General features: G+C 41.1%; 4 protein-coding genes and 1 long non-coding RNA gene across 7 annotated transcripts; 2 read left to right on the top strand and 3 right to left on the bottom strand.

Moving 5' to 3' along the window:
• Positions 1 to 19,943: 19,943 nt before the first annotated feature.
• Positions 19,944 to 25,753, bottom strand: LOC131912405 (uncharacterized). The gene is made up of 3 exons (XR_009379623.1): positions 25,247 to 25,753; positions 20,858 to 21,021; positions 19,944 to 20,156 (listed from the first exon to the last, which is right to left on the bottom strand). It is a non-coding gene; the product is annotated as an uncharacterized LOC131912405 (long non-coding RNA).
• Positions 25,754 to 25,822: 69 nt separating this feature from the next.
• Erich6 (glutamate rich 6) lies at positions 25,823 to 58,271 on the top strand. The gene is made up of 15 exons (XM_059265096.1): positions 25,823 to 25,903; positions 26,129 to 26,546; positions 27,120 to 27,177; positions 33,128 to 33,219; positions 34,923 to 34,985; positions 35,266 to 35,321; positions 35,417 to 35,533; positions 38,281 to 38,373; positions 43,998 to 44,155; positions 44,706 to 44,779; positions 46,042 to 46,178; positions 50,165 to 50,250; positions 52,937 to 53,092; positions 55,751 to 55,979; positions 58,003 to 58,271. Exons 1-15 carry the CDS (start codon positions 25,823 to 25,825, stop codon positions 58,264 to 58,266), a joined length of 2,082 nt encoding a protein of 693 aa, XP_059121079.1. The 3' UTR covers positions 58,267 to 58,271.
• A 20,466-nt stretch (positions 58,272 to 78,737) lies between these two features.
• Selenot (selenoprotein T) lies at positions 78,738 to 96,468 on the bottom strand. The gene is made up of 6 exons (XM_059265385.1): positions 96,250 to 96,468; positions 84,070 to 84,180; positions 83,540 to 83,666; positions 81,670 to 81,757; positions 79,441 to 79,594; positions 78,738 to 79,038 (listed from the first exon to the last, which is right to left on the bottom strand). Exons 1-5 carry the CDS (start codon positions 96,384 to 96,386, stop codon positions 79,470 to 79,472), a joined length of 588 nt encoding a protein of 195 aa, XP_059121368.1. The 5' UTR covers positions 96,387 to 96,468; the 3' UTR covers positions 78,738 to 79,038; positions 79,441 to 79,469.
• A 13,010-nt stretch (positions 96,469 to 109,478) lies between these two features.
• On the bottom strand, positions 109,479 to 139,689 carry Eif2a (eukaryotic translation initiation factor 2A). 3 transcript variants are annotated; one of them, XM_059265382.1, is made up of 14 exons: positions 139,472 to 139,689; positions 132,285 to 132,354; positions 126,049 to 126,123; positions 123,178 to 123,234; positions 120,978 to 121,077; positions 120,375 to 120,457; positions 119,592 to 119,665; positions 119,316 to 119,460; positions 119,059 to 119,175; positions 115,313 to 115,884; positions 112,734 to 112,847; positions 111,831 to 111,947; positions 110,677 to 110,742; positions 109,479 to 109,851 (listed from the first exon to the last, which is right to left on the bottom strand). In XM_059265382.1, the coding sequence occupies exons 2-14, from the start codon at positions 132,322 to 132,324 to the stop codon at positions 109,786 to 109,788; spliced, it is 1,626 nt and encodes a 541-aa protein (XP_059121365.1). In that variant the 5' UTR covers positions 132,325 to 132,354; positions 139,472 to 139,689; the 3' UTR covers positions 109,479 to 109,785. The 3 variants fall into 3 exon arrangements, with proteins under 3 accessions (XP_059121365.1, XP_059121364.1, XP_059121366.1); XM_059265381.1 differs by having other exon boundaries at positions 123,178 to 123,296; positions 139,472 to 139,687; XM_059265383.1 differs by lacking the exon at positions 123,178 to 123,234 and having other exon boundaries at positions 139,472 to 139,687.
• Positions 139,690 to 139,722: 33 nt separating this feature from the next.
• Serp1 (stress associated endoplasmic reticulum protein 1) lies at positions 139,723 to 143,596 on the top strand. Its single transcript, XM_059265384.1, has 3 exons — positions 139,723 to 140,148; positions 140,402 to 140,477; positions 141,690 to 143,596. The coding sequence occupies exons 1-3, from the start codon at positions 140,065 to 140,067 to the stop codon at positions 141,728 to 141,730; spliced, it is 201 nt and encodes a 66-aa protein (XP_059121367.1). The 5' UTR covers positions 139,723 to 140,064; the 3' UTR covers positions 141,731 to 143,596.
• Positions 143,597 to 144,179: the final 583 nt, after the last annotated feature.

The raw sequence follows: 144,179 nt of genomic DNA, 5'->3' as shown, positions 1-144,179 counted from the left end.
CTTGCCAGAACTTAATGGTAAGACCCTATTGCTAAAGACATCACATAACTGAGTTATAAGACATGGAGAAATCAAGCTGGTACTGATCTGGAAACTTTATCTTTACTGGCTAGCTTTCATAGTACTGAAAGGTGCTATATGCACTACCAAAAGAAAGCAGTCACTGTGGTCATTTGAATGAGAATGTCTCCCATAAGCTCATATTTTAATGCCTAGTTACCAGAGACTGGTGACTTATTTGAAAGGATTAAGAGATATGGCCTTTTTGAAGGAGGTATTTCACTGAGGGTGGGCTTTGAGGTTTCAAAAGTCTATGCTAGGCTCTCTCTATCTCTATCTCTATCTCTATCTCTATCTCTCCCTGCTGTCTGCATATTAGATGTAAAGCTCTCAGTTACTACTTCATCCCCATGCCTGTCTGCTTCCAACGTGATGACAGTGATCTCACCCTCTAAACTGTAAGCCAGCCCCCAGTTAAGTGTTTCCATTTATAACAGCTGCCTTGGTCATGGTCTCTTCACAGCAATAGTGTTGCTGTTACTAAAGCAGTCATTATCAGTCTTATCCAGCCACAAACCATGTGAGCTACAGTAACAACCATCCTAGCAAGACATGCCTACTGGTGCAATGGTGGTACCCATGCCATACTTCTGATTGGATTCAAGTTCTACTCCATTAGATAAAGACTATACCTGGCACCATTACCAGAGCCAAGAGCTGTAACTAGACAGGTCACAGGCCCTATGGAAGAATGTACTACTATTATTCTACTAAAGGGGCATAGTATTAAATTGACTTCTAGTGATTTCTCGCTATACCAGTAGATTGGTATATCTCTCAACTCTCATCGGAGACGCTTCTTTTTGAAATAGATGATGATTAACACAGAGACCTGAAATTTGTCAAGGAGAATAAGAGACTATAAAATGCTCAACCCTAATTGGGACATCTGTATCACATCTGTTGTTGGTTGTTTTGGGCTCTTTTAGGGGGACCCACTACCCAGTCCCCAAATAAATCACACATGGAGGCTCATTCTTAATTATGAATGCCGGGCCTTAGCTTGGCTTAGTTTCTAGCCAGCTTTCCTTAACTGAAATCATCCCATCTACCTTTTGCCTCTGGACTTTTCCTATTCTCTTACTTCTGTAAATCTTACTCTGTGGCTTGAAGTGTAGCCAAGTGGCTGACCCCTGGAGTCTTCCTCCTCTCTGGCTACTTCTTCCTCATCTCCAAGATTTCTCCTATTTATTCTCTCTGTCTGCCAGCCCTGCCTATCCTTTCTCCTGCCTTGCTATTGGCCATTCAGTTCTTTATGAGACCATCAGGTGTTTTAGACAGGCACAGTAACACAGCTTCACAGAGTTAAACAAATGCAACAGAAACCAAAGTAACACACCTTAAAATAATATTCTACAACACGCATCCCTCCCCACAAGGCTGAAATCATTGTGGGAGAGGGGACAAAAGACTGTAGGAACCAGAGGTGATGAATGACGACAAGGAAACAGTGTTTTCTGGACACACCCGGGCCCTTGCACACATGAAGTCACAATGATTGTGACAGAATATATGGGATCTACACAAACTCAAGCCAAACAAAACTCCCATCATGGAGAGGGGAGGAGGGCATGAAGTTCCACCCTTAGCTGAGGATTGATAACTGCTGGGGGGAGAGTCGGTTTTCTTTCAGGGTGTAGCTCTTGGGAGGCTGACCAAGCTCCAGTGCATGGCCCCACACCCAAGCGCATCCAGACAACCCAAATTAGACTCGGTGTCTTTTGTTTTTCGTTTTTTAATGAGGACATAAAGTTGGGCATGAAAGGAACAGGGGGTGGATCTGGGAGGAGGTGGAAAAGGATGTGAATACAAGCAGAACACACTGACATTTTTAAAGCACTAACTAAAAATGAGAAAAAGGGAAAAAAAAAGAAGTGAACTGGAAAAGGTCTCAGGGACACATACGTTTTTCTCTTAGAACAGCACTTAGTAACCACTGTGTACCAGGCGTTTTCACACACTTTATAACAACCCTGTAAGGGAGATAAGTAGATGAGGCAGGCAAAGCAGCATTTGGGGACGGGAAACAAGGGGTGCATCTTTCCCTGGGAGGTGAAAGCTAGTCTCAGTATCCCTCCAGGTGAGATGGGACACTGGACCCCCTCCAAGGGAGTTTGTAAGAAAGAATAGAAATGAGTTGGTGGGAGGTTTCACTCCACAGTAAATGGGTGAGTTCCAGTCTCCCTTAAACCCAGGATGAAATGTTCTTGCAGATTGGCCAATTCCTGGTGGGAGAGCTAAGCCTACCCTCCTTTCTGATTCCAGTCCCTGGTGCAGCGACATCAGACTGCATCTCAAAATGGAGAGTTTCCATCACCCTGCACAAGGCATGGTTGTGTGCACCCTTGGGGTACAGTGGCTTCTGCCGACAATGGAGGAAGAGGCGGGGCTCTGCTTGGCCAGCGCACCAAGGACCGAAGCAGAGCACTCAGGCTGGTGTGCTCCTTTCTTCCCGCCTCTCCCCAGCTCAACACACACCAACACACGCCAGTCCATCCCCTGACCTTGTTCCTTTCTTCTCTCTGATATAACTTACCCTTACAAAACACTTTGAAGAGAGCTTTATAATTTCCCAGTGATAAGTGGAGACAGTGACTCTCAGAGAGACTAAGAACCTGGACCAAAGTCACACAACTTGCGAGCACGGAAAATGGTGTTTAAACACAGGACCGGGTCCTCCCTACAGCGCTATCTGCCTGAAAATGTGCCTAAAGCTACAAATTAGGGCTTGATTTCTAATTTTATGTCACAAAATCGGGCTTGATTTCTTACTTTTTAATCTTGGTATGCTATTTAGATTTCAAAAAAAAAAAAAAAAAAATGAGCCGGGCGGTGGTGGCCCACGCCTTTAATCCCAGCACTTGGGAGGCAGAGCCAGGTGGATCTCTGTGAGTTCGAGGCCAGCCTGGGCTACCAAGTGAGTTCCAGGAAAGGCGCAAAGCTACACAGAGAAACCCTGTCTCGGGAAAAAAAAAAAAAAAATGACGAAGAAAATGTTAGTAACATAGCACTAACTTAAAAGTATATCAGATTTCTCTGAAAGCCTCTTTCCTGAGGACCAGCTTTAACAGTACCAGGAGATTCTATGCAGGCTGCGAAAGAAAGGTAGCAGTCAATAGTCTTCCACACTGTCATGCTCATGAACCATAATGACAAGCATGGCAAGATATCACTAAGGTGCAATGTAGGCAATTAGATCTTGGTGGTAGCCAATGTCTACTTAATTGGCATTAAGACACAATCAACAGGATGGAAATGATGCCTAGTGATGGAAATCTAGCCAACTATTGGGGCTAGTGAGATGTGTCATAGAGGAGAACCTACCACTGCCATTTACTAAACCAGTGTAAGTCCTAACTGCATTTGACATGTGCATTCTTTTATCCACAATAAGTATAGCTCTCAGCTGTCATCAAAGAAGCTCCTCTTCGCAGCAGACAGAGACCGTTACAGAAAGCACAGCTGACCGTGGGGGCCCTAGCCCCAGCGCCAGCGCCAGCCCCAGCGCCAGCGCCAGCCCCAGCGCCAGCGCCAGCCCCAGCTGATATATCTACAATACAACCACACAACCCTCACACCCGAGACTCAGAAAACATAGCTGAAGAAGAGGCAGAAAGACTGTAAGAACCAGAGGACTGGGAAGTCTGCTTTGAGATTGTATATGTGTCTCCTAGGAATGTCAGGGAAGCCGCAGCTGTGGTACCTCCACGGTATAGCTGTCTAAATAACACCTTAACAAGGGCACCACTGATGGACATGCTAGCCTGGAAGGGGGAAATCTCACGGGGCCCCACCTCTACACAAAGAACTAAGGGCAGCTGAGAGAGGAAGAATTCCCTTTCCCCAGGGAGGCACCCCATAACTGGTTTTCCGATACCAAGCAGTCAGTCCAGAAATCATACACATATAAGCAGTAATAAAGAGAATCAGCAGGTCCTGCTTATGTTATTCATGCACATAGATATGAAACAATAATAATGAAAAAAGAGGCCATGAATTTGAGAGGGAACAAACTGGGATATGGAGGGGACTGGCAGGAGGAGAGGAACGGGGACAATGATGTCATTATATTTTAATTGTTTAATTGCAAAAATAATTTGGTTGATTTTTTTAAGTATGTCAGATTTAGAACTAATACATTATATATATAAAAAAGACAAAAACATTAAGGAAAATTTTTTCCAGTATTCAGATACCATCACCCAGTTTAGCAAAGAATGCACTGGTCATCAGTGACTTCTATGCATTAGTCAGATTCTGACAAGCATCTTGAAGTTCGAGTTGCTTCACTTTACTGGTATCTACCAACATTTAACACTACACTTGTTTGTCAGTTTCCACCACAGGTTGGTTACAGATAAAACAGACCCACAGAAAAGCAGTTCAGACACTGAGGGAACCAGTTAACAGACACGACTGGAATTTACAGCTCATTTTTGGAATTCACAATAAATAACAGCCTTATATAATTAAATAATAATTTCCTGTTATTTTTAATTGTGTGGTACAGTTCTTTTATGCCAGTATGGTTTACCTGAAAACTATACGTGTGTACAGATGGGAAAATACATACACATGGAGTTTTTGAAGAGCTTGTTGTTAAACTTGTGCCAACACATTCACAATCGAATTTCAAACTCACTTTTACAGATAGTGGGGAGACAGGCCTGCAGGGACAGCCAGCAGTCAAGGGACGGGTTTATTTCATAAGCATGCTGCTCTAGAACCCGGAGTGTGGGGCCCATGAGGTGGCTCGGCAGGGGAAGGTGCTCAGCAGGGGAAGAAGGTGCTCGGTGGGGGGGGAAGAAGGTGCTCGGTGGGGGGGGAAGAAGGTGCTCGGTGGGGGGGAAGAAGGTGCTCGGTGGGGGGGGAAGAAGGTGCTCGGTGGGGGGGGGAAGAAGGTGCTCGGTGGGGGGGGAAGAAGGTGCTCGGTGGGGGGGGGAAGAAGGTGCTCGGTGGGGGGGGAAGAAGGTGCTCGGTGGGGGGGGAAGAAGGTGCTCGGTGGGGGGGGGAAGAAGGTGCTCGGTGGGGGGGGGAAGAAGGTGCTCGGTGGGGGGGGAAGAAGGTGCTCAGTGGGGGGGGAAGAAGGTGCTCGGTGGGGGGGAAGAAGGTGCTCGGTGGGGGGGGAAGAAGGTGCTCGGTGGGGGGGGGAAGAAGGTGCTCGGTGGGGGGGGAAGAAGGTGCTCGGTGGGGGGGGAAGAAGGTGCTCGGTGGGGGGGGAAGAAGGTGCTCAGCAGGGGAAGAAGGTGCTCAGCAGGGGAAGAAGGTCCTGGGCAGGGGAAGAAAATGCTCAGCAGGGAAGGTGCTCTCCTGGCCCCACATGGTGGAAGGTGAAAACCAGTTCCCACAAGTTGTTCTCTGACCTCCACACATGCATCCATGCCATGGCACTCACATGCCCACGCACACACACATCACTTACATGCACACACATGAATAAATAAAAATAAATAAAAAAAGAAAGGAATTGGAGTCTTCCAGACCAGGAATTTCCTTTTATTTATAGTAATGGTAATTTCTATTTGTGGTGGGTGATTCTAGCTCTAACTTCTTCACACTATCATGTGTTCTCTGTCTCTGTCTGTCTGTCTCTCTCTCTGTCTCTCTCTCTCTCTCTCTCTCTCTCTCTCTCACACACACACACACACACACACACACACACACACACACACACACACACAGGAGGGGGAGGGGCTACTCCTCCTGTAAGGACTCAGAACATCAGCAAGCACCAACCACCCTGTGACTCCAGGTTGTCTGAGATCCCAGATGGTTTTCCTGCTGCTCGAAGAGCTGATTCCTGATGCTTCTTGGGATTTCATCAGCTAAGACCCCAGCAGAGCCCTCAGTGACGTGGTCTGGACCAGCATGGCACTCAAGATACAAATGAGATTTTACCAGCTAGTTTGGAAGATGAACTGGCAAAGAGAGAAACATATCAAGATTACCTCAAGGTCGGCGTGACCTCGGGACATCACCTGCTTAGTCTCTCACTGCTCTTCTCTGTGCTGAGCTGTTTGGTTTGCCAGGAACAAAGATCCTGTCAAGCCTCCACTGATGGCTATTTGCTGTTACAAGGACAGCTACAACACTATCAACCAGCAATTGTGCTGAGCTCCAAAGTGCCCCTCCATGCTCTGCCTCAGGCTTTGTTACCCAGCAGGCTGCCCTGTGCTTTTGTGTTCCCCTTGCTTTCCCTTTGGTCTTTTTGCTTGGACTGAACTTTGGAGTGGGGCGTGCGGGCTGGAAATTATAGAGTGGGAACAGAAGGCTTGAGGAGGCTATCACCGCTGCACCCTCCATGGAGACGGCAGCGTACCTTGTCACCCTTGAGACCTGTGAACCCAGCCTTGAGAGACTCCTTTGGCAATGGCCTTCACCTGTTCACACCATGTAGTTTCATATGCACTCTTCAGCCACCATTTTTGACTGTTCTGCTACCTGTTGACAGTGTGCCTAACACACGCCAGGCTCTTCTCGGTAACAATATCGATCAATAGGAACAATATGACAATGTGAACAATATGTTCATCCTCCCATTCAGTCATCCCAACAGCCCTGGGAAGGAGCATCAGCATCAGCCTGGTCTACAAATGAGGAAACCGAGGCCCAGTGTGGCCACTTCCTTGCCTAGTTCCATAGGCCCAGATAGTGCATCTTCCGACACCGATGTATTGGGTGGGGTGTGCGGGGAAGTTGTGACATGGTTTTCCCTCTGGCAGCATGCAACAGGACATGCCAGCAGGTTGCAGGAAGTATGAAAGGGAAGACCCTGATCCCTGCTGAGGTCCCAGAGCCTCACTGTCTCCCTGCCCTTACTGCTGCTTTCTCCATGTGGTCCAGCCACATTCTTCCTGTTTCTAGTGAGGCTGAAAAAGTAGGGTTGAGGTCATGTGGTAAAGGGTCTTGAAGAACAACCTGAAGCTCTGTTTGTAAAATCCCTAGGAGCCCCTGAGGATGTCTACGGGATGCAGTAAGATAAATGACAGCACCGAGGGCGTGGCCTGGGTTGGGATTAGCCTCCTCCCTCAGTAAACCCAATCAGCTCTTCCCCAACACCCTCCAGGTAAGCATACAAGGACAGGCAAAAACAATGTGATCTCCAGCCCTGCTCCACCCACCAGCAGCCACTCTTGGCCCTCCATGCAAAAATTAAGCCACAGCCAGAGGCTGTTTTCCCACTCTGTCTCGAAGCCCGCTTTTTAAGTGGGAAAGAACCGGGACATCACCTTTTCTGAGAATCCCGTCAGGACATACACACGAAGAGCTGGCCTCCGGGGACAGTGAACATTTCTCTGATTGTCACCACTGCGGGCCGTGCCAGGCTTCATTCTCCTCCCTGGAGCTCCTGACACGTTGGCATGAGCATCCTCCACGGTAGCTTTCATGGTAAATTAGGTTTTCCAGAAGAGTCAAAGATCAAAGGCAGCATGAGAGATGACGGTTTATCTTCCTGTGTGAGTCACAGCTGGGATCACCAAACACAGAGTTCACCAAATGTTGTGAGCCGTGATGACAGTGCCAAGACAAAATTACAGCTTCCTGGTGTGATGTTTAATTAAAACTTGTCACCTGACTCAGGGCACTGTCACTATTGGTGACAGCGTGAATTACCCATCACCCAAAAAGTCTTCCTCTGGGAATTTATCCTCACGCACTCTTAAATATGTAGGCTAAGACTTAGCTACAGAGATAATCTCCAGACAGCTCTTTAATAGTGCAAACATTCAGAAACAACTTAATTTCCCCCCCAAAAGAGGGTAGTTAGATAAAGACAGTGTCATCATTAATAGGCTACCACTATGGTCCACATTCCGTAAATGTACACACCATACATAGGTATGCACAAGTGTATATAGTGACCCAACTGAGCATAAGGGGCAGTGTGGGAGAAGGTCTGGGTGTGGCAGGGTGGTGTGGATGGCGTGGATGAGAGTTTGGTCCTGCATTTGTGTATTATGGCCGGGGCAGTGTGGGAAGAATCTGATATTCCCCTTATTAACATTGGTGAATGATATCATTAGCCTGTCAGATGTTCTTTTTGCCACCACCCCCCCATTATGAGCCTGAACTACTTTTTTGATAAAATATTGCAACAGACCCAGACCCATCCACCATAGCATCTACACGTGTACTGACTGAGTAATTGCTCCAAACTCGCACCCACGCCATCCATACCACCCTGCCACACCCAGACCTCCTCCCACACTGCCCCTTATGCTCAGTTGGGTCACTATATGCGCCCACTGGGTGAATTCCCTAGATCTTTTTCACTTGCAAACTCCATACCCAGGCCCAACTAGGAGTCCAACCTCTGTGCACACACCCTGTGACAGTCATTCCAGACCCTTGCCTGCGATCCTCCACTGCCAGATTGTACCCACACTTGCTCTCATGGTGAGTCTGCTTCACACTACCCCTTCTTGCTCAGGCCCAGCCGGGAGTCACACGCATCTGCTCTATCAGTCACTGCCCTTCTATGCTTGGACCAAGTCCAGAGCCACATCTGCAGGCTTTCCCAGTTACCACTGAATTGGAATCAACTCCGTATCTCCAATCAAAAATTAACACTGAACACCCAAAGGACTGACCTACAAACCTTCATTTCTCATCTGAAATGCACCAAGTCTGAGAAACAGCAAAACTTCCACTCAACAGAGGCAGCTAGATTGTCATTTCAGACACATAGCCAATGAAGTAAGCCTCTCTGCACATGTCATATCACACAAAACACAATATGAAAGACCGTGACAGTATGTCCCTCACCACTACCACCCCCAAAAATCCACTAGTCCTATGGAATTGTTCTTCAGTGAGAAATTACCCAGATGAACTCCAGGATACAAAATTTAAAAGAAAAATTACAAACACGATTAAAGAATTCAAGAATTTTAAAGAGGACATGAACTACTTGAATGAACTTAAAGAAAAGAGGAATAAATCGCTGATAAAAGTCTGAGAAAACACAAGCGTGAGGCTGAATGAAATGGTGAAGACTGTATTAGTTACTGTTCTGTTGCTATAATAAAACACCATGACCAAAAGCAACGTGGACAGCAACAAGTTTGCTCTGGGTTTACAGTTCTGGAGGGAAAGAGTCCCTAACAGCAGAGGAGGCATGGCATCAGGCGGCCAGAGCAAGAAGATGAGAGAAAGCCCATCCTCACCCACAAACAGGAAGCAGAGAGAGCGAACTGAAAGTGAGGCAAGGCCAAGGGCTCTCAAACCAACCCCCAGTGGTGCACTTCCTCCAGCAAGGCTCCTCTAAGGTTCCGTAACCTCTCCAGACAGCGCCGCCAGCTGAGGGTCATAGATGAGTAAGTACAAGCAAGAGGCCACAGAAAGAAAAAGAAACTGTAAGTGCTGAAACACAAAATAGAAGTAAGAACACAAACAGAAAAAACAACAACAGCAACGTGACAGCATTCAACACACACTTTTCAGAGACAGTTTTGAATCTCAGTGGTCTCAATTCCCCGACCAAAAAGCACAGGTCTGTTGATTGGATTGAGAAACAAAATCCATCTTTTTGTCGTCTACAAGAAATTCATTTGACCTTGGAGGATAAGAACTAACTCAGAGCGAAAGGACAAGAAATGGCACCTGGGAAAAGTGGGCATCACTATCATCCTACCTGACAAAAAAGGCTTCAAACCAAAAATTACCCAGAAGAGGTAAAATCTTTTCATTCTGATCAAGGAAACAGCCAAGAAGACATTGCAATCCTCAACAGTCAACGGCTGCTTTGAGGGGAAGAATCAGTTTTCTCCAGGGACCTTGATGTTCTCCAGTCCAGGGGTCAGCCTGTAACACATGCGCATACAAGCAACACTAAACGGACTCAGTAGCAGTGGGCGCGGGCGCTCCCCCCCCCCCCCCCGTGTGTGTGTGTGTGTGTGTGTGTGTGTGTGTGTGTGTGTGTGTGTATGTAACAATAATTATAGGAGAAGAGGTCAAGAATTCCAGAGAGTAGGTGGGAACAAGGGAGAAGTTGGAGGTGGAAGTGAGGGAGGTGGGGAAAATGTAAATATGGTACTCACGTGCCAAATGCTCAAAACCAGGAACATTTTAAACTGAGAAAAAGAAAAACGTCACTAGAGCCAGTTCACTAACAGGTCATAACAGGAGAGTCCCACCGTTGAAGAACAACATGGTCATAACTCCCTCTTTTCCCAGCTTCTGCCCTTGGTGCAGTTTAGTCCAGCCTCACTAGGACACACTGCGGCCCCGAGGCACTCGGGGAGTACGGACAGTTACACTTCAACAGAAGCTCAGCAGGTGTTGCAGGGAAACCCTGGGTTTGGGACTCTCCTGGGTGCCCCAGAAACAAGACACTTTGTTAAAGCCCTTTCTGAGGCAGCACTTCCAAATGAAGGCTACCAAAGCACAGCCTCTCACCCCAGGGAGGAAAACTGCTCACAGCAAGCGCGCGCGAAGGGTGTCCGGGAGAACTGGGGCACAGAGCAGCGTTTGAGGGGACGGTCTTCTGCTCTCCTTAAGGCAGACATGTGTGGGACAATGCTGCAGCTACCCTCCAGAGTAACTCCCCACAGTACCTCCCTCCCACAGAATACATTACATTTAAGGGCGAACTTTCACTTTTCCCTGGTACTATTCTAGTCTAGTCCTATGTGCTGAGGTTTTAATCCAACGGCATGCTGCCCCCTCCTGTTCATCTGTATTACTACACCCTGTTGTGTTGAGGAACAGAGTCTAGCGTTCTCTCTACTTCAGAGGGAGAAAAGAAATAAACCGGACATGTGATGAAACTGCCAAAAACATACAAACGTAATCTATTATTCTTTTTTTCCTCTAAGAATAAAAATGGTAAATTTTGGCTCGGATAATAGCTAATAACTAGCACTATACTAAGTTCATGGCCCACACTGCATCATTTAATTCTCCCAGTGTCCTAAGGAGGGAGAACTACTAATTTCTCTGAACGTGTATTTAGTTCAAAGGATGAAGACATAAAATATCACATCAGAATGAAGAAAAGTCAACAGCGTGTGGTAGGCACAAAGGAGACTGCTGGGACACAGGACCCCATGGCGATGGCAGGGTCAGCGCTTTGCTGACATTGCATTGGCTGTTGTTAGTAATGTCTGGCTGCACTGGGGGAAGTGCAAATTAAAAGAACTCTGAGATTGTCTTATGCCAGTCAGAATGGCTGCCATCAAGAAAACAAATGACAACAGGTGTTGGTGAGGATGTGGGGGAAAGAGAACCCTCATCAACCATTGGGAGTATAAATTCTCTATGGAAGTCAGTGTAGAGATTTCTTAAAAAGTTAAAAATAAACTATCATGTGATCCAGCTCTTTCACTCTTGGGTATATACACAAAGGAATCCATATCCTACTACAGAGATATTTGCATAGACATATACATTTGAGTATACATATTCATCGCTGCTCTGTTCACAATAGTCAGGAAGTGGAATCAGTCCAGATGTCTATGAACTGATGAATGGATAATGAAAATGTGGAGCGTGTGCCCAATGGAATTTTGTTCAGCTGTAAAGTAAACATGAAATTTGCAGGCAAATGAAAGGAACTGGTCCCCTCCCTCGTTGTAGATACTAGTTTCAAATTTTAAATTTATGTGTTAATTTGGTATGTCTGCCGAAATCAGGAAATTAGAAAGGGCCCACGGGGGATGCAATAGGCCTTGAAGGTAGGAGTGGGGTAGTAAAACACACGTGATACAAAAGTAGAGGCGGGGATATTGGAGGTTAAAGGATTAAGTTGGGTGCTTTAGTTACTTTTCTATTGCTGTGATAAGATACCATGGCCATAACAGCTTATAAACTAAAGCATCTAATTCGGGGCCCACAGTTTCAGAGTCCATAACTATCACGACAAAGAGCGTGGCAGCAGACAGGGTGGCGTAGAGCTGGAGCAGCAGCTGAGAGCTACATCATGGTCCGCACACACAAGGCAGAGAGCTACGTGGGAATGGTTCAGGCCTTTAACATCTCAAAGTCCTCCCCCAGTGACACAGCTCCTCCATTGGTACACATCTCCTGATCGGTCCCAAACAGCGCCACCAACTGGGGACCAAGTGTTTAAGTATATGAGCCTATGGAGACCATTCTCATTCAAACTGCTGTAAGAGGACACGGCAGTCGGGGATAGAGAAGGGGAGAGGGGTTTTGGCTGGAAGATGTGAGGATCGGATTGAAAAGGGGATAGAAGGAGAACCAAAACTGAGGATATATGCAAAGCTCTATGGAAACCAGATACTTTGTAAACTAATTTTAAAATATAATTGTAAATGAATTTCTAAATGATCTTATTAAATAAAAAAACATGGAGCCAAATATAGGGGGGAAGCCTTAGAGAGATCAAAGAAATAGGGAAAGCCACCAGCCAACCTTACCTCACCAAATTCAAAGAGATCCACCTGCTTCTGCCTCTGCCTCTGCCTCTGCCTCTGCCTCCCAAGTGCTGGGATTAGAGGCGTGTGCCACCACCACTCGGCCAAAAATAATTTTTTTAAAAGAGAGAGAGAGGCTTAAATTTAAGATGGTGAGATGAGGCCCACTTAGATGTGGGTAAGAAAGATATGCTCTCCTGGTATGGCCAGAAGGATGATACAGAGAGATAAAATAGCTTAGTAACAAAGAGTTCTGTCTTAGCAGCTAGAGCCTTGGGGCTCCATTGTAGCTACCTGTGCCTGTGTAAGTTTGTTATTATTATTATTATTATTACATTTATTTATTTATTTATTCATTCATTCATTCATTCATTTATTCTTTGCATGTGTATGTATGCGTATAGGTGAGGGGAAATCAGAGGACAACTTGTAGGAATCAATTCTCTCCTTCCACCATGTGGGTCCCAGAGATCCAATTCAGGTTACTGGCCTTGCAGCAAACACCTCAGCCACTGAACCATCTTGTCATCCCAAGCTCATGTAGTTTTGAGTGGGATGCTTGAGCTCTTTGAAGCTCAGTTCTCTCGTCTATAAAATGAAGAAAAATGAAGTTAGAAGGCTAAATAAGAGAGTGTACTGAGAGGCTGAATTTTGGATAGTCACTTTACTGGTGTAGGATTCCAAAGCCACATTGACTGTGGTCATGGAGTAGTGCCCATTCTTTTCTTTGTCATATACAAATGAGCAATTCTTGACTTGAAGGGGGTTGCCTAGAATACATGTTTGTGTCCCTTCTACAACTGTGTATGTGGATATTCTACTCCCCATATGACAATGGAGTCAGAGGTGGAACTCTGAAAGTAATTAGACTGTGAGGGTAGATTCCTTGTGAGTAGAATTAGTGCCCTTATCAAAGCAACTCCAGAGCTTTCTTGATCTCTTTATACCACATGACAAGCAACAAAATGACTGCAGTCAGCAACTTGGAAGAGGATCCTCACCAGAGCCCAACCACGCTGATACCCTGCTTTAGACTTCCAGACTCCAGAACTGCCCTGCATGAGCCACATGCTACTGGGTCTTCACTTGAGTGGCAGCCACCTCCCTGGGCCTGACCTCTCCAGAATAGAGAGAAAGAAATATCCGTGTTTTATAAGCTACCTGGTGTATTCCTCTTTGTCGTAGCATGCCAGAAGAACTGAGACAGGGATGTTAGTGATCGTGAACTCTTTCCATAACCAAAACTAAAGTAGCAACGCAATGTGAATGTATCAAAACCAAAGTAATATACAAGAAAGTTCCCAGCCTGGTTCATAATAGCCCCCAAATTGGAAACTACCCAAATACTCATTAGCAGAAGAATTGGTAAGTAATGGTATATAGTCACCAATATATATTAAAAATATATGGGGCTTGCCGGGTGGTGGTGGTGCACGCCTTTAATCCCAGCACTTGAGAGGCAGAGGCAGGCAGATCTCTGTGAGTTCAAGACCAGCCTGGGCTACAAAGCGAGTTCCAGGAAAGGCGCAAAGCTACACAGAGAAACCCTGTCTCCAAAAACCAAATACACACACACACACCACACACACACACACACACACACACACACACCCTGTCTTGAAAAACCAAAGGGGAAAAAAAAGAATATGTGGGGCAGGAGAGGTGTCTTAGTAGTTAAGAGCACTTGCTGTTCTTATAGAGGACCTGAGATTGATTCCTAGCCCCCACACCTAGAACTAGTTGGAATTCCAATTCCAGGGTATCTAACATCCACTCTGGCCTTCCTTGCACACAGACATGCATGCAGGCCTAAATTTAAAAAAAATTAAAGGGAAAAAATGAAATGAACTATTTAGTCTTGTGCTAACAAACAAAGATCTGTGTTCATTAATCCTCATTAGGGGATGGAGAGATGGCTCTGTGGTTACATGTTGTTTTATCACTGGCTCCACAGCTGCAGAATCTATTGCTATTTTAGCCAGTAACTATGGCTCCACAGTTACTGCCTACTTCTAGGTAGTGGCCCTGAGGGACCTCTGCATCCTGCTGGATCTGCCTCTTGCTGCTGCCATCAAATGTAGTTTTTAACTAAATCTCTATCATTCTATTTACCAATAAAGACTTGGGAGTCAGAGGCTGGGGTGAAAAACCTGTTAGCTCAGAGAAGTTGTCCTCAACTAATTGATCTTCCCTCTTCACCAGAGTCTCAGAAAGTGAGAGCGTCTCTTCCATAGCTCTAAACCATAAAGAACTACCATACACACTCAAAGTCCCTCCTACTTCCTGTGCGTCTCTCTAGCCATCTTTCCAGATTCCCTCTGACTCACTATGATTACTTTCTGTCAACTAGTTGCTGGCTCCACCTCCTGACCCAAGGTTGATTTTATTTAATGCAAACACAAACTCAAGGTTCATAGTGTGATCATATATCCAGCCACAGTTTAAAAGCACTGGTTGCTCTTCCAAGTGACCTAGGTTTTGATTCTTAGAATCCATATGGTTGCTCATGACTTTCTGTAACTCCAGTTCCAGAAGATTCTGAAGCCATCTATGGGCCTCCATGGACACCAGGCACACACGTGATACACATACATACAGACAAAACCTCATACACATAAAATAAAAATAATTAAATCTTATAAATTAATAAACAAAATTCTCATTAAAAAGGCTATAAAAGCTATAAAATAACATGCTTCATATATCTTTGAATAGTAAAAAGCAGTGAATCTGCTGCATGGGGATGTTTAACTACAGAGCTTTGTGTAGCTTTCCAGAAAATCCCCTTGGAATCAACAGAGGAGTGAGGACTGGGCATTTAGCAAACCAAAAGTGATGGTTGCCCTTTTGATTAGTAACTTTTCTGTCGCTGTGATAAAACACGCAAGGCCAAGGCAACTGACAGAAAGAAGGAAACCCAGATCCAGACAAGTGCCTCTGTGCTTTTTATCTGAGGTGTATATAGATTTTTAAAATAGTAACTGAGGGTCTGAACAAAATCTCTTATAATTTTGAATGGGCTAAGAACAGAAGATGAGGGTCAGCACCAACCAAGAGTGGGAAAGGGGGCTGGAGAGGCCACCATTACTCCAATGGAGGGCCTGCTGGGCTATGTTTTTCAACCAAGGGTTACACAGACATAGGTGAAGCCTTGCTTAAGCTTCGAATCACAGCAATTGCCAAATTAGAGGCTGGGTTGATTCTACATTATTTCTTATTATAAGCATGCCTATGAGCCTTCCTAAGCAAATGTAATTCTCTCTGGAGGAACATTATATCATCCTCAACCTCAGCTTGTCACCAGAAGCAGGAAATGCAGCTGAAGGCTGCTGCAGTGTGGCCTGAGGAGCCTGCGGGTGGGCAAGGCTGCTGCGTGGTACAGCGGTCTGCCCAGGAACAAAGTTCAAGATGAACTGGAGCAAACTTAGCAAGCGTATCGAGTAAACAGCAAGACAAGGCCTACGCAAAGAAAGCCAAGTGTGGGTGTTAGGAGAGGGTGCCCCGAGTGTCTCAGAAGTAGCAGGCTGCATGCTTTGGGGCTTTAATGAAATCTGCAACTAAGTTGAGATAGTAGGGAAAAAGCCTTTTTCTTATCCCCAGTTTCATCCTTGAAAGACTTTTGTGTACTTTGTGCAGGTCCCAAGATGAAGAAGGGGTCCTGGTGGACACAAACCACTCAAAGGAAGTTTAGTGATAAACAGGTCACATGGAGGTTAGATAAAAGGCATGATTCCCAAATCATTAACAGCCTCGACTGAGAAAGTGCTGTGGGTTGTCTTTCTGTACTCTGAATATGTGTTGCTCTTATTGATTAATAAATAAAGCTGCTTTGGCCTATGACAAGGCAGAATAGAGCGAGGCGGGAAATCTAAGCAGAGATACAGGGAGAAGAGGGTGGAGTCGGGGAGAAGCCAGTGAGCCATCCAAGAAGCAAGATATGAAAGTACCTGTAAGCCACTGGCCATTGGTGATACACAGATTAATAGAAATGAGTTAATTTAAGATATAAGAACTAGCTAGCAAGAAGCCTGAGCCATAGACCAAACAGTTTGTAATTAATACTAAGCCTCGGAGTGGTTATTTGGGAATAGGCGGGCCGGAGAGATTCATCCATCTGCAGGGAAGTGTGTCAGAAAGAGTAGTACAGTCCTTTTGCAGACAGTCTGGTCAGTTATGTCAGAATTCCTGGGCGTTGACCAGGGAGAGGTGGAAATCAGACAAGTCGAGCGAGAGGACACTTTCTTCTCAGGTGTCCCTTCTGTTTCCTGCCTATGCTGCCCTGAAATGTTTTCTGTAACTTTTTCTTTTCCAATAACATCCAGCGTATAACATAAATAATCAAGTATGCAAGCAGCATGAACAATAACAACAAAACAAGCGGGAAAAATAGACAATAGAAACAGGGCTGGAAGATTCCGGAAGCTGGAGCTATCAGACACAGTCTTAAGGTTAGTGCTACATAACTGACTTTCCCCCAGATCCAAAGGTTTTTGTCCTGTAAGCTCGCACACGATAGCACTAGACTTAGTTCTCTCTTCAGAGTTGAGGTCTGTGGTGCTGATCGGAGCTGCCTGGCTTGTCCCTGTGGCCGGCTGCTGAGTGCACGAGAGGTGTCCTTTACATGCAGCTGGGTGGCTCAGTGTTCAGTCGAAGGGCCCCGGCTGCAATTGCTTGTCTCTGCTCCAGTGGCCTCTCACCCTGCAAGGATCAGCCAAGGCTCTGTCACAAAAGTCACATGACATTCACAGGTAAGCCTCCCTCTGCCCAGGTGCTCTCCAGCTTCTGTTTGTGGTTTGCTGGTGCCAATTTCACCAAAGCAGAGCCAAGGAGAGGAGATGTGAGGGGATAAGTCACAAAGTGCTATCACCAACAAGTGCGCTGAAGGGAGGAGGGGAATTTGTGACGATATGTTCCATGTACCAGCCTCCCCAAGGGCTTGCACAGAGCTCCTGGAAACCTCTAGGGGTGTCTCCCCCAGAAACTATCTGTTCAGAATGGCAAGTCGCTCCCAAAACAGTACATCCGTGTTTAAAAGGGGAAGCTGCTCCCCCTCCGTGCCACTCCATGGAGGGACGATGACTGGGATTCTAGAACTGTGAGGCAGTGTACTGACGAGGCCAGGCCTAGTCAACCGAGGCAGCTGCCATGAGAAAAGGCTAACTGCTATAACCTGGTGGGCATGGTGAAGCATGCCCGGTGTTCACTTACCAACCAGGAGAACAGGCTCATCCTATGTGGAGGTCTCAGAATGGTGGCCTGTGTGGATAGCTTTGTACCAGCCAGGCAAGTGAGGATGTATGTGTTTCACTGGAAGACAATGGCTGACTGTATTGCCACACAGTTTATGGAGATGTTTAGCTTAATATATATATGGTTAGTATTTAATCATTAAAATATGCCTCAACACGTATAAAATGTGTCAAGTTGTAGACCTGTAAATTGTATACATCTTTATATATGTAAGTTGCATTTTAAGAAATTCTTCTGGGTTGATCGTAAGGATGCCAAGGACACACGGAGTTCTTGTGATTTTGTGAAGGTAACATTACCATGGGACCCAAGGGACTTAAATTCTAATTCCTAGGCTGTGACTAGTTTCATGAGCTGAGAAGAACCGTAGGCTTCGAGTCCCAGTTATTCACCCGCGAAATATGGGGTTGTGCTAAGTTTTACCTAAAAACACAATTTAATCGTGTTGTGAGTTCTCTGATGTGCCAACCGGGCTATCGACAAGGGAAAGAGGACCAGACATATGCACTGCCTATCTTTGTGATGTGACAGCATTGCAACAACACAGGAAGTACATATAAACACACAAGCAGAAACTACACAGGATCTGTGCTCTCCGGCAGGAGTAACAGCAGAAAGCGGTGGTACTGGGGGTGTGACCCAGAAATCATAAAAGATAAGTGGGTGTTAGGTGGGCAAGGCACAGAGCGGGAAGCACACATCAGGAGGATTATCAGGCTATGGGGGATGTAGTGGCTGACTTAAAGAAAACAAGACTTTCACAGGACCTGAAGACAAGAGGAGGTGAGAGATGTAAGGAACACGGCCCTCGGCCTGGCTGACCCATTCACAAATCCACATCAATGATGGGGCAGTGAGAGTGTGAACACCTTCCATACTCCTAAAACACATGTAACGATGATGCTTAAGCCTCACCTTAAGAAATCACACCAGATTGTAACACTGCAGCAAGCTACCCTTGGGTGCCAGGGCCTGTTGCACCATCAGGACTTAGATCAAAGAATGGAATTCAGCTGACATGGCATACACATCTGTAATCCCAGCACTCAGAAGAATGGGGTGCAAGGGTTGTGAGTTCAATACCAGCTTTACTCACATAGTGAGACTCTGTCTTAAGAAAAATCAATGGAAACCTAAATTATTTGCATCAAAAGAGTGAAAATAAAAGCTATAACCAGAAAACAGTATGAATCTGTTCATATTATGCTATCTAGAGTCTGTGCCCTAAAATCATCCCACACATAACATTCCCCTGATGCATAAAGAGTTACTGGTCCTTCATTAAATTGCTCTTTTGCTGGAAACTTGGGATAGTGGATGGTCAACATGGCAGAGTCTACTGGGCAAGAGCTTGTGACCATAAGGCCACCACTTCCTTCTTGTCTATAAATACACTCAGGTGACAAACACATCACCACAGCTATTAAATCTCTTCTCTTCACCCTGTTGCTTATGTTTCTTATTACTGGGAAGTTGTTTAACAAGACATGTATGTAGCTGGAGAGTTTTCTCTCTGGGTTCCACCAAGCCCCAGCAGTCCAACAGCCCACTTATAAAATAAACACACAGACGCTTATATTATTTAAACTTTTTGGCCTAATGGCTCAGGCTTCTAGCTATCTAGTTCTTACATCTTAAATTAATCCATTTCTATAAATCTATACCTTGCCATGTGGCTTGTGGCTTACCTGCATCTTCACATGCTGCTTGTCATGGTGGTGGCTGGCAGTGTCTCCCTCCACCTTCCTATTCTCTCAATTCTCCTCTCTGTTAGTCCTGCCTATACTTCCTGCCTGGCTACTGGCCAATCAGTGTTTTATTTATTGACCAATCAGAGCAACACATTTGACATACAGACCATCCCACAGCACACATACATGTGAAGTCTCCATACTTTTGTTGTCTTCTGACTGTGACAACCAAAACCAAATTGAAAATTCTGTTTACTGTGCTAGGGTCTGACCTAGGTTCTTGCACACAGCTCTAACTCCTAATGTGGCTATACTATTTCTGAGGAAATTGTTGCTATTAAATGATGTCTTAATTATAGGGCTCTGGTCTGATAAGATTACCTCTTACAAGCCGGGCGGTGGTGGTGCACATCTTTAATCCCAGCACTCGGGAGGCAGAGCCAGGCAGATCTCTGTGAGTTCGAGGTCAACCTGGTCTACAGAGCAAGATCCAGGACAGGCACCAAAACTACACAGAGAAACCCTGCCTCAAAAAAAAAAAAAAAAAAAAAAAAACCTTTCACAGTCTCTCAGCCTCTAAAACCAGGAGAAAAAAAAAAGGTTCTTTAAGTCCCTTAGTTTATAGTAGTCTGTGGTAGCAGCCTGGGCAGATAATAGCGTCCACCTGCTTGGTGTTCAACCTGCTGTGACTTCCTGGGCAGTTCTTCTCTTTCCATGGTTAGGGGTCTGCAATGAGTCTTAAAGCGGCTAAGGTCAGGAGTCAGCAGGACAGGGCCCTCTAGAGGAGAAATTCAAAAAATAAAAGAGGGTGATACGGTGAAGCCTTAGGGGGTTCCTATGAGGTGACATTTGAGTTAGGTCTGAGTGAGAAGGAACCAGCTGTTCAAAGTAGTGAGGGATGATGAGCCAGCACAAGAGCCCCTACGATGGACATGAGCTTGGCTCCCCGGCTTCCTGTGGCTGCTTTTAACAGGTTGCCCCACATAAAATATTAAGGGCAACCTCAGTGTCTTACAATAGCACGCACTGATTGTCGCACAGATGGAGCTAATGATGTGTCTCCTGCTTTAACCCCTTCCAGAATGTAAGGCTCACAAGTGAAGGGCCTTATCCATCACATTCCTGTCGTATCCTCAGAGCCTAAAGCATAAGACTGAATATTTGTTGACTAATTCTCTAACCGCATGCAAAGCATAATGAAATTTCATGGTACTTATACTTGACTAGATTAATAAGATAGATGAGTGTATTTATAAGGTCATGTTCAGTGGGGGAAAGGCAAGATATAAACTCCATGTAAACATAAGGAGAAAAATTACAGCGAGAAAATATCTGCAAATGTTAGCATTGGCTTCAGGACAGCCGTGAGTGGGTTTCTTTTTTAGTTCCCACCCCCTCCCATGCATTCCCCATTTTTTTCTGTAATGGACATCTTTTCCCTTTGTTATAGCTGGAGCTCTGGATTGTAAATAATCCTACCAGGCGATATCAGGTGATGGTCAACTCCTTCCTGAGTACCGCTTCCCATTTGGGAGCCTCATCAAGCTCCGAGACCGTTTCTGGTGCAGCCATCTCTCAGGTCTTCTCTCCCGCCCCTCCAGGGGTGCTCAGTGAGCCCTGCTGTCCTCCACTGTCAGTCACTTCTAGGGAAAAGTAATTCCTGCTCATAACTCTGCACCCATCTCCTCCACAGACATTGTTCTCAGCCACAGTACTGACAACATGCTGATGTAGTAACTGCCATGTGGCCCTCTTTCAGTGAAAGGACTTGTGAGTGACAGCAGAAATCTTGTTTTGCTGTTTCCCCAAAGTTGGGAACAGTACCAGCGGTGTAACACTCAAAAAGTATTTTTAAGTGAACAAAATACAACTCAGTGATCTTAGTCCATGAATGAGTACAACATCCTGCAAGAGAAGAGGAGGAGAAAGGCTGATCCTGAAGTCATTCGCCTCAGCTATTTCTTCTCGATTGCAGAGACAGCCAAAGACAACAGAGTTAGGCTTTCAGATCCAAAGCACTGAAGCCATAGAGGTGATGAATCTGGGCGTGACATTAGAACTAGAGACAAGATACAACTCCAGGAACAGAAAGCAAATGGATGTAGAGAGTCAGAAAGTGGAAGAGGACTGATTCCTCTCCCTATCAACCCTCCCAAGCAGTATCCAACATCATAGCAAGAACAAAGACACAGCCCACGTCACTGCTCACCAAGAGGCAGATGTGGCCTTTCAGAATTCACCTTCTGAATGGGGCTGGTGGGAAACAGAGGACCTGACATTTACAGCTATGCCCTTCTTAGTCTAGCACAGCCAGGCACACTCTTCATTGGCTGTGGGCAAGGCTGTGGTCCTTTAACATCCTCTTCCACCGTGAATCAGAGCAATGCTTAACAGCAACATCAACAAACAAGAGAAAATATTCTGAAGAAATGAGCTCTCTTTATGAACGGCTAGAAAATATCTATGAAACGCCTCGCAAAAGCCCAGACATCAGGCACAAGAAACCCCCTTTCCACTAGTCAGAGGAGTCCAAGTGACTTCCCAAACAATATAGGCCATTGGTGTTGCCTCTCAGAGGTTGGGAATAAGTCACTAGAGACACTATCTACTTCAGACACAGCTCTGGGGACCCCAGCTGGATCTGACTTGAAAGCCTCCTCTCTGAGGACTAGCTCTCATAGTACTGAAAGATGCTATACAAGCTTCCAAGCAAGAAAGCCCCCAGTAGTCCTACCCAGCTGTAATGCCCATGAAGCATACCAAGATGAGCACAGCATGATAACCCTAAGGGTATAATAGTTTCATTCATTTCTTCATGGTAACCAATAGTTCTCTAACTGGACTTAAGGCCTGATCATAACTGGTACTGGAAAACTTGCTAACTACTTGGGGCTAGTGAAGTCATGGATCTTAGAGAATAATCTATTACTGACAGTTTATTAAGCCAGCATAATTACTAATCCTTATTAGTATAATTCTAAATACGTATCCTTATACCCACAGGTAAGTGAGTTTTCACCCTTTCTCTTTACAACAGACAGAGGTCATTACAGAAAACTACAACTGGTCAAAAAGAAGATAACAAGCGATTATAGGGTGCCCATCACCCAAAGGATACATCCACAGCACAACTCCTGCACCTAAGGCTCAGGAACATGGCAGAAGATGGGGCAGAAAGATCATAAAAGCCAGGACCAGGAAATCACTGCAAGAATGCATCTCATAAAAACGACAAGGGAGGGCTGGAGAGATGGCTCAGCGGTTAAGAGCACTGACTGCTCTTCCAGAGGTCCTGAGTTCAATTCCCAGCAACCACATGGTGGCTCACAACCACCTGTAATGAGATCTGGTGCCCTCTTCTGGCCTGCAGGGACACATGCGGGCAGAATACTGTATACATAATAAATAAATAAATCTTAAAAAAAAAAAAAAAAAAAAAAAAAAAAAAAAAAAAAACACCACGACAAGGGAGCTACACCCAGGATACCTCAACAACGTGGAAATGTCTACAGTATTCTGCACACCAATATGAAATTTGAATTGTACAGAAATTGAAGTCTTGCCTTTCTCAAAGTAAGGGTATCATGGCAGTACATAGAAGGGAAAACAAACCGCACAAGACAACAGAGGAAACACCTACATAATACTGCATATTTGTGGCAGGAAAAATGTGGGTTCTTAAAATACATATGGGTGCTCCTCAGAAGCTCTCAAGACATGATTTTATAGATTGTAGAAGTTATCCGTATTTTCTGAACAGATTTAAATGACCTAAAACAAAATAAATAAAACACAGGGTCAATTTTCCATAAGAAAAGTAAAAGAGTAGCTAAGTAGAAAGGTACTGACTGATTTTCCTGTTCACACATCAAGGAATGGAGGCTTGATTACCTCAATCATGGAGTTTGTTACACCTCCAGTCTCAGATCCTGGAGTGGGAGAGTGCTAAGTGATCCCTTGTCAGAGTGACAGACAGTGACACCTAGGGAAACAAGACCCTGATCTCTGGAAGGGGAGTCCCTAAAGGAGGCTGAACGTATCCAAAGAGGAATATTCTTTTTTTTTCCCCCTGGAGCTGATGACCGAATGCAAGGCCTTGTGCTTGCTAGGCAAGCGCTCCACCACTGAGCTAAATCCCCAACCCCAGAATATTCTTTACATGTAGCTTGCTGTGTAACTGGGGACATGTGGCAGTCACAGGAGCCATCCAGAGGCAGGTGGTCTTGACTAAGAATCCCCACCCTGACCCTCATTTCTCCCCACAGTTTGACTGTCCTCTGAGATCTCTAAAGTCACGAGCACAGCTGTGTCCTTTACACATGTCACTTCTCTACATAGAGGGCCAGCTGAATGTGAGGAGCTGAAACCACTTATAACACCAGAGTGCTCTCACTGGAGTTGAAGTTCAGTTGTAGGGTGCATACCCCAGGCCCTGGGCTCATCCCTTGCACCCATTCCCAAAGTTTTAAAATTGTCTGCCAAGGACTTTTTCTTCTTCTTTTTTTTTTTTAAAAAAAGATTTATTTATTTATCATATGTACAGTGTTCTACCTGCATGTATCCCTGCAGGCCAGAAGAGGGCACCAGATCTCACTATAGATGGTTGTGAGCCACCATGTGGTTGCTGGGAATTGAACTCAGGACCTCTGAAAGAACAGCCAGTGCTCTTAACCTCTGAGCCATCTCTCCAGCCCTGACTTTTTCTTCTTAAATTCCATTTATCTTACTTACTCCCCCACCTCCCCAGGTCCCTTGGCTGGAGTGCCTTCCCGCCCTGGACCCGCTGTGGTGCTCTTCATGTCCCTGTCCACCCAATTGGACCCTTCTCCAAAGCCACCCAAACATCTGGACTGCCTCACCAGCCTGTGACAAGTGTTCCATTGGCCTTCAAGACCTCCATTTCTTATATATATAAAAAATACTCTGTGCTGTTTCTTTCTGCCCTGTCCCCTGGAGTGTTGGACAATTTGTGCCTCCCACTCCCCTGTCTAAATCCTAATGCCAGCTCTCTTGCTGGACCCTGCCAGGTAGTTAGGTACTTTTTCCGGCTACTTAGGCGGTCTTCTTCTGCCTACTGTCCTGGCCCTGCATCCAACAGAGACCTGGCTCCGATTAGTGCTTAATAGATATAGTCTTCAATTAACAGCCCTAAAACATTGCTCAGTGAACCAACACACCTAACTTCTCATGCACTTGAGAGCCTTAATAGCAAGCCCCTTGCCATGAAACACTCTGTCTAGAACCCCATAACCCACCGCTAGACCTCAATGTTACGACAAGCGAGACAAGCGAGACCATGTGTTCTTCTGTTGGACAGAAATTATCTACAGGAACAAAACACTAGAGAAGGGCGACTCTGGCAGTATGATAAAGTGAGACAAAGCGGGCCACTTCAGTTTGTCTAAATGAAAATAAAAGTTAAGGCCACTGTGCCATCACATAATTCACATCTCGGGGTTGTCCTGACTTCTAACAGAAACACTTCCTTGGATGGTCTTCCAAACCACTTGAAGGAAGTCTGTCTTCTGAGAGGACCCCCCACCCCTCCGCAAAGACGTTATGCTGCAGCTCAACCCAGTTCCTCTACCTTCCTTCATTTGTGTTCCCAGTAGTCTTCGGATGAAATCTGGTCATAGTTACAGGCCACTATTCTATATTCAACAGCCACAAATATCTTAAAGGCATCATTGTTCCCAGCTTCCACCCACAAATAGGCTGGCAGAGGTCAAGTGACCTAGCAGAAATCATGCAGTGACTTGTAGGCCTGACCCTGAGCATCTAATGAACAAGTCAACCAGATACCCACTATACTATCCTGGATACCTTTTTGAGTATGTGAAAATATTTTACAAAAAAAATTTAAGGTACCATGAATTGAAAACAAAGCCCCAGAAGGCAAGAGGTTGTCTGTGGTGGCCAGATATCTCAGGTGTTTTCTACTTTGAAGACAAAAGGATGGAACAAGCAATAGAGAAACCAGGGCTAGAGTGACCCAACATATCTCAGCCGCAAAATATATAAGTGAAAAAACTCTCACTAAACAATACAAGGCAATATTCTCATAAGTCAAGTCGGCAAACTACTGACCAAAGGATGATGTCTAATATTGCAAACAGCTTTACTGGAATTTCCAATAGGCATCTTTCTACTAAAAATCAAACCGCACAGCTCCCTCCATGCCAAGTGGCATGGTGGGTGTCCATCTCCAGATGCCACTTCCTCTTTAAAAGGTGGGAAGGGCGGGCTCCGAGGAAAGGGAGGCTGCTTCTCTGTTGTCTGGGAGGGGCTGCTGCTGAAAGGAGCTGGCCGGGGTCCTGCCTGGGCTCCCCACCCCCGACCAGCGGCGCGCAAAAGGGATCCTGCGGCTTTAAACCCCAAGGGTCGGCGGTTGCCCCGAGAGACAGACGCTCAACAGCAGCGCGCGCTCCCCGACGGCCGGCAGACATGCCTCGGTGTCGCAGCGTGATGGAACCCACGAAGGACAGCCCGAAGGAGCCGGAGGAGGCTTTGATAAGGGAAGAGGATGTGGAGGAAGAAGAGAAGCAAGAGGAGGTGGAGGCGGAGGCGGAGGCGGAGGCGGAGGCGCAGGCGGAGGCGGAGGCGGAGGCGGAGGCGGAGGAGGCAGAGGAGGAGACCAAGGCGGAGGCAGAGGAGGAGACCAAGGCGGAGGCAGAGGAGGAGACCAAGGCGGAGGCAGAGGAGGAGGAGGCAGAGGCGGAGGCAGAGGAGGAGGAGACAGAGGCGGAGGAGGAGACCGAGGCAGAAGAAGAGACCAAGGCGGAGGCGGCGGAGGCGGAGGAGGCGGCAGAGGCGGAGGCTGAGGGGGTGGAGGGGGCGCAGGGGGCGCAGGGGGCGCAGGGGGCGCAGGGAGAGCAGGGAGAGCCTGGAGAGCAGCGGAGGGAGGAGGTGGCGGCGAGCCAGCAGCAGGACAATTTCGACCCGTTCGCGGAGCTCTTGGACGATGGCGACCTCTGGAAGACCATGGACTTCAGTGAAGGCCTTTTCGACGATGACTTGGAGCTATTTCGTCCCCGCCTAACTAGCGTGGTCACCCCCAGCCTGAGCCCCACGACCCCGACCAGCGAGCTGTCCAGCCCCACGTGGAGCGAGGAGGAGCTGCAGCCCGACGAGGGCTCTCCTGCTTCTAGCAAAGCCTCGTCCCATAAAAGTAGCTTTGGGCTTCTCTTCCCTGGGGTAGGGGTGGAGGGGGGCTGGCCTGGGGGCGGCCGGTGCACTCCTCCCTCTGCTGCCCTCTGCACACACACTATTCAGTCTCGGCTCCTGGTGTAGGATATAGGGAATCGCTTAGTAAAAGTTGGAAGTTGGGGTCACTCCGGGGCACTAGTGTCTGCAGGGTACTGGGCGACTTACTGAAACAGTTCTGCAGTTACACACAGCTCTCTCCCATGCATCGAACTTATTTAAAAGATAGGCACCACTGTCTTATTTAAAAAGGGAAGCAGAACATTTAAAACAGACTTACCAAACTCTCGCAGTTCGCATTTTACTGTGGGTATGTCTTTACTGTTGGGGAAAGGGTGGTGTCCTTATGCATTCTAGGATATTTTGTTTACCAGCATCTCTGGCCTTTTCTACCCCTGATTATGTAAATAAATCATAGGCACATCCCTGTGACAACCAGACTCTCTTTAGCCCTCACCAAATGTTCCCTGGGGACAAAATTTCCCTTAGAGAACCCGTGGCATGGAGTGGCTAAATAGTTTAATGTTTCATTCGACAGCTTATCCTAAAATATTTCAAACATTTAAGAAAGACTTGTCTGAAGTGACTGTAGATAGGTAAGAAAATGTTTTCAATTATCATATTTCTTGAAGCAGATAATGTTTACCCTTTTAGATTTGTTATGAATAACACAAGGCACGTACAACTTAACTTACTCAAAAAGTTTTGTTATTTTTGTTTTTTCACAAGCATGTTAGTACATGCTGTAATCCCAACATTCCAGAGTCTGAGGCAAGAGGATCGCAAGTTCGAGCCCACTCTGGCTTACACAGCATAAAACAAACAAACAAAACTTAACAAACAAGAACTCCTACATTAGTAGGCACTTTGTAAGAGATAAAGATGAAGTTCCTATCTTCATCTTATTACCCAGCTGTAAGTATGTGTGCCTGCTTATCAATAGGATACAAAGTAGGTATAGACCATGCAGGCAATAGTAAGTGCTGGGGCTGGAGGATGGCTCAGCAGTTAAGGGAATGTACTGAGGTGGGGTTCCAGCACCCACTTGGGGCATTTCACAACTGCTTGTAACTCCAGCTCCAGGCTCCAGCATCTCTAATTTCAACAGGCACATGCACTCACATGCACATACCCCCCGCCCCCAACACACACACAATCGACACAGAATGCTTATGGTTTTTATCCATTTTATTCAAATTTCTAATGAAATGTGTGGTCTAAAACATTAGAGTATACAAACATATAAAACTGAACATCTCCACACCATCTCTGACCCACCAGACACAGTTAACATGTTAGCAGTCCTGGTTTTCCTTCTATTACGTGCATGTGCACATGTGGGGAAGTACATGTGTTCCCATGTGTCTATGTTAATACATAGGCCAATGATCACCTAAGGTATCATCTTGAGGTGTTGCCCACCTTTTGTTCTTTGAGACAGTGTCTCTCGTTGTTAGATTAACTGGCCAGCAAGCCCCAGGGACCCCACTGGTCTTTGCCTCCCCATTTGTAGGATTACAAATGTTAAGTGCCATGCCCACCTTTTATACATGTGTTCTGGGGGTGGAAATAACAGCCTGTGTTTGCAAGGCAAGCATTTTACCAATTAAGCTACCTCTCCACCCCTTCAATTAGCTTCCTCTCCAGTTTTTTGGTTTTGTTTGTTTGTTTTGTTTTTGGTATTTATATTACTTTTAATTCCCTAGGATTTAGAACAGTAAAGAATTTAAACCTCTACTTTTTTATTTAATCAGCATTAATATTGGCTTATAAAAAATTAATACTATATCCACTGTTGCTTTCTTCTATTTCTTCTCATCTAGTTTTCTAATTAACAAATTACAACAACGAGAAAGAATAGATCACATTACACATTCCTATGAAATCATATTACTTTGCAATTTTATAATATATGTATTGTTTTGTTAGTTACAATTGACCATTAGTACTTTACAGTTTGGTTTTTAGAAAATTGAAAACAAAACAAAAAGAACAAAAACAAAAAAAGTCCTCGATTGGATTCATGGACAAGAACGTGAAATCTGATGTTAGCAAAACTTGTTGCCTAAAAAGTAACATTTCCTCGAAAAAACAAAAACAAAAAAAAAAAAGTAAGATTCCCACTCAAGTGTGTCCAGTTGCCCTCACTTTTTCTGGGCCGTGTCCACGGCCACATTCCCTGGATTCCCAGTTTTCCGTCTTTTACTCCTTTCTCTTTGCTGAGGGAATTCTTTAGGTAATATTTTTCACGTAGTTCTCATCATGAGTGCTCAGATTTCCAAGCTCTTGGCTGCCTGGAAATGCCTCCATGTTGCCATCAAGCTTTATTAGTAATACAACTTAGCATACCAGAGCATGTTCGAAGCATTGTCCTTCAGGGCTCTGAAGACTGCCTCACTGCCTCAAGACCCAGGATTAGTGATCAGTCTGCCTCCCACACCTCATCCTCACCTTTGTCTCCCTCCTTCCTTCGGGATTCTCCATCATTCTTCCCTCCCTTTCACATTTTCAGTATCTTCACGATGTTTGATGTTTGAGTGCTGGTGTACAGCCTGTGTACGGACATTTTTATTCTGTGGCTCATGACTGTAATTCTGAGAACCAGTTACTGTGTTTGGAACACTTTCTGACTGTTCTTTATTGTCTCTGAAGGACTTGGACTCAATGATATAGTAATACGTAATGTTAATGTACTTTTATTCTTTTTTGTTGTTGTTATCTGTCTTTTCTGTTAGTATTTTTAAGTAACTGGCAGTCCTTAGTTATCCATTTGCATTTATAAAGGAATGGCTGGTGGGCAGCTAAAATGGGATCTTCCAGCACGGAGTACCTCACTTTGCTAAAGTGGGAGGGGTTACAGGGACCCTGAGCACGGAGGGGAGCACGGCACAGCCAACTTCTGTGGTCCCACCGTTATTCAAGTGAAGAGAAGGATGCAGTACTGTCTGGTTAAAGTTCTTTATGGTGGAATGATCTGTCCGTCTGTCTTCTTCCCTCCCTCCTGCCTCTCTCCCCTGTCTCTCTTTCCTTCCTTCCTTCCTTCCTTCCTTCCTTCCTTCCTTCCTTCCTTCCTTCCTTCCTTCTTTCTCAAGCTTTTTGCATCAGTAACTGTGTTCTCTGCCCTGTTTCTCATCCAGAAAGAAAACTGCCCAGGCAATATGACCACTTGTCAACAACAATATCAGCAAGCTCTTCTTTACCCTGCTTTAGAAATAAGACTACTGGGGCTAGAGAGAGACGGCCTAGTGGTTAAAAGCACTTGATGCTCCTGCAGGAGACCAAAGTTCAGTTCCCAGTACCCACACAGTCCCTAACAAACATCTGTGACTCCAGCCAGTTCCTGGTCTCCAAATGGCACCACAGGCATACATGCAGGCAAATCACTCATACATGAAAAATTAACATAAAATTTCCCTAAAGAAAGAAGGAAAACCGCTGCCAGTTGCCTCGAAGGAGAGCAAGGAGCCTTCCTGGCTGGCTGTTCCAGGGTCATTCCTTGACTTACTATGATGATATCCACCATTCTCTCCGTTCTGTTTGGTTGCATGAAGATCGGAGTTTCTCAGAAATTCCCTTTTGGAAAAGCTTTCTCTTGTTTTGAACCTCTGTGTCCTCTGCTCTGATCTTCCTTTGACCTACAGTCACATTTCCTTCTCTCAAGGAGGTATATACTTATATACCAATGAGCGCACATTTTTAGAGCGGGATGTTTAAAGTCTGCTTTTTTGGTAAGATCAGCGAAAGGAAAGGAAAGAGGACGCTGTGCTGAGCTGCCATGTGTCCTGGTTTTCAGCCATGTGATTTCAAGTCCATGGGAAGTGCTCTTTTCCAGACAAGATCCTGTGTCTCACATATCTAAGATGTTTTAAAAACTAAACCCACACACAAACTTCAAAGTATTCTTTCCTGAATTTGGTGAGATTATGGATGATGTTTTTCTTTTAATGCCCTAAAAATGCAATCCACATCAGTTCAACTTCTATTTTCAATGCCTTACTGCTATTCTCATGGAAATGGTGCAAACTTCAGAAGGTGGATTGTGGTAGTTTGAGTGAGAATGCCCCCCACTTCCATAGGCTCACATGTTTGAATGCTTCGTCATCAGGGAGTGGAACTGTTTGAGAAAGATTAGAAGGATTAGGAGGTGTGGCCTAGATGTGGCTTTGCTGAAGGAAGTGTGTCAGTGGAGATGGGCTTTGAGATTTCAGAAGTCCTTGTCAGGCCCAATCTCTCTCTCTCTCTCTCTCTCTCTCTCTCTCTCTCTCTCTCTCTCTCTCTCTCTCTCTCTCTCTCTCTCTCTCTCTCTCTCTCTCTCTCTCTCTCTCCCTCTCCCTCTCCCCCTCTCTCCCTCTCTCCCTTTCTCTCCCTGAAGATCAGGATGTAAAGCTCTCAGCCACTGCTCAAGTGCCATGTGTGCCAACTTCCCACCATGATGATCATGGTGTAACCCTCTAAAACTATAAGCCAGCCCCCAATTAGATGATTTCTTTTGTAAGAGTTGCCTTGGTCATGGTGTCTCTTCACAGCAATGGAACAATAAGACACAGATGGAAATGACAAACAAGTTTGGGACCTCCCTGACTTCTGTAGCTGTCCCTTTGTTGCCATGGGCCCCCATTCCCTTGCCCATGAAAAGGAAATACTAAGGCTTGGATTAGCCTTTGTGAGGGTAATCAAAACATCCCAGGCAAAGCAGGATTCATTCCTACCAAGTATGCTCTGCCCAAAGTGAATTCTTTGGCCATCCTCATTTATCTTCTACCTAAAGATTCCATAAACAGTCTTTGGTGGAAGATTCAGGAAGGCAAGGCCACTTCAGTGATGGATGGATTCATTTTCGTTAGCTTCTGCACGGAGACACAGTAAATGTCGAGGGATTTCCCTCTCACGTGGCTTCCCTGGTAGTCCCTGAAGCTCGTCTCTCAGGAAGGTTAGATAAACAGCATTGCCTCAGAGGCTTGCCCAAGTGGCCCCCACAGAGGAGTTCTTTGCCTATTCCAGGACACAGTCCCTTCAGAACTGAAAAACAAAAGCACTTTACTGATGCAATGTGCCAGGGAACTAAGTGTCACAAAGGCAGGAGAAGATGCAGTTGGACTGTCGTGAAAAAGTAACACTGCTAAACTGACTAGCTGAAACAAAGGTTGTTTGATCATTTCAGAAGATACAATCATTTCATTAAAATGCAAAGAAGCAAGAGATATTGAAAAGCAATGTTTACTTGTTACCACTAGAGTTATCAAATTCCTACTTCCCTATCATGTCAGTGATTACTCAAATAACTGATTAAACTACTCAGAGAAGGATAAAGTTGCTTAATTACAATGCATTTGCCTTAACATCAGCACTTTTTAGAAAGTTCGTATAATTACTTAGCATTCAGGAGGCAAAGGCAGGCAAATCTCTAAGCTCAAGGCCAGTCTGGTCTATAGAGCAAGTTCCAGGACAGCCAGGCTACACAGAGAAACCCTGTCTTGAAAAACAAACAAACAAACAAACAAACAAAAAGTTTGTATAATTTGTGTGTGCACACATGTGTGTGTGCAGTATGTGTATGCATGTTTGTGTGCAGGTGCAGTCAATCCTCCATGAGTGTGTGGAGGCCAGATGTATCTTCCTGTATTGCTTTCCACTTAGTTTTTTCTGAGACAGTCTCTCACTGAAGTGGGAGTTCACCATTGTGGCTAGACTGTCTGTCCAGCAAACCCAGCCCAGTATTAATTTTAAACTAAATAAAACAAACACTTTATGGGAACTTAAATTCATGTAAATGTTTAAATGTGCACATCATTAGCACAAGCGATAAGTATTCTGCATACATGCAAACACAGTGCTAGTAAAGCCCTACAAGGAAAAGATGGTGTTAGAAAGCTCTCGGATCTAGAAAGCGTCTGGTTTGAGCTGGGCTTACTCAGGCTGTGTTCACCTACAGCAGACTCTTTCTTACCTTCACAGCTGCTGTGAAGCAAATGCAGGCAGTCTCCTGCAGCTGCCTATGAGTCTGTACTTCTCACTTCCTCAGAGAATGTTTAACATGCACTGTATGCACCGAGGAGTGACAGGTCACATCCTGTGTGATGGACACTCACTGAAAGGCCAAACCACCCCAATGTCTCTGATGGGAATCAGAGACAACCAGTCTACACTATGGTCTACTTTTCCACATCAACAGCTTGTCCTGGGGCCTCCCCTTTACCACTCAACCTCGCGGGCCTGAATTCTCTTTAGAACCCCCACCATGCCTGTCTGTCTATGGCATTAAATAACTCCTAATAAAACTCTTACCCAAAAGGTCAGTCCTCCTCACTATCCCTCATGGACCTCAAATCTGAGGACTTTCAGGAAGGAAGACTTTCCAAAGAATTGATTTGATTCACAGGTCATGTTTAACGTTACTGAAAATACAGGAATGGAAGAAAATATTTCAAAGAAAACATCAGAACTTTCTATGGGCATATGTTATTCAACTAAAAATATACTATATAGAGTAGATTTGTTAACAATCATATAATTATACTCAAACTAACATTGTGATCTAAATTTCAGAACTATGTACCCAAGTTTGTATGAAAGAGTTCAGATATCAGTACAAACAGAAGAAAGTTGGCTTCAACAAATTTCTGCTCAGAAGCAACCACGTGAGTAGTTCAGTTCCTTAGCTTTTGCTGGGGGGTTGGATTGCAAGTTGGAAATTGAAGCCTTGTGGAAGGGCAGTAGAGCTGATGTTGAATCCAGGAGTATAAATAAACATTGAGATGTTGGGAAATTTGTCAATCTCATCAAGCCTTAGTCACTTTATCTCTTAGCAAAATTAGTAGTGACACAGGAATGCTGATCATCAAGATGAGTTTAAATATTTAACATCATTGGTACATCGTATTCGATAAGTGGCAGTGTTTTTATTCATTAAGAAATAATCTGCCGCCGGGCGGTGGTGGCGCACGCCTTTAATCCCAGCACTCGGGAGGCAGAGCCAGACGGATCTCTGTGAGTTCGAGGCCAGCCTGGACTACCAAGTGAGTTCCAGGAAAGGCGCAAAGCTACACAGAGAAACCCTGTCTCGAAAAACAAAAAAAAAAAAACAAAAAAAAAAAAAAAAAGAAATAATCTGCCATTAAGACAAGTATGGTGGTGCTTACCTTTAATCTCAGTACTCACAAAGCAGAGGCAAGCAGATCTTTGTGAGTTCAAGGCCAGCCAAAGATATACAGTGAAACCCTGTCTTGAAAGAAAGAGAAAGAGAGAGTCCCATTCTATTTCTGATATATATATACTTACATTTATTATAGAAATGACATATGCACTCTTTTAAAAACCTTTCAAACCATCAATAAATAATATTTAAGCTGTGGTTTAGAGTGTATAGAGACTATGGAAAGGGTGCCTATCTAGAATGCAAAAGGCCATGGGTTCAATCCCCAGTACTACAAGAAAAAAATTAAATATTTAACTTACTCAGTATAAGTTTTTAGAAGAAATCATGGGGGAGGGAAGGGTTTGTTTCAGGAACTCAAGGGGAAGCCATGGGGGAATGCTGCTTGCTCACTCATGCTTAGCTAGCTTTCTTATCATAGCCCGGGACAGCCTGGCCAAGGAATGGAGCCACCCACAGTGGCTGGCCCATCTACCTCAGTTAACCATCAAGACAACCCTCCACAGACATGCTGTGGTGGTTTGAATGAGAATGGCCCCCATGGGCTCCTACATTGAATCCTTGGTCCCCAGATGGTAGGGAGGTGTGGCCTTGTTGGAGGAGGTGTGTCACTGGAGATGGGCTTTGGGGTTTCAAAAGCTCCTACCATTTCCAGTTAGCTCTCTCTGGCTCCTGCTTTTGAATAAGGATGTAAACTCTCAGCTAATGTGCCAGCACCATGACTGCCTGCCTGCTTCTACGCTCCCTGCCATGATGGTCATGGACTCAGTTTCTGAAACTGTAAGCCCCCAATAAATTCTTTTTTTCCATAAGTTGCCTTGAACATGGCGTCTTTAGCACAGCAATAAAAAAGTAAGACACATGTCCACAAGTGAATCTGACCTATGTAATCCCTCAGTTGATTTCTCTGGTGACTCTAGACTATGTCAGGTTGGTAGTTAAAGCTAACTAGGACGCCAACAAAGTGGCACAGGTGTGTGAAAAGTTGGGTGTCATTATCTTCCTAAAGAGTAGACCCTATGTGTGTCTCTATTTAATCACTGTTTAGGAAAGGGGAAGACATTTGAAAATGAAACAAACACAGGCACTTATTTTTCTATGATATATTTTCTTTCTATTTAACTTGTTTCTCCTTTTCCAAGATTGAGGATAAATACATGTATACTTTTTGTATTGTTTTGTTTTTAGAAAAAGTACCATCCCTTGAAACAAAGGTGGTACAACCAGAAACTCCGGCTGCTAAGTTAAGAGGTAAATGGATGTTTGTTTTCATCCCTTTTTTCTGGAAAAGACAAATTGTCAGTAAGGAACCAACCTGACTTGCACAGTGTTGAGAATGTATACAGGCAAACAGTGCAAATGAAGGACTTGGGCTACGTGTGTGTGTGTGTGTGTGTGTGTGTGTGTGTGTGTGTGTTTGAGTATGGTGAGTTATGAGGTCAGGATGGGGGAGAATCTCTGGACTAGAGGAAAACAGAACACACAGCACAATGGTTACAATTTCCCATCTGAATCTATCCTTTCTCTTCAGGAAAGTGGGTAATTAATCCTGAAGAGCGCAAACTAAGTATTTTATTTGAGACAGAGGTAAGAGCTATTTATCATAATAACCAATGCATTGTTCTTATTGTAAAGTGACTTATTCAATCTTTAATGTTTTTCTCTCTCTTCTTAATATTTAGTTTAATGAAGAATTTGTAAAATTGTTTGAATCTCATCTAAGAACATTACCCAGCATTGGGCCGCCGCCCATTCTATCATATAGAAAAGAACTTCCCTATCCGGATATTAACATCGAGGTGACTTCAATTCATATGTTTTATTATTTCTGTAAAGGGCTATATGGGGACTCACAGTGATTGGTACAATAGATATGAATATACCTTAAAAGAATCAAAGCAAAAGGTCCCTGTTCTTGGAAAAGCACTTGGGGTGGTTTCCTAAGACTTTTTTTGGTTTTTCGAGACAGGGTTTCTCCGTGTAGCTTTGCGCCTTTCCTGGAACTCACTTGGTAGCCCAGGCTGGCCTCAAACTCACAGAGATCCGCCTGGCTCTGCCTCCCGAGTGCTGGGATTAAAGGCGTGCACCACCACCGCCCGGCGGTTTCCTTAGTCTTAATAACTGAGTGCTGTAGAACAAAAGAACCTCTGCCCTGTGGTTCCGGGGGCTAGAAGTCTGGATCCGGATGTCAACAGGGCCACCACTGTAGTGAGTCTCTTTCTTCACTCTTCTCTGCTTTAAGTATTGGAGGGCAATATGTGGCCATCATTGGCTGGTAGTTGCACCCTGCCACTCTCTGCCTCAGTGTTCACTGGCTTCTTGTTGGGTCCCTAAGTCCAAAGGTCCTTCTCTACTGACAATACCAATAATACTAGATTAAGGTCTGTTCCAATAACCTTATTCTAACTTGGTGACCTTCATACAGACCAAACAGAGTGATATACCCAGGTGCCAGAAGTTAGACGTTCAACATATCTTCTAGGAAGACACAATTCAACCAATGATAATGCGCACAAAGCAAATACAGGTGAACCTTTGCCATGTTTAATGACATTAAGGGACCAGTTAATGCCTGTGTTTGAAAAGCTAGATAAAGGTTTCATTAGTAGTTCCAGTGAGCCAGGGCACCACCTTCCACATCAGAGTGCTGGTGGAATGGCTGGTAGAATGACCATTCCCAAACCTAGATAGAATATGATGACCGCGTGAAGAGAACACACATTTCTGAATCCCTGTGACGGCTTCTTCTGGAATATACTAGGTGATGTTTTGTGCATGGTAAGGAGACCCCAGTAGTGCCCCAGTATCACAGCACATATGCAGGACTGATGAGACCCTGTGTGAATGCACTGAATGGCAGCTCAATGCCATCATGCACAGCAGTTGAACTGTGTGGTACTCACAAAGGGCAACGCATTAAACACCATGCAACATGTCACCAACAACTATTTGCTGAGCTGTCTGGAAACCTGAAAGTCACTCTATCGACTCTTCAGACTGGACTTTTTACCTGAACAGAGCACTTTCCTTCCTCTGAGTCGGAAGGGCTTACATCCAGAGAAGTCTCTTGAGCTAGTGGGGTTATGGTCTCCCTCTGACTTGCAGAGATGGGCTTGACCATAAGAAAGGCCTTGTGGCTTCTTCTCCAGGGAGATGTCCTGACCTGGGCAAGGCTGGATCCTCTGGCTCTGGAGGCAGACATTGCAGGTAGCATTAACATTAGTTCTATTCAGGAGTAGTAGCAGCTGGCGTATCTAACCCTCCTCTCCATACCCTCCTCATGTGAAGATTCCAGTGCCACTCGTGGTCTTTCAAAGAATCTCCATTTTGCTTCATTCTCAGGCGAAGGAACAAAAGAATCATGAGCCAAGGGATGTACTACCAAATCTCTTGAATAGAAAGAGTCATCATTTCATAATGGCCCTGGACTTTTTACCTACATCTCTTCCTAGAGGATTTTTCTGAGACTCAGCTACTTACCTGGCCAGGATCCCCTGTGATCATAGGTGTAACAAATTACTAACATGTCCTTAGTTCAGGAACCCCTCAGGGAATTACCGAAGCCACCCTGACTTCAGTTGTGTCTGTTTCCAGTCACCTGCTTCTTGCCTTCCTGGATTGCCCTGTAGAGTTCAGAACTCCAAGCAGGGGTCCCCCTGAAGCACAGACTCTGGTTGATTGTAAAAGTTGGCAATTGTACATGATGAATATGAGCCCTCCCTGCTAGAAATGCTGTTTCAGAAGGCTGTGGAATCTTTAGGAGGTGGAGCCTTGCTGGAGGAAATGGGTCACTAGGAGTGGGTCTTGTGGGTCATATAGACTGTCCCATTCAGGCCCTAGATCTCTGCTTCCTAACTGCTAAGGTGATGTAACCAGCCACTTCACATTCCTGTGGCCACAGCCATAAGCTACTACTACCACCACACCCTCACTGCCATGATAGACTGTCCTCTAAGCCAGGAGCCAGAAGAAACTCCTTTGTTTAAATGGTTTCTATCAGGTATTCTTTCTCAGAGACATAAAAGTAGCGAACACCAGTGCAGTAATGCAAGGCTTCTTCTTACTAGTACTTACAGGAAAAGTCGACATATCCAAACACCCAAGACTGTTTTGTAACTACCTGTAGCTACAAACTATATATTTCTGTCCCTTCCAGAGGACTCTGAGGTCATCATTTCTGCAGCTTTCTTCTTACACTTGCACAGCTCCAAGGCTCTTAGCTCTGCTCTTCTGAATTGTACCAGAAAGCAGCATTCAAAATGCATCTCGGGCTCCTTATTCCCTTCTAGCCCTTGAGTGGAAGTGATGTCACATGCTGGACTATACAGATCTTGCTGGCTTGATCCTGTCAGCTAGAAGATCTCAGACCCTTAAAAGTTCCCCACCCAGTACTTCTGTGGCAAGTGTTCTCAGATAAATTGGCACGTCCCCATTGCCTTTGTTGTCCTACTAGACGTTGTCCACTGTCCACAACCAGTTCCACCTGAGCTGCTGGGCCTTGGGGCACTTCTTCACTTTCTTTCTCTTTCTCTCCCTCTCTCTGAAGGACGAAGAAGAGCTAGCACTCAAGTGTGAATTTTGTGGAAGTGATCTACAATCGTTCCCTTCCGATGCGGACATTTACTCTGGACAAAAACGTGTAAGTTAGTTCTAAATAGGGTTTGACCAAGGAACTTGTGTTATTGTTTAAAATATGTAGTATTTCCTCCTGCTTCTTTCCCTTATATAATTTTTCTTAAGGATTGTGTGTTAGCTATCAAGGAAATGCCAATCACGATCACATTCACTAGGACAGCTATAATTTAAGATTGATAATAATGTGTTGATAAAGCTGCAAAGAAGCTAACATTATGGCTAGCCTAGTGTTATGGGACACACATGTCATTCCAGAACTCAGGAGATGGAAATAAGAAGGTTGAAGCTTTGAGGCCAGGTTGGTATACATAAGGCCCTGGAGGAGGGTGAGATAAAGGGAGGGAGGGGAGAGAGGAACTGCCAACAAACTGTCAGTCCCATGGTCATTCAAGAACTTTCACAAAAGAGATGAGGGATAGGTTTTCTGTCCCCTGATAACAGGTTTCTTCACTCACACAGTAAGTCAGATCAAGCTGAATTGAAAAAGTGTAACAACAGGTTTATTTGAGCAAGGCAACTCCTGGTTGGTGCTCCAGTCCCAGAGAGACTGGAGAGGCTCAAGAAGCCGCACGCCGAGCTAAAGCACAGAGATTATAAAGCCTGCAGGTGAGGGGTGATGATGTGTCCGCCACAAGCTGGGTTTGTGCCCAAGTACAGTCGAAAGCTAGAATGCTTAGGTAGGGACTTGGGCAGCTGGCGGCAACAGGGGAGGAAGTAGCCCAGGAAGTCACCAGGAATGCAGAACTGGCACCTTTTCTTTGTTGGAGATTCTCTGGGAGGGCAGGGTTTGGAGGGAGAGAGGCAGAAATGGGACTTTCTGGATCATGCAGGGGTGAGCTGGAGGTTCCAACCAAACATCCCGACCTCTGTGGGTATATGAGCGCCTGTTCAAATTTGGCTACTTCCTGTTGGCATGGGACGATGTGGGGAGCGGGGAGTTGGGAGTTGGTGGGTTTGTGCTCAGTGGGAGGTATGGGTGAAGAAGCATTCAATTAACTGTCTCCCTAGAGACCTCATAAATCTGTTCCTGGAAGAAGCAAGAAGGCAAGTTGCTAGGAGTAAAAACCAGATTATTACCACTTGTCTTACGAAAGGAGCTAGCCATGGGAAGAGTGAAGATTGCCAGAAAGAATGGAACGGAGATGTGCCCTGGTTGTATTGGCAAAGTTCTTCAGACAGTTTGTAGAATGACCCAATAATAGTTTCCACCAGGCCAGATTCCTTGATACAGTAGCAGTGCTCTTTCCCCAGGAACATGCAGGTGTCTGACAAACAGCTGGAGCAGATTTACACCTTGGTGTCATCGCAAAAGCTATAGTTCTGGGTTAAAAGGCATGAACATTTTTCCTATGTGTAGAGAGCCTGGTTTTAGCCAGATGAGACACACCTTTAAGTCTATACTTAGAAGACAAGCAGAGGAAATTTAAAATCTTGAACTTGATGACTGAGTAGTAAGCAGTCAGTGCTCTATCAGTTCATCAGAACTCCATTTATCAGCGCTGAAACTCTGAACCTCTGAACATCCAGTGTAGTAATAGCATAGAAAGGGGACAGAAGTCCAAAACATCTTTATATACCCTACATAATTTACTTATACCCTTACATCTTGCATTTATACATCTTCTTTTTTTTTTTTTTTTAGCTGAGGATCGAACCCAGGGCCTTGCACTTGCTAGGCAAGCGCTCTACCACTGAGCTAAATCCCCAACCCTGCATTTATACATCTTAAATCATTTTCTGTGTTCCTTTAGTGAAAAGTTACATCTGAAACCTGTTTGTCCTTTGCTATGAAGGCTATGAACAAGGCAAGCCTGTCGGTATTTTTTAACAAAAAGCTTAACTAATGAACTACCAAGGTGGCTGTAGCCTTTCAGGGGAGGGGACTGCTAAGTTGGTGAAGCTATCACTAGTTGTCAAACACCATCAAATCTGAGAAGGATAAATTTTACCTGAGTTAACAGAAGTGCAGACCAAGCAGCTTCAAATCTATTAAAAATGACAGGGACTTACTGGCTACCTAGACAGCTACCCCAGGGTCCTCCGTGGGTGGTCACCGGGAACAGAGATCCCAGGGCAGTATCAGTCTTCGGCTGCCAGACCCAGAAGACCTGACAGACTTTCCATTGGAGTAGAAACCTGGGAAGACCAGTCTACCTTGTCTAGGCAAAGCAGGACAATTAATTCCCCAGTGTCCTGGATGTCCACAGTCTGGACAGGGCCTTGACAGCAGCTGAAGTGAAAGGCAGTTTTTTCTGCCCTGTAGCTGGCTTTGTCACATTTAAAGCAAGCTCCAGGTGGAGGTTTTTCTGCACCCATCCATTTTCACCCACCAAAAAAAAAAAAAACAACAAACAAACCAACCAAACAAACAAACAAACAAACAAAAACAAAACTGCCTTTCATCTCAACTGTAAAACTAACATTTTCTTTTAAAGATGTTTAAGATCTCTCAACTGTGTGATCTGGTAATACCCAACTAAAGTACCTTATTATTTCAAGAATGAAGAGACACAGAGCACTACCATAATTTGTAGAAGAAAAACCAAGTTTCATCAGTGTAAACAATTCAGTGTCTCTAAAATCAGTACCAAGTAGATTACTCTTACGTTGCAAAATCTGGGTGCCAAAAAGATACGTCACTGTTTATGAATGCATAGAGGTACAGCTGTAATACCCCATTAAGCCAACACTGTTTTATATCCTATCTTTCATAAACCTCATTTTCAGGACAGGACAGGAATTCTCATACAAAAATCCATCCTAATCCAAAATATCTTGGAGATGTGTTGTCTCCCTGGTAGGCCCACTCCATGTGGTCACCTTTAATCAAGATGGTGGTGAAGTCACATGACATCCCTCTTCTCCAACCCTAGTCAAAATGGCGACTGCCCACATGGCTTCACTTAAGATGGTGGCAGACCACGTATTGTTTCCCAGAACAGCTGCAATTTGGAGTTACACGTTTTAAGTTAACTTTCTGTAACAGATTTTTTTAACCATAAAAATTGGGGTTCTGTTAGCTATTTTTTAATAAAGTAGAAGAGCAGAAAACAACTTGAATATTTTTTATATCCAAATGACATATGAATCTCTGTTATTACATCAGATTTGGTGACCAGAAAGCCCAGAGGCAAATTCTGAGCCTAGGCAGCTAGTTGCTATAGTAATAGCTGAGTTTTCACCAAGACACAGGTAACTCACGCATCCTAGACCAGTCAGAAACAAACATGCAGTGGCCACACACACTTGCACATTTAACTGAGCCTGATACAATTTTGTGTGGCTCCATATCTGCAAGAAGCCTTACAGGCACAGAGCTATCCATCCATATAAAATAGACAAAACTTTTTTAACAACAAGACAAAACTTCCTGCAGGAAACTGACTTTGTTACAAATTATATAGATTTTAAACCACGTAGGGGACAGGTATCAAAGTAGAACATTGTCGGGGTGGTCAGACTGGCTGCAAGGCAAGAGAAAACCAGAAGAAAGAAGAGAAGGGGGGTGTCCATGTGGGGCAGTGGGCCAAAAGAGCCAGAGCCATGTGGAATACAGCAACCTAGAGCGTAAGCTATGCATCAGATACATATCTGAAGTACACTCAGTAAGCCAGTGAGATGTACCAAAAACATGCATCATGTGCCACCAGCATTGGTCAACTGAAAGTGTGTGATTCTTCTCCATGAGAGCACCTAACTGCACATTGGATAAGCAAAGCTTCAAAGGTTGAGTGAATTGGGCTAGAAGATTTTGCCCCATTCACCACATTCATCTGACCTCTTGCCAACTGACTACTACTTCTTTAAGTATTTTGACAACTTTTTGCAGGGAAAATACTTCCACAACCAACATAATGTGGAACATGCTTCCTAAGAGTTTGTTGAGCATGTGGTTTTTTTTGTTTTGTTTTGTTTTTTGTTTTTGTTTGTTTGTTTTTGGTTGGTGGTTTTTTGTTTTGTTTTGTTTTGGTTTGGTTTTTGGTTTTTCGAGACAGGGGTTCTCTGTGCAGCTTTTCCGCCTTTCCTGGAACTCACTCTGTGGCCCAGGCGGGTCTTGAACTCACAAAGATCCACCTGCCTCTGCCTCTTGAGTGCTGGACTTAAAGGCGTGCACCACCACTGCCCAGTGAGCATGGGTTTTTATGCCACAGGATTAAACCAATTTATTTCTCATTGCAAAAAAAGTGTTTATTGAAATAATTTCTATTTTGATTAATAAAGATGCATTTGAGCCCAGTTACAATAATTTGAAAGTTGTGGTCCAAAACTACAATCCCTTTTGCACCAACCTACAAAGGTACCAGCAATTTTCTTTCTAGATTTATACCCAAGAAAATGGACAACATGTATCTATACAAAACTTCTAAACAATCAATCTTGACTCTTAATACACAAAAGTGGAAACATGTATCAGTACAATTAGTTATTATTCAGCCAGACAAAATAGAAGTCTTAAAACATGCTACAAGATGGATAAGGCCATCTTCACTATGCTAAGTGAAAAGGACAATCACAAACTAGCATGGTTCCAGGGACATGAAGTGTGAAAAATGGGCAAATGTGGAGAGACAGAAAGCAGGTTAAGGGCTGGGGCCTAGCTGGTAATGCTTTCCTAGCATGCCCAAAGCCCTGGGTTTTATCTCTGCTACCAAATAAGTGGGGGAAGTGTTAATCCCAAAGATGGGAGGAAAGAAAGACCACTGACCCAAATCATCACAGCCAAATTAATTAAAGCAAACATTTTTTTTTTTATTCATGCATACACAGGTTGAGTCACCCTAAGGCAGGGTTCAAGAAGTCAAAATTGGATGTGAGGAAGACAAGGTTTTTAATAGCTCATGGGTAGGGGTTCCCGAATCGGGGACTTGGCGGCAAAATAGGTGGGATTATGGGAGCAGAACATAAGCATAACAAGTTAGTCAAAATGACCTCCTGAAACAAAGACAGGATTTCAAGGGGGTCTTAACAACAGGTAGTAATAAGAAGGTAGTCATAACAACCCTTTTGAAACAAAGGTAGGGTTGCAAGATGGCTATTAGCCTTTTGAAACAAAGACATGATTGCCATTCCTGATACAGGCAGTCCAGAACCATTTGTAGTTAAGATTACAGGTGTGGCATAGCCCAAACCTTGAGAAACAGGTTTAATCATAAATAGAAATGAACCTAGTTTGATGGCTTTCAAGCCTAAGATGGAGGCAGGCTGGTTCATCACATGGTGGCACATGCAGTATTCCCAGTGCTTGGAAGATGGAGACAGGGAGATCACAAGCTCAAGGTCATCCTTGGCTACATAGAAAGTAGACAGGAATACCTGAGTTGCTGTCTCGAAAACAAAGGAGGAGGCAGATTAATGATTTGTGGCAGCTCTGAGGAGAGGAATGACTGTTAATGGGTACAGGTTTTATCTGAAATGATTGGTAATGGTTGCTCTGAAAATACTAAAAACCTGCTGAAATAACTCTTTTAAGCAGATGAATTGCATCACGGTGAGTAAACTTTATCTTACCAAAGCTACTAAAAGAAAAGAGTTATGGCCTCTTGTTATCCATACCTCAGTGGTGGTTTGAGGGTTTTACCCCTCTGATCCTATTCACCTATTATTACCCATAGCCTCTTTGTCTTTCAGGCTTGCTGTTGTCTTCAGTTACAAAATCTTCTTGATTATATCAATGAGGAAAGGCTAAACATCAAAAGAACTAAAACGGACTTAATAAGTATTAATCCTCATGCAGCCCATGGCAGTGAGGTTGATAGACTCAAGGCAAAGGAAAAAGCCATTCAGAGGTAATGCAGGGGCCCTGGTGCTAAGCCAGACAGGACATGCTAACAGAAGAGCATTTTATAAAATGAACCTTGGTTTCTCAAAATATATAATTATGAGGGTGTGTTTCTTATAAAGAAATAGAAATGAGCTAAAGCAAGCTCATTGTAATTCCCGGTGGATGTTATGAGATTCAAAAGTTCCAAGAGGCTCAGTAGTAGAATGCTTCCCTTGTGTACATAAGGCCCTGCAATGAATCCCTAGTACCACATATACAGATACTAAATAATAATAGTAATAATAATGATGATGATATTAGAGACAGGAACCTAGTGAGCTCACTGATTTAAAGTGTAAATTGTCAACCATAAAGTATCAGGGCAATCCAAAATCCCTATGCTAGAGAAATTTGCACTATAAGCCCACTCACATGCTCTGATTACAGAAGCTGGATTCATAAGTGATAGCAGATTGAAATAACAAAAGATGGTACTTGAGCCACTGAAATTTGTAGTACACTATTCCCACTTTCAACTACAATTCAGATTTATGTTGGTGGTTTTGATTTTGTAGGAAACAAGAACGTCAGATGGCCAGACATTTTGCAATAGTATCAAATGAACAGAGCACCCCGTCATCTGATGAAGGTAAGGCTGTTGTCACGGAAGTTGTCGTCATGATGCCATACAGCATCAGAAAGCTCAGACGTTCAGCCAAGGCATAAAATTGTTAAAATAATATTGGAAATGTTCATTTGTAAGTATCATAAAGCCTGTATCTGGTGAAATGAAGTCAAGAAATAGGGGGTTTAGGCTCTTTGGCTTTGGAGTTCTTGGTCCTTTGTCTCATCATTATTGGCTGAAATAACTAGTAGCATCGTCAGAGCCCTTAGACAGTGGCTGAGCGTTATCAAATTTGTGTCTCTTATGTTAGGAAGCATACCTTGCACTCTTTTCTCAAACTCAGATGGGGAAAACCTGTCAAAAGACATCTAAAATACTTTCTTCCTGTACTCACCAGGGCTGGTCAGTGTGGGTACAGAACTGAGCAGTTGAAGGAGAATTGAATTTAGCATCAGAAATCATAGCTTTATATGTTTCATGGTCTCCTCACAGGCCATCTGATTTAGAAGAAATATTTTAATTTTCTCAGTCAGCATCAAGTTCCTTCTGTTATTGAAAAGGTACTTCAGGTAGTCAGTTCAGTTTGTATTTTTGTAACTAAATATCTAATATTATAGGGAGTTTCTTGAAATTCACTGTTTCTTACTAAAACTAAAGGCCTGGTGGCATACACCTTTAATCCCAGCACTCCAGCCAGGCAGATTTCTGGGAGTTTGAGACCAGCTTGGCCTCCATGGTGAGTTCCAAGCCAAGGCTATATAGTTCAGACCCTGTCTCAAAAAAAAAAAAAAAAAGGAAAGAAAAGAAGGAGTGAGGATAGAGGGAAGAAGGAAGGAAGAAAGGAAGGAAATAACTCAAAACCTAGAAATTCCACATAATGAAAACTCAGAGGAATTTTCATTTTTTATTTAATAGAGATCTTTTATCATTTTTTAACCAAAAAACCTCCTTCCTAATTTTAATTTAATAAAGGTCCTTACTTTTCTTCTTTTTAAAAAAGTGTGGCCGGGCGGTGGTGGCGCACGCCTTTAGTCCCAGCACTTGGGAGGCAGAGCCAGGCGGATCTCTGTGAGTTTGAGGCCAGCCTGGGCTACCAAGTGAGTTCCAGGAAAGGCGCAAAGCTACACAGAGAAACCCTGTCTCGAAAAACCAAAAAAAAAAATAATAATAATAATAAAGTGTGATAAATCAATGCATTTTCAACAGGGTTTTAATTTTATTATGAAGTTTTTTTTTTTAAGGCAAAGCATGCATGTACTTTCCTGTGATTTTTTTTCTCCCACTAGATTCAAAGCACTTGAAGACAATTTCTTACCAGCTTTCTGTGGATATACCAGAGAAGAAGATCATTGAAGACACAGATGATATTCAGATTAGTAACGTCTCCATCTTTTGCTGTGATTCCAGGAAAACATGTGGAAAGGTAATTCTTTTTCAATTTTTGTTTTTGATTTTTTAAGCCAATTTTGCTTCAAACATATAAAGTTCTCATGGATGTCCCATTGCTATCTCTCAGAAATAATTGGTACAGACCTAGGATTGCAACTGCTTCTACACTTTATGTCTTACAAATGTTCTTAGTTTTAAAGCCTTTGGGCCTTAAAATGTGACCATTGCAAGTTAAAGACCATCTGGAGCCGGGCAGTGGTGGTGCACACCTTTAATCCCAGCACTCAGGAGGCAGAGCCAGGAGGATCTCTGTGAGTTCGAGCCAGCCTAGTCTACAGAGTGAGATCCAGGACAGGCACCAAAACTACACAGAGAAACCCTGTCTCAAAAAACAAAACAAAACAAAAACAAAACAAAACAAAACAAAACAACAAAAAAAGACCATCTGGAACTCTTAGAAAGAGGGAAGAAAAATCACCCAAGTCCTAACCACTTCCTCAAAACTGTGTTAGCATTTGAAGTGCTCTGTTTGTACTGCACCTCCATGCTCCAGGAGTTAAAGAGGAAGAACTTTAGGGGCCATTCTTCCCTTAAATGACCCAAGGCAATCTCCACCAGGTTCTAAGAAGAGTGTATTTTACAAATATTGAGGGGAGTCTTTGTACATTGATTGTAAAATTTATGTAGAAATATAAAGAACCAGAATTACCAAGACACTCTGGAAGAAAACCAAAGGAAGATGCAGACCTCTACGGAATAGAGTGATTAAACAAGGGTGGTACTGGGGAAGGGTCAACAGAGCCACAGAACAGTCACTGATCAGATCCCAGCAAGCATGCATGTAACCTATGACAGCAGTGCCCACTGCAGAGGAGTGAAGAAAGAAAGCCTTTTTAATGTGTAGTTCCAGGGTCAGCTTGGACTGGGTGGCCATATGCTGTATTAATGTAATTAGAAAGACCACCTCATACCACATGTAGAAACCAATTTTAAGGAGATTAAATGCTGAAATACAACATACAAACTATAAAGGTTTTCTTTTCTTGTTTTGTTTTGTTTTTCAAGGCAGAGTTTCCCTGTTTAACAGCTCTGGCTGTGTCCTGGAACTCCATTTGTAGACCAGGTTGGCCTCAAACTCATAGAGATCCACCTGCCTCTGCCTCTGTGATTAAAGGTGTATGCCACCAGTGCCCAGCTTCCTTTCATTTTTTAAATGTATAACATTGGGGATTTCATATGTGTGATCATATTTTATACATGCATACAGTGTGTTTTGATCATATTTATCTCCAGCTCTTCCTCCTAATTCTTCCCAGATCCAATTCTCTTCCCCCTCCAACCCTTCCCCACTTCGTGTCTCTTTTATTTTATAACTCAGTCCAATTTGTGCTGCCACAAGGGTTTTTTTAACATCATAGAATAGAGTTATACCTAAAAGCAGTATTTGCTAAGGATTTGATTATTAAAATTAAAATTATGAAAAACAAGCCAAAAATGAAGAATTGTTTAAATTACATTTGGCATATAAAAGTATTATCCTAAATTTATGTAGAATTTTTATAAATCAAGATGAAAAAGTTAATTTTTCCAGGTGTGGCAGTACACACCTTTAATCCCAGCATCAGGAGGCAGAGGTAGGCAGACCTCTGTGAGTTCAAGATCAGCCAGGTCTACAGATTGAGTTCCAAGTTAGCCAGGGCTATATAGTAAGACCTTTTCTCAGAAACAAAACAAACAAACAAAAAGTGAATCTTATAGAAAAGTGAGCCCTTTCCCAAAACTCAAATAGAAACTTTTCACAAGAGAAAATGCAGATGACTAAAATCCTATGAAAGCCTGCTCAACCCTTCTTAATCACCTGAGAAATGAAAATTCAGTCCATACTAACAATACTGGTGAAAACATAAACTCTTGATAGTGCTAAGCTTTGGGGAGAGGACCAAACAGTAGCTGACCAGCATTTGCTTGTGACATGTGATGTGATACAGAATTGTAAAGTCATCTCAGTGGAACTATACCCTACAGGAACTTAACACCAACATGCACACATAAGAATGTTCGAGCAGTCAAAAGTAGGAGAAACCCAGGTTCTCTCACCCACAATGAGTAGTGACAAATAGAAAACCATGCGCAAGGGAAAGTCATTGCACTGCAGCTACTCAATGAGAAGGATCTTTCACTCAGAAGAAAGAAGACATTACAATTACAACAGATGAGCCTATGTGTCTTAGTTAGGGGTTCTATTGCTGTGAAGAGACACCACAACCACAGCACCTCTTATACAAGAAGGCATTTAACTGGGGATGGCTTACAGGTTCAGAGGTTTAGTCTATTGTCATCATGGTGGGAAGTATCGTGGCATGCAGGCAGACATGGTGCTGCAGAGGTAACTGATAGTTCTACATCGATATCTGAAGGCAGCAGGAAGAGACTGTCACATTGGGTCTAGGTTGAGCATCTGAGACCTCAAAGCCCACCCCCAGTGACACACTTCCTCCAACAAGGCCACATCTCCTAATAGTGCCTCTCCCGATGGGCCTATGAGGGCCATTTTTATTCAAACCACTACACATCATATATGGAGCATTAAAAAATGGGAAAAGCTAAATGATAAACACACAAAAAATACACAGAAATTATCACAAAATCATACTGTCAGATGCATCTTGGCAGAGTGTTGATACTGTGCTTGGCCCACGGAGGTGGACACACTGGGGTGAGCACACTGGGCTGTTCACACTGGGATGGGCCCACTGGGTTGTTCACACTGGGGTGAGCACACTAGGATGGGACCATTGGAGTCTCTTATTCCATTTTTGAACTTGTGTGGTGATGACATGGTGTTTATTTCATAATTACCCACTGCTAAAAATAGTGTCCTGTAGTGCTTCTCTGGAAATATTCCATATTTCATAGCTTCAAAGGTGAAAGAAAAAACAAGGCCATCATTTCTGGATGGGACAATAGGTTTTCAAAGTAAATGACAATGTTTGTCTCAAAACTTAGATCATTTCACCCTAGGAATTCTTGTTCCATTTTAGTATATATCAAGACCAGGAATGCATAGAATTAAACAAAATCCTCAGTTTATAATTAATATTATCAGATACAAATTCATTTTTACATTGGACTTCCATATAAAAGTGGTTGAACTTGAAGCCTAATAGTTCTCTTCCTGTGTCTTCACTGGCTTACTGCTGGGGATGTAGCTTGGTAGAAAGTGCTTGCCTAACATGTGCAGGGCCCTAGGTTCAATCCCTGACACAGAAAAAAAAGTGAATAAAGTAGTGTAGAGAGATCTTTGTTTGGGCCACCAGGTCACAAAAAATGGCATGGAGACTTACTATTAATTACAAAAGCTTGGCCTATGCTTAGGCTTGTCCCACAAGCTCTTATAACTTAAATTAACCCATTTCTATTCATCTACATGCTGCCATGTAACTCATGGCTTTTACCTTTCCTCCTCATGTCTTGCTCTGTCTCTGCATCTGGTTCATGACCCCGCCTTTTTTCTTCCCAGAGCTCTGTCCCCAGAAGTCCTGCCTAGCCTCTTCCTGCCTAGCTATTGGCCATTCAGCTCTTTATTAAACCAATCAGAAGGCTCCTTGGCAAAGACACATCTTCACAGTGTGCAAAAAGATTATTCCACAACAAAGTAGGTCAGATTTATAAAATAATACTTACCCCTTCGTTGTTCAGCTAAGCAGTTCCACAGATATGTATAACCGTTGCAATAAGGATATGAATGTTGTCATTGTGATGTGACTTTTTCTTGTCTCCTTTTGTTTTTTATGGTAATATAAATGATATGAAAATAAAACTTTCAAATAGGTAAGTGATGAGAAGGGGTTTATTAAGTTATACTGCGGGTATTCAGGATGACCTGTAAATTGTTGCTGCTGACCATCCCATGTTGTTGAAGCCAGGCTAAGCACATTAAGTAAAGGAATGGTTTGCACCATAGTGTTCCTTGCATTAAGCTCAGCAGCCAGCAGTTAATGTTGTTTGCTGCACATGTAGGTCATGAGGAACGAGCTCTTGGAGAAGCACTACAAGAATGGAAGAAAGTTTCTCACCTCCTTTCCAGATGGGACAACACAAATATTGTATCCTTTTTTTCCATACCTGATTGTATTGGCTTTACTTCCCAAGAAGAAAAACAGACAGGCAGGGCTTGATGGCATAGGCTTGTAGTCTCAGCTACTTGAGAAGCTGAGGTGGAGGAGGCTGAGGTGGGGGAGGCTAAGGTGGGGGAGACTGAGAGGGGGGGCTGATGGGGGGGAGCTGAGGTAGGGGAGGCTGAGGTGGAGGAGGTTAAGGTGGAGGAGGCTGAGGTAGGGGAGGCTGAGGTGGGGGAGGCTGAGGTGGGGGGAAGCTGAGGTGGGGAGGCTGAGGTGGAGGAGGTTGAGGTGGAGGAGGCTGAGGTAGGGGAGGCTAAGGTGGAGGAGGCTGAGGTAGAAGATAAAGCAGGAAGATAACAAGTCTGTGGCCTGCCTGGGCAACTTAGAGTGAACCTATCCTAAAATAAAAAATAAAAAAAGAGCTGAGGAGGAGGTCTGTGGCAGACCACATGTGCTAGGCCTTAGTGTCAATCCCAAAAGAAAATGAAAGGAGGGAGGGAGGAAAGGAGGGATGGAGGGAGGGAGGGGCAGACAGAAAAGACAGGACAGAAAAGAAAGAGAATAGGGGTGGTACAGAAAAATACATCCTCCCGGAATTCTACCAAGAGCGGATAACATTGGAAATGCACCTTCCATCACGCTGCCTTCCAGTCCATACGCTTACCTACATACAGAGTTCTTTGAAATCAACTCTAGTACATACTTCACTCTGCAGCTGGTTCTTTTATGTAATGTTAGGAGGATGTCACATGCAATAGACATTGAGACACTTTTTGTACCACACAGTGCTGAGTTCTGAGCCCCATTCAGCAGTGCGGACAGCTCTCTGCCGCACCTGCTGCACACTTCCAATTCATTTCCTTGAATTAAATACCTAGGAGAAATTCTAGGTAAGAAATGTGGACATTTCTAGCTCTGATATTTTTTACCCCCAAACTACAGACCGATTTATACACTCATGAACCAAAGGTCATTAGCCACTTCATCATAGGCCACTCAGATAGCCAAGCCATGGAGTTTTGGCATAAAAGCCACCCAGTATCTCTGGAAAAAAAAGAAAAAAAACAAAAAGAAAAGAAACAAAGAGACTTTTTTTTTTTTTTTTTTTTTTTTTGGTTTTTCGAGACAGGGTTTTTCTGTGTAGCTTTGGAGCCTGTCCTGGAACTCACTCTGTAGACCAGGCTGGCCTCTGCCTCTCAAGTGCTGGGATTAAAGGTGTGTGCCACCATTGCCCAGCTAAAGAAACCTTTTCATGAACCGAGTGCTTCCTGTGGAACAAAGTCATTTTCAGTCAGTGTCCCAAATGTTTAGTCAAATCCTAACAAGAAACCAGAAACATTTTGTTCATGGTCGCAAATGACAAAGCTGTAGTCCCCCGTGAGAAAGAATCGAGGTTTTGTTTTTGTTAAATAACTTGCTCAACTTTTATTAGTAATTGTTTCAGATCGTGACTTTAATTCTTAACTCTCTTAGAGACTGTGGCTGACTTTCAGAATGATTCAGAATCAGTCTGGAATTACGTTTGTCTCTGAACAGCCTTTGCATATAGACCTGATTACCATCGAGATATGCTTAGTGTGCTTTTCTTATTGCTAGTGTGAGTAGGACGGTTTTCTTAATTTCATCTTCAAATGGTCAAATATGAAGGAATCGAATTGATTTTATCTTGCAGCCTACAGTTACACTCCACCTGAACTCACTTACTGGCTCTAAAATTTTGTTTTGTGGTGTTCCTAAGGCTTTCTGTATACACAGATCCCAAATACATTTTTTACCTCCCTTTCCAATCTAGACATTTTCCTTTCCTAAACTTTCCATGGTTAGGACGTTCATGTAAAATTGACTAGAAGGGGCCAGCAAGATGGTGGATAAAGGGATTTTCCACCAAGCCTGATGACCTGAGTTCAACTTGCCAGGACCCACATTGTGGAGAGAGAACCTAGTCCTGCATGTTTTTCTCTAACCTCTATATGCACTCTGTGGCGCACACACACACACACACACACACACACACACACACACACACGCACACGCACACGCACACACACACACACACACACACACACACACGTGTGCACGCACACACATATATACACACACACAAATAAATAAATAAAATTGTAATAAGGATATTAGTCATTGGATGTCATGGGCATGGACTTGGTTTAGGTTCTCATCTGAACAGGAAAGCATACCATTAAGTAGAATGTCAGCCTCTGGCATCTCTGTGACTACCCTTTATCAGGCTGAAGATGTTCCAATCTATTTAAAGACTACTGAGTCTTTTTATCATGAAGCAGTACAGGTTTTTCAGATGATTTTTCTCTACCTATTCTCTACACTCTTTCTGATTTTTATTCTACTAATGTGGTTTATTTTACTTGTTAATTTTCAGGTGTTTAACCAACCTTACATCTTTGGGGATAAATTTAATTTTATCATGATGCATAATCCTCTTCTATATTTCCAATTCTATTTCTTACCATTTTGTTGGGCATTTTACCTTTTATAAATATATTTTGATCCATATAAAAGCATATAATTCTTTTGTATTAAAATAGAGACCTTTTCAGAATGCTTCATAATTTCAAAAAGTTCCTCATAAATTAATTATATTCCACGCATAGTCCAGGGTCACTATAAATGCTCACAGGACCTTATCTGACCTCAGCTATCCATCTGGAAATCTAGCCATTATCCAAGTGCCCAACAAGACAGATGGTTTCACTTGTATTGTCCAAGAAGACACATCCAGCAGCCCTGCTATCCTGGCAGTGCTCGACTCCTCTGGGAGAAGCTCCTGCTACCATCCAAACGGGAATGTCTGGTAGGCTTCTTGGTCCTCCATGCCATTTTGGTGTTTGATTATTTTTTCACTGTTGTTGTTGTTTAATTGAATCTTTTCTCTTCAATAATAAGAATGGCTTTAGAAAGATTTATTTAAGTTAGTGGTCTTCAGATAGTAATATAACTCAGAGACACACTCACTGTGTTGCTTACTGCTTGAGATACATTCATAGCTCCTAAGCTTCCTGCAGCCATGTCAGACGACAATACACAAACCTCTGGAGCCACAAAGCCTGTAAAGGCAGTTCCATGCAAGCCTGGCAATCTGAGTTCAACCCCTGGAATCCACAGAAAGGTGAAAGGAGAGAACTGACTGCATGGAGTCACTCTCTGACCTCTACACGCATGCTGTGGCTCACAGGCAACCCCCACCATGTGTACCTCATACGTACACACATAATAATACAGAGAAAGATTTAAATCTCTATAGAAAGATCATGATTTCCCTTTAATGTATCAATATATACACTCTATAAGTTCATATTATTTCATTTAATCTGAAAGAAAAATTTGGGTCCTAACTTCAAATAAAATGTAAGCCTTTCAGAAAGGCTTAAATACACACACACACACACACACACACACACACACACACACACACACACACATTTAAGACACAGCCTTACTCTGTAGCCCTGGCCAGACTGGAATTCCATCTACAGAGCAGGCTGGCCTGAAATTTTTGACCCTCAGCTTACAAGTTTAAGTCGCTACAGTTGGCTTTTCAAATTATCCATAGATATAATATCACTTGGGAAACTCTGCCAATAACTAGCAAAGTTTGGACCTTAGCAGTGCTGACAAAATGGGGACACAGTGAAGTATTTATGTTTCTAGTCCATGGTAGTAACACTAGGTGTAATGGGAAATGTCTACTTATCCTTCAGGATTCAATAGTAAGTCTGTGTCACATTTGGTGGAGTGTTATAATAATTATCACCTATATTAATTCAATCAGCTGTAGCTACCAGATGATTTCAGGGATCCTCAACCCCATGAGCTGAACTCTTGGGTATTTTGACAGGTCTTTGACATTCCCAAAGCCCCTTCTCTCTGCCTCTGTGCAAGTCTGTCTTCTCTGTGAACTGAAGTTCCTTGAAAGCATATGTAGCTGGAGTTTTCCTGTGTCCACCTGGCTCCTGCAGCCACTCAGACCCAAATAAACACACAGACTTACATTATGTATAAACTGTATGCCCATGGCTTCTTGCTATCTAGTTCTTATATCTTAAATTAACCCATTTCTATAAATCTATACCTTGCCATGTGGCTTGTGGCTTACTGGGAATTTTACATCTTACTTCTCATGGCAGCAGCGGCTGACAGCGTCTCCTGACTCAGCCTTCCACCTCCCAGAATTCTCCTCTCTGCTTTTCCTACCTATAATATACTTCTTGCCTGGCTACTGGCCAGTTGGCATTTTATATATCAATCAATCAGAGCAACACTTTCACAGCATACAGAAAGACATCCCCAGCAGGCATATCCTGAATCTTTATCCTTACACAGCTAAATCTATGGTATAAACTCCAAGAATAATTAAAGAACTGGTTCAGAGCAATTTAGTCAAATATTACTGTGTGAAATCACCCCCTTTCCAGATCCAGTAAGGTGTCCTCTTGGTTTTTCATTTCTTTTGCTGTCAGGTTAGTATCCAGTCAGTCAGTGCTGGAGAAACAGGGTATTAGTTACCTTACTCATGGGGAACCTCATGGGCAGTTCACACAGTTAAACCTTCTAAGGCATGGAAAGGATGGTTACCTCCACTGAAAAGGGTAAGGGAGCATGGGAACGAGGTTGCTCAGTAGAATGTCATGGTGATGAGTGCCATAAAACCTCAGAGCAAGCATGACTAATTGTAATGTAGTAAATATGGGGTCTTGGCAATGCCACATTGTTGGAGAAGTCCACTTGATTTAAGTCACATCTTTGCTCTGCTGTAGAACTTTTCTCCACTGCAGTGAACTCAGAAATACCCTTGAGCCCCTGCTTTCCACACCCAGACCCCAAAAGCCTCATATCCAATGGCTGGTGGTGCAGCCCAGTGGGAGAGCTCATGCATAGCATGGCCAAGCCCCTATGTTCAGTCACCAGCACCCTCTAACCCCAAAAAAACTAAGATAAAAAGGAAGGGCATATTTGACTATTAGCTGTGTCAGCTCTCTTCAACAAGGACTAATCCGGGCACCCCCTAAATTGACATCCACGGTCTTGCATTTGGGCCTGATGAATCTAAGCACTGGTCCCTTCTCTGTCAGGAACAGCTTCCCCTTTGTATTCTTTTTTTTCCAAGATGAAACCTCCCGGGCTTCCTCCTCATACTCCCAGCCTTTTTTGGACCCACTTCAGTTAATCAGTATGCTTCAATTTGAACCCAGTACTTCAAATAATGTAAAGTGAGGAGTATTACTTCTAAAGTTATTCTAAGGATTCCACCACTCATATGCTGTGGTTAGGAAGTTACAGGGCTAATTCAGCCTTGAATTACAGAGCTACTATTGGTAGGGCTTTTTTGTGTCTGTTTTTTAAACTAAGGTCTCACTCTGGCAATCATCCCACCACAGCCCCCTGAATGCTGTGATTTAAGTATGAGCCAGAACACACAGCTCTACTATTGATTATTCTAATTTCCTTCCAGGGTATACATCAACATCTTGGGAGGCCAATACTTAGATCAAGCTGGCAACAGAATACGAACTTGGAACTGGTCAAGTTCCATGCCTGCCTCATCCTTGGTTTCATTTAAACCCGTCTTTCTGGCTTTGAACCGTTACATTGGAATTCGCATCCTAGAACAAGACAAGGTCTCCATTAATTTTCTAGCAATGGGCCAACAGGCAAGAATCAGTGTTGGAACCAAAGTAATGGTAAGTGCATTAAAAAATAGTTTAAATCATTTAGATTTTAAGAGTAAAATAACTTTGTTAATGTTATTACTGATCGAACATATTTATGCCTAATCTGTCCACTGAGGATTTTTGGAATTCACAATGAAGGTTCCCTGTGCAATTGAAGCAACCTTACATTTTCTTCTCTCTTAAAGTTTCTTTCAGTTCCGACTGAAGTCCCAGCAGCATGTTCCCGGAGTTCATTGTGTGACTACATTCATCTGCCTTGGCAGTTTTGTTTTAGAGACTGTGTTGTGAGGTTTCCATTTCCTCTCTGCTATGGCAGAAAGCACTAGGCAGGGCCAGAAACCTGAGTCCTAATCATGTTAAGAGGAAATACAAGCCCTGACTCCTAGGAGACACTGCTAGACTGCCCAGGTCTTCACTCAGTCATCATCTACCACCTTCTGAGCTGCCCGTGAACTTGTCCCTGCCCTACACTGGCTGAGCCTGGCTGCCTCTCTGGCCACTGGGGCTGCCTTTCCCATTGACAATTAGCTTCCAAAGGACAGAACAGGTTCTCTCCTCTTCCTTTATCCTGTGCTTTGCCCTGACTTGATCAAGGCACACACTCCATGATGACCATAATTTAGGGGTTAAAAACACAGATATCAACTTACAGTCTGTAGTTTCAAATCTCAGCTCTGCCCCTTGGCTATGTGAGTGAACCTTAGCTTCCGTTCCTCAGCTATGAAGTAATGACTCCTGCCTCGCAGTTGCTGTGAGGAGTCTGTGGAAATGTAAAATCCTATGCATGGTGCCTGGCACTGACTATGTACTGAGCAAACAAAGCTGCCACATAGATGCGGAGAGAGATTCACAACGTTGCTGTGTTTCCATAGGCACAATGATTTGGAACACACCTCTTAAACTCTGAGAAGCTTCATTTAGCCTGGTTCTAAAGGGGGAGGTTTCTCCAAACTTCCCAACTGCCTTCAACTCCCTAACTTCATGTATTTCATAAGAAAATACAATCTCAATATTCAGCACTGGCAGGACCACCAAACAAGATGGAGACCTCAGAAGCAACCTGAAGTGTGCTCAGTATGATTCTAGGCCCTGTTAATCAATCTGGCCATCTGCCTGGTTCAGCTCTTAACAAACTTCTTTCTCGGTCAGAAAAATGTACAGTGTGATCAACTATTCCAGAGTATACAGTAATGTCTAGCCTCCCTTTGGTACATCACACTCATGGCAAGTCCATTCTCCTCTAAGACACAAAAATATCCTCTCTTGGGGACACCTTCCCTCCCCTGCCACTCTGCAGCCCTATGGCTTCTCTCCTCCACTATTGGAAATGGATTTGAATATGGAAAAGACTTCTTGATGCCAAAGGAAGAACACAGTGCTAAGGAGTTTTTACTTTTCCCATTGTTTCCATGGTTACCCTTTCTTTGGAGGGAGATGTGGGAACTCAAGGTACTGTGTTCTTTGTCCCCATGCATCCCCTACAGCAGAAGGCTGTGTTTCTGCTGCTCTCTAGCCTGCTCCTCTGAGGCTGAGCGCCCTCCTAGGTGGCTCTGAAGCTGACAGGTCCCTCTGTAGCTGCTAGGAGACCTCAGCCTTGAATCCTCAGACTGTGAGGAAGTGGCAAGGGCCACTGAATGGAGACCTGGAGGTTGAGACACACTGTAGAGAACAAAAGGAGTGTTAGTCACTCCCCTGCTACCTTCTCTAGGAAGACATCCTTCTCAGTACTTTCCCCCTGGGCCTTCAGAGCACTCCTCCACAACCTGCCTCACTCGGCACTTTCTAGGGGAGAGACTACTTAAGGTAGCTTCACGCTCCCTTCAGTTGACACTGGTTAAATTTCCTGAATAAATTGTAAGCTTTGCAAGTGTCTGAAGTCCGCTATTTGTTCTCTCCAGACTCCACAGCATGACAGGTTCTTTCTTTATTCAGAGTAAAATGGTCCCACTGTCCCAACTCCAGTTGGTCCTCCCACCTGCCCATTTCTGCTCCTGGACACTCAGCTTCCTCCCTCTCTTTCTTTGCCAACAAGCTCCACAACCCAGAGGAGCTCCCAGCCCTGCGGTTCCTGAGTGGAGACGACCTGCTGCTGCTGGCCAGCTTAATAAAGATCCGGCGGCTGTTCCATAAGCTGGAAGGGTGCATGAATTTCCCCTCAAGTCAGGCTTGGGAAAAATTTAAGCAACCTTCCTACCTTTCTTCACTCTCTCTAAAACTACTTACCCTCTGTCATAATTCTGGCATACAGAAAAATATAATAGCAACAATTAAAAAGCTAATAAAAGAAAAAGATTAAAGAAGTGTCACGGGGCTTTCTTTTGTTTTGTTAAGAGTCTTTGAAGGAACATGAGGTTTCAAAGACTGGATCGAATGACCAGGAAATATCAAGAAATGCTTTACTGTATACATGTAGGACACACTGTGAGTCATTGCTGGTGTATTCCCAGCTAGAAATGTAACTCACTTCCTCAAGCCCAGAAAAGAAGCATGGCATAAAGAGACACAGGGCAGTGGGCACCTATTCCACCAGGGATGGTGTGGGGACCAGTGCTTCTCAGCCCCTGAAAGGGACATCTAGAGGAGGAATAACTCTCAGAGTCACCGCCCACGGCACCTGTGAGGGGACAGACAGGAAATCCAGAAGATCTGCCGCCTGATTCTGCAGTCTAGGAAAGCAAACCCTGCCATCTGCCAGAATGTTTGCCTCCCACCAAAGAGAAGTATGCCTCCTCCCTCTCCACCTGGTCAGCATCAGGCTGAGACTCACCTATGAACCAGCTAGCTAAACTGCACAAAAATAATTATTTCCCATTTGCTTTGGTGAGACAATACTGAATCCCTAGAGATAACATAGCAGAGTCCCCTCTTCTCAATCAGGGGGAAGAACAGAAGGCAGATCAGTGAGGGCCCTGTCTAGTCACTGTTCAATTGCTGCAAAGAGACACCATGACCAAGGCAGTTTATAAAAGGAAGCATTTAATTGAGGGCTTACTTATAGTTTCAGACAGTGGGGATGAACAGCCAACAGTGGGGGCTTTTGAAACCTCAAAGCCTATGCCCAGTGATATCTCCTCCAACAAGGCCACACCTCCTAATCCTTCCTGAACAGTCCACCAACTGAGAAACAAACATTCAAATATATGAGCCTATGGGGGCCATTCTCATTCAAATCACCGCAGACTCTAAAGACATATAAGAGACATCTGGACCCCACAGCTGCTGAACATCCTGGATTTCTCAGCAATTCAGGAGTGGGAGGGAATAAGTTTCAGGTAACATTCCTAATTGCCAGTTTTGACACTATGTGGCAAAAAGGAGTTAAGTCTACCCTTCCCCCACCCCACTACCAAATCAGGTTTTTCTAGAAACTCAATGGAATCTGTTATGGCTTGAATGTTTTGTACAGTTGATCCCCAGCAAAGGGTACAGTTCTGGGGGTTTTAGAATCTTTTAAACATGGGGCCTAATGGGAAGAACTGCAGGGGTGAGGCTTGTGGGCTCCAGGTGGCCCTCCCGAGCTCTCAGCTTCCTGGTTGGTGCCAGGTAGTAAGCTCCAGCTACCAACTGCCACCACCATAAACTCTGCCATGACTTCCCCAACATGATGGCCTGCATCTTCTCAAAAGTATAAGAGGAAGCATGGTCTATCCCTGTTGGCCTGTGGGTGACAGTGGCCTGGTTAACCCATTAACTACTGCCCCCACGCCCAAATATGTCATTAGCTTGCTTTCTGGTAATGTTGTTAGGACTGAGATTGTTTTGTCTTCTTTCATTTCTGTCTTGCTAATTCCCACTGCTTGTCTTTGTAGGAAAGTGACTTTTAGAGTCACATTTTTTTGTTGTTGTTGTTGTTGTTTTGTTTTGTTTTGTTTTTGGGTTTTTCGAGACAGGGTTTCTCTGTGTAGCTTTGCGCCTTTCCTGGGACTCACTTGGTAGCCCAGGCTGGCCTCGAACTCACAGAAATCCGCCTGCCTCTGCCTCCCGAGTGCTGGGATTAAAGGCGTGCGCCACCACCGCCCGGCACATATTTTTTTTTATGCTTGTAACTATACAATTTCCACTATTATGCTTTTAAGTTTTTATTTTTGAGATTATAATACAATTAAGACACTTCTACCTTTTCTTTCCTTTCTCCAAACTCTTTCAAATGTCTCTCCCCACTCTCCTTCAAATTTATGGCCTCTTTTTTCAGTAATTGTTATTACATGCATACATATATATTCCTAAATGTAACCTGTTCAGTCCATATAAAATTATTTGTATGTATGTTTTCAAAGCTGATCACTTGGACTGGACAATATTCTGCATAAAATCATTTACAATATGCAAGATTTTCAAAATCAATACAGCCTCTCAAAAAGTAAACATATCTGCCAAATTTATAGGTCACTATGAAACTTTGCCTCTAAAATATCTCCACAGACGCTGGAGACAGGCTCATCAGTTTAGAGTACTGCTGCAAAATAACCATTTTGTACACTGTGAAGATGTGTCACTCTGATTGGTTTAATAAAAAGCTGAACAGGATTTCTGGGCAGAGAGGACACTGAGAAGAAGGCAGAGACACCAGGAGATGCAGAAAACAGGATGGGCAGTACAGAGATGAGGTAATAAAGCCACAAGGCAGAAAGTAAATTAATAGAAATGGGTTAATTTAGTTAGAAACAAGCCCAAGCTACAGCCGACCTTTCATAATTAGCATATAAGCCCTGTGTTATTTTTTGTGAGCTGGCAGCCCAAAGAAAAGCCCAACTACAGAGTGCAGACTGCTCCTGCAGAGAACTTGGTTCAGTTCCCAGCACCCATGTCAGGTGGCTCACAACCACTTATAACTCCAGTTCCAGGAGAGCAACACACTCCGGCCTCAGTGGGCACCTTCACACATCTGGCACACATAAACTCTTTCTCACATACACACATAAATAAAAATAATACATCTTTCTTAAAAATACCTTCTAGAAAATAAACATTCAGCCAGTTTCAAAATATGATTAGAAATACACGATTTAGTAAAATGTAAAGGCAACAAATGATCAAATATTGATTCATCAGTTACATTTTAAAACTTCATTTAATAATTTGTACCTAAGTATGCATTAGCTACAAGCTAGACTCACTTCCTTTCCTACTGAAAAGCCAGCTCTCAACAGGCCAGGAACTGAAGAGGAGGTGTGGAGTTGGCAGCTAATCACACAATTGACTTTTTTCTCTGAGGGAGTGAAACAGTTTTCTGGGGCTGGCAAAAAGGGAAAACACACACACACACACATACACACACACACCCACACACACACACACACACACACACACACACCCACACACACACACGCACGCGCACACACACACACACACACACACACGCACGCACGCACGCACGCACGCACACACATACCTTCAGCATGTCAGGTGTCCTTTATTTTTTCCCTATTACATCTCTCCTGATGTTTTCCTTCTAATTCTATTTTTTCCTTTCCAGCTTATACACCCCAGCAAAATCTTTCAAGCAATATAAAAATTACAATGTGGTTACATTCTACTTTTTAAGTGAATGATTACAATAAATACAACTAAAAAAACAGCATGTTTCTCATTTCCCTTACATGATTAAACATTTTACACATTACAGGTGAAAAACAAATTATTCCCAAGGACCCACATACATTCATGTCCAATCAACTTGTTATAGATTAACAAAGTGTAAGGAAACAAGGTAATTTTCTCAGTCAGCTCTTTTACTGGCAGGCTGCATTTTGTGTTCACAAAGAAAGGATCAATCATTTTATTATCTCAAAAGGTAATTATCTCAAAAGATAATCATTAAAAAAATCTTAAAAGAACCACAAATCTAAACTTTCATATATGAAAAACAACCAGTCATCTCTACTTTAAATCCTCAGGGTGCATACTCACTCATTAACAGTTTTTTATTAAATCAAATTAGGAAGCTGAAGGGTACAAGAAATTAATCATTGCCTCTGGTCACCAACCCATCTTTAGCAAGAAAGGCATGTCAGTAGTAATAACCAGGCTACCTTTGTTCTTGTTCCTTGACCTCATCAAGTCCCTTGCTCAACTAATAAAAGTGTGCCTTTCTAAACTTTAAATTATTCCCCAAGATTTTCTGAATAAACAAATCAAGTGAAGTCTGCACAGAGATACACACAGTCATGGAGTGTGGGAGTCTGAGTCCAGCTCTGATCTGTCAAAGGGTTCTTGGGTAGAGGAGAGAGGAATGAGGAAATATTAGGTAGAAAGATAGAAAGAGACATAGAATAACTTTGGGAGGGCCCTGGGTCAATACTCAGTTGCCCAGAAGTTTATTCAAAAGGCTTTTTATATGCTCCCCCTTGTAAGATCAAAGCACACCATACAGTCAAGCATAGACACTTCCAAACACCTGGTAAACATGCCCCTGGCCAAATCATCCCATTATGCAGTCCTATTGGGTAAAGCAAGCTCAGATTCTCTGACCCTGAGTTAGGTCTTACTAGGAAGCCTCTGTGGGCCTCCACAATGGAGCAAAAATCAATGTATTTCCTTCTCAGTGCTGGGAGTATAGGCTACAAATAAACCAAAATCCATCTCAAAGCCTAGGACCCACCTCAGTCTGTGCTGTTCCATATATACAAACACCTATCTTACCTGGTTTTCTGTTCATTTTGTTATGCCGTTGTTAAAAAATTTCCATCAGAAACATGGCAAGCATGTTGGTCATGTAGCCCAAGTGTGTGTTTATCCCCGGCTGGAGTTCACTCCACTAATGTATTTATCTGTTTAATAAACATTTACTCAGTGCCTATTTTGTGCCACCTACTAATGACACACAACTAGAAGTCTTACTTCTTTGTCCTTAGGGAAAAGGAGATATAAAAAGGAGACTGTGACTAAATAGTGAGGTAAGTGTAATGGAAGAAAAATGTTCAAGGAGAACCAAAAAGACAGTCTCTGTCCCACCCCAGATTGAGGTAGAGGAAAGAGAATGCAAAAAAGGCCAAATAACTGATTTCAGAATAATCATAGAATTTCTTCCCTGACATAACAATTAACCCTTGAGTATGTTGACTGGATTCAGGAGACACAGGTGATTCAAAGGATGACCACAGAGCCAGAAATGCCCAGAAGATAAGTAAATGAATACAAACTCATAACATCAAGTCCTCAAAAGGGAAATGGAGATGACCAGGCAACACCAACTTTGGCAAACTACTTCTGGTCCCCAGGAAGATGTGAGGAAAAAAATAATTCACAGGTGTTCCTGGGGTTGGGGTTGGAAAAGGGTGACTTGGCTCCAACCAGATTCAACCTAAAAAGAAAGGTTCAGCTATGGAGAGAGGGGAGGTCTTGGAGAAGTCAGAGTAAGTACAGTAGGGCAGGCTGGGAATGCTCCATGTCAAGTCTGGACTAGAGCATACCAGTGGAGGTGAATGTGATGGGGCTGCATACAGATAGGACTTATGCTATTAAATCATTAAATATTTCATATATTTTTAATATCTTAAATTCTTCTGCCTTAAAAAAGACTAGCCAGAAAAAAATAAGAAAACAGAAAGCACACTGAAATCAGGTACTGACTGGGGAGAAGCAAGAAGTTCCATGGTCTAACAGAGGCTTTAGCTGAAGTGTTGAGGGTAGATAGGAGAATCAGATCACCAAGACTAGAACTCAGAATTCCTTTTTCTGTATCCTAAGAATACATGAGCTTCCTAAACATATTTTTAACTCTACCCATATGAAATTGTCCAAAGATAGAGAATTGGTTCAGAATGAATTACCTAGAATAATGTGGTAGCCTAGAAATTTGTCTGCTTGGGTTTATTCAATTATAGATGATCTGGAGTGCAGTGTTCATGTCTTTAAAGAAACACTAATGATCACAGCCAGGTACAGAGCTGCACTCCTGTACTCCCAGCACTTGAGAAATGAAAGCAAAAGAATTGCCACAAGTCTGAGGCCAGCCTGGGCTAGAGAGTACCAGTGGATTCAGGAGACACAGGTGATTCAAAGGCCCGGACTATACAGCAGGGCCTTGTCCCAAAAAGAAATCTCTCCCAAATAAATAAATTAATATGTTACATTTCCCTATGCCCATACTACCTGATTTCTTTCCTCAATGCCCAAATCAGACAAGGATATTGTTCAGTTCTATACACTACTTTATGTTGATACTCTTTAACATTCAACAGAGAAAGAAACATAATCCAGTTCCTGAATGATGCCATCACCAAATTGTGGTTATCATGGTTACATTGGTGTTTTTGTTTGTTTTGCCTGTGTGTGTATGTGTGTGTGTGTGTGTGTGTGCATGTTTGCCTATTTTATAACAAAACAAGAACCAAGAGATAGTACAAAATAATCCTCTTCCAGGGCACGTCTCCTTTGCAAGTCTTGGTCCTATTAATAAAAGAACTTAAAAATGAGCTCAGAGCCAGGCAGTGATGGTGCACACCTTTGATCCCAGCATGTGGTGGGCAGAGGCAGTAGATTTCTGTGAGTTCAAGGCCAGCCTGCTCTACAGAGTGAATTGCAGGACAGGTTATAGAGAAACTCTGTCTCAAAATACAAAAACAAAAACAGAAGGAAAGAGAGAGAGACAGAGACACAGAGAGAGAGAGAGAGAGAGAGAGAGAGAGAGAGAGAGACAGAGAGAGAGAGAGACAGAGAGAGAGAGAGAAAAAAAGAGACAGAGAGACAGAGAAAGGAAGAGACAGAACTTAAAAATGAGTTCAGAAGGAAATTTAAGACAATTTACTAGAGTCCAGGAGAGAAAAAAAGAGTAGGCAAGCTGGAAATCTGTGTGTGGGTGGGGTGGAAAGTAGAAGGGGAAAGAAATTCCTACTTTCATAGAGTTTTGTGAATGAACAGATACAGTGGAGAACCAAGAAGGCACATTGGGAAAAGGGGGTGGCAGAAGATGCTCATGGCCTTTGTTCCTGGTAGCTTTTATTGGAAGGGAACCAAAATAGCCCTAGGGTGCCATGTCTTTGAGCATGAAAGAAACCTTCTGGCCTTCTGAGCCCAAGCAATGAGATGTTTTACCTTCATTTTCTCTGTTTAACCTTATAGTTGTCTAAGGACCGTTCTGGGTGGCCTAGATTCAGCATGGACTTAACAGAAGGAGTCTTGACTAACAACATTCACTGGGCCACTTCAGAGCTGGCAATTAGTTACACACAGCCAGCTCTTTATCCCTCCCTCAAAGGCTGGTGCTGTGTTTTGGTTTTAATTATTTTATGTGTCTGGGTGTTTGGCCTCTATGCCTGGTGCTGGAGAAGGCCAGAGGAGGGTATTAGATTCCCTAGAACTGGAGTTACAGATGGTTGTATGGTTGTGAGCAGCCATCTTGACTGATGACCCATCTCCCCAGCCCTTCTGCTTTATTTTTTTTATCAAGCCATAGAAGTATTTAAGTTACAAGAAGCTTGGAGATTTTCCATTACAGTGCTCAAAATCTGCCTTAAGTTAAAGAAAAATTCTCTACCTGCTCTTGCTGCCACCAATCACACTAATTCTGTTAAAGGAAACTGACATATTGATATTCATATGTGTCATGGTGCCTAAGAAGCAGTTGGCTGAGGAGGGTCCCTTTCTTCCTGCCTAGCATCCTCTGTCACTTACAGTCTGAAACTGACAACAAGCCTGCTTATTTCTAATAGTGACTAAGACTGATAGACAGTGGGTGGGGGATATAGCTAGTGACAGAGCAGTTGCCCAGTATTTGTGAGGCTCTGGTCCAATTCCAAGGACTGAAAAAAAAAATCAATTTAATTCAAAAGATGCTTCAGTGATTTCTTAGCACCCAAGTAACAGAGGATTCTGGGACCCGGGGTGCTGAGCTCTGTATGATGATGACAAAGCAGGTAATGGGACCCTCCCAGAGCCAGGGTTGCTGTGGGAAGGCCATGGTTCAGCTCATAGCAGATGAAGGAGCCTTGAACCTGTGCAGCTGTTTGAAGGCTCTCTGGCCTCAGAACACAGGGGTCCGGGAATGGCCCAGTTACAGGAGGCACAGACAGACCAGGACTGTAAAAACTGTAAAATCCTGAATAAAAGTTTTAGAGACTTGCCTGAACTGAAAAAAGTTTCGGTTTTGGGACTCCTCATATTTGGAGATCTTTGTTATACAAAGACTTAAGGGCAGCTGACAAGCCAGACCCTGATTTCGAGTGCTCAGAGGAACTTTTAGAACTGGTACCAGAACTTATTTTTTTGAACTTTTGAACTTATGAAATAGTAATTTCATTACATTGGGAAAGTTTGAATTTACTTATGTATATAGACTCTATCAATGCTGATGATTTATGGAACTGATTATGTAAAAATGGAACTGTTTAAATAGAAAAGTTTGGGTTTTCTCTAACTAGGTTCGAGATTTAGTTTAAAAAATTATAAAGAAAAGGGCGAGTTATGAGTGAATTAAGGTTGAATGTAGGTTTGTAGGAATTATAATTGTGAATAGTAATGTTTATGTTGCAGTTATTATGTTAACCTATTGATATTGATGCACCATGGTTTGGTGAAGTTAAGGAAGTATTTAAGTTTGATGTGAATGCATCAGAAGTTTATCAAATGTTTTGTTAGCAAGAAATTCAAATAATATTATTAAGAGTTTGCTTTAAGATGTAAGATTGAGAGAATTGTAACTTTGTATATCAGTATGTTAGAATTATGTTAACCTGTTAATTTTAATGATGAAGCTAGGGGAGTCTTTAATTTGATACAGTTGCATCAAGAGTTTTTTGGTTTAGAAAGGGTTGGATGCAGCTAAGACTGCTGTAATCACCTTAGACCCATTGCAAAAAGGAAATGCCATCATTATCATCCTCTACTCCTATACTGGGAGGAATGACAGTTATGAAGATTGCTGTGAGCTCTTAATGGGGAGTTCTTTTTTAAATATTAAGAAGAGGGGGACCTGTTGGAGCCCATCGAGGCTTCCGAGTGGCTTTACCCAGCAGGACTGCATAAGAGGATGATTGGGCCTGAGTACCAGGTGTTTGTAAGGGTCTGTACTTGACTGTAACTAGCAAGGGGGAGGTCTTTTGCCCCTCCCCTTGGTATTGTTATAAATAGCCCTTTGGAATAAAGTTCAGGGCTGGTGGATAAGGATCCAAGCCCACCTGAGGCTATCCTGTATTTAATGTTTCTCTCTTCTCTTTATTTCTACCTAAGTCTCTTACCCCTCATTCCTCAAGAGTCCCTGGGGTAAATAAATGTGGGGGCTGGCTCCAGGGATTGGAATTCAGGTCATCAAACCTTTGAAGCAAGCACTTTTTACTACTGAGTCATCTTTCCAGCCCCAACTCTGCTTTAAGTTGGAAACACTGCAATATTTCATTTTTTTTTCTTTTTGAACATATGCTTTGCTCTTTCTTCCTCAATTTATTGGACTGTGATAGGTTTTATGCCTAGAAATCTATTACTTCACTTCCTATGACCTTAAGGTCCTATGTATAAAGAAAGAAAGTAAACAACTATTTTGAGTTAACATTATTAGTGGCACATACCTGATTAAAACAACATGATACAGCCTGCAAGAGGACTCAGCTGGTAAGGCATTTGCTGCCAAGTCTGATGACCTGAGTCCAATCCCCAGTACCCAGAAAGTAGAAGCAAAGAACTACCTCCTGCACATTGTCCTGATTTCCACATGTACATGTACACACAGACACAGACACAGACACACACACACACACACACACACACACACACACACACACAGAGGCATACAGACACACAATATAAAGTACAAATTTTATAAAAGGTAAATTTTGACAAAACAAAGTAAAATGTTAGTGACACTGTATGATTCAATCTCCTTAAGATTAAAAGCAAAGACTTGTCAACCACTTAACATAAGCCACTCAATCATTAGAGTCACTTTTAAAAATGTGTACATAATAAAAATAGGGTTTGTCTTGTCCAATTCTGATATGATAGTTTTTGTTTTATATTTCATTCTGTTATATTTTATTATTACCCCTAAGAAGTCTGTTTATTTTCTTAGAAGGAACAGAATAGGAGTGGGTCCAGAAGGAAGAAGAGGTGAGGAGAAACTGGGAGGAACAAAGAGGAATAGGAGAAACAGTCATCAGGATATATTATATGAGGGGGAAAAAACTACTTAAAAAAAAGGTATTTACTAAGAAAAAATTACCCCTTGTGAACAAAATAGAGTAATATAAAGGGATAAAGGAAAATTAGGATTAAATGGAGTGGGGGATAGGAGGGCAGGGTAGAGAAGGGAATGTGAGGAGGAATAACTAACACAAAAGCTTTCTGAAAAGCCAGATGAAAGCCTTCTACTGAAGAAGCTCAAAATATATACACATATAAAAAGAAGTTAAATTTAATTACCATATAATGGGGGAGACTATGCCCCAACTAGACCATCATATGCTACTAATTAAAACCCCCAGTACCAGGTATGGGTTATAGCCTTTTAAGTCATCGGTCAGAGGAGTCCAAAGCCGCCCCCATGTCCCCCAAACATTATGGGTTACTGCCAAAGCTATTGGTTACCTTCCACAGCCTGACAGTAAGACCCTATTGCTGAAGCCACCACATATTTATGTCATAGAACATGGAGAATACAAGCTGGTACTCAACTGGAACCCTCTGAGCTACAATAGTGATTTGTCTGTAAGATAAACTGGTGCAATGGTGGTATAAATGATACAGTAGTTAACCCATCACTTTAAAAAAATTTAGATTTAAAGGCTGCTTCGTGGGATGGAACCCATACCTGACTGTTAATAACAAAGAACCTGTTGTTCTGCTAAATGAGCATAATAATACAATGACTCTAATGACTGCTGTGGAATAATCCTCTTGTACACTGTAAAGATTTGTCACTCGAATTCATTTACTAAAATGCTGACTGGCCAGTAGCCAGGCAGGAACTATAGGTGGGGTGACCAAACTAAGGATGATGGGAAGGAAAGAGGTGGAGTCAGAGAGTCACCAGTAAACACAGAGAAGCAAGATGAGAATGTTGTACTGAGAAAAGGTACCAAGCCAAGTGGCTAAACATAGATAAGAATTATGGGTTAATTTAAATGTAAGAGTTAGCTAGTAACAAGCCTGAGATGTAAGCCAAGCATTTATAATTAATATAAGCTTCTGTGTGGTAATTTGGGAAGTAGCTGCCAGGTACTCAGGAACAAATAGTTGGGACAGGAAATGCCATTTATATATGGCATTCCAACATGTGGCCAAAATTTCCACATAAAACATGACAAAGCCTAAAAGGATTCTAGGAACACAAGAACAGAGTCAAACATGGCTTCTTGGTAATTGTCTTTCCTCAGGTAGGCCGTTTGCTACCAGCAAACAGAGGCATGGCTTCTTTAAGATGTAGCTTCCTGGTTCGCACTGGTGGCACTGGCAGCTCTTTTGGGAGGTCCTGCTACTAAACACGTAAATGGGGTTTATGAGCAGTGAGCGACATTCTACTTGGTGGCAGCATGGACCTCAAAACTCCCCAGAGCTGGGGCAGTAGACATGGGTCCTGCCGGTCCCTTCACTACAAAGATAAGCTCTCACAGTCCAAGGAGTGGGGCGGAGCCAGCCACCAAAGCTGCTGCTTTGGTCCTAGCCATGCCTGCTTAGCAGTTTAAAGGCTCATGTGGTCAGACAAAGAGAGATATGCAGTAAAGACAGATTGAGATGAAAAAAAAAAAACCACTCTAAATGGTTTATAGCATATTTAAAAATATACATAGGTGTGGTGATATACTGTGTACCCTAAGAAACTTGCCTGAGGATCAGAGGACAGAGCCAGCCACCAGATTAGACACAGAAGTGAGGCAGTGGTGACACACACCTTTAATCAGAGCACTTGAGAGCTCATGCCTTTTCTTGGGAAGCACACATGCCTTTAATCCTAGGAAGTAATATGGCAGGGCAGAGAAAGGTATATAAGGTGTGAGGAAAAAGGAACTCACTCTTTTTAGGCTGAGGATTTCATGGAGGTAAGAATTAGTGGCTGGCTGTTCTTCTCTGATCTTTCAGCTTTCACCTTGATATCTGGCTCTGGGTTTTTATTAAAAGACCATCCTGGGCAGTGGTGGCAGCGCCGCACACCTTTAATCCCAGCACTAGGGAGGCAGAGCCAGGCGGATTTCTGAGAGTTCGAGGCCAGCCTGGTCTACAGAGCAAGATCCAGGACAGGCACCAAAACTACACAGAGAAACCCTGTCTCGAAAAACCAAAACAAACAAACAAAAAAGACCATCTAAGATTCGAACAACACATGGGCTTGGGAGAGAAAAAAAAGAGTAGAGAAAGTCCTTAAAAAAAAGGAATAGAATTAACAAAAAAATATAAGCCATGTAAAGATGGAAAATACAGAGAGTGTGGATTATGTGTATTATTGTGTTGTCTTTAAAATTTTTGGCTGCTAAGAGACCTTGGATTATGGAAACTGCTAGATTAAACCAACCTATATATTTTAAAGTATCTTGATTTCAAAATTTAAGTCAAAAGATATGTTGTTTTGGGAGAGAGGTTATGCTTTTGTTTCTATAGGAAATGAGAGGCTATGGATTCATTCTGAGTTAAGGAAAATCAGGTTTGATCAAGGAAGACTCCCTGAAATCCTAGCTCAAACACATAACAAAAATCATTTCGCTGACTTGTGTATAATGCACATTCTATGCATGTACTAATACAGATTTGTATGTTACCTTTAAAAGTTTATATATTTTTAGAGCAAGGGAACCAGACACCAATGAAAACGATGGCTCAGATGATCCAGCATCCAGAATAGCTTCCAGGCTGCTGACTGAGATGACCCAGTCTCACAGAACACTACTGTAAACAAATTGCTCAACGGTCTTATTAGTAAAAAACCTGGAGCCAGATATTGGGGTTAAAACCTGAGAGATCAGAGGAATAGGAAAAGCCACAGCCAACCTCACCTTACCAGCCCTTAGTCTCCAGAGACCTACTTCCTGTATATCCACCTATATGCCTTTCTGTTCTGCCATCTCATTTCCTCTCTGCCCAGCTACATCACTTCCTGTCTGTACACACCTCCAGACCTCTATGGTTATTGTTGGGATTAAAGATGTGTGTCAGGGTTGAGGATTTAGCTCAGTGGTAGGGCGCTTGCCTAGCAAGTGCAAGGCCCTGGGTTTGGTCCTCAGCTCTGAAAAAAACAAAAACGTGTGTCACCACTTCTGGCTCTGTCACCAGTGTGGCCTTGAACTCACAGAGATCTGGATGGATCTCTGCCTCCCGAATGCTAGGATTAAAGGCATGTGCTACCATTGCCTGACTTCTATGTTTAATATAGTGGCTGGCTTTTTCCTCTGATCCTCAGATAAGCTTTATTAGGGTGCACAATATTTTGGGGGACACAAAATATCACCATATATTACAGCCAAGACTTAACAATTATCCTCATTTTCTCAGGGGCCCCCAAAGATTACCAGTACCCACAATCAACAGGAAGTAGTCTAGAGAACTATGTCCACATTCCCCAAAAATGTGTTATGGATGTTTATTATCATTTAAGGGGGATTGGTTACAAGTTGTTATCAGTAATAGTAAGGAAAAAAGGCTAAACAAAAGAGTTAAATTCAGAGATCTCTTTCTAAACAAAGAAAGGGGATATAGGATAAAAGGGTGAATTATTGAATCTACTTTTAAGCTAAAAAGCAACTACTAGTCTCAAATATTTTACACTGGTATGAATTTTTGTATATTGATATAAATTTAAGGTTATTTTTGTTATAACATACTGTATATGTTTCTACTCATTTAAGGTATTGTACCTATGCAACTCATTTTAAAATGTAATGTAAAGGTCTAGTCCTTGAAAGCTACTATTACAAACTGTTTAGAATAATTAAGAAATACAGGTTGCTGCGTGTGGTCGTGCATGCCTTTAGTCCCAGCACTTGCAGAGCCAGACAGATCTCTGTGAGTTCGAGGCCAGCCTGGTCTACAGAGTGAGATCCAGGACAGGCACCAAAAATACACAGAGAAACCCTGTCTCAAGAAACCAAAAACAAACAAACAAAACAAACAAACAAAAAACCTGATTGGCCAATAGCACCACAAGAATTGGGTGAGACAGCTTGATGCAGACAGAATGATGAAAGAAGGGTGGAGTCAGGAGAGTTGGAGGAGATGCAAGCCAGTCATCAGACATGTAGGACGTGTACAAAATGAGGTAACAAGCCATGAGCCAAGTGGCAAAGCATAAATAGAAATATGGGTTAATTTAAGTGTAAGAGTTAGATAGCAACAAGCCTGAGCTATCAGCCAAGTATTTATAAGTAATATTAAGCCTCTGAGTCAATTATTTGGGAAATGGCTGAGAGGTATTTGGGAACAGGTAGAGATGAGAAACTTCCATTTAAACTTTCATTTACACTATATGTTCTATCTACTCACTTCTAAAGAGCATTCATGAAACTGCACTTGAGGGCCAACGCCCTGGAGTTTTTGCTCCTGGGTCATTTGGCCCCTTATATGATGATCACTGAATAAGTCTAATCTCAAGGGGTGAAAACCTTACCTGAACACCAGAGTATTGCTAACCCCCTAAGTACGGTGTATTTCATGTCCCCACCATTGTGGTTTCTATTGGCTCTGCGCGCGCGCGCGCGCGCGCGCGCGCGCACACACACACACACACACACACACACACGGAGTGGAAGGAGAGGGAGCTTGCATAAGCACACTGGGAAGGAATTTTTCAATCACTTTAGGTACTGGTGCTAGGGCCTGTGAATTTGGGGAACGGAAGAGGGAATAGTATTGAGATTTCACCCAAAAGTATGGGAGGTCTTAACATTAGAATTAGAGCATAACTACACTAGTGTTAGGGTTAGGACTGGTGTTATGATCAGGGTTACAGGTTAGGTTTGAGTTAACTTTTTTCCTAGGGTTAGGACTAGAGTTAGGGTTAGGAGTAGGCCAAAAGTTGTTCGATCTAGAACTCCAGTTAGGGTCAAGTCTAGGATTAAGGATATGGGATAGTGTTCATGCAAGGTTAAAACCTGAGTTATATGGCGAGGGCCAAGATTACTGTTAAGGGTAAGGGATCTGTGTTAGAGATTGGTTTTAGGTTAAGATTAGAGCTAGGGCTAAGTATGGGGGAGGGTTAGGATTAATGTTAAGTCTTAGATAATGCTTAGTGTTAGGACTGGGGTCAGGCTAGTTAGTGTTATCATTAAATCTTAAGGCTGGGGTTACAAAATATTATTTACATAAATATATTCATATCTTTAAGATTTTCATTTTATGTGTATGTTTGCCACATGGCAGTGCACCACACTGAGTTTATGGTGTCTTTGGAGGCCAGAAGAAGGCCTAGAATGCCCTGGGACTGGAGTTACAGATGGTTGTGAACCACCACGTTGGTGCTAGGAAATGAACTTGAGTCTTCTGCAACAGCAGTGAGATGAGTCATCTATCTCCCTAGCCTCATTTAGTATCTTTAAAACAATCTCTTACCTCTAGATTTTACAGGTTACTAAAAGATACAATTCAGCAGCACTTTCCAATAGTGTTTAGGCATTTTGAGGAAGGTAAAACCAGAAGTTTCCTACAAACAGACATGCTCTTAGCAACTTAATAATAATAAACAAAGGACCTGCAATTGTTTTCTATTCTCTTAAGAGTTGCTAGGACACAGAGCACAGTCCAGCAGATGGCCCTAGGGAGTGTCAGTAGCAACTTGCCCTTGAGGCTCTAATCCTTTCTTAACCAAGCACTCAAGTGCTAACTCCATCAAGTGCTAGACAACCCTCAGTTCGATAGAGTAACAGCTGAATGTTTGATTTGAGCAGCTCATAACCAGAAGCCATAGCCATAGAAATGTGATCTCATTTAGGAATGTGGCTAGGTGGAGACAGAATCAGAAATGAGGCTAGGTTAGGTGGCACGTGTTTTTAATCCCAGCACTTGGAAGGCAGAGCCAGGCAAATAGATTTCTATGAATTCAAGGCCTGCTATGGGCTATAAAAATAATTCCTGTCTCAAAATAAATAAAGAAAGAAAACAGAAAAGAAGAAAAAGAAAAAGAAAATAAAGGAGTAGCAGATCAAAAACAAAGGAGTGAATATCCAGTAAGAAATAAACAGGAAAGGTAGGGCATGAGGCGTAGTTGGTGGTAGTGTGTGCTTGGCATACCCAAAGCTAGGTTCAATCCCCAGCATAAAAAATAAGCTAAGTCAACCCCCCATCACCAATAAAAAAGGTAGGAAAGAACATACAGGGAGAACAGCTATGTTCCTTATCTACTCTGTAGGCCCAAGGTGGGGGCTTACGGGGTCTGGGCCAGCGGAGAAAGGAGTTCTGACAATCCCAGCTGAGTCTCCAAGGTCAGTGTTATAAGACTTTTTAAGTTACATGAAACATGAATCCTTTTCTTTCTGATGGGTATAAAATAGTTCAGATTAGGGTTCACTACCAATTCAGGGTTCTAATATGGCTAATTTCTCAAATAAAAGCAAATATGTGCATGTTTCCATACTCAGACCCAAAAGAATTTAAAGATTTTTAACATAAAAATTGAGGTCACTACATCACTAGTCAAATGCAGGCATGCTGCTGCCTACTTTTCTGAGAAAATCTGGCCATTCAACCCAGTTAAATTATACTTAATGACCATTTCCTTTTATTAGGTCCAAAGAAAACTCCAAGTCCTCAAACTTGAAAAGGGCAGTCCAAATATCCAGAAATGAGCTAAACCTGGATGATAGGAAAATTTCTGGCAGTTATATAAAAGTCAGCATTCCTTAGGAACTTGTGAAGCCAGCTCCCCTCTACCAAATGGAACCATTTCCTTTATCTTTGGCAGAAGGGACATATGGCTACCTGTGGTACTTATCAGCATATCAAAGTACATGCTGACCTCTGTGATCCCTCAGCATCACAAGTACGTGTTACACATTTCAGAGTCCATGCTTCCATCCCAGCCTTATAACCCTACTCTTCTCACTCCCATCTCTCTCTCTCTGCTCCTCTCACTATGTTTTCTCTATTCTCTATACCCTGTTATTCTCCCCTCCGGCAGATACCCCTGGCTACATTCAGTCTACTTCTCTCTCTCTCTCTCTCTCTCTCTCTCTCTCTCTCTCTCTCTCTCTCTGCTCTGGACTCTTCTAGATGACTCTGGCTATTCTCTTATATCTACAATAAAAACCTTCCCCTTAACTATACGTCACGTCAGTTTATACACTTTAAAAATGTATCCACACAAAAAAATTTGTATTCTTTTATGCAGAAAGCTCTTAAATATTAGCCCATAGGAAAGGATACACAGCAGTCAAAATATTAATTGGGATAACTTTTCTTTCTAAAGGAACAATATTCTCGTCATTCTGTTTATATAAGTTACCATTTTACCAAAGTACTTAGTAAGTGCTTCTGAAAAAGCAGGCAATTTTCCATTTTTCTTCTGGGCTGAATCATGAACCTGAAGTACAATGTTGCTCAGTGTGTAGCTCAGACTGATTATGAACATTATCTTGAAGCTTATTAGGAAATGCAAATTACTGGGCTCATTTCAGAGCAGGGGAATCAGCATCTCCAGTCATGAGCAGCCAGGCATCTACCGTGGTTATGCTTAAGCAGAAACTGAAAAGGCAATGTGGGACAGCAAACTACAGTTAGCCTAATGTATTTTACTTGGCTCATGCTTAACAGAGGCAGAGCAGAAACCTGTCCTGCTAGCTCTGGGAGAGAACACAAGGCTCCCAGTCTTCACACTACATCTAAAACTGGTTACTTTGTGTTCTTCCCTGAGTGAACATTATTTTCTTCTAAATTGACTTGCTGGTTGAGACAGGAAAGGGGGTGTTTTCTCTTTAGACCTGGGGATGTTACCATGTAAATTTCTCAGGAAACCTGGAAGATGGGGGTAAAAGATGGACAATGTATGTTGTCTCTTCATGCTCCAGCCCAGAATAAATCACAAAGCTGTTGATAGTTCAGCACCGTACCTGCAAATTATAAGGCTAAAGAAAGCAGTTCTAAGGTCTAACAGTGGTAAGACTTAGTGTGAGTCAGAGGTGGCGGACAAAAACTAGCTGGCTTAAGAAGCCATTAGAGGCCAGTTGGTGGTGGTGCATGCCTTTAATCCCAGCACTTGGCAGGCAGAAGCAGATGGATGTCTTAGTTTGAGGCCAGCCAGGTCTACAAAGTGAGTTTCAGGACAACCAGGTTTGCACAAAGAAATCTTGCTTCAAAAAAACAAAACAAATAACAACAACAAAAACAAACAAACCAAAAAAACCAAAACCCAAAAAACAAACAAACAAACAAACAAACAAAAAGAGCCATTAGAAATAAACATTGTATCCAGGATAGAGGTGGCTCAGTAGTTAAGAGCAGTGACTGATGATCTAGAGGACCCAGGTTCAATTCCCAAGCCGTCTGGTGTCTGATCAAGCCAGGATTAAAGTAAATAAATAAACATTATTGGATGACAACTTTTACAATGAATAATTCCCTAAACACATTTACTATGTAAAATACATTGGTACAGAATTAATAACACAAAGCATGGTTCCTTTCACGTTGGCTTATTTATTTTCACAATGCCACAAAGAAGTCCCAAATCTTTACAATTCCTTACTTGCTTCTCATTTTTTTTTAAAAAAGAAAAGCCCTAGAATATCAAATCATGTTTAAAAAAACTCTAACTGAATTATTTTAAGTTATGACAATGATAGAATGTGCCAGTCAATCAAAATTCCAAACTAAAAAACCTTTAAAGTAAGAATGAACCATCACCGGGTCTCACCACATCTCCCAGCTGTTGAGGCTGAAGCAACTGTCACCAGTGCTGGTGCCGTACCCAACACCACTCCATGGAGAAAGCATGTGTCCTGTGCATCTGACACACGGAGGCTTAGAGCCATGTTTTACCAGCTTTCCAATTAATGCAAAAACCTTCCACAATGGCAACTGTGCTGCAAACAGCAGTAAAGCCAGTCTGTTGACAAGTCCAGTCTCCCGAGTTACAGAGCACATACGTTTTCTAACTATACAGCTACACCAATTTATAAGCAACTAATACATTTTGAATTGTTAGTAATATAATAACGTTATAAATAGTTTACTTTCTCCTTTTCCTTATAATTTTTATATTCATGCATCTCATTTATTTGTTGAGTAGACTATTAAATTCTGGATTTAAATATGACTAAGCATAAAATAAAACAGAGATATGGATAAAACAGCTGAGTTTTACTAGATGTTTCAGACCGTTAAAGCTATAACTAGGAGACAGATCGATCTAAGGCAAACATGGAGAAAGCTGGATCTGACTTTAAGTTCTTCACAGTTTGACCTGTCATGTACACACGAACATCCATGGCCCAGATTCTGAATGTCTATGTGCCATAAAGCTAACTGTGTCATAAATGGAACGTCCATTACTTGAAGAAAGGCCCCTCTGATGCTAAACTTTTACAAGATATGGAGTCTGGAGTAGGCAACCATATTAACAAGGTTTTAAGACCTAGTCAAAAATATATATATTTACACATAAATAATAACCTCTAAGGAACTTGAGTTTAAATGACAATGTCTATCACCAGAAGCACCTGGGCTAGCAGTGCTATAATCCTAATCAGAGGGTAACATTGCATCACTTTTCTTCAGTTCAGCACAAGACTATCTTCCTGTCATCTGAAGATCACAGTAGACTCCACTTCAAGCTGTCACACGAAGAGGCACTGCCTGAATGCCTCAAGGTATGTCCAGTAGTCAAGCTGCTCTCAGCATCTAAGAGTTAGGTGGCACCAACATCCTTCCATTAGCTCTATAACTTCACTCACAAATTCAGGATTACATTTGGCTCTTCCACTTAACCCCTGTCTGTTACCATGGCTGCTATGTAGCTGCTATTCAACATTATGTTTCTATTTCTGCTAAATCATTCCTATTATCTTTATCAACCCTAAGTTTCTTTTTAGAACTCTGGAACAATATGAAAACATTAAAAATATTTTTAATTTTGTCTTTCAAATACAATAAAATTCTGATATATGATGTTAAGATAATTCAATTACTAGACAAGTGATCTCTGTTTACATAATACATACTTTGTAAAGAGGTTTCACTGACTTTTTCTTTAGTGAGGTGAGTTTAAACTGTTCTAAAAACAGTAAATTAGCTCATTACTTTGTGTGAATCTAAAGTATGTCCTTTACGAGATTATCTGTAAGTCAAAAACAAAGCATTAGGCAGATGGTTATTAAAAATAATGCTAACAGGTACACTGAGCAATAAACTTTCATTTACCTTATATATGCTCAGTTTTTTTTTAATTAGTTTAGTATAAAGGCCCATTAATCAATTCATTAGATTCGTCAAGGCAAGACATTTGAACTACACAATAGGATTTTAAAAGCAGTTGGTTTTGTTGTTCCTGATAAACACACACACACACACACACACACTTGAGCGCACACGCATGTACACACACACACACACACACACTCAAGCACGCGCGCGCGTGCGCGCGCGCACACACACACACACACACACACACAGTAGAGTACTCTGGATATTGGATTTCCCCCCACAATCCTGTATAATTTACTGTTCACAATCTGCAGTATTTTGAAAACTATATATTAAGCATGACCGAATTAGAGCTATCCGATAAACTTTTATAAATTATTTGGGAACTTCAGGTGTTTCCCCAAGAAAACCGACGTTAAACTATTAAAAAAAAAAAGAAAAAAGAAAAAGAAAATTCATATAAAAACAAACAAGCTTAACACACATCTTGAAATAAACTCAAGTTGTAACTCAATTCTGTATTTTCTCAAATATGACCAAGAAAAGAGTTACAAGTAGTAATGCCACATTAAGAAGAAACTATTAACAGTGGACTCGGGGAAGCTACACAGTATCATTGCACTCCATGTATGTGCAGAATTCAGCATGTGCCAGCAATGGAAAAACTGTCTTGCACTGAGGTTTTCCAAGAGTTACAACGAGCCTGCCAAGAAACATCTGGTCTGTACTAACAGCTTGCTGTCTTCAGTACAGGCCTTCATAATGTCAGTCACGCTGCTCTTGCAAAATCCCTTAGTGTCTGAAACAAACAGAAAAAAAGAATATTGTATTTCAGTAGTCACTCTTATACCAACTCTTGGGAAGCTAACCCACTGATCAGAAAGGAAAAGAGAATGACACTACTAAGCAAGAGCCAACCAACCCTCTTCACATTTACACATTTGCTCATAAATTTTCTATCGTATGTATGTTAAAAATAATGCACATGTTTAGGAACTAATTATTTGAAAGAAGCTATGCATCTACAAACTATAATAAGACACATCAATTCTGGCTACTAGGAGTTCAAAGTTTGAAGGGATATCCATCTGTTCCATCTTAAGTGGGAAACTGAAGTGCTAATATATGTAGCATCTACTAGTGTCTGTGGTAAAAACTAATAGAAACCTATAAATAGCTACTGTATTTTTTAACTACTTACAAAATAGTTTTCAGTGCTGATAGGTAGGGCTATGATCGATGATGTGGGATTGAATCCATATGCACATTGAGTTTCATTTCATTGTCAAGAATTTGAACAAGTTGTTGCATGGATGGAAGATGACCAGATTCCAGCTTAGACCACACCGGCACATCTACAAAAACAAACAGCCAGCACCCCCACCCCGCCCAAAAACACATTAAAGATGATTCCATAATAGACATCGGCCCCACAAATATTTATTGAATTTCATACACAATTAGGGATACAGAAGTGCACTGCTTCTTCCTCTTAGTGGGTTTTCACTGCAGCAAAGGAACCACTGGGCATTCCAAGTCACCACAAAATGATACTATGTCCGAAGATTAAAACCAGAGTGCTACAGTGCTAAGAGTACAAACACCAGCCTCTCCTGCTGACTGGCCAGGGAAGCACAGTAGTCAAACTAGATCTAAAAAAATAAAGACAAGCCACTAAGCTCGTGGAAGTAGAAAACTTTTGAGGTGAAAAGAAATGTAAAGGCTAAAAAGTAGAGTAGGCCTGCACAGGCTATTGTTACAAGGAAGTATTGCATGAGAGACTGAAGAGGCATAGAAATTTAGATTGGGGTAACAAGCTGCAACTAACCAGGAACTGAACATTCTGCCTAGGGAAGCATATCTGTCACAGTCATTCGACTCACAGCATCTTGAAGGCAGCAATGGAAATGCATTTTAAAACTGGGCATAGCAGTATTCAAATGAAACCATCAGACAAGCAACAGGATATGAAATACACAACCACCCCTGGCTGATCCCCAAACTAGATTTTGCAGGACCTTTGCTCACACTGAATACACTGGCATTTATCTTGAAAAAGAACTTGCTTAAGGAGTTTTAGTCACTCAAGGGACACAAGGAAATCTTCATTAAAAACATCACTGTAAGAAGAAAAAGCAAACAAACAAACAAGCAAACAAAAGAACCCAAGCTGGGCGGTGGTGCATGCCTTTAGTCCCAGTGTTGCAAAATATTAAGATGTGTTACATTTGTTTATGCTGTGGAATATTTGTTTAACCATGCAAAGATGTGTTACATTCTTTTGTGTTGGATTTGCTTAACTCAGTGAAGCTATGTTACTGTGTCTGATGGTCTAATAAAGAGCTGAACGGCCAATAGCAAGGCAGGAGAAATGATAGGCAGGGCTGGCAGGCAGAGAATATAAATAGGAAAAATCTGGGAGAAAAGGAAGAAAGAGCAAGAGAACAAGGAGAGGAGGACACTAGGTGCCAGCCAGCAGCCAGCCAGCCACAGAGTAAGAGTGAAAGTAAGACATACAGAAGTAAGGAAAGAAAAAAGCCCAGAAGTAAAAGGTAGATGGGATAATTTAAGCTGGCAAGAAACAAGCCAAGCTAAGGCCAGGCATTTATAATTAAGAATAAGCCTCTGTGTGGTTTATTTGGGATCTAGGTGGAGGGCCCCCAAAAGAGCCAAAGAATAAAAAACAACCAACAATATCCCAGCATTCAGGAGGCAGAGGCAGGCGGATCTCTGTAAGTTCAAGGCCGGCCTAGTCTACAGAGAAAGTTCAGGACTATTACAAAGAGAAACCTTGTCTTAAAAAAACAAAAATAAAAATCGTTAAAGGTCTATTTACAATCTACTGTTCAGAGAACAGGGGAGTCATGTAAGACGGACTAGGATGCCAGCAGGGAAGATTAGTAGAAGTAGATTTGTAAGCAATGTAGGAGACAGATTTGAGAGGTCCTGGTAATCCCTTAACTATGGAGTGGAGGGGATAATGGAAGGCTACCCTAGGTTTCTGAGCAAATTAGGAGGACAAATGATGGAACAATTAAAGGAACAAAAAATCCCAGAGGAGAATCAAAGCAGCACACAGGAACCAGAGGGGGTAGCTAAGAGCTTATTTTGAAGTAGGTTATCTTAAAAATTCCCAAGCAAAGCACTCAAAACAGGTCTGCAGTACCCCTAAAGGTATGCACTCAGGAATCATCATACAGGTTTTATTTTAAAGCTATGGAGAATATTAGCCAGACAGAAAACACATGGGAGCCAAATCATCTAGAAGCTCTAGAAACTCAAGTAGCAATTAAGATTCTTCTCCTGAATTTTCAATCTCTATCATATAAACTGTTTTATATGGACATTAAAGAAGTTTCTCATGAAAAATAAAAGCCTGTTTGTTATTAAGCATATAACTCATCACAAATGCACACTACTCAGAACCTACCATTTAACGTTATCTCAAATGCACCTGTTGACATACACTGGTTCTCAATCATGTTGCTCAAGAAGAAAACCATCATACATGCATAAACCTAGAAATCAAACAGCACAAAACATAAGACACATTCATTTGTTTTGACGGTTTCAACCTTAATTTGATAGTACTTTCTTTTAATATACTTTAAAAGTGTCCATATAAAATATCATCTCACAAATTATCTACACACCAGGAAAAATTCACAGCTCTTTACATGGTAAAGAACCTACATACAGTATTCATATTATATATAGACTTTCTAAAACACTTCAATAACTGAAGTTAAATAAAAAAAAATACCATTTAGAATGGTTAACTTTACCAATTTTATCATGTAAAATGTCTTCACAAGAGAATAGTGATGCAACCACCAGCAACTTCATGTAGATTACATACAACCTACTTAAGTTTAAAAAAAATCATTTTAAAACCATTTGTAGATTTAGACTGCCCTAGCACATGCATTTACCACTTCAAAGGCAAATCTACCTCCTTTTTTTTTTTTTTTGGTGTTTAAGACAGGGTTTGTGTAGCTTTGTGCCTCCCCTGGATCTCGCTCTGCAGACCAGGTTGGCCTCGAACTCACAGAGATCCGCTTGCCTCTGCCTCCCGAGTGCTGGGATTAAAGGTGTGCGCCACCACCGCACGGTATAGAAATAAGATTTTTGTTTTGGAGGGTTTTTTTTGGTTTTCTTTTTTTTTTTCCCCCGGAGCTGAGGACTAAACCCAGGGCCTTATGCTTGCTAGGCAAGCACCCTACCACTGAGCTTGCCTAGCAACCCCCTACCTTCTTAAAAAAGAGAGAAGTGCTTTCATTTAGTAAAATTACTGAACGAAAAGTTGGATATGGTGAAGATATAAATTATAACACATTGTTTCCGAAAGTAAATGTCTATAAGAGAAAGAAAGAGTTTGCCTGCCTATTTTATTGAGCCAGGTGGTGTTTGATGTCACAGTTTTTCATAGGAACACAGAAGGCATTGTCACAAAATCTGTATCTTTACCTCTTGGCTCTTCTATGATCAACCAAGAATGACAACTATATTTATGTGCTTTACATAAGTGAGCACAGTACACAACACCCAAGCACTGAACTGCAAACCCACACCTTGTTAACAATGGGGCAAAGACGTATTTCACCTAAGGATGGTTATGCTAACAAATGCCTGTTCTGGAAGAACCACCAAACGGGAGTCTGTTAATGGTACTAAGGCTAGAACTAAAGGGCAGGCTAGAGCACTCCCCAGAGAACTTTGCTTCATAAGGGAAGCATCTAAAACACTCTCATTCAAGAGAGAAATAAATTAGATCCATTTCTGATGATGGTAAATGACTCAGGAAAAAAAGATGTTAAGTATAAAGATAAAAAGAAGACTAATTGGCAGAAGCTCACAGGCTGCAGCCATGCAGTAATAAGCTTGCCCACCTGGCTGAATAAGAAAAACCCAACATTGAGAAAGATATAACTTCTCCTTTTTCTTCTTTCTCTATCCTAAGCATGTTTTCCTTAACACTTTGGACTTTCCCCCAATGTTTGGGCTTCCTTACTCTTTCTCTAAAGTGTCCCTCTCTACCATGTGGCTGCCCACCAAACATGAGTCTGACCTCCACACCAGCTTAAACGTCACAGCTTTTTCCTTCTCTCCTCCAGGCAGCTGCTGAGGTTTTACAGAGCTTCTTTCTCTTTGAATCTAACAAAATTGTCCCTGTGCTTCTAAGTTAAAAAAAAAAAAAAAAAAAACAACTAAAATGTATGCTCTGCACATACACACACACACACACACACACACACACACATCACCACACCTAAAAGCCCACAGTCACCAAAGCCACATACCTTATTTTCTTGGCCCCACTGCCAGATGCTAGGAGCTTGCATGCCGAAAAAAGCAAAAGGATCCTTGCCAACAATTATTAAGCCTATTAATACTAGTTTGAAGATTGACAGGAAAGATGCTATATGTCTATCAAAAGAAAAGAAACAAGTTAATCAGAAACTACAAATTCTTATCAATTCTGAAATTTAATAACTAAACTTTATGTGAAGACATTTTCTCAATATAAAATCTGTTATTAATTACATTAAATTTAGTTATCATTGATTTTCTAGTAAATCTGGGGAGCCTTGGGTGTGGTTCAGTGGTAAAATGCATGCTCAGAAGGTGTGACTAACTTCCCAACATAAAGTATATGAGGAAACACCTCTTTAAAAGTCATCATCCCATTGTTATTTACAAAGTAGCATTCTCTGTATATTATTATAAGCAAATAAGAAATTACATGAACCCAGCAAAGGTTCATTTTCAAAGCCCATTTACAAAGCTTGTAAACTGAAAGACTGTATTCAAGTCATTGAAATTCACTCACCTATAAATTGGTTGAGGGAGGTAATTCTCTCCTTCAATGCGGATGTCTGGATACCGCTGGCTAATAACCCGCATGTACTCCTCAAACACCCGCCTGTACCCTCAGGATACACTGCCAAAAAAGAAATGTTTCCATTAAGTGTTTTGAATGTATATAGACTTAAAGTCAAAGAAGGTTTAAAAATTATCAGATTAAATTTTTTTCAAAATCCATCCCAATTAATGATTGACCCTAGACAATGGATAACGAGGTTTTTTTTTTTTTCTTTTCCCATCTTACAAATTTTGTATATTTATGTTCCCAGTGAATAAATCAGCTGGTTATAACATTACATTTCATTGCTTTGGATTAGACAACAGCAAACACCAATGCACACATGTCTGCATATCAAACTCTTACATCAATTGACTCTTTGTAGAGACTATAGAAAATGCTGACTGAAATGCAAGCGGCAGAAATCCTCTCCAACTGCTTACTGCTTATACAGAGCCCTGGAAGTGCATTTGAAAAGTTCTGAAAGTGATTCTGGCCCCACAGACATGCAGCATGGCCTGTGAGAGACCAAACAGCGAATCCAAAGACGAGAGTGTGTATTTTTTTCTTCTCAGTCCTATTGAAAGATTTTGACTGTACTTCTCCCAAAGATTCTGGTGTTAAATGTTATTTGATAGAGAATAACTTTAAAAACCCACATTCATTTCTAGAGAATTCCAAGCTATCCTACAGTAGGCATGAATTTCTGGAACATGAGTAATGGTGGCCAGGGGTTGTGTCCCATAAGCAGGACCAAATCCTTTGCCATGTGGTTATGAAAATGGGGAATGGAGAGGAGTAGGAGAAAGGGGTGGGGAGAAGTCAGATTTTTTTTCCCTAATGGTAAAGGTCTGAGATTTTGGTCATTCCCCCTCCCTTTCCTTCCTCTTTTTCCTCCCTAGGTGCTGGGGTCAATCCTTGTGATAGGAAAGCACTCCACTGAGCCATACTCCTTAGCCTACCCAAGTTTTAATCTTTAATTTGGAAGCAGTGAGAGGTTAAGAACTTGTAACAAGTCTGAGTTTTGTTTACAATTAGCAGATAGAGCAGAGCAAAGTGAAATGGTTGGTACCTAGTTAGGCAACTGTGATAGTTTGCATGTAATTGGCCCCCATAAGGTCATAGAAAGTAGCACTATTAGGAGGTGTGGTTTTGTTGAAGTAGGAATGGCCTTGATGGAGGAAGTGTGTCACTGTGGGGACGGGCTTTGAGGTCTCCTATGTTCAAGATCCTGCCCAGGGTCTGAGACCAGTTCCAGCTGCCTTCTGATCAAGATGTAGCCAGCACCATGTCTGCTTGCATGTTGCCATACTCCCTGCCATAACAGACTGAACCTCTGAAACTGTAAGCAAGCCATCCCAAATAAATGTTTTACTTAGAAGAGTTGCCACAGCCATGGTGTCTTTTCAAAACAGAAACCCTAACTAATGAACTAAATTGGCAGAGTTGAAAAAGCACAGGGTCTTCTTTGACAGCATTGGAAAAAGACTAAGTTTCCAGTTCTATTGTGTGTGTGAACTCTCCCCGAATATACTGTCACTGAAGACCAGACCAATCTCTAAATGTTGCTCTTTGGAGCGCCCAGAGTCTAGAGAACACTGAAGCAACATTTCATGAGTGTTAATATAGGTTTGGTTTATTTAAAGAACCATGAAATTGAGAATCAGTTTTAACATGTTTTGTAGATAGAAGTATTTAGTCTACATAAATAATTAAATTGTTAGAGAAACCTTTCAAGTCTATTTATTCTCCAATGAAACCTTTCCTAATCCTAAATTGTACAGTTTTCCCTAAAACGCTCTACTATAGCCAAAAAATGCTCCATTTCTCATCATACTCTTGCTTAACTCTGTTCCTCAAATCATCAACTACCACACACACAAAAACCTTTTCTCATACAAATCCATGCTAGTCCACCCATCCCTAGCCCCAAACCAACTATTAAGTCTTCTGCTTATTCCATTTGGTTCAAACTAAGCTTCCCAACAGGTTGGTTAGAATTTTAAGACTGACAGTCTAATTGGAAACGTCTAAGAACTGCCAGCAAGAAGGCCATGCCTCACTTGTGCTCCTCCTCACCACGTTCCCTTCCATCCCACATACAGTTCCTAGGAGTCTCCAGCACACTAGCCAGCTGACTCTAAAGTCATACATTTGCTTTGTACTGTTAGTCTCACTTTATACTGAGTATTATAATAGTTCCCCAAAGCTCATTGTTTTGCAAATACATAACTTTTCTGAATTGGATATTTCCAAAGAGTAATGTACAGAACCTGAACTGGATCAAAAAACAAACTGATCTGGTCAAGATGACTCAGCAGGCAAAGGTGCTTACCGCCAAGCCTGACCTACACAGCACAGGTACCTGTGTGAGAGCGAACATGCGAACATACACAACAATTACAATTTTAAAAGGTTAATGATTACAATTTAGAATGTTTTAAGCTAAAACCACATTGGGGTAAATGCAGAATGTAACAAAAACGGCTTTTTAACCACAGGCAAGACAAGAAGATGGGCAAAATACAGTCACCACTCTCAATTCTCCTTTCTCTTTTGACTTGCCATGAAAACTGAAGCAGGCTCTAGAACAAGGCAAGCCTGTGAGGTTTTGCCTCCCCTGCTTTAGACCTGAGTAGGCTCAGAAAAGGAGGGTTGACTTGTTCATAGTCATAAGGCTAACAGAACACAGAGCCAGATGGGAAACCAAATTTTGTGAGCCCATCAATACACAGACCTGATTCCACAGTCAATTTCCTCAAAGGATGATAAAGCCAAGAATTTTCAGATTAGAAAGACTGACAAACACAAAAAATTTCATGGGCTAGTGAGATGGCTCAGCATGTAAAACTGCTTGCCACACAAGCCTGATGACCTGTGTTCAATCCCTGCACCCATGCTAAAGATAACCAACTCTCTAAGGTTGACCTTAGAGACCTCCACACATGTGCATGCATACCTCCCATAAAAAATAAAATAAAAATCAAAAAAATTAAAAATTATGTTTTAATTTTTCAACAGTACTATGGGAAGTACTAAGGGAGGGCTGCTAACTATGGACCGATGGATGAAGTTAGGAAATATGTTTTCCAATTAGCAACAGTGCAGGTCCATTAACTTTCTTTGTCATAGCATTCGCTCTGGTCTAATGAGGAGAACACCTGCACTATCCAACTACACCTGTATTCTCAAAATAACCATGTAAAAGTGACAGTGGGTATGTAGAAAAATGCTTATCACCATACTAGAAAAAAACAACAGTACTTTAAATGATTAAATTTCAGTCTCCTGAAGGAGTTTACAGTCTAGTTTGAGAGAGACAAATATACAGCAAAAACTGGGGAACAATTATAAGGAAACGCACAAGCAAGCCCACAAAGCAGTGCATAAATCAAACGTGTTAAAGTGAGAATATAGCTGTAATTTCACTATTATATATAACTTTCTACCACTCTTTTCCCAGGTCATAATCTATCTGGATTTAACCTTTTTTAGAAAATAATCTCTATTCTCTCTTCTTTATGAGCAAACTTGGCAATAATAAACATGGGCTCATGTACTAGATTAACTGGACATTAGGGCTGAATGGAGTAGTGAAGTCACAACATGAAGACAACTCGACACAGACTACACAACTACCTTCCAAATGAACTAGTCAAGGTGAACGACTGAGTGACACATACCTAAGGGAGAGCCTGCCTGTGTGCAGCACAATGCTAAGTTTAACAAAAGAAGTTCTGTGGCCTCTGAAAGCAAGCACTGTGATTTCAGGACACAGAACAATGACAAAACATCTAGGCTTCGTTTTCATTCTTACAAGAACCACTATAGGAATCTTTAACCTATTTACTCTCAGATTCTTATTTTCTTCTACCAGTCAAAATTACCTAAAATATTAAACTACTACTATGCTGAGCAAGCACTGTGGTACAGAACAGCACCCTAATCTTTTTCTCTTTGGAGACAGGGTCTCATTAAATTGCTTAGGCTGTCTTCACACTTGCCTTCACACAGGGATGGTAAGTATGTGCCATCACATCTAGCCTGAAAATGTTTAAGATCAATTTTAGTTCATAAATTCTTATCCAAGTCCTGAAAACACAGAAATTCATATCAATGTAGCACACTAAACACTAACAATGACCATGACTAATGGTAAGATCTAGAAGAAAACTGCAAGGCAAACAGAAAGACCAAAATAAGAAAAATTACCTGAACTTTGCTTCTGGAAAATTCCTATTTGAAAATTCACAGAGCTAGGTCTTAAGAGAGACTGGACAGTCATCCTTCATCTCTGCAAAGTGGAAAAGGAATCACCTACCATAAAGTGCCCCATCCCTAGGTTTCTATATCCCAACAAAGGGTTTTTTTTTAAAAAAATATTTATTTATGTATATGGACACTCTGCATGTTCATCTGCATGCCAGAATAGGGCATCAGATCCCATTATAGATGGTTGTGAGCCACCATGTGGTTGCTGAGAACTGAACTCAGGTGCTGTGGAATATTTGTTTGCATTGTACAGATGTGTCTTTGCCAAGGTGCTTTCGATTGATTTAATAAAGAGCTGAATGGCCAATAGCTAGGCAGGAGGTATAGGTGGTACTTCTAGGCAGAGAAAGGGAGGAAGAGGAATCTAGATGCACAGGAGACACTGGGAGATGCAGAATAAGTCAGAGGTACGGAATGAAAGAAAGGTAAAAAGTAACGTAGTAGAACGTAGATTAAAAAATATGGGCTAAGAGCACTGGCTGCACTTCCAGAGGTCCTGAGTTCAATTCCCAGCAACCACAAGGCTCAATACCAACTACAATGAGATCTGGTGCCCTCTTCTGATATGTAGGCATATATGCAGGCAGAACACTGTATATATAATAAATAAACAAATCTTTTAAAAAATATGGGCTAATTTAAGATATAAGAGCTAATCAGGAACAAGCCTAAGCTATAGGCTGAGCTTTCATAATTAATATAAGTCTTCATGTCATTATTTGGTAGCTGGCTGGCAGGACAAAGAAAGACTCTTTACATATGGTGTCCAACATGGGGCTCAACTATCCAAACACAGGGCCTGAGAACGCTTTAAAAAAGCTTTAAGTTAACAGATGCCATTAATCCCAGCACTAAGAAGGTCGAGACACGAAATGATATGGCTGGGTGGAGAAAGGCATATAAGGCGGGAGGAGACAGGAACTCAGTCCTTTCGCCTGAGGACTCAGGAGCATTCAGTCTGAGGATTCGTGGAGACAGGATCTTCAGCTTTCAACTGAGGAGATGGCGTGATGAGAAGTGGCTGTGGCTTGTTTCCTCTGATCTTTCAGCATTTACCCCAATATCTGGCTCCAGGTTTTTATTATAAGACCAATTAGGATTCATGCTACACCAGGAACTTGAAGACAAAGACTATTCAAATCACCAAAATACAATGTAACTGCAATGCTTTATGGGTCCATGCAATTATATAGTTTTTCATAGATTAACCTGAATAGTTTCCACCAATGAAATTGCTTCATTCAATGTGGGCAAGACAGTGTTGACACCTAAGGTCCATAACAGATGGTGCATGAAACATGAGAAAACTCGTGAGCAGTACGAAATGTGTTAAAAATGTAATCAAAGTTCTAGTCCTTAAAAGCTATTATTATAAACTATTTAGGATAATTAAGAAATGCAGGTTAGTAGTTAGTCATCTATAACCAATCAAACTTGTAGTCATGTTAGGTATGTTTTTAAGGTCACACAGAAATATATTTTAGATAGATAGATGATCTTCAAATACTTCAAAGACCTACAGAATATGGTATTTAAAATGTTTTCAATAACATAAGGCTCTTCATGACAGTAAGACTTGTCTGTTCTTGGCAGCACCAATTTACTTCAAAATAGGATGATGGGCATCAGAGAACCTCCATATGGAGTTTGATTTCAATGTGACAAAGCTAGCCATTTGGGCAAGACAGTGATCTTGCCTCAACTGCTGACAGCATGCTGTCCAAACTGGACAAGCCGACACAAAAGAAAGTGACAGGTGAACTTTGCCAAGACAAGATAGGACAGTCCTTCAAAAATCCTGCTTTACAGAAAAGTGCATCAGATATTCTAGGCCTGTAGGGTGAAGATGGATACCCCAACGTTACAGAGAAACCTTGGGGTGACTGTCCAGGGATCCAGATGTCTCTGTCGTTTCTATAGTTTTGGAAGTTATTTGCTTTACATTTCCTGTTTACTTAGGTAATATCCTTCTTGGGTCTCTGATAGAGTTGAAGATGAGATAGTTATAGTTTCAGTTTTTCTTGTTACCAAACTAAAAAACTCACAAAGGAAGTATAAAGTTTTTAAGGTTGAAAAACATAAAGGTTTAAGTTGTTTATCTAAGAAAATGTTTTGAGGTCTAAAAAGATAGGTTTAGGATGGTAATACAAGTTATGATAGAAAATAGTTTATGTATAAAATTTTAAGTTCATCAAGGTAAGATGGATAATAGAGTATTTTCTCCGAGTATGCTAAATGCAAATGGACTAGACATTGTGAATGTAATTCTTACCTGATAATTGTTCTTACTGTATACAATTTTGCTATGATAAAGTTAAAAAAGCCTTTCCTTTTTAATTAGACAAAAAGGGAGAAACACTGTGGAATATTTGTTTACATTATAAAGATGTGCCTTTGCCAAGATGCCTTCTGATTTGTTTAATAAAGATCTTAATTGCCAATAGCTAGGCAGGAGGTATAGGTGGGACTTCTGGGCAGAGAGAGAGGAAGAGGAATCTGGGTACACAGGAGACACTAGGAGATGCAGAACAAGTCAGAGGTACAGAATGAAAGAAAGGTAAAAAGCCCCGTAGCAGAACGTAGATTAAAAAATATGGGTTAAGATATAAGAGCTACTCAGGAATAAGCCTAAGCTATAGGCTGAGCTTTCATAATTAATATAAGTCTCCATGTCATTATTTGAGAGCTGGCTGGCAGGACAGAGAAAGACTTGTTACACTCAGGACCTCTGGAAGAGCAAGCCAGAAGTCTTAGCCACTGAACCATCTCTCCAGCCCCAGACATTTAAAGAGAGAAATGCTGGTGAGATTGAAGCAGTGTAGGCACACCAGGGTCTGAGGGGAACAGGAATGATGGCAGTGGTACAATGAAATCTGGAAGCTTGGTTAGGTGGCATGGAGGCAAAAGACATAGCATGCCCCACATACAACTACTCTGAGCTAGGCAGAGGCCGGCTGGGTAACAACCTACCAGACTGGAACCATCATCTACACTCCAGCAAAGGGCTGGAGAGGACAGGCATCACAGGATCAACTATAGCAGATCAGTACAAAGTCCACCCATTTTAGTTTTTTTTTAAACAGACAAAAGTCTACCATTGGCAACACTTTAACAGATAAGTCTTCATAGCCACTGTTTCTCTTAAAAAAAATAAATAAATAAAAAATAAAAAGTAAAATACAAAACTGGGTCTGCTTTGATTCCAGCACTCCAGAAGCCGAGGCAGGTGCATCTGTGTGAGTTCAAGGCCAGCCTGATCTACATAGAGTTCCATGACAGGGAGTGATAGACTGGAGACCCTGTCTCAAAACAATGAAAAGAAAGAAAAGATCTCAAAGACTATAGGAAGTAAAGTCAAAATGAAAGAGCAGAAACAGTAACCAAAAGACTCAAATTAAGAGTCTATTCTAGAAGCTGACCTGCAGGCCTGAGAGACAGCTCAGAGAGCACACACCATACTCATTACTCCACAGCTCAGCATCTTGACAACTCCTACCTCGAGCCTTGCTTCTCTCCACTGTATCTGTGGAGTCCACTGGGGAGCTCAGCGGCAGGTGCTCATCTAGATCTAATACAAAATGGCACAGCACTTACATACATCCTGCACACATCTTCCTGTATGCATGAAAGCATCTGTGGAGTACTTTAATACTCAACACAGTGGAATAGTTATGCATACTGCTATTTGGAGAATGCCAGTACAGTGCAATACACCACCCTCTGCAGATATTTTCAATCTGAGATTGGCAAAATCCATGGATATGGATCTCACAGATACAGAGGGCCAACTGAAATTCACCACCTCATGATGCTAAATTACCTATCTCTTGAAGACCTCTCTAACCTCTTGGTATTTCCACTACTACCTTCTGTTCAGAGTTCCATCACCTCTCAGTTGGACAACTCTAAAAAGCCCCTTCCCTCCTAAAAATATTCCCTTCCATTCTTGCCCTCTGAAAAAAAATTCTACAATAATACTAGGTGGCCTCTCTGAGGCTAGCTGAAACCTCAAGGGTCTATGCTATGCATTCTTTAAAGTCAATAAGAGCCTTGGGCTTCTCATGCAAAGTGTATTTTCTTTCAATAAGGCCACAGTTTACAAAGCCCCACAGAAACAGATCTCATCATTAGATTTCTGTTCAAGGGATAAGGAGATGACTCCATTTTGAAAGTGCTTGTTGCCAAGCAAGCATAGAGACCTGAGTTCAATCCCTAGCACTAACAACAGCAAAAAAGCCAGGAGTGACAACGGTGTATGCCAGGTCTCAAGACCTTGTCTCAAAAAACAAGATGAGGCTCCTGAGGTACTGAGGAGGAATGACACCCCCCGACATACAAGTTCACTTCTTCAAGGAAACCTTCCTGATCTCAGACTGGCACTCTCCTATCAGCAGACTTCCCCTAACAACACTTAGCAGAACTGCAATTTTATGTGCTAGTTTGTTCTTGCCTATCAAAACCACAAGAGCACAGAAATAAATTCCATGCACAACACAATATACCTGCAAAGAGTAGGTAAAACCGTAGTTTGTTAAGTATGCAGATACCAAGTGTCCATTAACCAACATGATCCACAATGTCTCCAATTCAGCATTTCACTCACTAATCTTGATCAGTATCAACACATAAATCAGTTTTGGCCTTTTTAAAAGGTTCTTAAATTATGTATTTTTGTGGAGAAGAGAAGAGTACAAGCAGGTGCCTCTGAGAGTCAGGCATCAAACACCCTGGAGGTGGAGTTACTGGAAGTTGTGAACTGCCTGACACAGGTGCTGGAAACTTGGGGCTGCAAGCTCTTAACTGCTGAGCATCTCTACAGCTCCCTCAGTATTTGGTCAGTTTCTTTCTACTATACTATGAAAGCAAAGGCTGAGACAGCATACATTTAAATAAAAATCTAGTTTCCTAATACCTGCTTCACTTATCTCATAAAACTGTAGGCAGGAGGCCGGGCGGTGGTGGCACACGCCTTTAATCCCAGCACTCAGGAGGCAGAGCCAGTCAGATCTCTGTGAGTTCGAGGCCAGCCTGGACTACCAAGTGAGTCCCAGGAAAGGCGCAAAGCTACACAGAGAAACCCTATCTCGAAAAACCAAAAAAAAAACAACAACAACAACAAAAAAACAACAACAAAAAAAAAAACTGTAGGCAGGAGCTGGCTATCCTAGAATTATAGCAGTGGATAACTAAATTGCTAATTTGAAAGATCAGCATATACTAATGTTCTGAAACCTTAACTTTATTTAATCTACTATTCTCAGTAATTTAACTGTCTAATGCTCAAGGGAGTATTAACTGTAAAGAGTTATAATCAGTCACCTCTTTAAACTGTAGGAACTGTAGATCTGAGTGGATGTTAAATCACATGTGAAAGAAAACAAAGACCCATCATGCCTATGGGCAGCTCCCAGAATACACTGACCGTAAGTCAAAGGAGGGAAAGTCAGACAGAACTTTAGGCCAAGGTCTGACTAGAGTTCTTCCTTTTTAACATTCTGTATTTAAACATCCAAATACTCAGTACGAAATCACTGACACCAAAAGCATGTAACTCTACTGCTCAATCCACTAACATAACGAACCAATACAGAGATAGAAGAGAACTCAGATACAGAGAACAAAACGGTACCATTTTTTGGAAGTTTCCTGGGTGGCCCTGTCAGGTGCACTGTGAAATCTTTAGCTATGGCCACAGCAGGTACTGAATGAACACTTGTTGGGAAGGCACAAGAGCACAGAAATCGGTCAGAAGCTTCGTCTCATTATTCATTCCGTTATGCAAGGTGTTGCTCTTTTGTTCTACTAGCAACTGCAAAAGTGGTAACATCAGAAGGCAGGTATACTGAGCTACAACTATTTACGGAAAAATACCTACAATAAGTATAAAACACAAAAACCAACTGAAATGAACTTCTTTAGTACAGGTAAGCTGAAAAGAATAGCCAGTTTTATGGCACTGCAATTTCGAAGGAAATTTAAGGTTTTTTTTTTTCATGTGTTTATGCTCAGTTGTATTAGTTTCTTCTCCCTTCACAAACTTGCAAGTAAATGTTTAAAAGAGTCTGTTAAAACCAGAAGCCTACTACTCATTTACTATGAACAGATTAATCTCTGGGGGAGAGCAGAAAGCTAAATTTAACAACTTGGTAGGGTATTATAATAAAGCTATTTCTAATGTATATATTCTAAAACAACACAGAGTTTACGATGACTGCAAAACAAACTTATCTGACATTTTAAACAAGTCTGAATCTAAATTACAAAAAACACTAATCATCAAAAATACAACGAAAACAACTACGATGTTTCTAAAACACTTTAGTTCCTGCTTGCCATTCCATTTGTTGCTGTTGTTGTGGGTGGGTTTCGTCATTTTGTCTTTTGAGACAGGGACTGGGGTAGCTCAGGCTGGCTTTGATCTATGTAGCCAGGGATGATCTTAAGTATTTGATCCTTCTGTCTCTGTTGAGATTACAGTTATCACCAGTATGTTTATTCTTTTGGAAATCTTAAGGGAAATGCACAAGAATCCAAATAAATATTGCATCAGAGAGATTTGGAAACTGGACCTGAGTTCAATGCTCCAGACCAACATGGTGGAAGGAGAGAACCAACTCCTGCAAGCTGTCCTCTGATTTCTCCAGGGGCACTGTGACGGACACACACACAACACACCCATACACACACACACACACACACACACACACGTCAATATATTTATACACATAGATATTAAAGAACTCCAATGCAAGCAAAGGCACACACAAAAAAGTACTTTGAAAAAGTGTGAGTTCAAATAAGAGGTCAGGAGATAGAGAAATACTACATTGAGTTGAAAACTTAAATCTTTCTAGTTAAATCCCAACTATCACAGTTAATCATTAGCCATCTTTGTCAGCTTGTAAAACAGCTACCACTTTCTTAAAAAAAAGAAAAAAAAGTGTGAGGGGCTGTGGGTGTAGAGGTCAGTGGAACAGCAGCGACCTGTGATGCGATAAATGCGTGCATAAAGTTCGCAGGGAATTTTGTTAGTAACCAGAAAGAAATCACCAAATTTTTACGCCAAACTTAAAGCCCCCCAACTTATTTTCTGATTTTCAGGTTTAAATGATCTTTTAATTTAAATTTTTGCTTCGTCTTCAGCGATTTAGCATAACAATTAAATAAAAATCTAAACTTAAGATTAACTGGTACACGTTTTGAGAAGTTGGCTTTAAATGGATTCTGGCCAATAACAATACTGCAAAGTATCCACATTCTGAAAATAATTACTAATCTGACATCCCATCCAGAGAAAACACCATCTTTTGAGGTTTCACTTTCTCCAGCCTCGTGATTTTTTTTTTTTTTTTTTTTAATCGGCGCTCTTCAAAGCTTCCCCGACCTTAGTAAAATGGATCCCGGTCCTGCTTCAACAACCAAGTCAATTACTAAGTGGCGTCGAAAACTGACGGGTTCCCTTCCTCTTACTAGGAATGCACAAGACCTTTCAAAGTAGAAGGCGGCCGGGGAGGCGTGCGGGAGCCGCGGAGCCGGAGTCGAGCCGCTGTTTTCAGAAGCGGCGGGCTCCACCTCGCGTCCCCGGAGCGCGGCCGCACAGCCGGGCCGGGCTACCGGCGCGCAGTGATGCGGAGCCCCGCCGCGCTGCCGCCCTCGCAGGCAGCCGCCTCGGGAAGGCCTGCAGCCCCAGCCCAGCACTCCAGAGGCGGGCGAGGGCCACGGGCAGTGCCCCGATGGCAGAGGCGGCCTGAGGAAGCGCCCCGACGCCGGGCCGCCCATGCGGAAGGGCGTCGGTACCGCGCTCTCCGGTCGGGCAGCGAGCCGGCTAGGCCGCGAAGCCGGGCAGGGCGGCCGGGGGTCGACGCACGTACTCACCAAATCTGGAACTTGAGCAGCGGCCCCGTGGCGTACTGCATCTTTAATCTCTTGCTGGGCATGCCGCCCAGGTTGGCAGAGGCCTCGCTGCGGACCACCGCCGACGCCGCCACCAGGAGAAGCAGCAGAAGCCTCATCTTACTTGAGACAGCCGCTCCGGCCGCCGTCAGACCGAGACTGCAGCCAGCCCAGAACCTAGCCACGAACTGCTCCCCACTGCGCAGGCGCGCTCCGCCAAGGTCGGCCCGGGAAGCCCGAATGCGCCTGCGCAGCCGGCGCCCGCGCCCATTGTGGGAAGGAGAGCTGACCTGTTTCGCTGTCTTGATCCACCACCATCTTGGATGTGTGCGAACACTGGGAGGGTGCAAGGGAGAGAGGGAGAAATCTTGCCGGTGAGATATAAAGGGGCCCCGTAATTGTCTCACTTGGCAGATATGAGTTCTACATCCTTTTTGTTTGTTTGTTTTTAAAGACATTCTCATATAGCCCAGCGGGCTTTTATGAGCCAACTATAAGCCATGAATGCCTGATTCTCCTGCCTCTAGCTCCCGAGTCTTAGGATTACAAGCCTGTTTAGCATCACCAACATTATTAGGGGTTGAACAATTATTTGTACGTGCTAGACATGGACTGTACTGCTACTGAGCTACATCCCCCAGCTCTTCTACCTCCAAGCCTACCTTTAATGGCTTTTCCTTTACTCTTACAATATTGATCTCTCCTAAAAGAATATTTAAAACAAATTTTATTTTTCCTGTAAGTTGATTACACCTGCTCCAAGATGCAGCTTGATCATCATAGATAACTGGCTTCATTTTGGGGTGATGGTGGTAGTTTGTCCTACAAGGTTCCTGCTGCTTCTGATGTTGGTCCTTTATCATAAAGATGTTTATTGCTTAGTCCTGTTGCTCCTGAACTCCAAGTTAGGACCATTTCTGGAGGCCTTCCCGTGCCGTTGTAGGAGAACATCTTAGATAAAAATCATAATGTGAACAGTTCCTTTCTGCATATGTCAGAGAAAATAGCATTTCTAAAGTGTCATCTTGCAGAATGTATACTGGTATAGGAAAGAAGTTGTTGGATATAAGATGCTGATTGCTGGTAATAAAACTGTGGACATGCTGGGCGGTGGTGGTGCACGCCTTTAATTCCAGCACTCGTGAGGCAGAGGTAGGCCGATCTCTGTGAGTTCAAGGCCAGCCTGGTCTACAGAGCGAGATCCAGGAAAGCCATGGCTACAACAGAGAAACCCTGTCTCGAAAAAAAAACAAAAACAAACAAACAAAAAAAAACACAACTGTGGACATTATCTTGAAGGGGCATGGTGGCCCATGCTTTTCATCCCAGCACTCAGGAAGCAAAGGCAGGTGGATCTGGTCTACATAGTGAGTTCCAGGACAGCCAGAGCTACAAAGAGAAACCTTATCTCAAAAAACAATAGCAACAAAAAATTGTGGACATTATCTGAAATTCATTGCTGGGCAACTTTCACAGAAACAATTGTTTCATAATACTTACATTGGAATAGAAAATTTAATTCCATAAATCATAATTTAAAGGATATTTTAATAGTGGGGGAAACGCTTATCATTTCAGTGGGAAATGGAGAATATAGAATTCTATTTGGTGTATCCCTTTATGTGTCTAAATTTACATCAGCCAATAGGCCAGCGTTTTGAGTGTGGCTATTTGGAGAGCAATGTTTGTATCTTCCTCCTTATTTTTTTCTATATCTCCCTCCTTCTCCCAAACAATATATTATTTTTATATTATCACAAATATATTCGCAAGTATTTAAGATGAGGATGGGGTAGGGAACACAAAAGCATCCTTAGGAATCTAATAAAACCCTTTCTCCTAGTTTCGCTTTGATTTAAATGATTTGGGTCTGGATGGTTTGGTCTTTTTCAGATAGAGTCTTAGTATGAGGTATTGTATGGGAGGCCTTGGCGGATTGGGCCAAGGTGCCCCAGTGGGTGAGGGAGACATGGAACAGTGGAGAGTAATAATAACTGTCCACATGGAAAGTTTATTATGAAAGGGAGAGAGGACCGGGGGGTGGGGGGGGGTGGGGGGGGTGGGGGTGGGGTGCTGCTACCTCTAGCAAGAGGTAGGGGAGAGAGAGGGAAGGGGAAGGAGTTTTTTTCTTAAAGGGGACTTTACATAAGATGACATCAGGACACTGGGCAGGACCCCAAGGGGAGGGTCCCCAAGGGGCAGTTCAGAATACTAACAGGTCCCTGGGTCTCTCTATGTAGCCCAGGCTGTCCCAAAATTTGAGACTCTCCTGCATCTCCTTCCCAAGTGATGGGATTATAGATGTGTACCACAGTAGCCAACTGGTTTTTTTTCTTTTTCTTTTTGGTTGAGACAAGGTCTGGCATAGCCTAGGCTGGTTTCAAGCTACCTATACAGCTTAGCCTTGAACTGCTGGTCTTCTTGCCTTCAGTTCCCAGTTCTGGGGTTAGGTGTGCACTGCAAGGTCAATGAGAAGAAAAGATAGACAGGGAGTATGCTCGAGGGTCACCAGCCTTCGCTTCCCCCCTTTTAGCCGAGACTGTCTAAAATAATCACACCCAGAGCTGGAGAGATGGCTCAGTGGTTAAGAGGACTGGTTGTCTTTCTAAAGGACCTGGTTTCCATTCTCAGCATCCACATGGTGGCTAACAATTTGGAACTCACTATTTGGACCAGGCTGGCCTCTAACTCAAAGAGATTCACCTGACTCTTCCTCCCTAGTGCTGCAGTTAGAGGCATATTCCACTATGCCTGGCTTTAATTTTTTTTTTTTACATTTATTTATGGTGTGTGTGTGTGTTGTGTACTTCTGTGCACCATGCAAGTGTGCAGATCAGAGAACAACGTATGGGGATTGGTTCTCTCCTTCCACCTTGTGACTTCTTTGAGTTAAACACAGATTGTCAGGCTTGGCACCAAGAGCCATTCCACAGCACAAACAAGGACAGCCTGGGACTGAGCACTTTATCAACAAAGCCATCTTCCTGGCCCCCATTTTCTTATTTTGGCACTGATGTTTAAATATTAAGGTTTGTTTATTTGAGACAGGGTACAACAATGTTGCTGGCTGTCCTGGAACTCTCTATGAAGACCAGGCTAGCCTCAAACTAACAGAGATGTACCTGTCTCTGCCTCCTGAGTGCAAGGATTAAATGCTCAGGTTAATAGTAAGGTTTTTTGGGTTTTTTTTTTTCCAGCAGTTGAGATTCATATCAAATTGAACACAAGAACATCACAGACTATCTATGAAACATCTCTTGGGACTTATGAAACTTTCTCTGAGTAATTTTTTGGGACTTATGAATACTACTTTTCTTTAACAGAGGATGAAAACAGTGTTCAATTAAGGCTTTCTTTTTTAGTGTGTGTGTATGTACGTTGGTATGTATGCTTTCTACTATCTGTTATCAGAGTCTTTCTTAATCCCATAAAGAGATCCTTACCCTCATGATTTCATCTAGCACTAATTACCTCCCAAACTTTCCATTTGCAAACACTATCCTATTACAGACTGAGTTTCAATAATGAGTATTGAGACAATACAGTCAACCTACAGCACATGCAACACAAGGGTCTTCTACCAACTGAATTTACATGTGCTGATTTGCAAATGAACACTCCAAAAACAAACTTCAAGGGGACTAAGCAGATGCTGATGGAACACCCTTCCTGCCACCACCTCCAGCACACTCCCATTCCTAAGTCTGAGGTTCCAATACTGAGAAAGACATTTTACCTGAAACCACCAGTGCTCATACCTATAAGGACCCCAAATTTTCCTACAGGCCATACACAGCCACTAAACATTCCTAAAGAAGAGAGGAAGGAAGAAACCAAGGAACAAAACACCCAACCAACAAAGACAGGATCAGATATCAGCACCTAGAATTACAATCTTCCCAATTCCAGATGCCCAGACACCAGTATAAAAACAATCAACAACAGCCAGGACAATCTGTCTCCTCTAGAGCTCAGCAACCCTACCAGAGCAGGCCCTGAATATTCCAGCATAGCTGAAGCACAAAAAAAAAAAAAAAAAGACCAAAAAACAGGCTTTATGAGTATGATAGAGGCTGTAAAAAGGAAATGAATAAATCTCTTAAAAGAATCTATGAAAACACAAACAGTGGAAGAAAAATATATAAAACCACTGAAGACCTGAAAATGAAAATAGAATCAACAAAGAAAACCCAAACTGAGGAAAATAAAAAACTAGGAACTCAACAGGAATCACAGAGTCAACCTTGACCAACAGAATACAAGAAATGGAAGACAGAATCACAGACATTGAAGACACAATAAAAGAAATGAATACATCAGTCAAAGAAAACATCAAATCTAAAAAGCTCTGAGCATAAAACATCCAGAAAAATCTAGGACACTATGAAAAGATCAAATTAAGAATAATAGATCTACAGGAAGAAGAAGCATCAAAGGCGCAGAAAATATTCACAACAAAATCATAGAAAATTTCCTAACCTAAAGAAGAAGATGCCTACAAAGGTACAAGAAGTACACAGAACACCAAATAGACTGGACCAGAAAAGACAGTCTCCTCAACACATAATACTCAAAACACTAAATGTACCAAACAAAGAACCAAAACTAAAAACTGCAAGGGAAAAAGACCAAGCAACATATAAGGTAGACCTATTAGAATTATGATTGACTTCTCAGTGGAAACTCTAAAACCCAGAAGGTCCTGGACAGATATCCTGCAGACTCTTAAAGAGACCACAAATGCCAGCCCAGACTAGTATGCCCAGCAAAAGTTTCAATCACCATAGAAAAAAAACACTCCACGGTAAGACTAAATTTAAGCAATGTCTATCTACAAATCCAGCCCTATCTATATAAGATGCTAGAACTAAACTCCAACCCCAAACTAATGAGGTTAACTATATCTAAGAAGACACAAGAAATTAATAATCTCAGACCAGCAAAGTCCAAAGAACAGAAACACACACACACACACACATACACACATACACACACACACACACACACACACACACACACCAACAACATAACAGGAATCAACAATCATTGGTCATTGCTATCACTCAATATCAATGGTCTCATTTCCCCAATAAAAAGACACAGATTAACACAATGGATTCAGAAACAGGATCCATCCTTCTGCTGAAGTCAAGAAACACCTCAATATCAAGGATAAACCTCAAGGTAAAGAATTTGAAAAAAATATTCCTAATAAATGGACCTAAGAAACAAGCTGGTATAGCCATTTTAATATGTGACAAAATATACTTCAAACAAAAACTCATTGGAAGAGATAAGGAAGCGGTCATTAAAAGTCTCCTAACCGAGTTCCAGGAAAGCCAGGACTACATAGAGAAACCTTGCCTTGGAAAAACCAAAACCAACCAAACAAAAAACAAAACAAATAATCAAAAACCCAATCCAGGGCCAGATGGTTTTAGCACAGAATTCTTCTAGAATTTCAAAGAAGTTTTAATGCCAATACACCTCAAATTATTTCACAAAATAGAAACAGAAGGAACATTGCCCAATTCATTTTATAAGGCCACAGGTACCTTGCTACCCAAACTACATAAAGACCCAACAAATGAATAGAATTACAGACCAATTTCCCTTATAAACATAGAAGCAAAAATATTCAATAAAATACTTGCAAACTGAATCCAAGAACACATCAAAAAAGATCATCCACCATGACCAACTAGGCTTAATCCAAGAGATGCAGGGATGGCTCAACAGATGTAAATCAATAAATGTAATCTACCATATAAACAAACTAAAAGAAAAAAAACATATGATCATCTCATATGCAAAAAAGGCCTTTGACAAAAATCCAGTACCCCTTCATGATAAAAGTCCTGGAGAGATTAGATATAGAAAGAGTGTGCCTCAACATAATATAGGCACTATATGGCAAGTCCATAGCCAATATCAAATTAAATGGAGAGAAACTCAAAGCAATTCCACTAAAATCAGGAACAAGACAAGACTGTCCACTCTCTCCATACCTATTCAGTATAGAACTTGAAGATCTAGCTACAGCAATAAGACAAATGAAGAGATCAAAGGGATACAAATTGGAAAGGAAGAAGTCAAAGTATCTTTATTTGCAGATGATATGATAGTATACAGAAGTGACCCTGAAAATTCTACTAGGGAACTCCTACAGCTAATAAACACTTTCAGCAAAGTAGCTAGATACAAAATTAACTAAAAAAATATAATCAGTATCCTTCTTATATACAAATGACAAATGGACTGAGAAAGAAATCAGGGAAACAACACCTTTCACAATAGACTCAAATAACATAAAAATATCTCAGGGGTAACTCTAAAGAAGCAAGTGAAAGAATTGTATTATAAAAACTTCAAGTCTTTGAAGAAAGAAATTAAAGAAGATATCAGAAGATGAAAAGATCTCCTATGCTCATGGATTAGTAGTAAACATAGTAGTTAACACAGTAAAAATGGCCACTCTACCACAAGCAATCTACAGATTCAATGCAATCCCCATCAAGATATCAACACAATTCTTCACAGATCTTGAAAGGACAAATCTCAGCTTCAAAGAAAAAACAAAAACCCAGAATAGCTAAAACAATGCCCAGAATAATGAAAGAACTGCTGAAGATAGCACCATTCCTGAGTTCAAGTTGTAATACAAAGCTATAGTAATAAAAACAGCATGGTCCTGGCATAAAAAGACACACTGGCCGGGCGGTGGTGGTGCATGCCTTTAATCCCAGCACTCGGGAGGCAGAGCCAGGCGGATCTCTGTGAGTTCGAGGCCAGCCTGGACTACCAAGTGAGCTCCAGGAAAAGGCGCAAAGCTACACAGAGAAACCCTGTCTCGAAAAACCAAAAAAAAAAAAAAAAAAAAGACACACTGATCAATGGGATCAACTTGAAGACCCAGACATAAATCCACACACCTATGGACACCTGAAATATACACTAGAAAACAGGCAAGATCTTCAACAATGGTGCTGGTCAAACTGGAGGTCTGCATGTAAAAGAATACAAATAGACACATACTTATCACCCTGCCCCAAACTCAACTCCAGATCGTTCAAAGACCTTACCATAAAACCAGATACACTGAACCTGACAGAAGAGAAAGTGGGGAATAGTCTTGAACTCATTGGCACAAGAAAAGAATTTCTGATCAGAACACCATTAGCACAGGCACTAGAATCAACAATTAATAAATAGGACCTCATGAAACTGATAAGCATCTGTAAGGCAAAGGGCACAGTCATTCAGATAAAATGGCAGCCTACAGAATGGAAAAAGATTTTTTTATCAACTTCAATCCAATAGAGGACTAATATTCAAAATATATAAAGAACTCAAGAAACTAAATATCAAAAATTAATAATGATAATTCAAGCCTAAAGTAGTGTTGAAAGCCTTTAATCCCAGCACTAGGGAGGCAGAGGCAGGTAGACTGCTGTGAGTTCAAGGCCAGCCTGGTCTACATAGTAAGTTGCAGGACAGCCAGAGCTATACAGTAAGCAAAGTGAGACACTGTCTTGAACCCCCACAAAAAATACAAAAACCACAAATCTAAACAAAGAATTCTCATTAGAGGAAACTCAAATATCTGAGAAACAGGTAAACAAATGTTCAACATCCTTAGCCATCAGATAAATGCAAATCAAATCAAAACTACTTTAAGATTTCATCTTACACCTGTCAGAATGGCTAAGATCGACCAAACAAGTGGCAGCTCATGCTGGTGAGGATGCAGAGTAAGAGGACTTAACCATTGCTGGGAGGAGTGCAAACTCATGCACCACTATGGAAATAAGAATGGAGGTTCATCAGAAAGATGGGAATCTATCTACCTCAAGACCAATACCGCTATAGGGTTCAAGACCTATACCGCTCTTTGGCATATACCCAAAGGATACGCCATCCTCTCACAGAGACTCTTGATCAACCATGTTCTTTGCTGCTCTATTCATAATAATCAAAATTGGAAACTGTGGGAGTCTAGCTCCTACCTTTCCCACCTTTTCTAGGGTTCTTATGAGGAGAGAGATAAGAAATGACAGATAGAAGAGAGACCTAGTTGACGAGAAGATAGAAACACAGGATAACTTCAGGAGGGCCTGGATCACTACCCAACGGCCTTTTCCATTTATTCCAAAGGGCTTTTTATAACAATGCCAAGGGGCAGGGCAAAAGACCTCCCCCTTGCAAGATCAAAGCACACCACACAGCCAAGTGTAGACCCTTCCAAATACCTGGTAACCACACCCATGATCAAATCATCCCCTTATGCAGTCCTGCTGGGTAAAGCAAGCTCAGATCTGTCTCTGACCCTGAGTTCTCACTAGGAAACCTCCAGAAGTCCCTCAACAGAATGGATAAAGAAAGTGTGGTACATTTATAATAGAATATTACTCAGTTGTTAAAAATGAAATCATGAAACTTGTAGGCAAATAGAACTAGAAAAAAAATTATCCTGTGTGGCATCCCAGACTCCACAAGACCAATATTTGATTTTATGTGGATATTAGCTTTTAAGTAATTGTTAACCAAGCTATAATCCATGGAACCACAGTGGGTAGGTGTAAGAGTATGGACTAAAGAGAACATATAGCTCTTGTTAGGATAGGGAACTAGGATAGATGGACATGGGTGGATGGGGGTGGCTAGAATGGGAGGATCAAGTGGGGAGTGGGTTATAGGAGAGAACAAGGGGAAGGACAGTAAAATTAGGAGGCATTTGAGGGGTAGTATAGAAATCTAATACAGTAGAAACTTCCTAAAATATATAAATGTATCAATTCCGCCTGAATGAAATCTTCAAACACTGGCAAAGATAGAGTCCCAACTGGCCAAATGAAGCTTCCAGTACTGGGATTGGGTTACATCTAATTGAGCTGTTCGCCAAAAAGTCCTCACAGGAATCCTCGAATAGCCTAGGGTGTTGCCAAGACTATGGGTTGCTCTCTACAAACTGACAGAAAGGCCCCATTGCTGAAGACATCACCTACACAACTCATTGAAGATGGAGAGGTTGAGCTGGTGCCCACATAGAACCCTAGGGTCTTGGGTACAGTAAGGTACTCTGCAGGCAACCAAAAGAGAAATATAAACACAAAACCTTTGATCTACAGTGTATACTACCTGCAAGATATGCTAGGGCAATGGTGACACAAATTTGTGGGAGTAATTAACCAATCATTGACTAGATAGAACCCACACCCAACACTGCTTGGGTGACCAAGAACCTGACAGTACATAGCCCAGGGACCTAGGGTAAAACCTAATACTACTGGTCTTAAATTAAAAAAAAAGCCAAAAAAAAATGTATTGATAAAATGACTCCTAATAACATTCTGCTATATTCATAGATCAGTGCCTAATTCAGCCATCATCAGAGAAGCTTCCTCCCGCAGCAGATGGGATACAAATACAAAGACCCACAGCCAGACATTACATAGAGGAAGAGACCTTGAAATACCCAGCCCTAAATGGGAGGTCTCCATCAAATAACTCCCCTCAGAGCTCAGGGAACCCTGGGGAAGTTGAGCAAGAAGAGTGTAAGAGCCAGAGAGGATGGAGAACACCAATAATAGAAAGCCATCGAAATCAACATGAGCAAAGCTTCTAGGAATTCAGACTGAAGCAACATGCACTGGGTCTGCCCATGTCTAAACCAGTCCTCTGTGTTTATATTATGTTTACACACACACACACACACACACACACAGATACATTGTCTAAACCAGTCCTCTGTGTTTATATTATGTTTACACACACACACACACACATACACACACATATAGAGATACATTGTCTAAACCAGTCCTCTGTGTTTATGTTTATACACACACACACACACACACACACACACACACACACACACACACACACACACACATATAGAGAGAGATACATTGTCTAAACCAGTCCTCTGTGTTTATATTGTTTAAATACAATATATATATATATATATATAAACACACTATTTGTTAGTGTTTTTATGGGATTCTTGTGCCTTTTCCTGGATTCTTTTCCTTCTATTGGTTTGTCTTGTCTAACTTCAATGTGATAATTTTTTTTTATCTTATTATTTTAAAAAAAAAATCAACAAATGAATGAAACTAGGATAACGATTAACACCTGAAGTAGCATACCTGCTGGGAGAGGGAAATCAATTTTTCCAATGGAGTGACACTGGGTGTATCAACCATTCCAGGTCAATAGTTAACCAACACCTAATGAAGTACAGTTTTTTGTGTGCTTTTTTGCTTGTTGTTTTGTGGATTTTTTTGGGTTTTGGTTTTTGGGGTTTTTTTTTGAGAAATAATTTAAAGTTGGGAGAGTAGGAAGGGGAGAGGATCTGGAAGGACTTGAGGAGGGGAAGAATGTGATCAAAATATATTTAAATTTTGAAATTGTTTTAAAAAATAAAAATATAATAAAAAAGAAAAAAACAAAAAGAAAATCACTGGCACATAAATGCTTTTGCTTACAAATGACACACTTCAGTTCTAAGATTTCATTAGCTAAAGCAAATCACTTACACAGAACTGGTAAGGTATAATATGAGGTATAATTCTTTGATATGCCTAGGAGATGAAATATTTGGGATGGGCAAGATAGCTCAGTGTGTAAAGGTGCTTGCTGCCAAGCCTGATGACCTGAGTTTGATGCCTAGGAACCAATCTGTCCTGATTTCCACACACATGCCTGGCACACATGCACACATATAACTAAGTAAGTATAATAAAAAAACTAATGAAGTACTTACTAGTAGAATAGTAATACCCCACACGAATATCACTATACATTGACTGCTTGCAGCTGTTTACTGGCCACATCTTTTCTATCCTAGGTCTTGGGTCTTGTTTTACAGAACAACTTACAAATGTACAAATAAATAGACCTACAAATAAGGAAATTTCCAAATGACACATATATCCCTTTGTAACCTATACTATACCTGAAAAACTGTTGCATAAAACCTAAAAAAAAGAAGTGGGAAAGTTATTGCTTATAGTCCAGATTTGACTCTATGGTGTTGGTGGCTGAGTACGACAGAGAACAAGGCACCTGATACAGGTTTCCTCAGCTCTTCCTTCTCAACTACAGAACAGGAGAAAACTCACCCTATAATTTTGTTACAATTAGCATAGCGTGTCACAATCATCCCTATTATTTTACTATTCACAAACAGTGTTGGTTTGAATGAGAATGGCCCTCAGAGGCTCATACATTTGAATGTTTGGTTTCTGGCTAGAGGAATTGTTTGGGAAGGATTAGTTGTCACTGTGAGTGTGTTTTGAAGTTTCAAAAGCCCACAGGAAGCCCAGTCTCTGTCTCTTGGCCCACAATTTAGGATCAGATCTGTGCTGCTCACAGCTCCAGCACCATGCCTACCGGCTTGCTGCCATGCTCCCCACGATGATCATGGACATACCCTCTGAAACGGTAAGCACACCCCCAATAAAATGCTTGCTTTTCCAAGTTGCCTTGCACATGGTGTTTCATCACACAGAAGAGCTACTCAGACACAAACTCTTGCCAGTTTGCCCAGCTTTGAATACTCATGCATCAACATATTTAGGTTAAATGGCTTTGAAACCCCACTTGATAAAAACTCTTAGTAACCTTGTCCTTTCTAGTATCTTACTAACTCAAAATACACATAATACAGAAATGACCACTACACCAAGCATCAATGAAACTAACTTTCCAAAATCGAAACAAACCCGATTCTAGTATATAGATGAGCACCTCTGCTTTGTTAGTAAGCATGTGTATATATGTGCCTGAGTTTCAAGACCTAAACATGCATCAGTGTGAATTTATTTAAATGCTACATTGTACAAAATAGATTATTATAAATTACAGGTGATAGAGAGCACTGATAGGGAATGAGCTCCAAAATAGCTTAAGAGACTGGGGGGTTTACTGACCTTTCCCTTTCCTTTTCATAGTTTTTGACCTCAAACTTGTGATACTTCTACCTCACCCTCCACCCCACACCCCTCAGCTCTGGGATTACAGGCAGATGACATTACACTTCGCACAGAACAGCTTTTGTATTCCATCATTTCTTTAAAATATACATGAACATATATATCTGGATGTACATACACTTTGTACCTTTAAAACATAAATTGACGAATTTTGCTATAGAATACAGGTGAGAAGTGTTTTTCATTTTATGCTTTTTTTTTAACTCCTTGAATTGTTAAAAATGTATATGCGTGTACTTTCTAAAGAAAGAGAAAAATTAGTACTCTCAAGAATGATTCAGTGGGTAAAAGTACTTGTTGCCAAGCCTGACAACCTGAGTTGATGCCGGGAACCCACATGGAAGGAAAGAACTGACTTCTGCAGGTGGTCTTCTGCCCTCCACATGTGAGCGATGGCACACGCCTACCCACCTAAACACAGCCACCTAAACAACCAATAAACAAACGCTTAAAACAACAACAAAAATCTTCAGAAAATCAAATACAGAAATATTCAAAGGAAAAACACTCCACTAAAATATGAACAACTGACAAATTTGCCAAAACACACAAACATATCCCTAATAAAAAGAAACAGATGTAATCAATAACAAAAAAAGCATTTTCGCTTTCTTAATTTGGCAAAAAATTCAAAGGCCTTGTTACAGTCAGCATCAATAGAAGTAAAGAACTTTACTGGAGGACGAACAAATTATCGGAGTAATTTGGCAGTATTTATAAAAGTAAAAGTGAACACAGTTGATGACCAACAGCCACTGCCCTCCAGACACCAGCAGTGTTCCACAGGAACCCAGCGCAGAGGCTCTGGAGACAGACTACTCATGTCCAACTCCATTTCCCAACACTAGCAGGGTTCTTTCTTTTTTAAGTATTTATTTTTATTTTAAGTGCATAGATGTTCCACTTGCATGTATACCTGTGCATGCCTGGTACCTATGAAGGCCAGAGAAGGTGAGAGAGTGCCTGGAACTAGAGTTATAGACATGGCTCCATGTGGGTGCTGGGACTCAAACCAGGATACTCTGGAAGAAGAGCCAGTGTCCTTATCTGAGCAGCCATCTCTCTAGCCACTACAGATTCCTTAATTTTCTGGACTTAAGTTTCTTCAGTTATAAAACAGACATTATAGTAACATCCACTTCATAGTTATGTTGTAAGAATAATACATCCTATAAATTTATAATAAAGAAATTCTTAATTTGAAGGCAAAAATAAAATTTAAAATGTATTTATTTATATAGGAAATACTGTTACCTATTAAAAGACAAATGTCTGTCCATTTGTCAAGCTTATCTGAAAAAAATCATCTCTCTTTATCACATACTGACATGATACAGGATGCAGATGTAAAAAGTCAACTTAATAGACATCATTAAATAATCATACATATGCAACCTTAGATAAATGGTTAAAAATACAGACTGATGTTAAAGGTGGCCATGTAGAGATTCCACAAACACCGTGGATTAACAGACTTGCTTATACTGTTTCCTGCCGACAATTTGCTTTCTATGAATCTTCAAATTCCCAATTCCAAATCTTCAAGCTCCTGGAGAAGGGCTTTCTCTTTTTGAATTTTCTCCAGCTACAAACATTTCAAATATTAAAGTTATTAAATAGAAAATAATTATTAGATCTGTAACCTAACAGTAGAAAGGACAAAATGCAGAGATGGAATATTCTTACATTTTATCAAATCCACTGGCAAAGCCAGGTTAGAAAGCAATTCTAACTTGTTCCTGTTATAATCAAGGTGCAATGCATAGAGCTGTCAGGGTGTCCCTTCCAGTGTGAGATTTCCTGCATCTACTTGTGCTTAAAAGTACTGAGAACACGGGGAGGAAGAGGTAGGTGGGACAGTGCAGCAGATGGGAGGAAACCTGTTATTTACCTAACAATTGTCATTATGTTTCCAGTGACAGCATTAGGATACCACTTAGGAACTGTGACTCATTCACCATGACCTAGGGCTGAGCTTCCCCTATCACAGACAAAACTTTAAGAGTATTCAAAAGAGGGGGCTGGAGAGATGGCTCAGTGGTTAAGAGCACTGACTGCTCTTCCAGAGGTCCTGAGTTCAATTCCCAGCAACTGCATGGTGGCTCACAACCACTTGTAATGAGATCTGGTGCCCTCTTCTGGCCTGCAAGGACACATGCAGACAGAACACTGTATACTTAATAAATAAAAAGTAAATCTAAAAAACAAAAGAAAAAAAGAGTATTCAAAAGAAATTTAAAAAGTATTAAAAAGAATTTTGCAAACTGTTTCCCAGACAAGTTTTTCAGTTCTGTGCTTTTTTTCTCGACTGAATGATTGCTTATACTAATTCTGGGGTTGGGCTGGGGGGTGAGCTGGGGGATGGGGGGGTGCTAATGGCTATGAACCCAAATGGAGAGTGAACCCTTACCTGATTTTTCTCTAGCTGTTTCCCAGCGGCTGACTGCTCTTTGAGCTGCTCTATTGCTTTTAATTTCTGTGAAATAAATACAGGGAAGAAGGAAGAAGAAGAAGTTATTTTCTAGTGCAAATTATTTTATCAACAGCAACCATACTACACTTCTTCAAAGACGGTCTGGTAAAAATGCTAGGACAAGCCGGGTGGTGGTGGTGCACACCTTTAATCCCAGCACTTGGAAGGCAGAGGCAGGTGGATCTCTGTGAGTTCAAGAACAGCCCGGTCTACAGCGCGAGATCCAGGACAGCCAGGCTGTTATACAGAGAAATCCTGTCTTGAAAAACAAAAATAACAACAAGAAAAAAAAAGACTAGGATAAGTTTATTATTTTTAAAGTTAACTGTAAAATTGTATGTTAAAAGCATGGGATTGGGCAATCTAAGTTTTTGTTTGTTTTTTAACTTATTCTGTGTGTAGGTGTGTGCTGTGGAGCATACACGGAGGCAGAAGAACACTCTGGAGTCTGGTCTCCCTCTCCTTTCACTTCTCTCTCAGTTCTGGGCTTAGACTTGGATTGTCAGGTCTGCCTAGCAAGTATTTAATGGATATGAGTGTACCAGTGTGGATTCATAAGTACAACACAGATTTCAGCATCTATTCCAACATTCCACTGTGGCAGGACAACGCCTCACCCCAGGGCTGCCCCCACACATCATAAGTTCCCTTCTCTATGTGTGTTCATTTTAAAAGCTGGAATAAAGTATTTGTTCCTATCTAACTCAAAGGGAGCTACTGAAAAGCTGCGATAAGTCTTCAGGGCTGGGGATGTAGCTCAGGAGAGGAGTACTTGCTTAGCATGCATGAGCCCTGGGTTCAATCTCCAGTCCACAGCATTGATAACAATAAAAAGCACCTTTACTACAGATATCTAACGTTCCTTATAAGTTCAAAATTGACAATAGAAGCAGTTTCAGTCACTAAAGCATTTGTGAATGGAACTGAACTGAGGATTCCTCTAAGTTACACTATTTTATGGAAAGAAAGCGACAGAGAGAATTGTCACCGACTTTTAGTCCCTGTCAAACACTGCTGTCCCCCTCTTAATTATGCAGTTCCCACGTACAAGCCTTCTGATGCACATATCTATTTTTCACTCAGTCTCTCACCTTCTTTAGATTCTTAATTTTTTTGTCTACTTCAGGATCACCTGAAGCAGACTGGGTGATAGTATTCCGTGGAGAACTCTGTGGGACAGGAGTAGGAGTCAAATCACTTCTTGCTTCCTAAAGGAAAAACAAATTGAAACATCTATTTATTCTGTCTGTGTGTGAGACAGCTGAGTGGGTAAGGATACTTGTTGCCAGGGTGACAACCTGAGTTCAATTGCTGGAACACACAATGAGGAGGCTGACCACAATACATGTGTGGTCAGAAGACAGCCTGCAGGAGCTGGTTCCTTCCTTCCACTGTGTGAGCCCAGGGATCAAACCTGAATGCATATATTTACTAACTATAGAGTATATACTCACTGTGAAAGGGAAAAACTTCAAATTTTAGAAGAATATAATGCAATTCTACCTTCTGAAATAACATTATTGGGCCAGTGAGATGGCTCAGGAGGTAAAGATGTTTCTTGCCGCCAGGCAGTGGTGGCGCACACCTTTAATCCCAGCACCTAGGAGGCAGAGGCAGGTGGATCTCTGTGAGTTTGAGACCAGCCTGGTCTACCAAAGTGAATTCCAGGACAGGCAGAGCTGTTATACAGAGAAAACTAGTCTCAAAAAACTTCAAGAAAAAAAAAGAAAGAAAGAAAGAAAGAAAGAAAGAAAGAAAGAAAGAAAGAAAACCCAGGTACCCCCATTGTGGTGAAAGACATTCACAGTTACCCACCATATAGATATAGATACTAATTAATGGAGAGACACAAAGAAAGCTACCTGGCTATTTACATCTAATCCCCACTACATTTTCTCATATCACAATCACATCTTTAGGAATTGTTAAACGTCAGGGGTTTAACAATCAAGTAGCTCTTGGCTTGATTTTGAAGAGCTCAGCACTCCAAATACCTGTTTTGCAGCTTTTTTAGCTTCATGCTTCCTTTGATTTTTAAGGGCTGTTTTTGATAATGGCTTGTCACTTCCTGGATGTGGTTTCATATTCTGGGGAGGTTCCTCTTCATGCTATGGAAAATGTAAAACAAGTACTTCTGAAATGGAGTCCAAGGTTTGAAAAGCACACAATAGCAAATTATGTTCTTTAATTAGTATAGGACGATTCTATCAGAATTATTTAACAAACTGGCAAGGCACATTTCAAATGTCTTACTAGAACAGAGTTCAATAAGGGCCTTTCTACTAGCTGATATGTATCTTCTAGTTACATAAGCCCAGGCAAAATTCACTTTTGGCTTACAGAAATATGAAATTTGTCTCAGGACCACTAGAGACATGTAGTTCTTATGAAACTGAGTAACAACTGCTTCTCTGCGGTCTTTTTGATGTGATTAGCACCATTAGGAAGCAGCGACCTCATTTATTTTCTTCCCAACAAGAATCACGTGGCAGCTCTTTACTGGCAGAGTCTGAGGTTGAAAGGTTAAGCACTGTTGAAATGGACTATCGCAATAGGATTTGAGAGGCTTTAAGAATTTTTTAGTCAAGAAGGAAGGATACTGTTTTCTTTTTGTGCAAGCCAGGAGCAGGAAGTTTTATTCTTTGGAAGTGTTACCTAATTCTCTGGGTACCTTCTTACTAGTTTATTCAGCCCCTTTAAAAGGAACATTCCTACTTTTCAGCTAGGGCACAGCTCTACTTTTCTAATAACCTCAAGAACATGTAGCTCATGCTCAGATGTCCTTTATTATTAATACTATCACAGAAACTCAGACCACTGAGCAATGCTCTCCTGAGCTCTGAAATAGTTTGAAAGTATATGTGACTCCAACCAATAGTCAGGAAAAGTGAGGAACTAATGGCCTGAGGACAATAAATACTACTTCTCCAAGACCATGTCTGCCTGCATGCTGCCCTGCTTCCTGACATGATAATAATGGACTAAACCTCTGAAACTGTAAGCAAGCTCCAATGAAATGCTTTCTTTTATAAGAGTTGCCATGGTCATGGTGTCTCTTCACAGCAATAGAACACCAACTAAGACAGCATTTAAAAACTGAGACAATTTCATATATGTATTCAGATCCATTGTGTCTTGAAAAATCAATAACTTTGGCAAACTGGACCCACGATCACCTATGGAAAATCAATTATTGCTGAATGGCTAGCTGCTCACCATTTCCTCCTGCTCACTACTGCCTTATATCATCAGCCTCACCTAATTAGCATCTGAATTTAAGTCCTGGACCTATAAAGCTAATGTAGCATGTTGAGTTATCTTTCCCAGAAATGAAACTGAATCCAAAACAACAGACTATTGCCAATGCCCTAAGTCACCCATCATAAATACGTGGTAGGGTCTTACTGCGGAAGGCACTGCACACTTTGGCTGCAGGACATAGAGAAATCAATCTCAAACTGACCAGGAAGTATCTTCCCTGATGGCTAGCATTCATGGTGCCAGACAGTGTTTCGCAGACTGCTGGGGGAAGAACAGACATCAATGGTCTTACCTAGTATTGGACCCTGCATGGTGCAATACTGACCTTCCAGGCAAGATGTGCCTACTATTGCAACAGTTACATGTTTACTGCTTTCTGATTGGATTTGAGGTTTGTTCTACAGAAGAGAATTTCATGCTTCCTACTATATCCTGATCAAAAGTCCCAATATTATTATTTTGCTAAATAGTCATGTCAAATTGCCTTCTAAACATTTATATTTATACCCCTAGGCCTGAGCTGCTTTCAACACTGGTTAGAGAAACTTCCTTTTTCACTGGGCAGAAGTCAAGGGAGAGATTCATTACTGGTCAAAGTGCTGAAAAAGAGGAGAAGGTATCAACCCCCCACCCCCACCCCATCACCAAAGCTCAGACAACATTACAGAAGAGGAGTTGCAAAGAACGTAAGAGCTGGAGGATGAGGAGGAGTGCAGTAAGATGCTGTCTTCTGGTTAGGGTACGGTTATTGAACTCAGGAACTCACAGCAGCTGGAATTACCTGCACTCGATCAAGCCAGCCAAATTCTGACATAGATTTGACAGACGATTTCTAGGCCACAGCACTTACTGAAGAATTACTGGTAAGTGACTGTTGTTGGGGAAGGCACAATCATTGCTTCTGAGGATACAGCCATCTTAGGACACAGCCATTTGTCAATAAATGGCCCCATACCTATGTTCATATGGACAGTGCTAAATGGACTTAGAAGGTTATTTAAAAAAAAAACAAAAAACACGAAGTTGGGAGAGGAATATGAGGATAGTTGGATGGGGAGATAGAGTAGATATGATCATATTTCATTGCATATGTGTATGAAATTCAAGAATAAAAAATTGTTTTTAAACTGTAAGCCCCCTTAAATTAACCTTTGAGCCAGCTTAATATATGAGCTGCTCAGCATCTTCATCTTCTGTGGGTCTTAGGAGAGCTCTCTGGAGTATATTCTAAGTAGGTACTAAGCAACACAAGCATGGGAAAAAGGTCTACAGAGTTTCACACAAAATCACTTTCCTGTGTGCTATTACTTACCAGCTTGGAATTGGTGACGGGTTTATTTCTTAAGGCTGGAGGTCTATAAGCTGTTGCAACTTTAGGTTCCTCACTAGGTACTTCACTTGGAACTGCTTGATACTTGATTGTTTTTGCTGGAAATACTCCATCCAAAAATGGCTGCCAAGAAACCTGCCATAATTCTCCATTTGATGGCACATCATACTTATGCAAGAGAGAGCCAGTATAATGCCAAATCTTATACCCATTATTAACACGTAACCTGGGAGCACATGTGGCTGTTAAAATATGCTCACCATCTGGGCACCAGGCAAAATACGTAGAATCAGAAGCCACTGGTTTAGAAATTAGTTTGTAGTTTTTAACATCCCATACTTCCATTTGTCCCCGAAGATTTCCAAATCCAGCCAGTACTAGTATATGTCCATGAGGGCTATAGTAGGCTGCATTGCGAGGGCCAGTCCCAAAGTCAAACACAGGATCACATTTCAGGTTGAAAACTGTCGCTTTTGCAGGCATAAAACCATAAACAGCACAAAACTCAGTAGAGCTAGAATTCCAAACTACATCATAAATTGGGCCATTTTTTGCTAGAAAAAAATATAAGATACAAATCAACAGTAAAAAAATTATATGAATATTAGCACAAGATATAAATATATAACACTCATAAGCATGCCAAACATTTTTTCAAACTTCAAAAATTAAATATTCTTGTGTGATATACTATGAATATTAATACAAAATCGTACATTTAAGAACTCCCATAGAATTTTATTATCTTTTAAACACATTAGCAATATGGGCTCATGGAAGCCAATTATAGACTTACAGTAATACTTTATTACTAGAAATAAAAAAGATATTTTTTTAAAATGAGGTTTTGCTAGGATGTCCAGGTTAGTCAAATTCCTGAATTCAGATGATCCTCCCAGCTCCAAAGTGCTAGGACACAGACTACATGTGCAGACTACCATGTCCAGCAACAGCTTGGTTTTTGTTTTTTGTTTTGGAATGAGTAACATCTGCACATTGCTATACAAATACAAACTACATAAAAACGCATGCCACAAAAGTGTCTGTATCAAGGTAACCCATTTCATTTCTTGAATATCCTTTTAGAATATTTTCTTGAAATAAAGCATCTTCTCTAAACACATAAAAATTACAAAGTTCTAGGCTTTTTGTCATTTCATTTAGTACTGTATTTTGGAGACTTTTCTACATTATCACATAAAAATCTGCTCGTCCTCTGCCTCAGTAATCCACAGTAATCCTCCCTGATCACTTCTCCAGTCTAAGTGCAGACAAACAGGTGAGAACACAGCTATAAGGTTAATAACTGGGCAATGCACCCTCACAATGTTTCACAGTGTTCTGTGAAGCGGCTGCACCCATTTCCATGCCTATCAACAGGTTCTAATGGTATGGGTCTCCCTCATGTTCACACTATACAGTTTATTTTTACTTTTTCCAACCTACTAGGTTAAATTTAAGACTTGGTTTTATTTCCATTTGCTTAATTATTGTTATCTTTTAATAATTAAAAGTAATTCATTTGTTTTCTGGTAGAATAATTTTCTTGTACCATTCCCATTTTCTTTCCAGTTATTGAATAGGCATTTCGGTATCTTGCGAAATTAAGAAAGCTTAAGCTTACCCTTTCTTATACTCATATATCCCTTGCCTGCGTGTTATCCCTTGTTGTTAGTTTTGGATTTTTTTCCCTCTGGGGGAGCAGGTGGGACAGAGTATCTTGTAATTCAAGCCAGCCTTGAACTGGCTATGTAAGTGAAGATGACTTGAATCTCCAACCCTCCTCCATGTTCTAAATATTGGGATTAAAGGCATTTATTACTATGCTCAACTCTTGTCAGCTTAAAAAAAATTCTTTTCTACTTACCTAAGTTAATAGATTCTTCTAACAGAAACCTATAAGGTTTTATATACTACAAACTTATCATTTTTTTCCCTTAGGATTTTTGTCTTGCTTAGAAAAATCTTTTATTTTTTAATTTCAAGATTAGAAAAAAGTTTTCTCGGGGCTAGAGAGATGGCTCAGAGGTGAAGAGCACTGGCTGTTCTTCCAGAGGGTCCTGAGTTCAATTCCCAGCAACCACATGGTGGCTCACAATCATCTGTAATGAGATCTGATGCCTCTTCTGGCATGCAGGGATACACGCAGCCAGAACACTGTATACATAATAAATAAATAAATACATAAATATTTAAAAAAAAAAAAAGAAAAAAGTTTTCTCATATTTTCCTTTTTAAGAGTTCCTTTGAGGTTTTATATATAATTGAGGGTCAAGTGGAATTTATTGTGGTAAAAAGAAATAACAAATTTATGTTCCAAATGACTAGCCATATATACATTACTTTTTCATAAGCCAGATCCAAATGTTCTTAATTATATTGTTTTACATTTTAATTTCGTTTAGCAGCAGAATTACCCATGTCCTCCTAATAGATTGCAAAATATTCTTGTGTGTTAACTAATATTACCAAATTTCAGACCAGTTTATCTAGTCTTAAAAAAAAAAAAAAAACCGACTGGCATTAAAATGTTAAATTTTAGATTAACTAGGAGAGAAATGTCATCATTTGTAAAAGTTTGCTTATTAAAGTTTAGAGCTTATCTGAAGAGTTTTTAAGTTTTATTCCACAGGCTCTTAGAATTTATATGTCTCTTGGTATGTCTTACTGTATTTAAAAGGCTGTTGCTTATACTGTGACTTCATTTATACAAAGACACAAATTCAGTGTCATCCTTCTTTGGGTCTTTTGTATTTACTTGATATTCAGGTCTATTTGTTTAACTTCTTATTTCAGTGGGAATACAGGGCTTTTTGGAGGGCAAAGTATGGACTATTTCTCTACTTACATACACTCAATTCAAAGTGAAAAAATTAGGGAGCTGCTAGAATTTAAAAACTACTATTAGGTGCTGGAGAATTGACTCAGCAGTTAAGAGCCACTTGCTGCTCTTGCAAAGAACTGGAGTTCAATTCCCAGCCCCAATGGCAGGCAGCTCACAACCAATGTAACTCCAGTTGCAGAGGATCCAGTGCCCTCTTCTGACCTTCTTGTGCAACAAGTATGCACACAGTGTACACACATAGATGTAGGCAAAACACTCATACACATAAAATAATAAAATAAAAAGTCTAAAAAAATTTTTAAGTAAAATAACTATTATTTTATAGTTAATTTAGCTTATCAATGTAAGAGACCAATTGGTAACATTGTTGGCTTCACTCTCACTTCTGCAGCTATTTTTAAACATCTACTTGCTGTGTTAGTTAAGTGCTCAGAGAGATGCTACAGAAGACCACATCACCCAGAGTCTACTCCTACTCAGGTGCTGGCACCACGCTAGCAAACTGACTGCCTGCCTGTCAAAGTCAGGCTTGCTTGAGGATGACTTCAAGTTTCTCATGAAGAGGAATTTTATCAGCAATGTTACCATGGTATTTGGTTTTACTCACTTGACTAAGAATTTAGACTGTGCCAGGCATAAATTTTAATCCCAGCACTCGGGAGGCAGAGGCAGACGGATCTCTGTGAGTTCAAGGACAGCTTGATCTACAGAGTGAGTTCCAGAACAGCACAGCCAGGCTGTTACACAGAGAAACCCTGTCTCGAAAAAGAAAAAAGAATTTAGTTTGTATTACCTTTAGTGTGTGTGTGTGTGTGTGTGTGTGTGTGTGTGTGTCTTTCACTGTCACTGATTTTAACCACAGAGACTGTTAAGGTGTACTCACGTAATTGTACTACAGCACTTTCTCCATTTGTTGCAATGTAATGCAGCGTTTGTTCTCCATAGTAGGAAGCTCCTGTCTTGTCAACATCTGTACTAGCTATTACCAGCACAGCAGTAGCTATAACAGTGAAACAGTACTCAATTAGATTCAAAATATAAGTTAAAAATCATCTATAGATTGCTTTCTTTATATATATATAATATATATGAACGTCAAAATTACTATTTGATAACAAAAATGAAAATTATTCACTGTACCTTTTTTATTCCACAGCATTGTAACCTTATCAGCTTTAAAGAAGCTTTTATTGGCCAGTGCTGCCTGAGGTCCAGCAAAGTTAGGGTACTGATATAATCTAACAAATGAAGGTGCACCTTTACTTCCTGGGACATAGACTGCCACCTAAAATACACATGCATAAATCAGTACTTAACTCTTAGAAGCATAAAAAAATGAGATGAATGTTTTTAGAATTACTTTTTAAAAAGAGAAAAGACTTAAGTTCTATATAAATAAATAAAAACAGGAATTACCTTATAAGGTTGGCTTCCAGGTGATAAGTTAAAGTCATTAACTTTTTGCAAATGTAATTTATTTGCTATTGTGTCTAAAATGAGAGGAAATGGATTAGAGATTGATAATAAGTTAACAAAAACACATCAAACTCTGAATTCATTATAAAAGGCTACTGTAACTACAAACTGTTCATTGTAGTTTCATGTAGATGAGGCAGAGCAATCTCGTAGAAAGGGCATGGGTGACAGCCAGACAGAACTAGGCTTGAATTCCATTAACCCATTTACTGGATGTATAAACTTGGGCAAGTAATAAGATGATACTAATTATACTACCTACTTCCCAGGGATTGATTTTAAGAACACATGCCAAGTACATGGTATATGCTCCAATAAATGCCAATCTTTATATTAAACAATTCATAGACTCCATTAGATGGTAAAGATTGTCCTCAGCTTGCTAATGTAAAATGTGCATACAGAAATTCTATATGATAAATAATAATATAGCTGATACTGATTACCCTATCCTCAGCACTGAGAATCCATGTTAATAAGTAATAGTGCTACCCTAGTTAATGGGATAAATACATCAGTAATATTTATGATGGCTCTGACCCTATAATACCACTGAGGAAAAGAAAATTCTATATTTAGATTAGGGCTAGCTTGTGGTTGAGCACTTGGCTAGCATGTGTGAAAGCCCTGGGATAGATTCTTAGCACTGAAGACAAACAAACAAAAAACCTTTGAAAAAACTGTATTTAAAGTAAATAATAAAGTTATTTAGTCTTTCCATACTAAAATTGTTGTTTTCAAAGAAGTGAACTTCATTGTTAACATTCCGTGCACAAATAATTTCATCATCTGACCAGGAAGGACACCTATGGGAAAAAGTAAAACCATGTCAAAGCACTGATGCTGTTTAAGATAAAACACTAACATTACGTCTGCTACCAACAGCACTAATAGTCTTATTAAATGGTGTAGCATTAAAAATATATTGTTCCTTTCTTTTTAAAAACTAAAAGAGATAATATTTTACTATAATATACTCCTATATACTTAAAACCCCTTAAATACCAGGATTTTAGAATAATTTATTTCCAAAGTCAATACTAGAGGAACAAAGATATTCAATGACATTAGCAAGACTGTGAAAATACCACTTTCCAGACTGGAGAGGTGGCTCAATTTTTAAGAGCACTTGTTCTTGCAGATGACCAGGGCTCATTTCCTAGCACCCATATGGTAGTTCATAATCATCTATAACTCTAATTCCAGAAGATCTGATGCTTCTGACCTCCAAGGCCATAAGGTGCACATACATCCACGCAGGCAAAACAGTCTTAAAATAAATCTAATTTTTTTTAAAAAAAATAGCACTTTAAAGCATTTATTTACCAGTTTTGCATTTTTTTCTGTATGAAAGATTTCAAACATGCTCCAGTTTTCACATCATAAAGCTGGAGGTTGGGTAGCCCAGCTGTGCCATCTTTAGAAGCTGCAATAAAAATATTTTTTATAGTGATTGTCTTCTAACACTTCTAAGATTTCATTCTCACAAAAATCTTAGAATAAGATTAAGAATATTAAATAAAATATTGCCTAAAATCAACTTTCCTTCCTGTCTTTAATTATGAAGCTAATCATTCATTACTAAAACCATGACAACATGATAGTTGTTTGAGTTAAAGCCCATCTCTGAAATGATTAAGAATACTTGAGGGATTTCTTGCTAATTCTGACATATATTACTGTTAAAGGGATTAAGTCATGAAGGTTTGTACCCATCACTTATGATTCTCAATTTCCCTTCAATTTACTTGGAAAAACAAGATTCATTAAAGTCCAAGTCTCTTTCTTGGAAGAATAAAACCCTGAGGGTTATAATCCAACAATTAACTATTATCATTTATTTATTTAAAAAGATTGTCATTGTTAGAGAATGTTTTCCCACCTTTTTTTTTTCTTTTTTCTTTTCTTTTTTTTTTTAATGAGACAGGGTCATATATATCCTAGACTGAACTCAAATTCCTGTGTAGCTGAGAGTGACCTTGAACTTCTGATTGTGAGTACTGGAATTACAGGCATGAGATACCTCATCCAGTTTATGTAGTGTGGAGATCAAGTACTCTACCAACTGAGTTACATCCCAGCCCCAAATACAGCCTTTATACCATTTTCTTATGTTTGTATGGATAAAGCATAGCTAGATGAAAGTTCATATATCATTACCATTAGATGGCTTTAAATGTATCAAAATAGGGAGCTGTTTCCTATCCTTTTTGGTTTGGGGGACAAGGTCTCTCCAACTCACAATCTTCCTGTTTCAGCCTCCTAAAAGTACTGGAATCACAAACATGTAGACTACACACTCTGTCATAACAAATGCTTGTTTGATATTATATCTATTATACTGTCTTTTGCTTATAGTGATTACTTTAAATGTTGACTAAATCATTATTATTCCAGACCTTTAGAGATTGTTTCTAGCCAACAGTTATTTATTTTCTAAATTTTCTTTTGCAGTTTTTCTTCTCCTTTATCTCATAACTTACATTTCCACTTTACTTCCTGAAGTATGTCATTAACAGTCAACCATGACTCAAAAATATTAAAAGTAAAATCCCAGAAATAACTCATTAATTTTAAATTGCATACCATCTTAAGTGATGAAATCTTGAGCCATCCCATTCTGTTTATTGTTTGCTTATTTATTTACTTATTTGTTTATTTTGAGTGAGACAAGGTTTCACTATGTATCTCTGGCTATCCTAGAACTCACTTTGTAGAGCAGGCTGACCTTGAACTCACAGAGATCCGCCTGCCTCATTAATTATCTTTGTATCCACTGTATCCATACTACACTCATATTCTTCTACCCACCCAGTAGCCTCCTTGGTTATTATATTTACTGGCAGAGGACACAGTGCTTGCAAGTAACCCTTATTTTACTTATTGAGTGGGAACACAAAAGTAGTGATGCTAGCAATTTGCTACAAATAGCTTCCTTAAAGTGAAAAAGCCCAAGTTCTTATTTAATATAAGAAAAAGCTGCATGATTACTGACATTAGGACTGGCAATGAGAATGAATCTTCTATCCATGAAATTATGAACAACATTTTTGGGTTACTTTTTCTGTGGAACCCTAACAGGTAAAAGTTACAGTCACAGCACAGTAAGTCCCTGGTTAAGATGAAAAAGCTGGGGCTGTGGGTGGAGCTCAGTTGGTAGAGTACTTGTCTAGCATGCATGAAGCCCTGTGTTTGGTCTCCAGCACCACATGGATGGAACATGGTGGTATACACCTGAAATCCCCCCATCCAGGAGGTGCGGACAGTAGATTAGAAGTTCAGGATCATCCACGGCTACAGAGTTTGTACAAGTAGCCCAGGCTACTTGATATGGAGACCACTTAAAGGGTGTGGCTTACTTGCAGCCTCAGTCATACTCTAAGATCTTATTCCCTGCAAATGGTGGGGGTGAGGGGTGGGGGTGTCTGCTTGACCTTAAATTGCCATCTTTCAGGTTATAAACTTAGTTTTTTCCCCACCAAATGTAATTGGTCCTGCTAGAATATTTTTATAGGGAAATACTTACTAGTGTAAGGCTGCCACGCTGCCAGGACAGTGTTATTTGGCGAGAATTCAAGGCAAACTGCTTTTGGGAGGTCGAAGGAGTGCAGTAGTCCCTTGTTAGTGACATTGATTATATTTACTCTGGTTTCAAAAGAAATTACTTCAGCAAAAATACCATTTTATAACAGCCAGCACTAACCAAAACATTCATGCCTCTTTTCAAATATAAAACACTCCAAATCGTTCACTTTTTATAAAAGCTACTTTTCAGAGTTTCAAAAAACACCAAGGAAACACTTTAACTTTAAAAAAAAAATGTAAATTTTAACAAAAAGTATTGAGAAATAGTACAGAATTAGCAGCAAGGACCAGAAGAGCTACGATCATCTGAATGAGCGCACAGCTAGGCTGCAGAGAGGCTGGGAGTCATCAAGTCAAAGGGAAGGCAGGCACGAGGCAGAATGCTGAAGCACACTTGTTACATTTGAATCAATAGAAACTATAATAGTAAGGGATATCAGTAAGCATGTTTATTAAGATCTCAAGAGCTGTCTAACACATAGGCCTATCAAGAATTACTGTGCTACAATAATAACAAAATAGCAGTGATCATGGAATTACAGTAGTTCAATATTGGATACTTCCTACATAATCCCATGCAGTGGCCTCACCACTTTCTGTAAATCTCTCATTTGAATCCTTACAAGCGTCATCATCTCTATTTTATAAACAAATACATTTAGACTTAAAAAAAAATTAAATGAGTTGATCTGATCAGCATATTACTGATAAATGCTACAGCCAAGTTTTGGAAGTTAGCTTGTCCTGACATACTGAAGTCCCAGGGTGGGGCTGCGGAGATGGCTCAGAGGTTAAAAGCAGTGGCTGCTCTTCTCGAGGACCCTTGTTGGAGTCCCAGCACTCACACAATGGCTCACAACCACCTGGAACTCCAGTACCAGGAAGCCTCTTCTGGCTTCCATGGGCACTACACACATGGTGCATAGACACACATGCAGGCAAAACACCCATATAACCCATATACATGTAAATAAATAAATACATACTTTTTTAATTAAAAATTGAGCTGGGCATAGTGGCATATGCCTTCAATCCCAGGACTCAGAAGGCAGAGGTAAGCAGATCTCTGTGAGTTCACAGCCAGACTGATCTACATAATAAATTACAGAACAGCCAGAGCTATGCAGAGACACTGTCTCAAAAAAAAAGTTGGAGGTTGCCCAACCTTTAGACAATGAAGCATGATGTTGTGTCTATAACTGTGCTGGAATGCATTGAAGGGTATTCTGGGAGGTATTTGGCCTGTTGGCCACAGGTTTAGGTACACCCACAATTAATCTTTTTAGGGTTAATACATACATATATACATATAAGATGGAATATATCTTTTTTTTTTTTTTCAAGAAATTGCTGCAATAAACTTTATTCTGCTCATGTCTGAGGAGGATACTATGGTTAGGATAAGCAGAAACCAGTAAGAATGAGAGTATATTGCACACTTAAACAAACACACATGCACATGCATCCCCTACATACAATGATTCTTTGCAAATTATAAACAATAAACAACACATCTGAAAATGAGGCTTGTTTGTTTTTGCTGTTGGTGATATTCAATAGTTATTCCTAGCTTAATAAAATTTTAAAAAATCCTATTTAAGGAAAGATCTGTTATAGTTTCTAAATTAGATAACTACAAATTGACCAAGACCACAATCAATACCCATATCTAATTGCCTTGCCCTGGAACAATACGTACTATTTTATAATCACATCATTTTAAGAAAATAAAGGTTAGCATCTGATGATACTATTAAATGATGATACTATGCAAAACAGCATACAGGGATATATTAAAAAGATTTAAAAAGCTGGGCCATGGCAGCGTACAACTTTTATCCCAGCACTCAGGAGGCAGAGGCAAGAGATCTCTGTGAGTTCCGGGCCAGCCTGATTTACATAGTGAATATGAGGATAGTCAGGGCTATGTAGAGAGATCCTATCTCAAAAACAAAACAAAAGCTTTAACATTGTGGCTAAGATTCAATGTGCTTATATTGTTAATGATTTGCAATGATTTTATTGGTTAGTCAACACCCTAAAAAGCAAATCAACTAATTTAACAGTCTTTAATAGTTAATTTTAAAAAAAGATCACATTTTATCTGACTTTCAGAAAAATTTAAAATATATTACCACTATAAAGAACTTCAAATTCATTATTTTCAGACTAATGCATTATTTTTCTCTCTTTTGAAAAGCCTAACAGTATATGCTTGAAAACAAAAGAAAAATAAGTATCAGATATTTGGACATTTTCTTGATCTGTGAAATAATGTAGTGACTGTAGAAAATTAGAAAGAACTGCTTTTAGGAAATCATGATCATTTAATGAAAATAATTATTTTCTTAAAAGACCAGTTTTGTAATCTGATAGTTTACATAATATAAATTATATTAATCATTCTTTCTATACTTTTGTACACAATAAAATTAACAGTACTAACTTAGTTACTGGTTTGACAGCAAAAATACAAAGTCTAAAGTAAACAAGCAAAAAATAATAATTATTTTCTAAATGTGAATTTAAGAAACCCTAACCAATAACTTAGAACACTATTTGAAATAACTTTTTGATTTCCTCAGTAATAATTTTTTCACAATTATTTTTAATTCTAAGTCACTACACAGCTCAATTTATGGCATTTATATAAGAACACTTTTGAGGGTGTTCAAAGTACTCTCATTACACATAACAACAAATGCACATGACAATGAGACTTTATCAATGATAACCAATACATGCTTTTCAAATCATGCCAGCTGTGTAATATTCATTGTGCCCATAAAATTTTCCATAAATGAGCACTAACTTTTCTCCATTGTTCCAGGCAAACAATGTCCCATCCTTACTAAAAGTGTAGACTTTGCAATTTTTTCCAGATTCCCTGAAAAAAAAAAGTTTAAATTAAAAGGCATTAATAATACTTTCCAAAAAATCTGATTGAAAAGTCTACAATCCATTAATTCAATGACTTGATTAATTTATACAAATTTTAGAAACTATTCCAAAATGTTGTCTATTTAAATACTTCATCTCTTACAATGTAAATGTTAGCAACCTTTGTAAAGTATGTTGGAAACTGGCTTTATGCAATCAGACAAATCTTCAGAAATAGATCATTTTTTGGTGTGGTAGTCTGAATGAAAATGGCCCGCATAGGTTCATGGATTTGAACATTTAGTCATCTGGAATGGCACTACTTGAGCAGGATTAGGAGGCGTGGCTTCTTTGGAGAAAGCATTTCACTGGGGGTATGCTTTGGGGTTTCAAATGCTCTAGCCAGGTCCAGTGGCTCACACTCTCTTCCTGCTGCCTCTGGACCCAGATGTAGAACTCTCAGCTATTTCTCCAGTACCAAGACTACCTGCATGCCACCATGCTCCCCACCATGATGACAATGGACTAAATCTCTGAAACTATAAGCAAGCCCCAATTAAATGCTTTCTTAGAGTTACCATGGCCATGGTGTCTCTTCACAGCAATAGAACACCAACTAAGAGAGTGACCACAGAAGGCAAAACAATGAAACTGAATGTGCAAGTTATTAGTTGTCAGCCCTAAGCAAGCTGAGGGACTACAGTGCAGAGGCTTTGTACAGACTGGCCCCATACTATCTGCATAACAAAACAGGAGTGGACAGAATACCCTCAAAGACTAAAGGGCTCTTGGATTTGAAAGACTAAGCTATTATATCAATTTCCCCAGTGGAGACTTAATGTATAAAAACAAGGCCAGAGCTGGGTGGTGGTGGCCACACCTTTAAGCTCCAGGCAGATGGCTGGGAGTTCAAGGCCAGTCTGGTCTACAGAGTGAGATCCAGGACAGGCACCAAAACTACACAGAGAAACCCTGTCTCAAAAACAACAACAACAAAATTAATAATAATAATAATAAAAATAATACATAGATCTTAGTAAATGGTGATGCAGGCTTCTGAATATCATCTTTGGAAAAATGACTAGTATCAACATTCTTTCAAGAAATCAACACTATAAGTATTACAACTCTCTACTGGAGATGACCACTGTGAATATATCTAATAACAACGAAGACTTAGCCAGACAGAAATGCGAGTAAACATGTACATGTCTACTGGTGTAGTGATATTAAGTGGGGAACTTTGTGGCAAACAAATTTTCAATTTCTAAGTAACAGCAAAATCAGTAAGAAGTAACCAGTACGCCCCTTTAAACACCACCACCTCATTAATTTACCTTAAGGTATTTTTGCTTCTGCTTTCATTAAATTATGGTAACTTATACTCATTTTATAGACAATGAAACTTACAAAATACCTTTCCCATAAAAACAGCTATGAACAAGATGTCTCCTGCCTTATTGTAGTATAACTCGTTCTCAAACCTGAAGACAAAAGATTTCTATTCTTATTAATTCCTCCCAGGTTTTAGCTTATTCTAACCTACTCATACCTACCTACCTCATTTTGACTCTATAATCATACCCTTATTTCAATGGTTATAAATAGCATTTGTTTGTTTTATAAGATGAGGTTTCTCTGTGTAGCCCTGGCTGTCCTGGAGCTACTCTATAGACCAGGCTGGCCTAGAGCTGAGAGATCCACTTGACTGCCTCTTAGATGCTGAAATAAAAGGCGAGAATCACCACGCCTACCTCACAAACAGTATTTTAATAACTTATATTAGAACTGTGTTTAGGACTGATGTCAATTTTACTACATTATGGAATCCAGAGGTTAATTCTTTTCTTTCTTTTTTGTTGAGATTCTGTTTATTTTTATTTTATGCATATGAGTGTTTTGCCTGAATGTCAACCTGTGTACTACATGCATACAGTGCCTGGGGAAGCCAGAAGAGGTCATCAGATCTCTGGGGCTGGAGTCCCAGCAGGTTATGCGCTGCTGTATGGGTACTGTGAGTTAAACCAAGGTACTCTGGAAGAGCAGCCAGTGCTCTTAACCACTTTTCCATCTCTCATCCATCAATTCTTTTCTAAATCTTGGCAAATGAAAAATTTTGGCTATTTTCTTTGCAAATATATAATAATAGATGTAATGAATAAATTATATACACATATAATTTACTTATTTTTTGAGACAGAGTCTCACTAGGTAGCCCTGGATGTCCTGGACCTCATTATATAAACCAGGCTGGCTTTTAACTCTGAGATCTTCTTGCCTCTGATTCCTGAGTGCTTGGATTAAAGAGGTAGAGCTGCCTAGTCAATGTGATTTTTTTTAAATAAAAAACTTTAAGTAAATACAAAATGTAGGTACTCATTGCCAACCTCAAATGTTCATTCAAATACTAAAATAAACAAAACATCAGAGGCTGAAGAGGTAGCTCAGCAGTTAAGAGCACTGGCTGCTCTTCCAGAGGACCTTGGTTCAATTCCCAGTACCCATGTGGAGAGTCACAGCTGTCTCTAACTCCAGTCCCCGGGGATCTGATGCCTTCTTCTGGCCTCTGCAGGTACGGTACACATGGGATACACAGACATTACATGTGTACCCAGATACATAATATTTTTTTAAAAATTCAATCGAATGTTACATCATTTTATGCAAATACTTGAACATACATCTCTAACTGGTAAAGACAGTTTTAAAACATCATAATGAAAACCATGCCATATCATCTCACAAAATAACTCCTTCCTATCATGTAACATTCAGTACTTATATTGGATTTGGGTTGTTTCTTTCTTTTAGGTTTCTGTTCATTTGTTTTCCAGTATGAGAGACTAAGCCCAGTGCCTGGCATCTACAAAGCAATTACTTTTCAACTAAGCTCTATTCTTGGCCCTTTTTATTCCTTATCAAATTGTCCAGGCTGAACCCCGAGCAGGCCTGGATTGAAACCCTGGGTCATTCTAATGAAGAGCCAGAAGCACACATCTAAAATATTGGCAAGATTCAGTTTTGAAATCTTTTAAAAAACTTTCTGAACTTGGGTTTGTTCCCCAACAATGGGGGGTGGGGAACCTTTTATGAGAAGGGAAATTCCAATTCCCAAGGAAGCTGCTGCATCTCCTTGTTCTGCTCTCACAGTGAGGTTGTGCTGGATTCAGCCATCTATTCCTGACCCTCAACTACTAAGCTGAAAAGACTAGGCTAGCTCATCTTCTAATACCACCGCTTGTTCTCAACTACAGGGGAATGAAAGCCACACTTGAACATGCTGTTTCCACGATCACTGCTCAAAGTACGGTAAGGGAGAAGTTCTGACATTTAGATTCAAAACAAACACTAAAACACACTATCTAAGGATTCCATCTTCAGGCTAGGTATATAATCCACTTAGACAATCTCGGTACATCCTAAAGCTTGAGAGGCACTAGTCTAAACCACAATTTCTTTCTGATTACAAAATATCCCATTATTCTTTTCTGCATTTACTAACAAATCCTATAAAGAACCTGTATTCATCAACTCTTTGGTTACTATGAAATGTGGAGTTTTTTTAAGCCAAGTGTAGTGGCACATACCTTTAGTCCCAGCACTCAGGAGGCAGTGGCAGGTGGATCTCTGAGTTTGAGGCCAGCATGATCTACAAAGCAAATTCCAGGACAGCCAGGGCTATACAAAGAAACTCTGTGTGTCAGGGGATAGGGGTGGGATTGTACCATGATACATATGGTATGGAGGTGGAGAACTATTTTATTTTTCTGGAGTATTCATGTACTTAATATTTTTATTCTGCAGTATAATCCTTAATGTTCAAATTGTCCCTTCTTAGGCTGGCATTAAACTCTTTCCCGTTGATTCCTACGACCCTTTCATAAGGTCCATCATTCTTTCATCACTGCTTCCTGACTTTAAACTGGACAGAACTAGGACTCAAATGTAGGTCAAAGATGGATGGCCCCGACATTGCAAAGGAACCTTGGGGTGACTGTCCAGGCAGCCAGATATCTCTCATTCCTTATAGTTTTGGAAGTTGTTTGCTCTGCACTTCCTGTTTACTCAGGGTCTTTGATGGAGTTGAATACTAGGTAATTATAGTTGCAGTTTTCCTTAGTTATGATAGAAGGTAAATTAGGTACAGAGCTTTGGACTCATCAAGATAGAATAAATAATGGGGTATTTTCTCCAAATATGCCAATTACATTGTAAATGTAATTCTTACCTGATAAATGTTCTTATGTTTTATCATTTTATTATGTTAGAGTTAAAACTTCTCCTTTTTATTTAGACAAAAGGGCCGGGCGATGGTGGCACAGCCTGTAATCCCAGCACTCGAGAGGCAGAGGCAGGTGGATCTCTGTGAGTTCGAGGCCAGCCTGGGCTACAGAGGTAGTCCAGGACAGACTCCAAAGCTACAGAGAAACCCTCTCGAAAAACCAAAAAAAAAAAAAAAAAAAAAAGGGGGGGGGGATGTTGTGGAATATTCCTTTACACCGTGTGAAGGTGTGTCACTGTGATTGGTTTAATAAAAAGCTAAACAGCCAATGCCTAGGCAGGATTTTGGGGGCAGAGAGAATGCTGGGAAGAAAGAAAGGCAGAGTCGCAAGTGGACACAGAGGTGGTCTTCTTTCTATAGGTCTAGAAAATTCTGTCTACATGAGGGCAGTCATCTAATGAATGCCTTAATCTACTGACAGATTCAAAGTGTGAACAGACTATTGGAAGGTGGTCAGACTGTGAAAGACAGACTCTGGTTGGGCCATAGGCCACTAGTGGGCATATGCCCTGGGGAGGGGGCTACCTCTTGCCCTGGCCTCTTGTACCTCTTGAACAGCCTTCCTGCTGCTGTTCAGTTCTGCTTCCGGGCCTCCATGATGTGAAAAACGTCCTCTGCAACCTGCTACTGTTACATTCTGTCCAGTGCAAGGGACCAGTCACCCACGGCAATCCTAATAAACTCCTTCCTTTGTTTACTCAGCTATGTGGTCACACCAACATCAAAGTAGCAGAATTACTTTATCTTTTCAATAGCCTTAAATAACAATAACAACTTCTAGCTTATAACACTGCTGAATGTATTAAATAATTATGCAGATATTCATAAGATTATACTGCCACCCCAACATGAGTTAAATTCACTTGTTTCATTTAGTCATTCTAATTTTTCTATTCTTATCCATTTTATTATTTAAAAGAATTATATAGACCAATGTCAAAACTATGTGTATAGCAAAGTTCATTCACAGATGTCTCCTGAATCCTATCTTTTGTCACCTATTACAGGTTATCATTTTCATTCAGTTTTGTTTTAACCTTCCATGGTTTCTTTCTGGGAAAAAAATATATCTAGTCAGATATATATTAAGCACATATATTTTACTTTCTTCCTTTTTTATGCCATTTTCATCTCCTGGAAGCATAGTGATTACTAATAGTAACTTAATTATCATATTTGCAAATTTTTCTCATTCTAGAAGATGAAACTTTTCCAAACTAAATGCATGAACTCAATTACAGTAACATTTATACTTCTCCTTGCTAAGCCATTAATTCTTTTTTCTCTTCTCCTTTTTTTAAAAGATTTTTATTGGTGTGTACATGCACATGTAGCATATACCTGTGGAAGCCAGAAGAGGGTGTTTCATCCATTAGACTCAGAATTATAGGTAGTTGTGAACCACCTGATGTAGGTGCTGGGAATCTAACTTGGATCCTCTGCAAGAGCAGTACTTAACTACTGAGCCATCTATCTAGACCCTAAGTCATTAATTTTCAAATCTGAAGATTATTTTTCATGGCAAAGAATAAGTATTCTTTCCATCTTGTTAATAAAACATCCCAAGAAACTAGCTTACCTATTATTTTTCTTTTTGGTCAATGGGCTGAGAGATGGCTCCACAAATAAGAGCATTCATTGCTCCTCCAGAAGACCCAGCTTCAGTTTCCAGCATCCACTTGGCAGCTCACAACTATTTGTAACCCCACCTCCAGGGAATACAACACCCTCATCTGGATTCCATGGGCACCAGCACAGTGTTGCATAGACACATACATAGGGAAAACACCCACCCACATAAAAACTAAAACATTTTACAAAATATCAACAAAAACCTTTTGGAGTGCATTGTATGTTTCTTATATATCATTTGACAGAAGCTATACCTTGGAAGCACTGTGCTTTCTGTAAAGTGTGGTGGTCCATTCACCATGTACAGTCCTTCCGATCCTCGGACTAAAGAAAACAATGGAAAGAAGCTTGTTTACTCTGCTAAGAAATACCCAGTGATATTACTGGATGTTAATGAAAAGCAAAGGGCTTTCAAAATACAGTGAAACCATGAAACATTTCCTTATACTATAGGATGTTAACATTTCAAGTCCCCTTTCTTGCCTTTTCACTTCAAAATCATGTAACTGAATAGAAATAAATATGCAACTTGAAAACTTCAAAACAATGTAACCATCAAAACAAAAGCAACTGGGTCAGCAGAAAGGGCACAAACTTAGCTGGATACAGTTAAACAAAGAGAACAGTAACAAATTTAAACAATCCAAGGGAAAGACAGAAAATGTCAACAAACAGAAAGAAGCTTAAAAAGAAGCTGGAAAGAAGAAAAAAGACTGAAAGAAGCTGGACAAAGAAAACAGGCGACAGACCTAAAAGAAAATGGCTGTTAAGTTAAGCAATGTGTCTTAAGAATAAAACCTCAAGAGTTTCGGACTGATTTCTAAAACCAGATTTACATTTTGAAAAGATCAGTCTGGTACAATGTAGAAAATGAACTGGACTAGAAAGTCTGTAGTAGTTGTCAGAGAAGACTGTGGATATTTGATTCAGAGAGGAGCAATAGGGATGAAAGCAGGAAATAAGGATGTAACATGTAGGAAAATGTAACAGGACTTAGTGATGGGTTGCTACTTCAACAGCACTTCAAGTACCCAAGAGAAGAAAATTGAACTAATGCCCAAGGCTTCCATTACATTTCCATTTCTCCTAGTCAGACTCTTCGACCCTTCTCTTAGTTACTAGGAAAGCAATAAATTAATACATGGGGTGGGGCTTAGTTCCAAATCTAATCCTCTCATTTCTTTCTTTCTCCAAGAACTGTTAAAGAGACAGTTACTAAAATAATACTTAGCCTGACTAAGAATTAACTAGCTCAATTTCACGTATCAGGAAGTCCAAAAGAACAGTCGACAATTTTAGTTAGAATGAAAGTAAAGGAACCATAAATGATATCTACATCTTTATGGAGTAGCCAGTTTAGTAAATAGAAAACATGTAAGTAAACACATAAAGCCTCTTAGACATATGTAAGCAAACAGCTGGATGCCACTTTCTCATATGCAGAATACCAGCTGGACTATTTTGGGAAGACAGCCCCCATCAGTACCCTACAATAAAATGGAGCCTAACAAGCTGCTTTGTCCATTTCAAAACTGAAAGTCTGTACACAATGATTTACAGACTATTTGATGTGCTCCTGTGTGTCTCCACTATGTGCTAAGTATTGGAGATTTGAAAAGACTTTACCATTTTCTTCAGGGTTATTTCTAGCTGGGTGTGGTGGCACGCCTATCATTCCAATACTCAGGTGGCTGAGGCAGGAACACAAAGAGTCTGAGGCCAGTTTGATCCACTGCTATAATTTGAATCAGTGCTGAAGATAATCATTTTAAAAAAACTACAATGAAATTTGTAAAATGTTCTGTGCCAAAATATGTCCTAGACTTTAACACTGTGAAGGTTTGTGAACCATTTTTTTTTTTTTAAATGAGACAAGGCCTCATGATGTATCCCCATCTGGCCTAGCTAGACCTCTCTGTATAAACCAGGTTGGCCTGGAACACAGAGATCAGCCTCCAATGAGGTACCATGCCCAGAGGAAGTAAACACATTATAAACCCATTATTATTATTATTATTATTATTATTATTATTATTATTATTATTTTTACTTTGTGTGTGTGTTAATCAACCTTATATAGATTAAGTATATCTACCATTGAGCTACCTCTATAAGCCCTGAAGTTTTCTTTACAGTATTAAAATTCTGCTACTACACAGGGAAGGCAGCAGCATTTCTCAGCACCAAATCTGCTGCAATGTACATAAGATACATTAGAATTTAGAATAGGCTGTATTTTCTTAATACTATAAGTAATTTTTTTAAGAGTCAATATCTCACTATGTAGCGTTGGCTAGCCTGGAACTTTCTTAAGTAGACCAGACTGGCCTTGAATTCACAGAAATCCAACTATCTCTGCCCCCTAGCACTGGGGTTAAAGGCATGTCCTACCACATCCAGCATAATCCATATGGTAACAAACATTAGAGGGATAAAACAAATAAAATTTGCCGGGCGGTGGTGGCGCACGCCTTTAATCCCAGCACTCGGGAGGCAGAGCCAGGCGGATCTCTGTGAGTTCGAGGCCAGCCTGGACTACCAAGTGAGTCCCAGGAAAGGCGCAAAGCTACACAGAGAAACCCTGTCTCGAAATACCAAAAAAAAAAAAAAAACAAATAAAATTTAAAACTAGGGCATTTATTAAGGCCAGACCTTAGCTGTACATTACGTAGAAATTTAGCCAGTGTAAGGTCACTCTCACAAAGGTGTAATAGAATCTAATACATTACAGAGCTTTTTCAGAATTTATATACAAATCCAGAATAGAATGGCAAGCTGTCAGCACAGTCCTAATAAGGCTGCAATACAACTCTAAAATGCGAACATGATCAAAGTGTTCTGTTACTCTCACTGCTAGCCCAAGCGCATGTGCTTAAACTGATGGACCAAGAACAGGAAGCTTTTCCTCACCTCACCTCAGCTACCTATGTTCTAGAACAGGAAGCTTTCCCTCACCTCACCTCAGCTACCTATGTTCTAGAACAGGAAGCTTTTCCTCATCTCACCTCAGCTACCTATGTTCTAGAACAGGAAGCTTTTCCTCATCTCACCTCAGCTACCTATGTTCTAGAACAGGAAGCTTTTCCTCATCTCACCTCAGCTACCTATGTTCTAGAACAGGAAGCTTTCCCTCATCTCACCTCAGCTACCTATGTTCTAGAACAGGAAGCTTTTCCTCATCTCACCTCAGCTACCTATGTTCTAGAACAGGAAGCTTTTCCTCATCTCACCTCAGCTACCTATGTTCTAGAACAGGAAGCTTTCCCTCATCTCACCTCAGCTACCTATGTTCTAGAACAGGAAGCTTTCTCTCATCTCACCTCAGCTACCTATGTTCTAGAACAGGAAGCTTTTCCCCAGCTCTAGTGACACTTTTCACTGGTAGCACTGATCCTCTACATTGTTCATTTCTAGCAACAGTACGGGATTAGACAACATAAGGGTTTTTCTAAAATTTGTATTGAAGATTTATACTTCATACTGAGGCAGATGGTAAACCCCAAAATAGAGGCAGTAAGAAAAAACAGCAACAAGAAGAAAAACAAAACCCATGTCAACCATACTCTTACACAGAACTGAAGTCTTAGAAAACAACATGTGCCATTTTAAAAGCCAGTGTGAAAACTGCCACACTTTTCTGGCTCAAGTAACATTCAATGTCTCATGTAATCTATTCTTGGTATCTGCCTTTTTTAGGGACAAGCGAAATCTTGAGCCAAATTAATCAACTGCTTTTCCACATGCACATGCTCATGTTCTTATTTATTTGATTTTATTTTTATTTTATTGGCTTATTTACTTTTGAAACAGAGTCTCACATTATACTTTCGGCTGTCCTGGAACTCAGAGTAATTCTCCTGACTAAGTCTCCTGAGTGCTAGGATTATAGGTGTGAGCCCCCACATCTAGCTGTTCACGTTTACGTTCTTAAAATAGGAAACTATGAAAATAAAATACCCAAAGTTACCTTTCGTGAATGTGTATAATGAATGAAAATGAGCACATAACCTCTCCAAGGTACAGTTGAGGAGATTTTATTGTAGGTATGAGGGAGAGAACAGCCAGAGGTATCTGAAGTGTCCAGACTCAACCAGGCCATGAGGAGGGAGAGAGTAAGGGGGAGAGAAAAAGGAAGAGAAGAGAAAGGGAGCCAAGATAACAAAGAAAGATAGCCAAGAGCATGACTGAAATGGCAGACTTTATAGGTCTTGGGAGCTATGGGAAGGGAGGGAAGTAAAGTGGCTGGGTTAGAGAGGTTTAGGGTAAGGGGTATTATGAAAAGAGCTGAGAGGAGACAGGACGCTGCAACAGGTACCTGCAATTGCCGAGAGAGCCTAGAGGCTGGCATGTGCTAACAGGCACCACAGTTAGTCATTTGTCCTGAGTTTCTGTGGAATCTGACATATGTGTAATAAAATCTTCTAGGAACACACACACACATAAACCAAAAGAACCTAAGTAAGGATTGTAGTTTGGTGAACACTACTGTGCCAGTGTCAACTTCCTAGTTTTGATAAAAATTTAATGTTGATGTTATGTTATCATTGGAGAAGGCTAAGTACTTTTCTTTTTTTTAACTGTTCTGCAACTTTCATGAGTCTTAAGTGATATCCAAATAAAAACATTTTTTTAAAAAATTATTTTTAGTAATAATTTGATGACAGGATAGCAGAAATTAAGTAAACAGAAACTTTAAGACTTCAATATTTATCAAAAATCTGTAGACTCAAAGCTTTTAAATAAATGCAACACATTATATATATATATATATCATTCTGATAAGGAATTCGATATATAGTGTTTGAATGTGACAAAGTGAACAAAATGTAAAATTTGCTAAAATAGTGTATTTATACTCAGTATGAATCTGTTTTTGATGATTAGGGAGTTAGTATAATGGGTATCATTTTCACATACCTAACATCAAGTCATTCTTTAGGAAATACTAATTTCCTTTAAGAATATTCAAAGGTAAGAATATAATTTGGCCCTGAACTCCTGATTAATAGTTGCCTGATAGAAGGATAAAGAGTGAAATTAAGGCAAAGACAGCCAGCCTTGAGATTTCTGTTGGGAATGCTGACTGAACAACAAAACACTCTTTCCTTTAGAGTTACTAACTGGTTGACTATCTGCCTGAGGATGAATTTGTCTCCTTTAACGAAAGAAAAGCAAGAACCAGGGAATAAAAAAAACTTTTTATTGACACTAAAAAAAAAAGAAGTGTTTAAAGACTCACTTTTTACATGTTTTGGTCTTTTCTCATTTTTGACTTAGAATCATAACAATAAAATTCATTGTTAAGCTCCAAATTATTCACAGATATAAAAATCCATAAGCATAAGTTAAACAAAATTTGGGAATTTAAAAACTTAAAAATAAGAATGCTTAAAAGATTAAGCAGTGCTTTTTTTTTTTTTTTTTTTGGTTTTTCGAGACAGGGTTTCTCTGTGTAGCTTTGCACCTTTCCTGGGACTCACTTGGTAGTCCAGGCTGGCCTCGAACTCACAGAGATCCGCCTGGCTCTGCCTCCCGAGTGCTGGGATTAAAGGCATGCGCCACCACCACCCGGCAAGCAGTGCATTTTATTGGCAGAATATAGAGTGGAAATATCTGAGTATTATCCTGACCTGCAAATTTGTAGTGTAAATCTGTCCAAGTAATCTTTGAGCATCTAAGAATTATGAGACTATGAGAAAGTGTCAGAACAAAGACTTTAACTTTGAGCATTGTAAGAAAAATTGTCATTCGTTGTTAATTTGATTATACACAAACAATCTATTCTTCATTAACTTATTTTCCTATGTTTACTGTCTATTATTTACTGGGTTTCCAGACTAGGTATTGAAAAGGTGTGGATGAATAAGACTCTATCCCTAATCCCAAGAAGTTTACAGTCTAGCAGGGAAAAAAAATATCTAAACAAAGAATTTCCTTTGTGAAGTGTAAAAAAAAAAAATTTCCCCTAGTATATAGAAGGTATAAAAAAAGCTCAGAAAGTGGCCAGGAAGTATGGGAAATTGCTTGGAAGAAGCTTGCAAAATCAACAGAAAGAACAGGATAATCCCAAAGAATAGTTTAAAGGACTTTATTGAACAACTCAGTACTGATGGAATACAAGATAACATGGGATGGAAAAGCAATAATGTCAAGAGCTATTCCAGGATTACAAGTGATCCATATGATGGGCCAAACAGGATCTACTTTACACTGGCTCAAAAGGGCAGAATATTTAATAGATTTTTAATGTACGAATTTTTAAACAGAATTCAGATACTCATTTAGTATTAAAACCTCTATGTAACAGAGTCATCTCTATGAAGCTAGAGAAACTATTTATTTAATTTCATAATTATCCCATTTAAACAGTCTCAGAGGGCTGGAGAGACGGCTTAACCTTAGGAGTACTTGCTGCTCTTCCCGAAGACCCCAGTTCAGTTCTCAGCACTCCCTTAGGGTGGGGCTTACAACTGTAACTCCAGCTCCAGGGAATCCCACATCCTTTCGGGGCGTCTTAAAGCCTGCACTCCGGTGTACATGCTCACACACAGACACCTAAGTTTTATAATAAATCTAAACAAAACAAAATAATCTCAGTCTGGCATAGTGTTTAGCAGATTATAGCTACCATCTTATAAATATTTGGTTAATAAATTATGGTAGTCTAAATGAATAGGAGTACGCAAGGATCTTAAAACGTATTCCTAGAATGGCAAGAAGTATAAAAGCTTTAACACGCCTCAGAAGGTCATAACTCCCAATTCTCAAAAATATACTTCTTTCCTAATGATCTCGTCCTTCCCCGATGTTGTCGAAGAGGTTATTTTCTTTAAAGCACTACACACTGTGCCAGCTTCAAATTCCCAAAAGTCTTCTAATGTTCTACTTCTTAAAATGCTCACAACTGCTTCAACAGAAAATGTTAGAAAAAACATTACCCTGCTCAATGCTGCCACCCTAAGACACATCTTCATCACGAAATCTAACCTGTACTAGCATTTTCTCGCTCCCTATTCAGTCCTACAAAGCTCATTTAAAAAAAAGAGGAATACATAATTTTTAATTAAGTTCAGATGAATTTGATGTGTGGAGTCGCGTTTCTTCTATCATAGAGGCAGGTGATTTAAGAAAGGTCCAAGCAACGCTAGTACTGCAGACCAGAGGTCACACACCTAACCAGCACTTTCTGTTGTCTGTCTATTCCTGTGAACGATGAAGAATGATGGACGTGGATGGAAGTGGGAGGAGGGAATATTAGAGGCGGAGGCTTCACTTCCCATTGCCATGCTATTATCGAATAAATCAAAAGACACTCTGGTCCTCCCGCTAGCCACGAGAAAAAGCAAGTCGGACTCCAAGGCTTGCCAGGTAATTCTCCAAGCGCAAAGACACAGGAAGAAACCACCCCGAAGAAAGAGTCTCTCGCTCTTTTGGAACTCACCTGTCAACAGCGGTGTGGACGGCGCCATCTTGTCCCGGAAAGAGAAACCCACGCGCTGGGGTGAGAGTTCAATGAAGGCCGAACCCGGCCTCTACACGTCTCCCCAAGCTTAGGGACAGCAAGCTGGTGTTTCCGGCGCCGGCAGCGTCGGGGCCAATTTACTTCCGGTCCCTGCGCGCGCACGCGCAGCTCTGGGTCCTCGCTTTCCGGAGCGTGGAAGGGCCGGGCTGAGGCTGCGGCCGGTCCTCGCCCTCCCTCTCTTGAGCGGGCGGAGCCCGCACTTCCGCGGGGCGGGGTCTGCCCAGTGCTGACGTTGGCAGCCGAACCCGGAGTAGTTCGAGGCTGCCGGCTGCGCTGTCCGGTGGTTGGGCTCCTGCTTCTCGGCCCCGCGGCCCGCTCTCCCCCGGCGCGCCGCCCCTAGGAAGCTCAGACCGCTGTGGTTGGCGGCTGCCGGCCCTCCGGTGCTCCAGCGCTCGGCATCCAGGCCCAGTGGCCGTCGGTAGCGTAGGCACCGCGAGCCGAGCCTCCCGGCGGCCCGGGAGCGGCGAAAGAGCGAGTCCGAGAGGTTCCTGGGGGCAGGAGGCGCCGCGAAGATGGTCGCCAAGCAGAGGATCCGTATGGCCAACGAGAAGCACAGCAAGAACATCACTCAGCGCGGCAACGTCGCCAAGACCTCGGTAAGGAAAAGCGGGCACCCCTCTCCATTCCGACGCCGGGACCGGGGGACCGAGGCCCGCGCCGGGGCCGCGGCGAGTTCTCCCCAGACCCGCCTGACTCTGGACTCCAGCTGCGGTGGAATCTGGGGCGGGAAGAGAGATCTGTGCGATCTGTGAGATGCAGGGTCGGCGACCTGGCCCTGGCTTGCAGGCCGCGGGAACCCGGGATCCAAGTGGTTTCTCTGCATTTGAAACTGGATTTTCCTTTTTGCAGAGAAATGCCCCTGAAGAGAAAGCGTCGGTAGGACCCTGGTTATTGGCCCTCTTCATTTTTGTTGTTTGTGGCTCTGGTAAGTGTTTAGAGGTTCTCTTGGTTTGGAATGACGTGGTGACCATTCAGTGGTGAGTCCTATGCACGCGTTGTTCTCAACCCACCTGCTGAGAGTTTCTCAGAATTGTTTGTGAACCAAGTTACTTGTATCACAGAGGGTGGTGCCCCAGAAATTTCTCCCACCTTGATCTGTGCACATAAAAGATTTTTAAAAAAGAGGGAAAGAGAGATCAGATCTTCCTAATGATCAGTTGGAAGAAATTAAAGACCAAACAACTCTTAGAATAAAAATGATTTGTAACCCCATTATCAATGGTGTTGCAAAAATCTTAAGAACATAGCGAACATCTGGATCCTAGAACTCGATTGAACTGTATCAGCATCTAAGGTCTGTATGTCGAAAACTAAGTATATAAAGTAAGATAGTCCAAAGAATTGATTGTCTGTGGAGGAAACATACTTCTTTGGCAATTTAATGTATGAGACAGATGTTTTCAGGTTAATAAAATTATGTTGAGAAAACTTAGTTACTAAGGCAGGCTACTTTTACGGTGGTAGACCCTTGCCTCTGCAGATGTGTTACAGAATATCCTTCTGCCCCGTGTATTGCTTTAATGTTGAGATAGATGCTTTTGTTTTCCACATTCTACAGTTACTGGGGTTTCCATTTCACATTTTGCTTTGTCTTTCTCCTAAACTTAACAACTGGAAGCTTTCTTGATATATGGCCAAGAGCCAACCAGTTTATATAACCCAAAGATTATTGAATTTCAGCGTTGTGAGAATGAAGAAATATGCAGACACCAGGCCTTTAAGGATTTGTGAGAAATAAATTGAAATAAGTCTGTGGTAGAAAAACTCATTTGTTTTGGTGCTTTTAACTTCTAAAATAATTTCTGTCTGGAAGCTCTCTTGGACACCTTACAGGTAAAATTCAAGGAACCTTTGATTGAAGAAATAATTTGAGTTGGAGATGTAGCTCTGTTGCAGAGGACTTACCTAGCATGCCTGGGGCCCTGGGTACTACCATCCCCAGCACCACAAGATAATAGTAATGTAAAGGCATTAATTATTTAATTATGGTAAACCCGCCTTCGCTTCCTGTTATAATAAAGTTAGATTAGCATTTGTAACAATATTCTGAATTCTGCAGCTACTGTAGTAAATTACTTTTCTGTTGACAGACCTGTTCTAGTCAGCTTATTTTAATATTCTCTCTTTCTCTTTACAGCAATTTTCCAGATTATTCAAAGTATCAGGATGGGCATGTGAAGTGACTGACCTTAAGATGTTTCCATTCTCCTGTGAATTTTAGCTTGAACTCATTCCTGATGTTCGATGCCCTAGTTTAAAACAATTCAGTAAATCATCCTGCCTCAGAATGACGTTTTCATATCATCCTTCATGTGGCATTCCAAGGTTTCCTCAAGAATCATTCCAGGTTTTCTAGTCCATACCACAGTGCCTTGCAAAAGCACCACATGAATAAAGCAATAAAATTTGATTATTAAGTTCCAATAGTAGACTGTACTTATTCAGTACAGAATGGGTTTTATTGTGGTTATTAAAACTTATGGCTAATTAGATTAAATCTGTGTAGACAGGGTATAGATTTTGTTAACCCTAATGTATAAATGCAATTAGCTTAATTTAAATTTTGGAATCTTAAGGTTTTATATAGCTAGGCACTTTATTACTCTCTTGAATTGAAAGCACACTCCATTATAGGGTTATGTGACTATCCTATAATAAGGTGCTTATAAATGGACAACTATTCAGCCTAGTTTACCACAATCATTGTCACCTAAAATTTTTTAAAAGCTTCAAGGGCATAATATAAGTAGAGATGCTTACAGCTGCATCTGTTTTAACGATGTTTCTGTTACACAGCCTTGAATTTTGCATGAATAAGTATAGTCACCTAAGATCCCATTTGAAACTCGGTTGAACATTTTGTAACTTAATCAGTGATTGAAGTTTCACTAAAAGCTACCATGGTGGAATGAAATTAGGGAAGGTTTGCTTATGTTATACTGATTTCACCAGAATTAACTTATCAAGGGTTTTCTGTGCTAGACAAAACTTAAGGGGGAAAGACTATAAGAAATAAATGCCTCATCAAAACATGTTGAGTCCAGTGTGCCATAAGATATCGTAGCATGTTAATTGCACTTTTAATACCCAAAAGGCACATCAACTAAAAAGTTACAATTGAAATGCCCCTAGGGTACTGAGTAGGTCAATCTAAAGTAGCATTCAAAATTAAATGAATTTACTGAGACGGATCAGTCTAGTCTTCCTTTGTATGACTTTGTAGGTTGTGATTGATCAAATTTCTTTTTACTAATAGTAAGAGTGAGAGTGATGAGGCAGGTTTGGGGCTTTCTGGTACTGTCGAAAACTACAAGTCCTGACTATGTATGTACTTAGCCAGAACTTGGTACAGAAGCCGAGCAATGTCTGTGTATGAACTGGAAGAAGCCTGCTTGTGTTTGCTTTGTTAATTGCCTCACTCCTGAGGCGATTTCTTGAAATAACCTGTTTTCAAAGGAACAGAAGGGAATTTGCTACCTTGTTCTGTAAGCAGTGTAAACCTCACAGGGGACTTTGTCTCCCCTCAGATGTGGAGGAGAGCGAAAGAAAGGTGGTTAGGGATGTACAGGAACTTCAGTGTATTGGAACAGGAAAGAAAGTTGGCTGTGGGTCTGCAGGGTCATCACTGATGCTTACCTGCCTGTTCACCCATAAGTGAATCCCTGCACTTGATTCTCCCTCTGAAGCAAGTCTTGGTTAACTAATTCTATTTTATTATAACTTTAAAAGTGAAAGATATTCTCTAAATTTATAGCAGGTGCCTTATTTCCTTTGAATCAAATCATTCCATACCAGAATTTCCCTCGGTTTACTATAGATAATTGGCTTTAAGGTATTTTTGTTTTTAAACATACAATATTTTAATTAATTTGTTAAATTGCTATAGCAATCATTTCACATTTGTAAAATTACATTCCCTTTGTATCTCATGTAATTTACCTATTGAGTGCATTTTATATTCAGGTTGGATTATGCATGTTTGGGTCAATGAAAGCTGTGTCTGTTTGATTTATGGTTTAAAAATAAAGTTCCCTGGATATTTGATGTTTTTGTTGTAAAAGAAAATGATTTTGCAGAATTCTTATTTGAGTACTTTTCATAGTTCATAGAAAATTATTTTAATGAGTGCCTGTATTTAGCCAGGTGATGGTGGCACATCCTTTTAATCCCAGCACTCAGGAGACAGAGACAGGCAATTCTCTGAGCTCTAGGTCAACCTGGTCTACAGAGTGAGTTCTAGGACAGCCAGGGATACACAGAGAAAACCCTGTCTTAAAAAATTTAAGAAGAAAGAAAGGAAGAAATAAAATGCCTGTACTAATTAAGTGTCTTAGTTAGGGTTACTACTATTGCTGTGATGAAACACTGTGACCAAAAAGCAAGTTGAGGAGGAAAGACTTTATTTGGCTTACACTTCCATATTGCTATTCATCATCAAAGGAAGTCAGGACAGGATCCTGGGGGTAGGACCTGATGCAGAGGCCATGGAGGGGTGCTGCTTACCGGCTCGCTCCTCATGTCTTGCTCCTCATGTCTTGCTCAGCTTGCTTTCTTGTGGAACCTAGGACCAGCAGGCCAGTGATGGTATCACCCATAATGGTCTAGGCCCTCCTCCATCAATCACTAA

This window comes from Peromyscus eremicus, chromosome 6 (genome assembly GCF_949786415.1).
Source record: "Peromyscus eremicus chromosome 6, PerEre_H2_v1, whole genome shotgun sequence".
NCBI classification, from domain to species: Eukaryota; Metazoa; Chordata; class Mammalia; order Rodentia; family Cricetidae; genus Peromyscus; species Peromyscus eremicus.
The sequence above is the reverse complement of the archived record's forward strand: the minus strand, read 5'-3'. Positions and strand labels throughout refer to the sequence as shown.

What these genes read in the sequence shown, in the direction of transcription:
- Serp1 (XM_059265384.1), top strand. Translation starts at nt 140,065, where the DNA reads ATGGTCGCCAAGCAGAGGATCCGTATGGCCAACGAGAAGCACAGCAAG. An exon ending in GCAACGTCGCCAAGACCTCG is followed by an intron (nt 140,149 to 140,401) that starts GTAAGGAAAAGC and finishes TCCTTTTTGCAG; the next exon opens with AGAAATGCCCCTGAAGAGAA. An exon ending in TTTTGTTGTTTGTGGCTCTG is followed by an intron (nt 140,478 to 141,689) that starts GTAAGTGTTTAG and finishes TTCTCTTTACAG; the next exon opens with CAATTTTCCAGATTATTCAA.
- Eif2a (XM_059265381.1), bottom strand. Translation starts at nt 139,499, where the DNA reads ATGGCGCCGTCCACACCGCTGTTGACAG. An exon ending in GTCCACACCGCTGTTGACAG is followed by an intron (nt 132,355 to 139,471) that starts GTGAGTTCCAAA and finishes TGTTTTCTTTAG; the next exon opens with TCCGAGGATCGGAAGGACTG. An exon ending in CAGAAAAAAATGCAAAACTG is followed by an intron (nt 120,458 to 120,977) that starts GTAAATAAATGC and finishes TTTTTCCCATAG; the next exon opens with GTGTCCTTCCTGGTCAGATG.
- Erich6 (XM_059265096.1), top strand. Translation starts at nt 25,823, where the DNA reads ATGCCTCGGTGTCGCAGCGTGATGGAACCCACGAAGGACAGCCCGAAG. An exon ending in TTCTGCTCAGAAGCAACCAC is followed by an intron (nt 33,220 to 34,922) that starts GTGAGTAGTTCA and finishes TTTTGTTTTTAG; the next exon opens with AAAAAGTACCATCCCTTGAA. An exon ending in AAGGAAAAAGCCATTCAGAG is followed by an intron (nt 44,156 to 44,705) that starts GTAATGCAGGGG and finishes TTGATTTTGTAG; the next exon opens with GAAACAAGAACGTCAGATGG.